General features: G+C 41.7%; 1 protein-coding gene across 4 annotated transcripts; it reads right to left on the bottom strand.

Annotated features, from left to right (window-relative positions):
- Window positions 1-27,307: 27,307 nt before the first annotated feature.
- Window positions 27,308-133,123, bottom strand: KLF7 (KLF transcription factor 7). 4 transcript variants are annotated; one of them, XM_064286763.1, is made up of 5 exons: window positions 132,568-133,123; window positions 85,847-86,480; window positions 42,280-42,403; window positions 40,273-40,332; window positions 27,308-33,462 (listed from the first exon to the last, which is right to left on the bottom strand). In XM_064286763.1, the coding sequence occupies exons 1-4, from the start codon at window positions 132,667-132,669 to the stop codon at window positions 40,317-40,319; spliced, it is 876 nt and encodes a 291-aa protein (XP_064142833.1). In that variant the 5' UTR covers window positions 132,670-133,123; the 3' UTR covers window positions 27,308-33,462; window positions 40,273-40,316. The 4 variants fall into 4 exon arrangements, with proteins under 4 accessions (XP_064142833.1, XP_064142832.1, XP_003406154.1 ...); XM_064286762.1 differs by lacking the exon at window positions 40,273-40,332; XM_003406106.4 differs by lacking the exon at window positions 40,273-40,332 and having other exon boundaries at window positions 85,850-86,480.
- Window positions 133,124-144,179: the final 11,056 nt, after the last annotated feature.

Below are 144,179 nucleotides of genomic sequence, written 5' to 3'. Positions count from 1 at the left end.
GAATGGACTGGACAGCAGTGGATTTTTTTTTTTTCCACATGTTAATGCTTTTGTGTGTTCAGGCTCTGATCATATGAATGCGGTATTCAAGGAGGAATCACTGTCAGTGATTTATGTCCTTTTTCTAATGGGCTTCTGGCTCTTTTGGATCCTGGGACCACCAGAGAGACAACAAGTGAGTGTATTGCAGAGGGGATAGAAAGAAAATAAATGGACAGAATCTTCTGAAATCACTACATGTTGAAGATTCGAAAGAAGAACAGACTTGAAAAAGAGCAGAGGAATGGTCTGAGAGAACCAGAAAGGCAGGCACCAAGGAACCCAGTGAGAACCCCGTGGTGTTCCAATTCCTTTGAAGAGGCCCAGGAGTAAGGGGACTTGGACAAGGTCAGAGAATTTGACAGTGCCGAGGTCAGTGGAGGCATCTGAAGGGTTATTTCAGGAGCACAGTGGGAATAGAAACCAGATTTCACACTTGTGGCATGACAAGTATGTGGAGGCAGTAACTATAGAATCCACTTAAAAGATTTTTTTTTTTTTTTCAGTTAAAAAAGTTGAAAGCTATGCCAGTGGCTAGAGAGAGTTGCAGAGGAAAGAGAAGGCGGTTCTCATTTTGAATCTTGAGAGCATGTGTGATCAGAAAGGAAGGCCCTACTGAAGCTGTAAGAGAGAGGAAGGATAAGGAATGTGAACATCTTTGGTGGAGAATTTGGGAAGGAATGGTCTGAAGGACATGGGTTACGGGGTTCATCTTTGTAAACAGAGGGACTCTTTTCATCTGAGACATCAGGGAAAGGTGTCAGCTCTAGGAGCAGGTGGCAGAGGTTTGGTCCCAGAAGGACCTGCTTTGCCATTCAGACCATACGCTGACAAACTCTCCCATCATCCTTTTGTTCTCATTTCATTTGGGGGCTCTAAAACCCAGCTGCCATCGTTTGCATTCTGACTCATGGTGACCCCACTTGGGTCAAAGTAGAACTGTGCTCCACAGGGTTTTCAATGGCTGATTTTTCAGAAGTAGATCACTAGACTTTTTTCCCAAGGCGTCTCTGGGCAGACTTGTACCTCAAATCTTCAGGTTAGTAGCCAAGTGCCTTAACTGTTTGCACTACCGAGGGACTCCATTTACTTATCTAGAGTGTGGCTTCTCACTTCGATGTTCTTCTTAGTCAACAAGTCTTAAGACTGTGTCCAATGTCATAGACTTGGGAACTGAATGGTGCCTGAGAATGCTAAAAAGAGATTATAATAATGTGAAAGCCAGTACCTTGGCTGCAAGAGTAGAAACAAACCACGTTTCACCCTTGTCATTGTAACATGATTGATATGGAGCCTGTTCTGGAAAACAGACTGCTTCTCTTGCATAGTAAACACTCAGAGCTTAGGCACTTGGGATACAGGGGAACATCTATTTTTCACATATAGCAGAGGGCCTGAAACATAGTAAAAACTCAGCAAATATTAGATGCTCTTATTAATATTATTATTAATAATTCTCTTCTGGGGGAAACATTATGACTGATATTAGACCAAAGGGGCCATTGATATTATAGCTGAAGGCAAGGCTTTTCATGGCAGGGATGCTTGGGTGACAAAGATGGGTGAAGGAGACAGGACAATCACTGAGACTGGGCTTCCCATTGATGAAGAGGGTTAAGTTTATAGTTTAATCATTTCACCATATGAAGTGGTATTTTTACTCACAGAGATTACCTGACAGGACTGAAAAAAGCCATTCATCACACCTTAAACCTGTGCTCCATTTCTAGATCACATTGCCTATGGTTTCCCAGGAATTAATATTTTTTATAAATCCCTTAATTCGTTTGCAAGATTAAATTGCATTGCAATCTTATATTGTCTTATTAGGTTAAATGTAAACACAGGTTATGGAATTCAAAAAGTACTTATCTATTTAAATTTTTAAATCCTATTTTGACTTGGCTTCGCTTTCTAGTTATGTAGAAGTCCCCAAAATGTCTGAAATGAGGCTGGCTTGGCCCTCTCTTGACCTTTGAGTGTCCCTGGCTAGAGATTATCTAGTAGTGATTCTTAAGTAGAGGTACACATCTGAGTCATTAGTGGAATGTCTCAAAAAACAAGGTCACCTCCCACCCCAAGATTCTGATTCAGGAGGTCTGCGGTGTGTCCAGGACATGTGTCTGTTCCGAAAACTCGCGGGTTTTCTGATCTACAGTTCTGACTAAGACCTACTGATGTGGTCCAGTTATCTTTCCTGCCTCACCATCAAGGGCTCCTCCTGACCGGTTCACAGCCTGCATTTGGAAAGCCTAGGGCAGGTGCATTCATGCTCTTTCAATATCAGCAAGTGAGTCGTTTGTTTCTTGCCATTTTTATTAAATCAGAGCCCTGAAGCAGGACAACGATGTCGGGCCTCCTAAAAGCCATGTGCATCTGGCTTCAGAAACGAAAACTGTCACGTCTGTCTGTCTCTTTGTCTCTCCCTCTAATGAAATCTGGTTTGGAAGGCCCAAGTCCCCAAAACTTGAATTGCTGATTAACTGGGGAGCTTGATTTATGACCAGGACCACCTCTGTTCCTATGTCACTGGGCATGGAAATGTGACCGGTGGATTCCCACTTTCTTAGCACCACAGCACCTGAGCCTATGCTCTCAATGTCCAAGATCTCTGCTTCTCACACTCAGGACATCCTCCTGTGGAGGGGCTGAAGTCAAGTGGCCCTGCTCCTCCCCTCCAGGACACAGAGGACACTGGTCCATCTGTGCCTCTTGCTCCAGGAAAAGACTGAGCATTTGCTGATGTGCCTTAAACTCCTGAGGGACTGGCACAGGACACAGATGCTACTATAAAAGGATTGACTGTGTGTCATTCTCTATGCTTCCAGAAGGTCGCGGCACATTAGCACTGGTCTTGCTGCCTCTCAGAGATACATGACATTCTGTTTCCAGATTTCATTCACATTCTGGACTTTAAATCATAGCCTGTCTCATGTGATCAATTGTCTTGTCTTCTATTGTTCTATGACTTTCTATGAGTATATCTCATCTCAAATAGGAACTTTTATGTTGTTCATCTTTGTGCCCTCACAGCCTAGAGCGTAGTATGGATTCGCCGATTTCATACCAAATGAAAAAGAGTTCAGGAAAGTAACCAAAATCTAATTCCTAGTAAATGGACCTATTAATATTAAAACGGACAAACAAAAAAAGGAACCCATTGCAGTCCAGTGGATTCCAACTCATGGCGACCCTATAGGGCAGAGTAGAACTGCCCCATAGGGTTTCCAAGGAGTGCCTGGTAGATTTGAACTGTTGACCTTTTGGTTAGCAGCTGTAGCACTTAACCACTATGCCACCAGGGTTTCCAATATTAATATTAAGTCATCTACAAAGGTGTGATCCTAGGCCTTGTCCATAATTGCCAGAAAGATTCAGAGTAGTGAAGCGGATCATTGAATATATCCTTGTTATTAAGGGTGGCCCTGTGCAAATAAATAGATCTGGCCTTTGTCCATTATTGGGGAATGGACACCGTCATCTCAGGTTGCTGGATTTTCTTGAATATTGGAGATGCCAGGAAGAAAGACAAGAATGAGAGTGGCTGGACAATGAGGTATATGGCTTTGGGTTTCTGCTTATTTGAGGTCCAGGTTTAGCTTTAGTTGATATCATTTGCTGAGGGCTGAGGAAATAGGCACAACTGGTGAGAGCATGAATTAGTATCACTCTGTGTAAATAAGATGAACACGTTGTTGTTGTTAGGTGCCGTCCAGTCGGTTCCGACTCATAGCGACCCAATGCACAACAGAACGAAACACTGCCCGGCCCTGCGCCATCCTCAAAATCGTTGTTACGCTTGAGCTCATTGTTGCAGCCACTGTGTCAATCCACCTCAGTGAGGATCTTCCTCTTTTCTGCTGACCCTGTACTCTGCCAAGCGTGACGTACATGCCTATTTAATTAATCAGTTCTACTTTAGGAATCCGGCCTGAGGAAATAATAGAAGTGTGCGAAGATGTATATTTAGGAAGCACAAAAAATATGGCCATGCGATGGAATATCATACAGCTGTCAAAAAGGTTGAGGTAGCTTTTTAATACTGTATTTCTTCATTTATAAGATGCTTTTTCATGTTTTAACATCTCTGAAATCAGGATGCATCTTATAGTCTATGGAGTCCGCTGATTTACAATAGACAACATTTTGCCCTCCTTACTCAACGGCACTGGGTTACATGTATATAGCAATCTTACAATCACAGGTTTCTTAGAGTCAATGAAATAGTACATCTGGAAATATGGCTGCCACATACTAAGTAAACAAAAAAGATCTACAGAACAAGACATAGATAAGATCCCGTTGTGTTACTGTATGTGTTTATTTCTTCAAGGAGATGCATTTAATTCTTGATAGTGATTGTCTCCAGGTAGGGTTATGAGAGCTTTAACATTCTCTATTTTTGGGGGGGGGAATAATTTACAACACTAGTGTATTATTGGGGAGACATTTTCAAATAAATCAGTTGCTTTGTCTTTTTCTTTTCACCCACTGTTGTTAGGTGCTGTCAAGCTGGTTCCGACTCATAGCCACCCTATATACTACAGAACAAAACACTGCCTCGTTCTGCACCATCATCACAATCGTTGCTACATTTGAGCCTATTGTTGCAGCCACTGTGTCAATCCCATCTCGTAGAGGGTCTTTCTTTTTCTCACTGACCATCTACTTTACCAAGCATGATGTCCTTCTCCAGGGACTGGTCCCTCCTGATAACATGTCCAAAATACGTGAGACAAAGTCTTGCCATTCTCGCTTCCAAGAAGTACTCTGGCTGTACTTCTTCCAAGACAGTCTTGTTTGTTCTTCTGGCAGTCCATGGTATATCCAATATTTTTCACCAACAACATAATTCCAAGGCATCAGTTCTTCTTCGGTCTTCCTTATTCGTTGTCCAATTTTCACATGCATATGAGGCAGTTGAAAATATCATGGCTTGAGTCAGGTACACCTTAGCCCTGGTAGTGACATCTTCACTTTTTAACACCTTAAAGAGGCCTTTTGCAACAGATTTGCCCAAAGCAATATGTCGTTTGATTTCCACTCACTATGAGGCAGTGGTTAAGAGCTTGGCTGCTAACCAAAAAGTCAGCAGTTTGGCAGCTCTAGTCTACCAGCTGCTCCTGGGAAACTCTAAGGGGCAACTGAACTCTGTCTTATAGGGTCACTGTGAGTTGGAATCGACTCGACTACAACGGGTGTGTTTTGTTTTTTTTTTTTAATGAAGCCATTATTCAGAGTAAGAAAAATGTTAGGATTGACTTCCCATTAAAGGAGTCAGAAGAGCAAAATATTACCTTTCTCTCCTCAAACAGCAGTCAATAGAACGATCACACCCTACTATGGTTCCTGGCTATCAGCTCTGCAGTCTAGATAGTTTTTTGTTAAGTGAACTTGCATGGGAGAATGCCCATATGACCCATTTTAACTTTAGCTTCACAGAGTTGAAGCCATGTTTTCTTATGATAAGGTCTAGGAAGGGTTGTCGGGAAACCCTGCTTGCAGGGAGAAAGGAGAAAGAGACAAAGTGATTGTTTCAGGAGTCAACAAACCAATCAGTTGCCATCCAGCTGACTTCAACTTAAGGTGACCCATATGTGTATCAGAGTAGAACCATGTTATATAGGATTTTCGGTGGCTGGGTTTTCAGAAGTAGATCACCAGACTTTTCTTCCAAGGTTCCTCTGGGTAGACTCAAATCTTCAACCTTGCAGTTAGCAGCCGAGTGTCTTAACATTTTGCACCATGCTGTGACTCCCATTTTAGGAGAGAAGCTAGCTATTTTGAAAAATAAATGATGGAGGAGGAAAATGAAGCAATGTAGACACTAAGTTTGCCATTTATCTTCCTCAGGTACAACAACCACATACATTTGGTAAAGGCATGGCCATGGGTGATATTGCCTCCACAAGGACTTCAGGATTGAGCAATAGCTGCTTAAAAGGAGACCAGAACAGAGAGTGATTACTTAAAATTATTAAGTCTTATTTTAGCATTTCATTGTATTACATTATTTAAACAACCATAATTAGATGATAACTGGAGTAATTTAAACTTATTTAATGTGTGATTTTTAAGTTCCTAAGCATTGTGCTAAGTATAATGTTATTATCAATTAAATTAGCATTCTTGCCACTTCTGCTCTCAATAACTTTTCAGCCTTCCACTGTTATTATCGGGAATTTTAGTAGCATCTCATCAGTAAAGGCTCATTGTGGTTGTCCTGTCTGTTCCATTAATAATTTCTTAATTAAATGAGATGACAGCTGTCCCTCTTTGTCCTCACTACCTTGTCACTATCTTTATTTCCAAAGTAATTTTTTTTTTCTGGTTTTCCTCATTTTTGCTCCTTATTTTTCTCCCCCACAGACAGGCTCAGCTCCTGGTGTCTTTCACAAATGGATCTGGGTTTTTCTTCTCTGCTCTTCACCCCGCCTACCCCAATCTGTTCCTTCTCTGTTTTCTTGATTTCAGTTCCATATTCATTTCTCCCCTTCAAAAGCTTTTCTCACTTCTTGTGATCTCTCATCCTCTCAGACTCAGTTGTCTTGGGTTTCTTTTCTGCTGAGGTCTCCTTTCTTCCGCCAAACAATTCAGTCACGTTGCCTTCCTTTTCTGTCTGTTTCTCTGTATATACCACTTTATGTTCTAAATATCCAGTCATAGGAACACAGTCCTTATTCAAAGAGAAAAATTCATGCCAGCTTCATCATGGAAACCTCTTGTGACCCTGAAACTGTCAGCCTCATATAAACAGCCCCCTTTGCAGCCATCAGTTTGTTTATTCAATTCCAAAACTTTTTTCCCTAGTGATTTTTCTGAATGAGAAATGGAGATTGTTAGCTTTAGAAGAAGTAGTCTACTTGATACCGAAATACAGCTCTCAGAAAAGTGTGTTTCTTAAGTATTTCATTTCAGGACTGACTTTTACTTCAGACCATGTTATCATTATTTTGAAGTCTTTCCTCTTATTGAGAAACAAATCAGCTATGAGCTTAAAAAAAAAATGGACTCAAGAATAAGAAAAGTGACTCATGATTTTATCCAAATTAGCTTGTCTACCTCTGAATTGCATATGTAGAGATATAGATAGAACTAGAAATGTTTTAGTGGGTTCTCGGCACGATGGTTAAGTGCTCGCCTACTAACCTAAAGGTCTGCAGTTCAAGCTCCACAGGAGAAAAGGCCTAGCAATTGCTCCTGTAAAGATTACAGCTTAGGAAATGCTATGGGGCAGTTCTACTCTGTTCTATAGAATAGCTATGAGTTGGAATCAACTTGGTGGCACTCAACAACAATAACATTTTATATATGAGGGACCTGAGAAAATAGAGCTTTTGGATTTGTACTGTTCAATACAGTAGTCACTTGTGGCTATTTAAATTTAGATTAACTAAGTGTTAAAAAATAAAATCAGTGTTCTTCAGTCGTAACAACCACATTTCAAGCACAAAAGTCAAATGTGGCTAGTGGCTGCCATATTGGACAGCTCAGATATAGAACATTTCTATAATTGCAGAAAGGACTATTGGACAACACTGGTTTGGACCAAACAAGGCTGAGGTTAAAGAATATGGGGGTCAGTCTTTCCACAAGCTGAAGACCCCAGTGCCCTTTAATAAAAGTTACTTTGTAAACTTGTCTAACAGTATGGGAGCCTAAGAAGTCATGTGAAAAGGGAAACTGAATTAATTACAATTCCATATAGTTGATCATTCATGAAAAGATGCTTGTCAGCTTACAAAGCATTTTCACATCCATCATCATATTTGAAGCTCACAACAGCCCTGTATGATAGGAAGGACAGGTGTTCACATTTTCACGTCACAGAGGAGGAAACAGTGGCTCACAAACATTAAGCGTTGTCCAAAACCACCTTTCTTTTAAACAAGGACATAAACCCAGTCTCCTCCTCCAAGTCCCTCAATCTTTCATCATGTTGTAAATGCACCAGGAGGAGGGGTATTATCTGTAAAAGAAAGAAAGAGTAAAAAGAAAAAAGAAGAAGAGTTGGAAAGAGAATGAGAGAGAATATCTATGAGCCAGGAACTGTGCCAAGTGTTTTATGTGCATTATCTTATGTGACCCCCAGCAGGAGCTTTAAAACATAAATGTCCAACTGCCTATTTGACTTCTCCCCTTGAAAGTCTACTAGGTTCTCAAATGTATAGTAACAAAGGTGGCATTGCAATAGCCTAAACGAGAGATGGTGAGTTAGATGAACGTGGTTTTAGTGGAGGCAGAGAAAAATTCAGATGCTTGGGTGTATTTTGGAGGGAGAATTCAGAGTTTGTGAATGGGGAGGGAGAGGGAAACTAAGGGAGCAAGAAGGACTCAGGTCTTTCACAGAAGCAGCTAGATGGATGCTGATACTCTTTATTGAGGAAGAGTGCTCATTTAAAAATGTAAATCAGATAATGTTACTCACCTGCTTAAATCTGTCAGCAGCTCTCCATTACTCTTAGAACAAAGCCTCAACCCCAGCCTTGTATGATCTGGCCACTCTCCAGCTTTGCCTCCTACCATGTATCCTTTTGCTCCTGTGCTCTGGCCCCTGGGACCTCCTTTCTGCTCCTGCAGCTCTGCAATTCTGTCCCCTTTCTGAGCATTGCTCTTGTTTCCTGTCCCAGAAAGCACTTCCCTAACTCTACCCATGGATGCCTATTCTCTTCTCCACAGGTCTTAATTCAAATGTCACCTCCTTAGAGAAGCCATTTCTAACCATCCCATCTAAAGTATTCCCTACATCCACCCCCAAGTCACTCTGCATCCACGTTCTCTGTTTATATGCTTTGCAGCTCTGCAGCACAAGTATAATTAACTCCCTCACTTATTTGTTTTCTTTTTTATTGTCTAGGGACTCTGTCACCTTTTTCTCTGAGATATCCCCTGAACCTTGAACAGTGCCTGGTACATTGTCAGTGTTCAATGAATATTTATTCAATAAATAAATGACCTTGGAAGTAGGTACTATTATTAATTTCATATTGCAGCTAAGGAAACTGAGGCTTAGAGAATAACGTCCCAATTGTTCCACATTTAGTAGGTGGTGTGGCCCCAAAATTGATCCCAAACATATCTAACACTAATGCAGGCTCTTAATCACTGAACTATGCTGTGTCTAATTAAAAAAAAAAAAAAAACCCTGTGTTCATTCATTCATTAAGCACTTACTGAGTATTACAAAGTGCCAGGCAAAGCAGGCTACACTGGGCAAATTCTAGGTCTTCAAAAACATGATATAATAATCCCTGCCTTCATATTAGTGTAAAATCTAGCAGGCAATTCTTTTGTAAAGTGAAAAATGAAATGTTATAACCAGCGTATTCAGATTTATTCATTTTATATATTTGTGTGATTTGCTTAAATCTGAATACGCTGGTTATAACAAAAGAACCAGAGTGATAAATGAGTTCTTGGAAGGTCATTTCTCTGTCCCCTCCCCTCCCATTCCAGGTGATAAAAATCTCTTCCTTCAGGTCATTTTCATGGATGGAGGTTTCATGAGATTTTATAATAACTGGCCAAAATAAGATATATATAACTTATTTGGGACCATCCAAGTAAGTGGTTTTGTCAAAAAAGACTGAATTGGTGCCACAGACATGGTCCCTTAAATTGACATTAGAGCAACGATTCAAGGAGAAATAGAAAAAGCAGACTTGGTAATTAGAAATCTGGGTTCTAGCCTCAGTTCTAACCCTAAACTAACTCTAGCCAAGTCATAATCTTTTAAAAATTTTCTTTCTTTATCAATAAATGGAGGAAAAAAAGGCATGTGTATCCTACCTCAACATAGCAAAACTGTGTGAACCCAATGAAATAGTTTATGCAAAAGTGCTCTGAAAAGTCAAAAGTGCTATGCAAAGTATTTCTATCAGTTCATGATCTCCTGTGCTCTCTGAGGATGGGAATGGTGGATGAGTGGTAGGTAAAAAGGAATATAGAGTGCTATTCACCTTCCCAGCCTCATTTCCATTTCACTCCTGCATGCAACATGTCTTAGTCTCCTAGGTGCTGCTATAACAGAAATAACACAAGTAGATGGCTTTAACAAAGAGAAATTTACTCTCTCACAGTCTAGTAGGCTTCAAGTCCAAATTCAGGGCATCTGTTCCAGGGAGTCTTTCTGTCTCGGTCAGCTCCGGAGGAACGCTGCTGTCATCAATTATCCTCTGGTCAATGAACTTCTCAGCACAGGAATCTTTGGTCCAAAGGATGCGCTCTGCTCCTGGCGTTGCCTTTTTGGTGGTATGAGGTACCGCTGTCTCTCTGCTCTCTTCTCTCTTCTATACCCCAAAAGAGATTGGCTCAAGACACTGTCTAATCCTGTAGATCTCATCAATATAACTGCTGCTAATCCATCTCATTAATATCATACTGATAGGATTTACAACACATGGGGAAATCATATCAGATGGCAAAATGGCAGACAATCACACAATACTGGGAATCATGACCCAACCAAATTGGCACACATTTTGGGGGGGACTCAATTCAATCTATGACACCGTCGTTCAATGCCTTTAAGTCTTTGGACTTATGTTTTCTCTGCCTGGAATGCTCTTTCCTCACCAATGATTTTCTTATTCAAGCTTTAGCTTGACCCTTACATTCTGTACATAACCTACCTTACCCTACTCTCTAGGCAGAGTAATTGCTTCATCTTCTGTGTTTTTAGAGTAATTTGATACACTTCTCTAAAGGAGTTCCTGGGTAATGCAAATGGTTAATACATTCTGCTGCTAACCGAAAATTTGGAGCTTTGAGTTCACTCAGGGGTGCCTCAGACAAAAGACCTGGCAATCTACTTCTGAAAAATCAGCCACTGAAAACCCTGTGGAGCACGGTTCTACTCTGATACACATGATGTGGTAAAGTGAATTACTTAACATGGCCCTTCTAGCCATAGTCTTTGTAACTCCTACCAATGACTGAATGGAACTATGAAAATGAGATGACTGTGATTAGATTAGATAGCTTGCTAATAATGTAAATAAGATTCATGGCACTGTTGTGGGAATGAGACCATGCAAATAAGATGCATGGTGAGACCATGCAAATGAGGTATAAGGAACCCTAATAATTTGCCATACCACTAGGCTTAGAATAAGTCATCCAGAGGCGGAAAGGAGGAGATCTCACCACCAAGAAAGAAGAGCCAGAAATGGGGCATGTTCTTTGGACCCAGGATCTCTGCCCTGAGAACCTACTAGATCCAAGAGTCAGGGAGAGAGACCTGTAACACCACAGACAGAGAGAAGCAGCGGCAGAGAAATGGCAGGAGCACAACCAGGAGACCGGCAAGAGGCCACCAGGAGACAGAGTGGTGGGCTTCCCAGCCCATGGATCAAGAAAGCTTAGGACCTTCAGCCAGGGGGCTTGCTGGTGGAGTAGAGTCCCTCCGTGCACTTGGTGGAGCTAAGTTTGCAGACCCAAGGAGCTAGAGCTGAACACCTTCTGGCCAAGGCTTACTGGCAGAGTGAGGTGCCTCTGGGCACTGACCTATAGAGCTAAAAGAGTTTCGTAATGCTTGTCTGAGCAGGGTAGAGGCCAGGCCAAATGGCCAAGGGCCAAAGAGAGACCTGCCTATGGGCAGCTGAGAAGGGGCTGTCCTAAGCAAAGAACTGTTTCTTGAGCATTCCTGAACCTGAATTGTAACCTGTAACTTCCCTAATAAACCCTGTAACTGTGAGTATGGTCTGTAAGTTCTGTGCGGCCATTGCAATGATTTACCAAACTCAGCAGAAAGAAGTAGAGAGGGCTGTGGGAGGAATGGCTGGAATTGGTTAAAAGGTTGGAGGGTAGAGGTATGTCTGACCTCTGCCTCATAGGAATCTGCCTTGGGCTGTTGATCTCGATTCTCCTTTCACCTTGCGAAATTAGAGGAGGTCAGATGCCTCCACCATGCCATTTTTATACATGGGGTCGCCATGATTTGGAATCGACTCAACGGCAAATGGTGGTTCTCTACTTCAACTCATGTGATTTTTTTTATTGTTAGTTGCTGTGGAGTCAATTCAGACTCATGATGACCCCATATGTGCAGAGTAGAACTGTCTTCCGAGGTGCCCCTGGGTGGGTTCAAACTGCCAACTTTTCAGCTAATAGTTGAGCACTTAACCAGTTGTGCTATCTGGGGACTCCTCATGTAATTATAGTGTCATGATTTACAGATCACTAGATTGGGAGCTTCATAAGAGTAGGGACTGTCTAGCATTCATGGGATTGTCCTCTTCACATTCCTCTTCTAGTAACAGCTCCTATCCACCTATACCCATGTGGTTATCACACAATTCACCATACTAAACCCCAAACCAAACCTATTGCTGTCGAGTCAATTCTGACTCATTTTACCATACTAGTCTAATGTAATTCTACCCTTTGCCCCATTTGAATGGTTGTTGGTGGGAACCTCACTAAAGCAGAGTATCCCACCCCAAAGGACAGATTTATTTGGTTCTAGACTGAGCTCCTGATCCAAACATGGCTACTAAGTGGACTTCCCTGGGAATTTGGGGATCGAAACTGAGAAACGGAACAGAGCGTCCCCTGATTTTGAAATAGTGAACTTCAGAGCTGTTGGCAGCCATTTTTTTCTGACGTGGGGGCAAAAGAATTGAATAAGGCCAGTGTTTATGAAGAGAAGAATGAAATAAATGAGTTGAGAGGAACAACACTGAGTTGGAGAGCACTGAGTCATTGAATTCCCAGTTCTAGTGGCTCCAGAGGCCATGTTCCATTTCAAGGATTTCCACAAAGATACCCTGGCATCTCAATAATGAATTATACTTTTGAATCCTTGTAATGAATTCCCTTTTATGCATAGACCACTTCAATTTGAGTTTTTTTTAATCACCAAAACCAAATAAGTAAGCATAAATATACAGTCCTAACAAATACAAATTGCCTTGTGCATCTTTGAATCCCCAATGTTTAACACAGTCTTTAGCTTACTGTATTCGTTAGATAAATTAGCAAATTAATTAATCCTTATCCCAATTCCTGTGTCATACAGTTTTCACAGTATACAGCTAAAACTCCTGATCTTGTAAATGATCAAATATAGTAACATAGTTGTGTTTTTAACTTTCAAAAAATGGACTAGTTATCTAACAAGAATATAATACAATCACCTTTTGAACAAACTTTCAGACTATTACAATAACTTAATTATAAATACAAACATCTATTAAACTGGTTGCCATCAAGTCAATGCCAACTAACAGTGACACTTTAGGGCAGAGTAGAACTGCCCCACAGGATTTCCAAGGCTGTAAATCCTTGTGGTAGCAGGCTGCCACATCTTTCTTCCCCGGAGTGGTTGGTGAGTTCCTTTTGGTTAGCAGCCCAGTGCTCAGCCACTGCACCACTGGGCTCCTTCAAACATCTACTAGGTGAATCAAATGTTTGGACACCCTACACTATAGAGTAATTTTGCTCAGTGAAATATGGATCAGCACATGGTAGATGGGAAAGAGGGTTAATAGAAGACAGATATTTTCACCTTAGCTCTGCTGTGACTTTGGGCAAGTTAATAACCCTTTCTGGGCTTCAGTTTCCTCAACCAAAAAACAAAGAGGGGATAAGGAGTTGGGTTTGGATAATATCTATCCTCCTGACTTCACAGATTGATTGTGAATATTAAACATAATAACATAGTAAAGATCTTGGGAATCCATTAAAACAATAATTGATGAGAAATCTAATTTTCATTATTGTCTTATTATATTGCTTGGTTAAATAGTTTACTCTTTATTTTGTATCTATGGAGTGCTGCTATTTAAAAAATATAAATAAATTAAATCCTACAATCTTACAACAAATCTATTCTTACAAGCACTACAACCGTACAACCTATGATTGGCTGGTGAAGGCCAAAAGCCAGTTTCTCCTAGAAAGATGGAGAAAGAGAAAGAATGGCTGAGAAAAAAAAAAATTTTTTTTTTTTTTTAACATTCTTAAGTGTCTTTCCTTTTTCTGGGTTTTAATCTCTTTTCTTCACCTTTCCCCTAGAACAAATTCTCACAACGAAAATGTTTTATATTAATAATAGAACATTAGACTCGCTTGACATTTTTTATTTTGAAGGAAATTCAAACCGTTTAACAGCCAAGTATTGTCTCCCTCAAGGGCCCAGGGAGATGGAGCTCCTGGAAAGCCACGTTGCTTGTGAGTGACAGAACCAAAGAGAAAATGCTGAATCTTCTGCTCGCATCTTCTAGAACGCACCAACAAAGACACTGTTCTTTCTATACAAAAATAACTGACGCAGGAACACCTAAAGCCCTTTCCTGCAGTTGTGAAGGAAAGGAACGGAAATGAGTGGGCGCTTAATCACTGCTCCCCTCTGTGCCGAGTTTCCTGACCCTTCTTCCTCCTGGTACTCTCCAAGAATTGCAGGAAATCAGACCTCTAATATGGGAAAAATAACACTTAGCAAAGAAAATTACAAACATTTCCAGCAGGGTTCTGTTTTCTGACAACACGTCAATTAGCTTTTTGCAGGTGAAATCTCTGGAGAAAGAGCAGGATTGAATCTGGGAAATGTGTGACTCCAGCCCTTCTGGTGAGGCCACAGTTAAGGAGAGTCTTAGCTAATTGAAGGAGCCCCTGGTTGGCACAAATAGTTAAGGGCTCAACTATTGACCAAAAGGTTGGTGATTTGAACTTGTCCAGAGGTGCAGAGGAAGAAAGGCCCAGCCATTTGCTTCCAAAAGGGCACAGCAATTGAAAACCCTATGGAGCACAGCTCTACTCTGCAATACATGGGGTTGTCATGAGTCAGAGTCAACTCTGAGGCAATGGGTTTGGAGAAGGGGCTGGTGCACTTGGGGCAGCATCAGGCGAGGAGAGAACTGTGTGGCTTGAATGGAGCTCCTCTCAATTAAGTCTTTCTCACCCTTAACCCCAAGCAGAGACCACCAGTCCAAGACGTGGGGTGAGTGTGAGATGTATGTTTTCCCAACTATGATTAGATTGGAAACCCTGGTGTCGTAGTGGTTAAGAACTACAGCTACTAACCAAAGGGTAGGCAGTTCAAATCCACTAGGTGCTCCTTGGAAACCGTATGGGGCAGTTCTACTCTGTCCTGTAGGATCGCTATGAGTCTGAATCGACTCAATGGCAAAGGTTTTATGATTAGATTTGGAGTCCCCTGGTGGTGCAATGGTTAATGCACTCACTTGCTAACCAAAAGGTTGGAGGCTCGAGTCCACCCAGTGGTACCTTGGAAGAAAGGCCTGGTGATTTACTTCCAAAAAACCAGCCATTGAAAACTCTATGAAGCTCTGGCACCCTTGGAGTCAGAATGAACTCTATAGCAACTGATTTTTATGATTAGATTCAGATCTAGGAAGCCCTCTTCTGAAATGTTTAAAATTTCTATCAGTCACAGTAATGGTAGCCAGCACTTCCTGAGCACAGAACAAGTGCCAGGCCCTCATTTTCCATGTTCTAATGCGTATGCGTATAGTCCTTAAAACGGCCTTACAGGAGCTAACACAGCAGCAAACATAGCCAATAATTCGTCACTAATATCTACTTGTGTTTTGCAGTGTTTTTATGTCTATCCTTGAATATAAGAGCTTCTGATGTTTTGGGGTCTTATCTCAAACAAAAAAGGGAAGCCCTGTTAGGAAGACTCGACACAGAAGGAGATAGGAAAGTGGGCCAGATTCTGCACTGAGCCATGTCTGTGTTTTTCTGTAGCAGTGAGCGTTAGGGTTTCAAAGCGTTTCACCAGGAGAGGCTGCAATAGCAGTCAGAGCAAAGAAAGAAGCCAAATATATCAATGTATGCAGAGTTCTAAAGGAGAAAAAAGCATTGAACATAAAAGGAAGATTTACCTCAGAAATACTATGAGGTGGATGATAAAGATTTTCCTTAATGTGCTAATTTGTGCATTTTCTGAGGTTAGAGACCATATCTATCTTGTTGCCATTTGCATATCCAGAGGCTAGCACAAACACTAACTAGCATATGAGACATTCTCAATTAATTTTTGTTGAATGAATGGAGAGGTGAACAATTCTATGGGACCATTCAAATTCTTTTGCTCTTCTATGTTTGTATTACAATTTATTATTATTATTGTTGTACTTTAGATGAAGGTTTACAGAACAAACTAGCTTCTTTTTAAACAATTAGTACACATATTGTTTTGTGACATTGGTTATCAACCCCACAACATATCAACACTCTTCCCTTCTCGACCTTGGTTTCCCTATTACCAGCTTTCCTGTCCTCCCCTGCCTTCTAGTCCTTGCCCCCGGGCTGGTGTGCCTCTTTAGTCTTGTTTTGTTTTATGGGCCTGTCTAATCTTTGGCTAAAGGGTGAACCTCAGGAGCGACTTCATTACTGAGCTAAAAGGGTGTCAGTGGGCCATACCCTTGGGGATTCTCCAGTCTCTGTCAGACCAGTAAGTCTGGTCTTTTCTTTCTCTTTTCGTGAGTTAGAATTTTGTTCTACATTTTTCTTCAGCTCTGTCCAGGACCCTCTATTGTGAGCCCTGTCAGAGCAGTTGGTGATGGTAGCCAGACACCGTAGAGTTGTGCTAAAGGCTGCGGTAGTTGTGGTCCATTAGTCCTCTGGACTAACCCTCCCAGTTTGTACTATACTTTTTGCTGTATCAAATATTTCTTGAAATTATACTATCACAGAATTTAAGAAGAGGAAAGGACTTAAGATTTATCTAGTCTGCTCTCTTTATTTTTCAGGAGACAAAAAAATGAAGCCCAGAAAAGCTAAGCAATTTCCCTCAGGTTATGCAGCTCACCAGAGGCATGGCTGTTGTTGTTGTTAGTTGTTGTTGTTAGTTGCCGCCAATTCCGACTCACGGTGACACCATGTATGCAGAGTAGACCTGCTCCATAGGGTTTTCAAGGCTCTGACCTTTTGGAGGCAGATCACCAGGCCTGTCGTCCAAGGTGCCTCTGGGTGGGCTTGAACCACCAACCTTTCAGCTAGTATTTGAGCACATAACCATTTGTGTCATCCAGGGACTCCAAGGCATAGCTAGAGCTAGAAAATGTTTCCTGACTCCTTACCTCCTGTCCTCCTGCCTGTACACCATGCAGCCTCACCCATAAATTAGTAAGGAAATGCACCTTTGTCCTCTGCCCATACTGTAATGAAAATTTCCCCCATTGTTACAACTTTCCTCTTGGCCCTCATGGAACTAACTTAAAAGGAGCCCTCATTTTTGTCTCTTAAATCATTTGAAAGGAGATGTAAACAGAAGTGTGGATGAAGAGGATTTGGAGTTTTGGTAAATTGTTGGAGCAAATGATCAATTATGGACATAAAAAATAGAACTCTTAGCAAGTTTGTGCTGACTATTCTGAGATACGTGAGCCCGGATGAAAAGGCAGGCTCTTGTACACTGCCCTGAGGAAGCACCGCCGGAGTTGCTCATCTTATCCTCCCGCCTCTGTGTTCCCTTTGACAATTTGGCTCACCTTTGGTTCAGCTACTGGTGCACACTAGACCTGAGGTTGGCCAATTAAATTCTCTCCCATGGGAAATTGGAATTGAGGTTCTGAGACCGTGTTTTGGGAGCTTCGCGACAGGTTTTGTAGAAGCTTGAACTAAGGTAATTATTTGGGGGCAGCTAGGGTACAAGCAGAGCCCTGGTGCCACAGTGTTAAGGACTCGGCTGCTAACTCAGCAATTCGAATCCACGAGCCACTCCTTGGAAACCCTATGCGTCAGTTCTACTCTGTCCTAGAGGTTTGGTCTGAGTCGAAATCGACTCAATGGCAACAGGTTTTTTTTTTTTTTTTTTTGGTTTTAGGGTACAAGCATTAACAGTCTTGGCTGCTAATCAAAAAAGTGGTAGTTCAAGTCCATTGAGAGGCAACTCAGAGGAAAAGCCTGGCAATCTACTTCTGAACAATCAGCCATTGAAAACCCTATGGAATACAGTTCTACCCCGACACGCATGGGTCCCCAAAAGTTAGTGCCAACTCTACGGTAACTGGCTAACTGCTTAGGGGTGGAAGCTGTGCTGGGTCATATGCAATGGATGAGGAAGCAATGATGCTTGTTTGTGGAAAGAAAGGTAGAGTAAATATGCAAAGAAAAACAGAAATGAAAAACCAGAGAGAAAAAGAGAGCGAGAGGGAGAATGCACGTGAGCACCTGATCACTCTCAAATTCCAACAAGGACTATTTTTCCCACAGTTTGGTTTCATGCACCCCCCTTGCCTCTGTTTATTGATCATCTTTTGACTTCGATGCAATTGTAGTAAATGTTTGATCTTTGCAAGAGATGCTGACTTTTGAATTTAAACAAGCCAATAGAGCAGAAAATATGTTTTACTTGTAAAAGGAGCGGTGAACTGGTTCCGCGAAGGGAATATGATTTTGAGAATGAGGGAGCACAGAAGAGCAGACTGCCTGCAGACCCAGGAAAGGGGACCAGAGAAGGCCCAGGCAGCTACAGCGTGGCAGCTAGAGAGAATGGGGAAGTGAGAGGAGCTGGGTGACAACGGCTGCCTTCCATTCGTCCCATTGACTCAGTGCCCAGCCAGACTCATTTCCATCCCCAAGAGCCAATCCACTGTTCATCTGCTCATCGCCATTGCACAGGAAAAGAATCAAAGGGATTTAATAATGGTTGGCAAATGTCAGATTACATTGAATCTAAACCAAATTCCAGACATTTGGGTCTGCACAGTCATTAACAATCAATTAGTGCACTCACTTTTCAGCCAAAGCATTTTCTATACCCTCGCCTTTCCATGACAAGGAAACACAGGCTTTGCTTCTTTCTCCCTTCGGCAGCTGAGCTGTGCATCGCTCCTTTAGCTTAGTCAGTGAAGGAACAATTTAGTCCCTGTTCTTGTTGTGTCTTCCTTTCCTTGCTTGCTCCCCCAGCAGCACTTTCAGCAATGGAAGGAAGTGTTAAGAGCCATTTGTACATCTCATCCTACAAACATGGGCTAAGGAAAGAGAGATCAGTCATTTTTCTCTCCTCCTCGGGACTCGTGAATAAAAGGTAAAGAGGATGTAGAGAATCAGAGGAAAGCTTTTCTCTAGTTGGAAGCAAAGGACTTTGGACTCCTGTATATCGAGGAGTAGTACATGCCAATTACACAAGGAGGCCATTAGGGGAACTGTTTCACCTCTAATGGCCTGTGTTCAGCTGCAGCAGGGTTACGTTCCAGCAACAGAGCCAGTAAACATTTACCACAAAACAAGACGTCGCTCTATCGATTGCTGAGTATCTGCTTCATTCTTCCCTTTACAAATGAGCTCAGATTTATGGTGATTCCCTTCCTGTTCCCTGAGTCAGCCACATCATTTCCAGAAGGCAAGGGGCCGGGGCTACAGGTCACAGGAAGGTGATAAGTAGGAATCTATATCCATACATTCTTAGGAAAAGCTTTCCCAATCATTTTGAAAATTCCTCTTGGGTTCATGTTTTTCCCTGCTAGGTCTTCCACGGGTCTATTTTTAGAATAACTTTCTCCATACTCCATATTCTCCAACTGTCGCACGTATTCCTTCCTCTAGCTTTGTTGAGTAAAAGCTGGAGGCAAAACGAGGCTAAGCTCAAAAGAGGGATCCAGCTGCACTCAGCCTTCCAGCTGGCATTTTCCACCCTTCTAGAAAACATTAGCCACCAACTGAATACCAATGACCCCAGGCAATGCCATATGGAGAAGAATCATCAGCCAAGCCCTGCCCAAATTCCTACCCACAGATTTGAATCTTAAACAACAACAACAAAACAAACAAACAAATTGGGCTTAGCTCAAAGTGCTTGGTTGCCAGACAGCAGTCTCATATGGGGTCCTCCAAGCTTTCATTCCCCGGTAACTTCTGCTTAAAAAGATGAGCTTCAGTGGCATAAAGGTGGCAGTGAGGAAAGAGACAAAGGTTTCAGAGACAAATAGGACTAGAAAAGTAGAAGGTGTCACTGCCTTCTCAGAAGCCATGGTCAGGGCCCAGACTGTGGTCTTATGCCCCAAAGCTGGTGAGTCCTTCAGACTTGGTAACAGACTGGGGACCCTGTCAGAGACCATCTCAACACAGAGCAGAAGCTGCCAACCTCAAATAAGAGGATCAAACCAAAACCAAAAAATAAAAACTCACTCTCCCCTACAAGCTACCACCCTAGAGGTCTTTTCCAAGAAAAGATTCAGGCAAGGTCCGTTTCAGCACACTTTGGGGGTGCGGGTTCCTGGGACTTTACCTAAACAGATGCCTCCTTGGAAGTCACCCAGTAGTGACTGGTAGTAGGACAATTCTTATTGCGACATGTGCAAAGCAAAGGCAGTCTGCTGAATAGACACATCACACGTCAAGCAAATCAAAATACGTAGATTAGCAAATCCATGTTTTTATGGAATGAAAACTAGACAAAGCTTACCTGCTTTACAAAAATGTTGTTTTGCTTTACATAAACATCCATATACATTATATGTCACATATATTATGAAAGGGATGTTTCTCTGACTCGGCAGTGCTCTGGAATGACCTTGAGAGAGCCATTAAAAGCAGATATCCAGGTCCGACCCCGTATGATTCTGATGCAGATGGTTGTTGGCCCACACTCCGGGAAACACTGGATACATGTAGGCTTCTGCATACATCTAAACCAAAGTCCATTTACATATGGGGAATAATTATGTTGTATAAATCAAAGTCCACCTACATTGTAATGAACGGATCTGTGAGCTAAGGAGAAAAGTTTATATTTGGTATTTTACACTCCTGACTCTCTAAGAGTCATTGAATAGCCATCTTATTATTATTATTGCTCACTTGTCTTGTTAAGAAGCATAAAGTAGGTATGTATGTGGCGGATGCATCTTACACAACATGCCTCCCATGTGACTGGCACTGTCTGGCACATCACAGCATTTAACGAATGGAGATGTATTGGAATCCTCCATGTCATCCTGTAGTTTTCCAACTGCCCCTCAGCAAACCAGGAAAACAACCAAAACCATTCTTTTGGTAGCACCAGTCTCAAGGATGCTGGAAAAAGGACACCCTGCAATTGAGAAATAGTAACACTATAAAGGTAAAAGGAGGAGGAAAGAAAGGAGAAGAAGCATCTAGAGAAGATGTGGCAACTCTGGTGAGAGAAGCTCACGATGAAGTTTTTTGTAGATACCAGGAGGTAGAATGGAAGGAGATAATTAAAAAAAAAAAAGTAGGGAAAGAAAATAAATGGGAAGAAAAATTAGAGAGAAAAAAAAAAAGATTGGGAACAGAAAGGTGTTAAAAGTTTCCAGAAACAAAGACAACCTTCAAATTTTGGCCATCCATTAATATTGTCATTATATACCATGCATATTAAAGTGTAATTGGATATTTCTAAAAAGGGATGGGAAATAGTTTTGCAACAAATTTGATACTGAGTTGATTCATTTAAGATTTAGAGTGACAAATCTCTTGGTTTCCATGAGTTCACCAGGGCATGTAAATAAAATCCTATAATCCCAGCTCAGGTACTTCTCGGAACAGTCTGCAGACTTCACCCCAAGAGCATGGCATGTTGTTGAGCTGCAGAAAACGTATCATCATTGCTTTGGCTCTGATGTTATTTAGAGTCCACAAATACTAATCCTTTAAATATACGCCCAGTGACTCAAGTACATTCTTTCCTTTATAAAGAGACCATTGACTTTCTGCTGATGACCAGAGTAGGATCCCGGAGGTTGTTGCTTCAAGGAACAGAATCAAGCCCAGCAACCACGGATTTGTCCTTGTCAGTCTCATCTAACTAGAGGTCACCCATTGACTGAGAGTGGTTTCCTACGGTAAGCTCTGCAAATCAGGTTTTTGTAGCCTCCCATTTTGATCATGTAGGAGACTTCACCAGTGACAAAATATTGCTCCAGCCCCCTGATGGAGTCATTTGACTATCCTGTGGCTCTGCAGTGCCAGGCAGTCCTCCTGACTGCTTACCCCTCTCCACCTGTTCCTATATATTTTTTCCTACCCATAATCCCATCTCTCATCCTTCTTGTACTTAAAAGCTTTTCATGTGAAATGATGGAATAAACTCATCTACGTCAAAGGAGCATATAATGAATAAAAAGAGTCTGATGGAATGGTTAAGTATTGGGCTACTAACCGGAAGGTCGGTGGTTCAAACTTACCAGTGGCTCTGCAGGAGAAAAGACCTGGTTACCCGCTCCCATAAAGATTACAGCCTGGGAAACCCTACAGGACAGTTCTACTTTGTCCTACAGGGTGCTTTGAGCTGGAATTGACTAGATGGCATACAACAACAACAACGACATGATGGGTAAGGCATAAAGAGTTACCTCTTCCTCGTTAGTTGTAGCTTAAAAATAGAGAAGCCTTAAGCAAAAAATACATATTTAATAATGGAATATTAGGTGTCTGAAAGATGATGGGAAAAATAACTTTGGGGCTGAGGTGGTGTGTGTGTGTGTGTGTGTCTACGTGTGTGCACATGTATAGTTGGTGGCCTGGAAGTCCCATAAATTACACTAGGAAGGTGGGCACACTTTCAGCTCTACCACACACTGTGCATTCAATTCGACTCTGGGTCTTGATGGGTTTGAAGGACACAAGGAAAGGATAAGGCATCCTTCGTACGGTGAATGCCTAATGCTCAGGGGGCACCATTCCTGGAAGCCTGGTATGACCTGGCCAGGGACTCACCCACTGAGAATGCCTTTCTTTGAGGAAAGAGGGGTGTTTCGAGGATGGGAAAGGGAGCCAAGAATGTTCCACTCACTTTGCTCAAAGCCACAGTATCTTCTTTCTCCTAAGAGACCTCTGGGTCCTTAAGTAGCTTGACAGTCATCAAATCTGTCTTTATTAAATTTTCGCATGCACTTAGTTTTAGATTCAATTTGAAATGTGCTCCAAGGACCATCATATGGACTAAATGATTAGCTAAAGAGAAATGGCACAGCGTAGGTTTTAAAGAATAATATGGAACCATGCCTCTCAAGTACCTCCAGTGGTAATTGAGGGTCTTAATACAAGAGAAAGAGGAGCATTTTCATTTTGAGTTGTATATTTATTTTAATTTGCATTTAAAGGAAAATAACTAGCTTATCAAACCAGTGATTTCTGGGAGATTTTTTGCTTAGGGCAAAGCTAAAAGAGGTAGTTAAGGTATTAAAAAGTGGATCAATTTAAAGAGAAATATTAATATTGCAAAGATATCACAAGAATCTTGAAGGTCGTACTCAAGTGACAAAAGCTTAGGAAATACTAGCAAGACCAGTACAGCATTACAGCAAAGTAAGAACACTGAGTTGACTTTTGTTCAGCAAAGGACATGTTTTATGACCTTGAGCAAGTTGCTACTCCTCTGAGCCTCAGTTTACTGAAGGTTAAGGGTAGTATTGAAGGAGATGTCAAAGATCCCTTCCAATTCTCACATGTGATGATTCTATATTATAAATCACCTTCTACGACTAATGGGGAGGGAATGGGGTGATTAAGTCAGTGCTGCCAACTGTGATAAAAAGGCCGGAGACATACATAAGCATGAAGTTCACTCCTGGTTATTGAGAAGCTGTGAGGTGGAATGCACAGTCCACCGGATTAGGAGTCAGGGGAACTACATGCCAGTTGTGCCACTTACTGTGTACCCTGGGCTTAAAAAAGTCACCTGCCCTCTTCGGACCCAATTTCTCTATTTGTGAGGACAAAGGGTCATGGTAATTAACAATACCTATTACTAAAGAGCCCTGGTGGCACAATGATTAATCACTTGGCTGCTAACTGAATGGTTAGCAGTTTGAATCCACCCATCAGCTTTGTGGAAGAAAGACCTGCTGATCTGCTACAATAAAGATGACGGCCAAATAACACAGTCTATTTTTTTATAAAGCAAATGTTCTACATCCGACTGTGGTGAGTAGCGTCTGGGGTCTTAAAAGCCTGAAAGCGGCCATCTAAGATACGTCTACTGGTCCCATTCAGGCTGGAGCAAAGAAGAATGAAGAAAACCAAAGACACAAGGGAAAGATTAGTCCAAAGGACTAATGACCACAACTACCACAACCTCCACCAGACTGACCCTGGAACAACTAGATGGTGCCTGGTTACCACCCCTGACTGCTCTTGCAGGGATCACAACAGAGGGTCCGGGATAGAGCGCGGAAAAAATGTAGAACAAAAAATCAAATTCACTCACACACACAAAAAAGACCAACCTTGCTGTCCTGACAGAGACTGGAGAAACCCTGAGAGTATGGCCTCCAGACACCATTTTAACTCAGTACTGATGTCACTTCTGAGGTCCACCTTTCAGCCAAATATTAGACAGGTCTATAGCGCCAACGACACACGTGGGGAACATGCATCGTAGTTCAATCATGTATATGAGACTAAATGGGTACATCAGCCCAAAAGCAAAGACGAAAAGGCAGGAAGGGACAGGAAAACTGGATGAATGGAAACGGGGAACCCGGAGTGGAAAAGGGGAGTGTTGACACATTGTGGGGTTGGCAACCACTGTCACAAAACGGTTTGTGTATTAACTGTTTAATGGGAAACAAATTTGCTCTGCATACACACACACACACACACACACACACACACACAAATCCTAAGGCGGGGGTGGGGGAGTAGATTACAGCCAAGAAAACCCAATGGGGCAGTTCTACTCTGTCACATGAGGTCAGTATGAGTTGAAATTGACTTAACTAAAAAAAAAAAAAATCCAAACCCAGTGCCAACGACTTTATTCCGACTCATAGCGACCCTATAGGACAGAGTAGATCTGCCCATAGAGTTTCCAAGGAGCGCCTGGCGGATTCGAACTGCCGACCCTTTGGTTAGCAGCCATAGCATTTAACCAGCACCTGATAATAATTTAAAAAAAAAAAAAAAAATTTTTTTTAATAATAAAAATATTCCATCACTACTTAGCCTTCGTGGACATCTCAAACAGTGTGTACATAAATTGAAAAACCTATACAAATATAAGTCTTGTTTTCCTGCCCTCTTGTAACTTTGTCATCATTTTGTTATTTATATGATGATCAGGCAGAATTTTAAAAAATTAACAGGCTAAGTTCAAGCCAGTCAACATAGGTAGTTACAGAAGCTCTGATTACATGCTTAATACTAGAGAAGGTATTGTAAATTGGCTCATCATGGATCACCCATAAAACCATCATCTGGCAGTAACCTCAAAATCTTGATTCGGTTAAGAGCTTTAACCATTTCCCTTCTAAACCTATAATCACAAGGGGAAGATAAGCTAGAAACACTAAATTATTTATCAATTCCACTGAACTCTGCTTTTTATGAGATTTCTTTCCATTAGCTTGGCGTTCCCAATGGGGTAGGCAGCCTCAGATTACAGCTGCCACAGGGTTTATGTACTTTACTCCCCTGGGATATCTAGGTCACACTCAGACAACTGCCTGCTGAATTCGAATTATAGGTATATTTATACACACTAAGTTACCAAGCTTGCTTACTTGACCTGTTAGATGGCAAGGAGATAAATACTGCTAGAAAAAGCCATATAAAGATCTAGAAACTTTTAAATAGGGAGGACACAGCAGAGAAAGCAGTCATCCAATATAAAGTGAGGGTCATTTCATATGGGGGCAAGCAACCCTGCACTCTGGAGTCATCCCTGAGTTTATATTACATTGTAAAAACAGATGCTCAAAAGAAGTGGTAAAATGAGTAATATATGTTTAGACATATTTTAAGCAAAATTTATGTCTCTGAACATGGAACCTCCAGTCGTCTAGAATATGTACTCAGGTAAACTGTCTTATTTCCTTATGCCAAATAGACTAGACTTAACCATTTGCTCTTCTTCAGATTTCAGCACAGTTCAGATTGTCCCCCACCTAAAATTTCCTATTTGTTATCTTTTTATAAGTCACGTAAGCAGAATAACAAGCTTTGTTTTAAGTAACATTACAAAGCTATAGTATCCATCTTATTCTTCCTTAATCAAAGAAATTTCTAGGTAAAATAAGTTGAGTTATTCAAATTAAGTCACTCATCTAGCCATTGGACTACCTAATGACCAGGGATTAGGCAGCAGGTCTGGGGCTCCCCACTGGATCATGGAACTGCTTGTCAATCTTAGGATGCATGCAGTGGGCCTGGCCTGCTTGCCTGCTCAAGACGATGTGGAGCTGGTATTTGCAATTTTCAAAAAACACTTTCTTGGCACCTGCAACCTCTCCTGTTCTCTTTACCTCACGTCTCATTAGGGTGAGGACACAATCACTCCAGTCCCTTTGCAAACCCACTGCAGCACTTTTTTCACTTGTTTTCCTGTTCCAGAGACTAAGAAATTCCTGTGCCGATCTAGCCAGTTCAGTTGCTGCAGGGTTTTAATATGAAAACTTATTGAAGAGTCTCGTCAGACTAATTTGATTAAGGATAGAAGTTATACACCATTGTATCTGCTTCCATAAGGCCAAAGGGCGGAAACAAAGCTTCAGGAGTACTGTGCCCCGTTTAGGTGACAAATGTGTTTGTTGTTGTTTCTAGTTAATGACACCACTTTTCTTGGGGAATCGCTGTGCAAGGGATGTGGGGATAATAACACCATTTGGATTCTCTACCTTCCTCCTTCCTTTGATGTTCTTTTCTGGAAGTCACGTGTGGAAGAGATTTTAGCGGTGTTCTTTTCCATTCCGAGAATTTTTCGGAGGCCTTTCATCTCCCTCTTTTCTTGGTGTCTAAGGCTGCTTATCGCTGCACCTAGTTTTTTGTAGTATGTACAGCCACCTAAATTTCTCTGTCTCTAGTTAGCTGCCTCCTCCTGCTTTGTTAGGAACCATCTCCTGCTCATTTCCTGCCCCTAGCCACCACCTGAATTATTCCCTCTAAACTTTCCGTGTCTTCCACCCTCTGCAAATGGCTTCAAGTCATCCTTTCCAAAAGCCAGAACACACTGCCTCCTTCTCTCACCACATAAACTGCTTTCAATAAGTCTCTCTGCACCCCCCCAAAACAAATAACATTTCATAATCCACCTCATTCTAAAATATTGCTTTTCATAACCTCCACCTTTTGCTCCCTTCCTCTCCTCTAAGAAATAAACTGTCTTCATCACCCCTTCCTATTTGGGCACCAACTACCTCACTGAAACCATAAAATACACATGTATACACACCACACACACACAAAACACACAACCAACAACCTCCCAAACAAAGAAACATGACTTGATACAACCTTTTGCCTCCTCTAAGAAAACACTCATGAGGTCCATGTGTGCCTTTGGGTTTGTTCCCCACCCCTACCCCCAATGAAATAAGCTAAGGAGAAATACAGTAAGGCGTTCCACGGCCAAACACATTCTACTGTTTATTACACATATTACATTCTTAAATAAAAATGCGTCACATAACATTTTTTGCATAGATATCTTACAATATACCAATTTAAAAAAGAATTATGAAACAGACCAGTAACAAAAATAAATTTTTTCTTCATTAATAATTTTGTAACATTAACATACCACCATCATATAATACAAATAATAGTTTTAAATCTTAAGACTTTTGTACAGCAAAAAAACTTGACAAAGTAATATATTTATATATATATATAAAAAGCTTAAAAAAAATAAAATGTCAAAAAAAGGCATAACCGAGGGCTATAAGACTGGGTACTTCTGTGATATATTATAAATACCAGAGAAGGCCTGAGAGAATGTGACCGGGGGAAGTGGGGTGAGGGGAGGAGGCTGGGAGTAGGTCTCTCCAGAACACACTTGTTAGACACATCTGGCAAAAACAAAATGTATAGTGCAAAAATAAATTTCTTCAAGCAACTGTTACAGGGATAACAGAGATTTAAAAAAAAAGAGTTGTGGTGACTGGGAAATTGTGTGGTGGAGGTGGGGAGGGAGTGACAAGGGAGGAGGAGCTTGGGGAAGGGGGGCTGTGGAAAGGAAGGGGAAGCTTTGAAAACATTAAACATTTATTTTTGCCTCTGTGTTAGTAAGGAGATCTTGGCCATAACAGGTGTATTTTTCCTCCTTGGAATGAAGCGGACGTGAAAGTTAAGGAAATTAAGTCTGGGTTTTAGATAGGAAATGCATGCTGGGAAGAAAAAAAAAAATGTTCAGAACCAGCCAATGAGCCCAAAAGCCTTTCAGGACCTAGATGTGCAGAAATCATTCTGCCTCCAGTCCAAAGGCCTAGGAAGGATTAAAATGTCCCCTCTCCCCATCCTGCCCCCTCCCCTCTATGTGGAACTCCCAGTGTGGTCTCAATATACTGGCAATTATAAGCATCCATCCCCCCCAAAAGATATTAGGCACTGGTGGCTACTCCTGTTAAGCGTCAGTAGCCTGTTTTCCTTCTGTGAAGGTACAATAGGTACATATGCACACGTCTGGTGTGTGTATAGATACCACCCTCATTAATCTGACGTGGGGTCCATTTTATGGCAGTAGACAGAAGCTGGAGTCAAAGCAATTTGCGATTCCAAAGCTCACAGTTGAAAAAAATTGTATAAACAGTCCCCAGCAAGGAACATATCAACCTTCCCTCATTGCCACTCGGAGGGAGCCCTGTTTGAAAAAAGTATCTTGTTTGGGATATTGTTGAACTGACAGCCTAGAATTTCTCTCTCCATTTTTGATACCTGTTTCCCGAGGACTGTAGGTATATGCAAAACACCTGAAGAATACAGTACTATATCGGAAGGATACAGGTAAGAAAGTTAATTGCAGCTTTTTCCCCCTTTTCCAGGATCCATAGAAACCAACAGAGGAGATTTAAGAGTATGTTAAAAGTATAAGAGAAAACCCTGAAGCCTCAGGCAGTTAGTCATGGGATGTCACATTATTTACAAGCAGTTTTTGCTTCCTTTGACACATTTTTGTTGTTCCATCTCAAGTATTCCCAAAGATCCTCACTGAGGAAAGTAGGCCATCAAAGAGGCATCAATGTGTACCCATGCCAGCCCCTCTAGTTTTCAAACTGAGATATCACCATGTTTACCGAAATTAAATCCAGACACCCAGAATTCAAGTTCTCCCCTCCAGCCCCCAGCCCAGTGCTTGGCAGGTGGCCACTTCCGGGAAATGCAAGGGAAAGCTTCTGAAAGTACATTTCAACCAGGATCTACTTACTGAACTTTCACTTTGGCAAAGATCTGGGTGCAAAATGGCGGCCAGAAAAGCTGGCCCTCATACGATTTAAAACAGAAAGAAAGAAAGAAACAACCAACCTGATTTTTGTCCTTAAAATGTGTTGCATCTCTCTAACTTTCCCTACCTTCTTCCTTCTCCTAAATTCAACTCATGCAAGAGAAAACTAATGCACTTCCCACTGTATTTTACATTTTATCAAGTGACTTCCACAGAGGAAATAATTTTGAAGCATTAAAACTAATTGCCAGGCTTTGCTGTTCTTGTAATTTGAACAAACCCATTTCTTCTGTCTTTGCCACAGAGTTCAGGAATGGGGGCTCTAGGCAGAATGTTCTGGATATATAGATGGACAGCCCTGAAAGTCTCATTTATTTCTCCTTTGATGCAAACAGACATGGATAATTTGGAAGTTTACCCCAAACTAAAGTCCTTTAAAAAAATCATCTTTGCCTTCTAGATTCAAAGAAGGTTTTTGTTTTTTTTTTTTTTTAAACAGGAATCAATTCTGCTACTCATGCATGAGGTTGGCTGTCTTTTTACCCTGTTATAGTCAGGCAATCAAAGATGAAAGAAGAGCACAAGAGGTGGAGGGGGGAGGCGATGGCACCCAAAGGAGGGGGATTTGAAGGGCTTTGCAAGGGGCAGCACATAGAGAAGAAAATGGTCAGCATGAAGTTCATCTTGGGGTCTTGAATATTTTATAAAATGCAGCTTTGTTACGGAATCCAAACATCTCTTTTTTTCTGAACATAATACTCATCACCACCAGGCATTAAGCTGGGCCATGAGTGGGGCAGGAGACCAGTAGTTAGGAGCAGCATTATAATTTCAGGTTTCCATGTCTTTGACTTACAATGTGGTTGGAGCAAAAAGAGTAACTTGAAATAAACAAAATTGTCAATGGCTTAGAAACATTCTTTTTCGACACACCAAACTCTTAACCCTGGAGTAAAACGTGCTTGAGAGGACAACCACAAGAATCACCATGCCAGGATTTTCCTCTCAAATTTGGGATCCCTTGGAATGTTAGGAGGTAACAATGGAAATGAGAAAGGGACTTGGGTTTCAAATGTCCGCGAAAGCACTGTCTTAAACAACCAGTCCTCTGGGGGAGCAAAACATCCTCAGGTTGCTCCTTGGAAAGCCCTGTTCACGTCTAGTAGGATCTTACCCAGCATCTCTGCCATCTCAGAGATGATGCCCTTTTATCACATATCCTTTTGCAAGGGAGGAACAGGTTGGTTAGGACTAGTTATCATTCACATGTGTCAATTCAGGCTAGAAAAAAACAGTTTCAAAGCCATACGCTTAGCACCCACCAAATTCTCAGGCCGATTCTCAGTCAGCAAGTGACTCTGAAGCCAGCAAGCACCACCATCAGTGCTCCTGCTCTGAGGAAGGCGGGGCAGATTACAAAGACCTCACTGATACAAAAGAGGGGGAAGTTACCAAACATTTCCGACACTGATGAGGACCAAAAGGCCTTTGTTCTGCCACATTCAAATAAGATTTTATCAAGACCCCAGAAGACAACAGGGAGCAAACAAGCAATGATTACACTTTCTCATTCTCTCTTTTTTTTTTTCCCCCCAAAACTTTCCTTTTAATAGAGCCTTGCATTGGTCAGTTCAAAAATTAAATTAAGTATTATAAACCCTTAATAATAGCATTTTAAGAGGCGAGAGCAGCTCCAGCTTAGGAGAGAACATTTGTAAGTCTTGGCAGTCACGGCTAACGCCATCACTGGTGTGTGCGTGCATTCATGCTGGAGGCTGCTACGGCAAGGAAAATAAAGGAACCAACAAACTCTAGGGTGTCGAAAGTTTCATCTAGTGCACTGACTGGAGGTGCTACAGTTTAATACAGCTGAGGTTCAAGGTCCCTCCTGTATCCTTCATCCAGGAAGGATGTACCACACATTCAAAAATAATCCCATGGGATGCCCTGATGGACTGGCCATAAAATGCACTCAAATGCAGTAGAGAACTATAAGATTGTCAGCAAGCAGTGCTCCAGAAATATTTCTAAGTCATGTCTAGTTTTTAATCTTTGGAATAAAACTGATTTTCTTTTAATACCCTCCAACTAACAAATATATAATTGCCTCCAGCAAATGGGCAGATTTTATGTGTGTGTGTTTTAGGGTGGGCTTTTTTGTTTGTTTTTTTGGTCTAAATTGACAAAAGAAAACAGAGAAAGAAAATTCTAAGGGCCAGACCTTAAAATGCCCCAAGTGTCCAATTGGCAGCTACAGCATTCGTGATAAAGAGGCTCCTTTACCCTCAGACGAGTAGTTTCAACATTGAGAAACCAAAGGTTGCAGAAAGCCGAAAAACCAAATGCCAAGGATCTTGAAGGTTGCTGTCATATATGGGTTTGTGTTTCTTTTATCATAGTTTCCTTTTAAAGACTTCTGTTTTGCATCCCAAATATGTATGGAGTGGCATTTAACAGTCAATGAGTCAAACAGTCAAAGGAGGGCAGGAGGGGAGCCAGCTGGTATGAAGGAGCAGCAACCATGTGCGGACCAAATGCCACTTTTATTTTTTAGACGTGTCTTGAAGGGATGGTCCCAGAATATACAAAATATACAATCTGTCCTAATAACCACCCCGCTTGCTTGCATAGGCCATTTAATGGTCCTAAAGGCAGTCTTTGGAGTTGAGGCCAGTGCCAGCTAGCTAAGAATGCGGGTAGATATCGATATTGGGTGGGTGTGTGTGGGATGAAAAGTGAGGAATGTCAACCCCCTTGAGTAAGCTTGCCAAGTAAATGTGAGGCCTCTGTTGATTCTGGGTGTTCTAAGTCACAAGTCACGGTGGACATAGCCAAAAAATTTAGAAATATGTCTCTCCTTTTAGACAGACCATGAGAGAAACACCTCAACCCTTTCCTTAGACGTCAACCCTTGATTCCCACCATGGCATTCTGAGATGTGCATTTCAACAAGTGGGGTGATATGAGCTCAGTGGGTATGAGAGAGGAAGATAGGATGATGTTTTGTGAAGCCCCTAGACTTGGGAGGCATCCTCAGCTTTCCCCACTCCCGGAAAGAGTGATATTTTTGGCTTTTGTCAGGTCATAACCCAAAGTTAGGTTAAATATGCAGCTGCCCTTTGAGACTAGCGACATCTATGCTGTAACTGGTTATAGGGTAGCAATGACACACAACACAGTGGTTGATCACTATGAGCTGAGGTCATCATGCCTCAAGGAGGATGAGAGAACTTATGATGTCCCATCTGATTGGCTGCTTCGAGAGCTGGGTATCCAGGTGCCGAGATAGTCCTGGAGAGGATTAGTCCATGGAGAAAAGATAAAACATTTAAGCTTCCAAATAAGCTTTTCAAGTTTTCATTAGCAAAAACAGAGAGATTAAAAAGAAAAAATCTAGCACTGGCAATAAGGTGAGGCTCAAGGGATATACTGTGATTTATCATCAAGGACTTTATTCTCTTGGCCACTTTGCAGTCATGCTAGAAGTTTCCGGAATCCCTAGTGCATATGGTGTGCAAGAGTCAAAAAAGTAAGAAAAGAAAACTCCTCCCTTGAGAGTGAAGTCTAGAGAAATGCAGGCCAGAAAGGTGTAAGGTGTCATTCCAGAGTCTGCCGCCGCTAAGGCCGTTGGTATTGACTCGAAAGATCTCAATAGTGCTAAGAAGAACCAAAACCGATCAAGAGTTCTGTGAGGAAGTCTGACGCACGAAATAGTAGGACTTTTCACACACAAAGGACAAGTAAACCAAGAGTTAATTTTGGCTACCAAACTGCAATTTGGTTTTCTAGGTCATTTTCCCCCAACTATTTAAAAAGAGACGTTAGTGCTACACGTATGCAACTTTAAAACGTTGTATTCTCCTATCAAGTTGCACTGAGAAGCAAGTTAAGTAAGCCCCTCTTACTGCCGTCCACCTGCAGAGACGTCACATCCATTTTCTTTGATTTCCATTGGCAACAGCGGGAAATAATTCCAATAGTGCTGAAGTAAGCAGCCAGTCTGCCTTGCTGAGTTCACCTGGTTTCTTTCTTCGTCTTCTACCATCTGGCTAGGGCAAGGCATAAAGAATAGACGTATATATTTTAAATATAGTTGAGTGCATGACAGTGTGAATGTGCGTGTGTCTTTGTGTGAGAGAGTGTGTGTGTGAACACAGAGGTTTATAAGTGAGAACTTTCTTCTGCGAGGCAATGAGTCCTCGCCTGAAGTCCAGCCCCCGCCTCACGGCATTTCCTTCAGACAACAGCCGATGCCATGGCAACTCTGGCCTTTAGGTTTTTAGATATGTCTCTTCATATGGAGGGCAAGGTGATCAGACCTGGAAAAACACCTAGGAAATATAAACAACAAGGATATTAGAGAGCTTCAGGTAAAACAACTCAACTTTCACTAGCCCTTAGAAAATGATCCAAAACAGTTGCAGGCGAATCAATTCTGTCTCACGGAGACCCCGTGTTTCAGAGCAGAATTGTGCTATATAGGGTTGTGAGAGCTGTGCCCTTTTGTAAGCAGACTTCTGGGCCCTTCGTCCAAATGCCTCTGGTTAGGTTTGAACTGCCAACCTTTCAGTTAGTAACCTAGCCCTTAACCATTTGTACCACCAACTAAAAAAACCAGCTGCCGTCAAGTCAATTCCCACTCATAGCGACCCTACAGGACAGAGGAGAACTGCCCCATAGGGTTTCCAAGGAGCAGCTGGTGGATTGGAACTACCAACCTTCTGGTGAGCAACTGAATTCTTAACCACTGCACCACCAGGGTTCCAGGGCTAGAAAATTATCAGTCCTACCTTAAAGAGGGGCAGTTCACATGTATAGAGAAACAGTATGTTGGGACGATGGCCACCTCAGGGATCAGGCTGCCTGGGTTCAAATCCCAGCTCTTCCAATAGCTGTGTGACTCTGAGCATGCTAACTTCTTTGTGCCTTAATTCCTCCTCAGTAAAATGGCACATAGTAAGATCTCAATCAATGTTATTATTATCATAATTGTCATTATTCAAAGAGATACCTATGTGAAAGTGCTTTAGAAACTACATGTGTCATACCCACAGACTGTAAATACATTAAAGAATAATTAGCCTATGTCATTGAAGATGGAACTCTGAAGTTTCAATATCTAGATCCTAGTCTTGAGCTTCACAATGAAAACGCAGAAATGCTGCCTGTAATATCTATAGGCCTACACAGACACTCTATATTCAAGTCAAGTAAAGGACTGGAGGAGGGAGCTCATACTTATTGAGTACATTACAATATGTAGGCACTATGCTTGCTAGTGCTTCCCCAATATCACCCTAATAGTATCTTCAACAACTGTCTATGGTAAGTGTTCAAGTATTCACACCTTATGTGTGTATGTGTGTGTGTGCGCATGTGTGAAGGAAGCTTAGGCTAAGGCCACAACGTTAGTGAGTGGCAGACTTGGCATTTCTGCTAAGCCCCTCTTTTGAACCGTTTCCTGGTCCCTAAGGACTAGAATCCAGGCACTTCTGCTGAGCCCCTCTTTTGAACTGTTTTCTGGTCCCTAAGGACCACCACTGAAGGCCTTTCTCAGCCTCAGACTGGATGCCATAGTCGTCTTCATTCCTTCCTCTTTCCTCTGGTACCAACAACTTGCTTTTTTCTTGGATGGCAATGCTCCTATGTTCTCAGGTGTATGGAAGTGACCCTCCTCCAATGACTGAAGTTATGACCATCATGATCTGCTAACGGACAGGCATGTGACCCATAAAGGCCAATGAGAGCCAGCTCTGGGACATTTGCTGAAACTACTGGGAGAAGCTCTTTCCACAGGGGCTTCTAAGCTGCTAAAATACAAGCCTGAAGTTGCTCGTGTCCATATTGCCACTGTGGGAAAGAGCCTACTTGAGAACAAAGTCAACAGAGAAAAAGCAGAGCCACGAGATGGGAAGAGAGAGAAACTGGATCCAGCCAAGCCTAAAGACAAATCTAATTCTCTTCTCCGTAGCTACCTGAGCTCAATAAATACCCTTTGAAGCTAATACCAGTCTGCGTCAGATTTCTGTATCTTATAACTTGTAAGTGGGCATTTCTGTATCCCTACAACCTGCAATCTAAGGTTCTGGCTAGGATCCCAGTAAAGTCAGCAGGTAAGTAAGACCTCAGTTGTTTTTAGCTTTTGGTGTGTGCTCTCCCTCTGGATTCTTCTCTTAAAATGGGCTACTTTCCTACCCGTGAGAAAGTTTCAGACTCCCCTAAGGCCTGAGATAACCCAACAGTCCAAAACTCCTGTTAGGATGTTAGCAGGCTGCCCTGTTCACAAGTAGCAAGGGTTCCTGTTTGGTGCACCATTTCCCTGTGTCTGTACCTTCTTAAAACAAACAAACAAACCAGAAACCCACCCGTTCCCCCGTTCCAACATTCTCCACACCCTCTGTTTGTGTCCATTTCTTAAATAGGTGCATGTGCAGGGTAGAATCCGAAGGAAATGAGTGAAACCAAACAAAGGTAAAATGAAAAAACATACAAGAACGGGAAAAGTGCAGCAGAAAACAATCCAGTCCAAGAACATGTTGAATAATAACAATTCCAATGATACCCAGTTATTTCAGGCTGTGTTTGGTATGTCCATATTTGGATAATCCCTTAGAGTTCCCTCTAAAGGAGATTTGATTTGCTATAAAACAGTGATAATTTCTTTCAAAGCAAGGACTTGATGTTACTGGTACACAGAAAAAGCAATGCAGCCTGCAGGGATTTAGCATTTAACTTGCATAACTGTCCTGCCCACGGGACACAGCTCAGTATTACCCCTGGCCTGTTCTCTCCTCCCTCCTTCTCTATAGCCCTCCCCTTCTCCCTCCCTCTCTCCCTTACACCCTCTCACCCCCCCTGTTTTTCTCTTCTTTCTTCATTCCAACAGCCTAGGGAAAGAAGACCCAAGTCGAGACTATTGTTTTTTTATTTGTAGGCGCTCCTTTTTTAAAGTTAATTACCCTTACGAGAACCCCATAAAGAAGGTTTCATTCTTATCCCCACTACTAAATGAGACATTCGTTAGAAAAAAGCTAAGCCAAGATTTGAATCCAGGTAGTCCGGCTCCATGGGAGAAAGATGTGGCATCTGCTCCTGTGAAGATTACAGCCTTGGACACCCTATGGGGCAGTTCTATTCTGTTCTATAGGGTCGCTATGAGTCAGAATCGACTTGATTTGGCCATACGTTTGGGTTTTTTTTTTTTTTTTTTTGGTAGTCTGACTCTAGAGAACTTGGGTGGTGTAAATGGTTACCACACTTGGGTGCTAACTAAAAAGTGGGAGGTTCAAGGTCACCCAGAGGTGCCTCAGAAGAAAGTCCTGATGATCTCATTCCAAAAAAACAGCCACTGAAAACCCTATGGAGTACAGGGCCACTCTGGCACACATGGGGTTGCCATGAGTCCGGGCAACTCAGGGGCAACTAGTGGTACTGGCAGCCTGACTCCGGAGGCCACGCCCTCGGCCATACGCAGTTTTTAGGCTGAGAAAATGGGAGAACTGATCTGTCAATTTAAGGAGGTTGTGGTAGGCACAATAATGGCCCCTCAAAAAGTTCATATCCTAATCCCCAGGACCCTAAATAGGTTACATGCAAAGGGGAATTAGGGTTGCAGATGGAGCCTTGGTTGCACAATGGTTAAGTGCTCTGCTGCTAACTAAAAGATCAGTGGCTCGAGCCCACCAGCCACTCCATGGGAGACAAGACCTGGCGATCTGCTCCCAGAAAGATTACAGCACAGGAAACCCTATAGGGTAGCTCTACTCTGTCCTGTGGGGTCACTATGAGTTGGAACAACTCAATGGCATACTACAATAATAACCTGATAGGAAAAAGGATAGGAAGATACAGTGATTATTCTGGAATATCTGGGTGGGCCCAATGTAATCACAAGAGTCCTTGAAAATGGAAGAGGGAATTGAAAGAGAGATCCAGAGAGGTGGCAGTGTGAGAAGGACTTGGCCTGAAATTGCTGGCTTTGAAGATGGAGGAAGAGGGCCATGAGCCAAGGAATGCAGATGGCCTCTGGAAGCTGGAAAGGGCAAGGAAACGGATTATCCCCTGGGGCCTCCAGAAACAAATGCAGCCTTGCCGACTCCTTGATTTTAGCTCAGCGAGACCCATGTTGAAATTGTAACCTACACACTGCTAAGATAATAAATTTATGTCGTTTAACCTGCTAAATTTGTAGTAATTTGTTATGGCAGCAAATAGGAAACTAATACAGAGATTAATCTGGTCAGGTGTGGCCGTAAGGACCTGTGAGAAAGCAACAAGGTGGGCACCAAGAATCCTGCCTGCCCAAAGGAGGAAAGCAGGTATTTGAGATGGTGAGAGGTGTGGAGGCCCTAGCAGCAGACAATTACCCTTTCTGTTCCCTTCTGTATACTAGGAACTTAACAGGGAAACAGTATGGTTGATATAGAACTTCATTTTAAACAACCCTTCAGTAATGTAGTAAAACCTGCAAAAGCCAGAACCTGTGTAAGGAGGAAACCTGTCAGAGCGGGAAAACTCAGATAATTTCCAGTAAATAGAGAGTGACACAAAAGAGGAAAGAATGTACCCTGTCAAAGGCAGGAAACCTGTGAGACCCGGAAAAACAAAGTATTCCCATCAAGTTCCAGCTCTCACAGGTTTCACTGTATATGACTGAGAAAAACAAGGTATTCTTATCAAGTTCCAGCTCGCACAGGTTTCATGGTTTACATGTTCCAGATTTTTATTCTGCCTTTGCCAACTGCTGACTTCAGGCTAAGTATCTGGTAACACACACACAGGCCTCTGCCTTTACCATTTACATTCTTTCAGGAAAAAAAAAAAGGGAAAAAACAAATGAAATCTTTAATATGGCATGAATGTAAATTGTACCCCTGCTGGATCAAACTAGCATCATTATTCATTCAAATTCGAGGAAGTATATGATGCTTAGAATTAGAGGAGGTCCCTCAACATTGAGGTTTTTATTTAAATTCAATACCCCAGCAAGATACTTGGTCATGATTAATTTATATTTATTAATTTATACTTACTGAGCTCCACATAGGAATAGTAAAGGGTAATAGACAAACTCAGCATCTAGAAATGCAGAATTGAATTTTTCTACGGCTAATATACCCCAGGGGATCTTTATAACTCTACAGTAGTGAGATGACCTTAAATAAAGTCCATCACGATTGAAATCGGTGGATTAAGAAAACTAGCTACACCCCCATTTCACTTCTCATGCTTATGAAAAAGGCACACTACAGTCACGTGGGTATTAAGGCATATGACTGTCAAAGTCAACAACACTCCTCCAGAGGACAAAAGGACTACTAGATACTGGTGGGCATTTCTTACCACCTGTAAGTGGGCTGACTTAAAGATTAAAATGCTTCTCCCCTCCCTCCCCACCCCCCTGCTTTTCCTATAAGCTGCCCAAGATCTTGGATGCACCACCCCAGCAGCAGCCCCCTGGTTTACAGCTGTGCTGAGTCAACAGAACAATGGCCATTACCATGGAAACATCACCCTACCTGCCACCATCAGCAGCCTCATGCTCTGTGGGCTAAGAGACAAGACTCATGCCTCTAGCAGCTGGTCATTGAGTGGGCTGGTAAGGAAATGGCATAGTCACCTCATCGTCTTCTTCCCCAACTCAGTCCTGTAAGCCAGAGGTCACAAAACCCAACATCTATCTGCAGGATCCAGGCAGAAAAGTAAATGAGTGCAGTGGGCCAAGTGTAAGAAACATACAGCATTTTTGGATTATCTGTTTCCACTTTTGATAAGTCAAGAATACGAAGAGATATTGTTTTTCTATAAGACAAAACAACAGAGCAAGTATGATGATACATAGCAACCGATGGTCTACCATTATGTTGGCGAAACCCTAGGGATTGGTGGGAACAGGGAAAAATTAGCGATCACGTGGCCATCGAAAACGGGTTGTGATTGCTATTGAGCTCCAGTAAATTATGACCATGTGGGAATGTAAGCCCACAGTTGCCAGATCTAATTTTTCCAGACAAATCCAGACTTTTATGTAACATATAACAGTTTTTAAAACTTGACCACCCTCCCCTCTCAAAAAAAAACTGAAGTATTTTTTTAACTACCGTGTAAGCAAAATAAAAGTATAAGTTAGCCTTGGTACATGCTTAAAGTGTGTAGATTGGCCCCTAAATATGGTAGTCTGAATGCTCAGGTTTAAAGAGACAAGAAGTAGGTTTCTTGCACTCATACACATATAGTACCATAGGACACAGTGTCCTGCTAAGGACTACAGATGCCCTCTGTTTCTGAGGGTAAAAGTCTTCTAAGGAATGCCAACTCGCCATTTGCTCCAGGCTTTCCTTTCGTCTGCTTTGGGGCTACTCCAACTCCTCAAGCCACCTCCCAGATCTGCTCTATTCTTAGCACAATCGCTGCAATTGAAGCGCAAGGTGCTGTCTGTCACGAGACACTAATGAGAATCCAACCTTTCATTTCCAACATTGTTGAAAAGGCACTACCGGCCCTGCCTTAGGAATGCGATCTACTCACAATCACCTCAAATACCGTGTCACTGAATTTGTCCCACTTGCTCGGCAAATCTCTAGCTCCAGACACCAAAGTATTTTTTAATGAAGAAAATAAAGCAAAAGACTACCCAATTACCCATCTCTGCCAGCCTCTTCGCTGAAATATCCAGTAGGTTGGAAATATTTCTCCACGTAAGTCATGCAAATGGCCAGAGTTAATCCTAATACACCTTCTGCTGGAAGGTGGGTAAACCCCTTAATACGTCAGGTGATTTGAAGAGAGGGGTACTAACTCTGGCAATTTCCCCATAAGAACTCTTTGTCCATGTCTAAGGATTATGGCAACCCATAATACACTGCTCACTATCTCAGTGTAATACCTTCACCACCCTTCAGAGGTAGATGACTTTTCCTTTTTTATGAATAGACTATTTTTTAGAGCCATTTTAGGTTTATAAAAATATGGAGCAGAAAGTACAGAGAGTTCCTATATACTCCCTTCCCCCATGTCCCCAGTTTCCCCTTACTAACATCTGCAGCTGATACCAGCTGTGCATACCCACTGTGCCTACCATCACACTTTGACAATTCACAGAGGATATATCTTCATCTGAGTTGATACAGAGGAATGCTCACCATCAATGGGCTGTGGGTAGAGAGTCACCACATGTGTAGCTTCTTTATTGGTGGCCAGGGCTAGAGAAGAGCGAACCAGGAAAACTTGAGATGGGAATTGAGGGAAGATGTGAAGTAAAGACTCCCTGGCTTGTGCGTACAGTTAACATGCTCTCAGCTGCTAACCAAAACGTTGGAGGTTTGAGTCCACCCAGAGGCACCTCGGAAGAAAGGCCTGGCAATCTACATGCAAAAAATCAATCGCTGAAAACCCTATGGAGCACAGTTCTACTCTGACACACATGGGGTCACCATGAGTTGGAGTCAACTTGATGGCAGCTGGTTTTTACTGAAACATAACCTGCAGAAGACTAGCTGTAGATCCAGGTAGAATCGAAAGACTTCCAGGTAATGGGATTGGAATAAAAAAGGGAGTTGTGTTCCTGGGGTAGTAGCCCAAGGGAATGAGAGACAATAGCTTCACAAAGCTCACTTCCTCAGCCCTGGGGTGGGAGGTTATCTCTGAGCTCCAGGAGGCATGGGTCTTTATTTAGTTCTCAAAGAATGAAGATAAGAGGAAAATAGCCTCTTCAGGAAGGAGGGAAAAAAAAAGAGGAAAAGCATAAATGCTCCTTTATAAGCATCTCAGTGGCACACCAAGCCAACTCAAGGGACTTGTCCACTCCTGCCCTGCTCTCCAAACAGTCCTCTGGGGAGGACAGCAAGGAAGGCCTGGGAGCGGAATGTGGGGACACCGGAACCAGGGGTGGCAGGATGCGAAGTGATCACGTTTCCTCCCCACACAGCCAGGCCTCTGCTGACATTCTGCACACCCCCTCCACCACCCTGCGAGCTGCTGGCCAAGCTAGGGAACCCTGAGGCTTTCAGGGGCTTTTATCGTATTAGAAGCATTTTTCTCATCATAACTGAGACCTTTAGTATTGCATTAAAAAGATGGTTAATTTTCTTAAGCTTCCTTTTAAATACAGAAATAGGATTAGAAGGATAACACGCTCAGATGTAAGCCCATTATTTGATTATGTCTAAACCTAATCCTGCCTTCACCTTGGCCTGCACAGTCTCCATTTTGGGGTTTATTGGTTGATAATGCCAGGGCTGTCAGATACTATTACTTGGGTAGTATCTGTTGCTACATGCTCTTTCTTCCAATCTCAAATGCTGAAGGTTTGAAATTGAATTATAGGATACGTTCTCAAAGCCTTCCCATCTTTTGGACCTTTGTACCTATTTTCAAGGGGGAAAGAATGGCTCTGACCCCCAAAGAATGGGGACTCTTCACATAACATTGGGAGAAAAGCCATGTAACTAACCCTTCTTCTGTTAAGCAAGCTTTCTGTTCTCTCAGCCTACAAGGCTGAGGAAAAGTGGCATTGATGTTAATGAAAAGATGAGAAGCAGCAGCTACAGGTGACTCTTTCTTAGCCTCTTACTTTTCACAATACACTAATTTGGAGTCTCCGGATGGTACAAATGGTTACCATGCTTGGCTGCTAACTGTAAAGGCTGGAGGTTCAAGTCTACCCAGAGGCACCTCGGAAGAAAGGCCTGGTGATCTACTTCCAAAAAATCAGCCATTGAAAACACTACAGAGTGCGGTTCTACTCTGACGCACGTGGGGTCACTATGAGTCAGAATCAACTCCATGGCAACTGGGTTGTTTTCGTTTGTTTGTTTGTTTTATATCCGCTGCAGTCACCTCCTTGAGGATAGGAACTATGTCTCCGTGATTCTTGTATCTCAGTGACAGACTAACACGGTTCCTAGCCCAAAGCTGGTGCTCAGTAAATACTTGTGTGACTAAGCCAAGGATACATATCCCCTCTTGATTACATGCAGGGGGAGCACCCTCATCTCATTGGATCTCTCAGTGGAGAAGTAAAAGGCATTCCCAGGACTGCGTATCTCTGGGAGACGCTTGTGATAATTCCAAGAGCACACAGCCAGCCCAACCACCAACCCACTTCACCAAGGCCCCTCCCCAACCCAGCAGCTTCTAAGTCTCTTTACCTGTCGCAGTGGTTGCATTTAAAGGGCTTTGCACCTGTGTGTTTCCTGTAGTGCCTCGTGAGTTCATCGCTTCGTGCAAAACGCCACTCACAGCCTTCCCACGAGCACTTGTAAGGCTTCTCACCTGCAAGGAGAGATGGAATGACTGTGGTCAGCAATGGAAACAAAATGGTCACACACCTGATAGGTTCTCCTGCCTGGTGGCTGGTCTTGGAAAAGGGCTTACATAAGTCATTCTTAAAAGACTATATTTCCTGGCAGAAACATGTTGCTTTTTAGCCTCCTGGTTTTTTTCCTTCAAAAGTGGTTTCACCAGATGCCTCAGACCCGGAGTTGTCATTCCAGTTTCCAGAGTCCAAGCATTTCCTTCAACTACTGAGGGATCAATTTTTATTTTTTCTAATCCCTGGAGGACTTTGACCCCCACAGTACAAGAGGAAAGGAAATGTGCTATTTTCATCTGAACCACAAATGCTTCTAATTCTATTTTTCTCCAGAACCTACAGTAATTTACCATTTCAGGCTTTTTAGTCTCCTCTCTCCCCTTCCCTCCTACCACAAATGGTAGCCAGGCAGTGGACTGACATGATCCTTCCTGTAAATGTGAGAGGATGGACAGTCACAAGAAGGGACGACAGTTTGAGGGAGGTGAAAACAAAAATCATTTGAGGATTCCTGGCATTTATGTAACATGCTGCACAAAAATCCTATTTAGGACACCCATAACTTAATGACTCTAGAGTGTTCATATTAGAGAGAGAGATTCCTGATTACAAAGTATTTTTAAAGTCCATTTGTAGAGCAAGGTTTTAGCCACAATGAAGCTGCTTATAAGCAAGAAATTTGAGCACTCGTACTCAAGTAAGCTTTTTATGCAGTAAACACAGATGGGGGAATATAGAAGAGAAAGTATACACTCTTTCTTTAGACCTTTTTTTAACCCATCACGTCTGTCACCAAAAATGACAAATATTTATCCTTCCAACTGTATGGTGGTCTGATTCTAATTAAGAGCAAAAAATAATCTTTGTAACCCTGTGAAATCACAGAATTCCTGAACATCCATAGCTGAAAAGCAGGTTGGCAAACAGTAGCCAAATCTTGGAAGCCACTTTCCTGGGCTCAGTTTCCATTTCTCCCCTGAATTGTCTAACCTTGGACAAGTTCATTTCTCTGTGCCTGTTTTTTCTTATCTATAAAATGCAGATGATAATAGTATGTACCTCAAAGGGTTTGGAGATAATAAATTAATTTATGTATATATTACATATTAAAGGAGCCCTGGTGGTGCAAAGACTTAACTGCTCTACTGCTAACCAAAAGGTTGGTGGTTTGAACTCACTCAGAAGCTCCACGTGAGAAAGACGTGGCAATCTGCCTCCATAAAGATTACAGCCAGGGAAACTTAATGGGCAGTTCTAATCGGTCACATGGGGTTGCTATGAGTCAAAACTGACTCAAAGGCACCTAACAACAACAACATTATATATTAATAGAATGGCGCTTAGCACATATAAGATACACCTACCTGGTAAGGATTATAACTATCATCATTGTCAGAGCCGTGGTAGTGCAAGGGTTAACCACTCAGCTGCTATCCAAAAGGTCAGTGGTTTGAACCCACCAGCAGCTCCGCAGAAGAAAGACCTGGCAATCTGCTCCCACAAAGATTACAGCCTGCGAAATCCTGTGGGGGCAGTTCTACTCTGTCCTATAGGATCGCTAAGAATCAGAATTGATTTGACAGAACACAACAACATCATCATTGTCACTTTCTACCAAATTGCCAACCCCAGGATTTCAGGACACACAGGTGCCAAATATTTATTCCTCTTAAGGTAAAACTGGTTGGCCCATTATTATTCCATTTCTTTAACCTTCACTCAGCAGCACATGAGGAGACATGGCCCAGATACTACACTTGACCTACTTTCTTCTTTCTACCGTTTCCCTTCCCTTGAAACCTGACTACAAAGCATTTACAATTCTTTATTTGTATCACCTAGAATCAAACCAAACATGATTGAAAATTTTATTTCATTAAATTGGTGCCCTAGTGAGCCACTGCTCTGTAAGACCCGTACAGAAGAGGAATGAGAAATACAGGTATTTCTTTTCAAGGGAACATGGACATGAAGGACATGAAGAGGACATGAAGGAGGACTGGCCGCACAGGAGGACAACGCTTTAGTTTTGGAAACCAGAAAAAAAGAAAAATGAATCACTGAGCAGTGTTAAAAGTTCACCTTCTGGATCCTTAAAGCCAAACTTTTAGAAAAGATGCTCCCGCTAAAGAGAAAGGAGCAGACTGGGGGTGTACCATACAGAAACGCTGGATTCAGCACACAGAGGTTCTCTCTGAGTTAATTACAGAATTAAGACCTTAGCATTCTCATCTGTTAAATGGGGACGGGCTGCCCATGTTTAGAGCAAGGTTTAAAGAAGTTATCATGGATAAGACACATTTCTTGAGCCTGCCACATAGTAAGCATGCAACTAATTTGAATTCCTTTCCTTCTCCCACCCCCTGTGCTTGCAGGGGCTGCTCAGGACACAGGTCTAATTGGTGACCACAAAAACTTCCTGAGTTCACTGCTCATGACAACCAAGTCTGGAGTCACCGCGGGCAACTGAAATGTTGGAAAGCAGGGAGTCTTTTTAAGTTTTAAATGTTTCTCAGTATGTTGTGTGCCATCAAGTCAATTCCAACTCATAGTAACCCTATAGGACAGAGTGGAACTGCCCTGTACGGTTTCCTAGGCTGATATCTTTATGCGAACAGATTGCCAGGTCTTTTCTCCACAGAGGAGCAGCTGCTGGGTTTGAACCACCAACCGTTTTGTTTGGTTAGCAGCTGAGTGATTAACCATTCCACCACCAGGACTCCTTTTTCTCAGTATAGTGATAGAGAATGCATGAAAAAAGCTGAGTGTCCTTTAGGTCTGCTCTGGGTGAGTGGGATACTGAAGAGAAATAGGAGACCCAGTTGGAGAGAGAAGTGCCCCCTGGGAGAGGTGTGTTGGCAGCTGGTACTATTTACTCAATGCTATTGATCACCCACAAGGCTCTGTTTCTCCAAGTGGAAAGCTGGCACCAGACAAAAAAGAAGGAGAATGAGGCACCTAAGACACTGGTCTTCAGAAATTCAAAATGCCCTCCACCCCCAAAGGCCTTCAATGCAAGTAAAAGAAGGTTCCTAGGAGCCTTGGGAACCAAACACCCCAAACACAACAAGGCAGCTAAGAAATCCTATGAAATTCTGCAGCAACAAGCAGAGAAACCCAGTCCTCAGAATCAATCCTGCAATCGAACTGACCCTTCCATGACAGGCAACCACATTCTGAAGGGCACAGGAAGGATAGAGAGAAAACAGAGGAGACTCAAGTGGATATCTTTGGGCATTTTTTCACTTCAAACTGTTTGCTTTTCCCCTTGCTGATTTTTTTTTTTTTTACTATTTTGTTTTGTTTCATTTTGATAAATAATATCAAGGATTTAGTTATTTTTCAGCAAATGATATAAACCCTTAGTTAATTCCTGGCACAAATCAGCTATCCTATCCATCGGCTAAGGAACCCTGGTGATGCAATGGTTAATCACTCAACTGCTAACTGAAAGGCTGGCAGTTCGAACCCACCAGTCGCTCCACAGGGGTAAGACCTGGCAATCTGCTTCTGTAAAGGAACATTTAGCCTAGGAAGCCCAATGGGGCAGTTCTACTAGTTCTACTCTGTCATATAGGGTCGTGATGAGTGGGAATAGACTCAACCAAACACAACAACATCCATTAGCTACTTCTGTGTTCTTTCAGCAGCTGTGCTGCCAAATACAACCAGGCTCCTGTTGCCACTGTGTAGACAGAAAGCTTCTGCCCTGCTTCCTGCTTCCAGCTAGGTGCTATATAGAATAATACAAAGGACAGGTCCCTTTGAGCCCTGGGGACATTTTAGCCAAGTTATATCTTAGTGATTCACCAAGCTATTTTTTTTTTTTAGTATCTGATTAGTTTACCAACAACTTGCTATTTCTGCAAATAATCATCAACAAGAAATTAAAAAGAACCAAGGAAGAACTCAGCCAAATGAAGGAACAGCTCCCAAAACAGGCAGAGTTCAGAAATCAGAGGAGCAGAGAAAATACGGAGAATTAGGAATATGACTTCACATTTAGGACACAGGGATGGTGAGGTTAGGCTGGCTATTTCCATAAACCAATTTCTTCTCTCAAGGCAAGTCTTCTGTCGGCACGGTCAGCATGGCCAAGACTATATATCCCTTGACAGCAACAACCCCCTTCTTAACCTGGGGTCTGGATCCACCTATAGCCACAATGCATTCATTTTCATCCCAGCAGCCTATCTGAAGATTTCTGCTTGGATCCCTCAAAAAACAAAACAAAAAACCACTTCAGTTATAACTGGACCAGGGTCTTCCTCACCATCCTTTCCCTTTCACCCTCCTTCTTCTCTAGATAACTTCCACTCTAGATACCCCTCCTGGGTATTAGAAACAAAGCAGAAAGGGTAAGGGTTATACCCTGGTACAACACTATGTTACACCCACACCTGGAACAATGCACATCATTACTTTGCTGTACCTCGACAGTGAATGCAAATGTTCTAGAGAGGTCTATTTGAGACAATCAGATGCAAGAAAGAAAGGCTTAAAACATTAGGACCCAGGAGAAAATACTAAAGAATGTAACATATATAATTTGGCAACAACACCAACAATGACCAAAAAACAAGTATATGGTCACATACGTATGTGTATAGGCATACAGGTACAAGTTTAAACACAAGTGCTCACAGACAGAAGTATCTGCATGTACATGTAAGTACAGATACGTGTGTGCAGTCACATATATTCATACAAAAAAAATTACAGATACTTCTCAGATATAATGAAACACCTTGCAAGATTGGTTTTCCAGGTTTGAAGGTTTAGAACCTAAGTCTCATGGGATAACTCAGTCAATTGGCATAATATAGTTCACAAACTTCACGTTCTCTATCCTAGTGAATAAATAGCACCTGGGGTCTTAAAAGCTTGCAAGGGGCCATCTAAGGTACAGCTATTGGTCTGTACTTGTCAGGAGCAAAAGAGTAAGGAGGTAAACAAAATCACAGAGAAGAAATAAGTCTCCAAGGCTGATAGCCTACACGAGCCACAACCTCAACTACCCTGAGACCAGAAGAACTAGATGGTACCCAGCTACCACCACTGACCAATCTGACTGGGGCCACAACAGTTGATCCTGGTTAGATTGGGAGAAAAATGCAGAACAAAACTCAAATTCAAAAAATTGCCAGATTAATTGGACCACTAGACCAGATGACTCCTTGAGACTACCGCCCTGAAATGCTCTTCAAACTTTGAACCAAAACTACTCCCACCCCACGAGATCACATCTTAATAGAAAAGCACAGTGACATACAAAACAAAGGATATTGCCCGTTAGATCAGTACTCTACTGGAAAAAAAATAAAAAATCTATATGAGTCCCAAAGGTCAACATTTAATCCAAAGCAAAGGTGAGACAATAAGAGGGCAGGGAATCTAGAACACTATTTCAAAAAAGAGAAAGAGAGAGGTGGGAAATCCAGACCTGTATGAGCAATTGCCCAATTTTAATACGTTCTGGGGCTTCCAGCGTACAAAAACAAAAAAAATTAGCACTCAGGTCTAATGGGTGCCTGAAAGAAAGTGACCAAACCCCAGAGAGGATGGACGAGAGAGCAAGGCTGTGCCTGTACAGTTCAAAATGCTAGAAGTAGAAGACACTCTTCAGGACCCCCAGGATTTTAGGGTGAATATAAAAAACTCCTTTTCCTGTCTTGCAATAACCCCAGGATACTTGTTTCCCTGGAGCAGTTCATACCACCTGAGAGGTGAGAGCAGGTCTCACCAGGTGTACATAGATTCACAGCTATACGGGGGGTCTTAAAGAAAGCTAAAGCTGTTTGAGAAACATGACTGACATTTCACAAGCTTGAATCAGGGCAAGAATCCATGCTCTCCCACAAAATGCCTTCTGGAATGGAATGTGGTCTACACCAGTGAGGCTTTTTTTTTTTTTAGTTTCTTATAGGGTAACTCTCCCTATATATAGTGATTAACAAATTTGACTGATGGGAAAAAAACAAACTCATAAACGCTTTTTGAGTATGCATAATTCTAATACACCCCAGTGCCATCGAGTCGATTATAATTCTATTCTAATAGATGCAGAATTTTTTATGAATTATATAAATGTACCAATATCCTAGTATATTAAGATATTATAAAACCTACATTAAATATAGAAATGAAAAGGATGAGGGTAAATTAATGTAAATAAAAGCGATATATTTTCTTATTGTATTCAAAAGATTGTAAATTAAATAGGAATTGTAATTTTTTTTCTTCTTGCCCTTGAAAAGGTTGTCTTGCACAGCTCTACTTTAGGGACCCTGGCCTTATAGAATACACGATAATGGCCTTAATCCAAGCCCCACCATCTCACTGGTCTCTGCCTCCTGTTCTTGGCCCCTCCAGTCTATTCTCCCTGCAGTATCAGAGCAACCCTTTGAAAATGTAAATCAGAGCATGTGTGTCCCTTACAGGGGACCTTAATTTATACATTTCCATATAATTGGTTTCTTTGATAGTCAGTGGTTTTATTTTCTGCATTTAAAAACGTTCTTCTGTACAGGGTTCCACAGACTTCACCAGACTGCCAGAGAAGTCCATGACCCAAAAAAGGTTAAGAACGAATTAAAGTGTAAATGCGTCAATGGCACCCTATCACTCTCAGAATGAATGTCAAAATCCTGTAACACTCTACAGTATAGAGCCTACACAATCTGGCCCCCGGCTGCTGCTCCAATCTCATCTCCTGCTCCCCCACCACCTTTCCGCCCTGCCAAGCAGACTCTTCTCAGGGGCTTTGCACTTGCTAGTCCTTCTGCAGGGAGCACCCTTGCTCCCTGACTTCATTCAGGTCTCTGCTTCAATGTTTCCTCCTTGGAGAGATCTACTCCGACCATCATCTTAAAAAATGGCAGATTCCATCATCGTCTCCATCCCCCTTATCTTATTTGGCCTTTCTTCATAGCATTTAACCACTTTGAAGTTAGACTTTGTATTATTTTTGTGCATTTGGTTAGTGTCTGCTTCTCCCACTAGACCCTAAGCTTTATGAGGATACCCTTTTGTTCACTGAATGCCACCAGCACCAAAGCAGTATCTGGCACATGGCAGCTGCTCAATCCTGTTGAAAACATCGAATAAATAAAGCATCCTGATTTTCAGCAAAGATCCAAGTACACCCAGAGGGACAGGATAGCCCCATTCAGTTTCCAATGCCTTCCCTTTCTCTGTACTGACCTGGCTTAAGACAAGAAAAGGTTTGTTTGCTTGTTTGTTTGAACCTGGCCACTCTTTGGCAGGGACTATAATACAGCACTCTACAATGGATTAGTACTCCTTCACCATCGAAGGTCACTTCCACTTCTTCCCCATCTCTTAGAGCCTAAAAAAGAAGTATCCTGAAAATCCTCCTACAACCTTCATCACACCCAAGACCAGAGCCTCCTGGGCAACAGCTCCTCTGATGATTTTATGAAACTCATCTGTAAAAGTTCTCTCTGAAGATGTATTTGGGAAAGCATGAATGATATGTCAAATATACTGTGCTATAAATTTGCCTTTAAGATACAGATTTCTAGCATGAAATCTGAACATGGGGCAGAATCTCGCACTCAAGATTTAGAAGTCCCTTGAAAATATACACAGCTAACTCAAATTTTCTGCATCCATTTCCTGAACCTAAAAATTTCATATTCCTAATCCAAGGTCTTGGTTTTAATCCAAGGAGACAGTTGTGGTTCAGTGGCAGAATTCTTGACTTCCATGCAGGGGATGAGAGTTCGATTCTCAGCCAGTGCATCTCAAGTGTAGCCACTACCCATATGTCAGTGGAGGTTTGCGTGTTGCTATGATGACGAACAGATTTCAATGGAGCTTCCAGACTAAGATAAACTAGGAAGAAAGCCCTGACAATCTACTTCTGAAAAACCAGCCAATGAAAACCCTGCGGATCACAACAGTCTGATCCCATTATACACGGGGTCGCCATGAGTCTGACTCTATCGCAGCCAACAACAACAATCCAAGTCCTAAGGAGGCAAGGACCTTGAAGTGTCCAGATGTCTGAGCTGTACAAGTGGCTTCTAAGTTTCACGCACTCCACCAGATGCAATCAATAATATAGGAAAGCAAAATGGAATAGAGGAAGAGTCACTTGTATTGAGTTTATAGAGCCACCAATTACAATTAGAGGAAATCAGTAAAGACCCACTGCTTTCACACCACACTCAGCACCAGGAGAGACTGTCAGTCTCCTGGGGGATAAAGACATCAGGGAGAGAAAATGTCAGTAGGCTCTCTTAATGCTGGAAAGAGTAACCAGCAAACATTACTTGTGACCTGACAATCCCAAGGCGTGTAGGTGCCATAATGAAAAAAAAAAACCCAAGCTGTTGAGTCTGCTTTGGAAAACTGTCTCACAGTTCCTCTTAGACTTCAGTTGAATCTTGGATAGATTATTTTTTTCAAGGTTTTGGGATTAGGTGATGGATGGGAACCAAGACAAGGACTTTATTTTCCAGAGTTTCAAAAGCATTTATAATAACTACTACATAAAAAAAGTTTATTCATTTCTAGTATGTTCTATGATGGGTTTTTTTGCTCATTCATTACTTGCTCACTCGAAGACCTACTAAGTATTAGGAACTGAGTTACTGAATTTATACAAAGTACGAGTCACTTTACAGACTGTACAAACATTTACTCTAGTTTTTATTATTATTATTAAAACAATTGATAAAGAATAACTGGCTTAGGTTGCATTAACTCCTCATAGCCTGAATTACCACCTTAAACTGGTTCTTAAATCGATAATCCAAAATTCAAACTACATCCTCAATGAGATGTAGCTTCTACTACAGAATGCACAGAAAGGTGAGAAAGGGTTTTGACTTAATCCCACAACTGTTTACAACTACACTGCCCAATAAAACAGCCATTGGCCACATGCTGCTACTGAGCACTTGTAACGTGACTAAGGTAACTAAGAACTGAACTTTTAATTTTATTGAATTTGAATTAATTTAAATTTAAAAACTGAAGCAGTATAAAAGTATTTCATACTTCTCTGTTTTGGTGGGACTATGTTTAATTTTAACCATTTAAAATGTACCACATGGATTGAGATGTGTTGTTGAGTGTGGATTTTGAAGACCATATAAGAAAAATAGAACAGAACATATATCTCATTAATAACTTTTTATATTGATTATATGTTGAAGTAATATTTTGGATATATTGGGATAAATAAAATATATTTATTAAAATCAGTTTTACCTGTGTCTTTTTCCTTTTTTTTAATGTGGCTACTAGAAAATTTTAAATTACATATATGCCTTACATATATTTAAATTTTGCACATTACTGATTTACAACATATTTTCTACATGGAAACCTCACCATCAACTCAAACCTTATCCTTCCTGTACTTTTCCCCATGCCTAGCATTCCAGTGTCCCCATTTTCATATTTCTACCCATGGCAGAGAAGCCCTGGTGGCACAATGGTTAAGTGCTTGGCTGCTAACCAAAGACTGGCAGTTCAAACCCACAAGCCGCTCTGCAGGAGAGAGATGTGGCAGTCTGCTTCTGTAAAGATTACAGCCTTACAAACTCTATAGGGCAGTTCTACTCTGTTCTATAGCGTCGCTATGAGTTGGAATTGACTTGACAGCAACAGGTTTGGTTTTGGTTTACGCATGGTAGAAGCATTCTCCCAGGCTCCAAATCTTGGAATTACTCTTAACTGTGAGAAAGCTAATGGGAGGAAGACCAGTAACCAAGTCTAGTTACGTCTACTTTTGTAAAACCTCTCATCTTCACCCCTATCTTTTTACTTTCATCACTATCAGCCTTACTCCTGGCCCTGTCTCACACTGAATGATACAGCAGCTATTTCCCAGTTGGGGGATTCCCTGTTTCCACATCATGACCACCTGAAGCACTTATTGAAAATGTAGATTTCTGGTTCCCATTCCAGACCGTCTATAAGAGAATCCATTCCCAGAATCTCTGTGCATAAATTTGGGCACCTGACAAGCTGAGATCTCAAGGAGGACTTAACTAGGTGCAGAGGGAAGGAAGTTTTGCAGGTTTGAAGAGCAGCATATGCAAAGGCCCTGAGAGCAGCAAAAGCCTAGAGCTTTTAAATAACAGGATCATTATACCAAAAGACTCAAAGAAGCCTTCTCTTATCTTCTTTCCCTGATCTCCAGCCCCAACTCCAATTTAATGGTAAGTTTGGGGTAACTCTACCTGGCCAGGATGTAAGCTTTATGAGGGCAGGAGCAGCATTTGTCTTGTTTGCCACTCTATCCACAGAGCCTAGCACAAAACCTTACAAAGAGTGGGTGCTTAGATTGCTGTTGTTGTTAGGTGCCTTCAAGTAGATTTTGACTTATAAAAACCTCATGCACAACAGAACATAAAACCCCTTACTTCTGCGCCATCCTCACAATCATTGCTATGTGTGAGCCCATTGTTGCAGCCACAATGTCCATCCATCTCATTGAGAATCTTTCTCTTTTTCACTGACCTTCTACCTTACCAAGCATGACGCCCTTCTCCAGGGACAGGTCCCTCCTAGTAACATGTACAAAGCAACTGAGACAATCCGCACATCGAAGGAGCCTTCTTGATGTACTACTTCCAAGACAGATTTGTTCGTTCTTCTTGCAGTCCACGATACCATATCAATATTCTCAGTCAACACCATGATACAAATTCCTCAATTCTTCCATGGTCTTCTTTATTAAGTGTCCAGCTATTACATGCTTATGAGACGATTGAAAATATTATAACTTGAGTCAGGTGCACCTTAGACCTCAAAGTGACATCCTTGCTTTTTAACACTTTAAAAGAGATCTTTTGCAGCAGATTTGCACAAGGCAATACATCATTTGATTTCTTGACTGCTGCTTCCATGGGCGTTGATTGTGGATCCAAGTAAAATGAAATCCTTGACGACTTCAATCTTTTCTCCATTTATCATAATGTTGCTTATTGGTCCAGTTGTGAGGATTTTTGTTTTCTTTACGCTGAGGTGTAATCCATACTGAAGGCTGTGGTCTTTGATCTTCATCACTAAGTGCTTCAAATCCTCTTCACTTTCAGCAAGCAAGGCTGTGTCATCTGCATATCGCAGGTTGTTAATGAGTCTTCCTACAATCCTGACACTGTGTTCTTCTTTGTATACTCCAGCTTCTCAGGTTTTTTGCTCAATATACAGATTAAATAAGCATGGTGAAAGGATATAACCCTGATGAATACCTTTATTGATTTTAAACCATCCAGTATCCCCTTGTTCTGTTTGAATGACTGCCTCTTGTTGTACGTACAGGTTCCTCATGAGCACAATTAAGTGTTCTGGAATTCCCATTCCTCGCAATGTTATCCATAATTTATTATGACCCACAAAGTCAAATGCCTTTGTATAGTCAGTAAAACACAGGTAAACGTCTTTCTGGTACTCTCACCTTTCAGGCAAGATCTATCTGACAGCAGCAATGATACCCCTCATTCTACCTCCTCTTCTGAATCCACCTGGAATTTTTGGAAGTTCTCTGTGAATGTACTGCTGCAACAGTTTTCGAATTATCTTCAGCATAATTTTACTTGGACATGACATGTCATGGATTGAATTATGTCCCCCCAGAAATGTATGTATCAATTGGGCTGGGCCATGATTCCCAGTATTGCGTGGTTGTCCTCCATTTTGTGATCGTAATTTTATGTTGAGAGGATTAGGGTGGGATTGTAACACCACCCTTACTCAGGTCACCTCCCTGATGCAAGATAAAGGGAGTTTCCCTGGAGTGTGGCTTGCACTACATTTTATCTCTCAAAGGGAAGCAAGCAGAAAGTTGGGGACCTCATACCACCAAGAAAGCAGCACCAGGAGCAGAGTGTGTCCTTTGGACACGGGGTCCCTGCACCTGAGAAGCTCCTTGACCAAGGGAAGATCCAGAACAAGGACCTTACTCCAGAGCCGACAGAGAGAAAAAGCCTTCCCCTGGAGCCGATGCCCTGAACTTGGACTTGTAACCTAGTAAACTGTGAGAAAATAAATTTCTCTTTGTTAAAGCCATCCACCTGTGGTATTTCTGTTATGGCACATACCAACCCACACACCCGCTGCCGTCGAGTCGACTCTGACTCATAGCAACCCTATAGAGCTGAGTAGAGCTGCTCCATAGAGTTTCCAAGGAGCGCCTGGCAGATTTGAACTGCTGACCTTTTGGTTAGCAGCAGTAGCACCTAACCACTACGCCACCAGGGTTTCCTCTGTTACGGCAGCACTAGATAACTAAGACATGATACTAATGAAATTGTTTGATAATTTTCACAACCTGTTTGATCACTTTTCTTTGGAATAGGCACAAATATGGATCTCTTCCAGTAGGTTGGCCAGGTAGCTTTCTTCCAAATCTCTTGGCATAGACTAGTGAGCACTTGCAGTACTGCGTCTGTTTGCTGAAATATTTCTATTGGTATTCCATCAATTCCTGGAGACTTGTTTTTCATCAATTCCTTCAGTGCAGCTTAGACTTCTTCCTTCAGTACCATGTGTTCTTGATCATATGCTATATCCTGAAATGACTGAACGTCAACCAATTCTTTTTGGTACAGTGACTTTGTGTATTCCTTCCATCTACTTTTGATGCTTCCTGCGTTGTTCAATTTTTTGCCCACAGAATCCTTCAGTATTGCAACCTGGGGCTTGAGTTTTTAATTCAATTCTTTCAGCTTAAGAAATGCCGAGTGTGTTCTTCCCTTTTGGTTTTCTAACTTCAGGTTTTTGCATGTCATTAAAATAGTTTGCTTTGTCTTCTCAAGCTGCCCTTTGAAATCTTCTGTTCAGCTCTTTAATTTCATCATTTCTTCGGTTCACTTTAGCTACTCTGCATTCAAAAGCAAGTTTCCGAGTCTCTTCTGATATCCATTTTGGTCTTTTCTTTCTTTCCTGTCTCTTTAATTATCTTTTTCTTTCTTCATGGATGATGTCCTTGATGTCATTCCATAACTCATCTGCTCTTTAGTCATTAGTGTTCAATGTGTCAAATCTGTTCTTGAGATGGTCTCTAAATCCAGGTTGGATATACTCAAAGTCATACTTTGGCTCCTGTGGACTTATTTTAATTTTCTTCAGCTTTAACTTGAACTTGTATATGAGCAATTGATGGTCTGTTCCACAGCGGCCCCTAGCCTTGTCCTGACTGAGGACATTGAGCTTCTCTGTTGTCTCTTTCTACAGATGTAGTTAATTTGACCATCTGGTGAGGTCCACATGGATAGTTGCCATTTATGTTGTTAAAAAAGGTATTTGCAATGAGTAAGTCTTTGTCTTGCGAAATTCTACCATTCGATCTCCATCATCGTTTCTACCACCAAGGCCATATTTTCCAGCTACCTATTCTTCTTTGCTTCCAACTTTTGTACTCCCATCACCAGTAATTATTGATGCATCTTGATTGCACATTCAATCAATTTCAGACAGCAGAAACTGGTAAAAATCTTCGATTTCTTCGTCTTTGGCATTAGTGGCTGATGCACAAATTTGAATAATACTCTTATTAACTGGTCTTCCTTGTAGGTATATGGATATTATTCTGTCTTTAACTAATTCTCATCCCTACAGTCATCAGTGGAGCCCTGGTGGTGCAGTGGTTAAAGCATTTGGCTGTTCACTGAAAGAGCACCAGCTGCTCTTCGGGAGAAAGACAGGGCAGTCTGCTTCCGTAAAGATTTATAGCCTTGGAAACTGTATGGGCAGTTGTACTCTGTCCTATAGGGCTGCTATGAGTCGGAATCGATTTGACAGCAGCAGGTTTGGTTGTCCTGGATTGCTATCAAGGAGCCCTGGTGGCACAGTGGTTAAACACTTGGCTGCTAACCTCAAGGTCAGCAGTTTGACTCCCTTAGCCACTATGTGGGCAAAAGATGTGGCAGTCTGCTTCCATAGATTACAGTCTTAGAAATCCTACTGGGTAGCTCTACTGTCTTATGGCTTTGCTATGAGTCAGAACAGACTCAACGGTAGTGGGTTTTACAGTCGTCTCTCTTGCCATAAGCAGTACTCTAGTATGGTGATTCCCAAATTTTAGCTTACATCAGAATCCCTTAGAGGGCTTGTTAAAACACAGCTTTCTGGGCCCCACTCTCAGAATTTATGATTCAGTAGGTCTGATTCAGTGAGTTTCTAATGCACTAGGAGTAGGACCCAAGAATTTGCATTTCTAATAAATGATAGCTGATACTGATGCTGCTGGTACAGAGATACTTTGAGAACCACTGCTCTAAACCAAAAAAAACCAAACCAAACCCAGTGCCGTCAAGTCGATTCCAACTCATAGCGACCCTATAAGACAGAGTAGAACTGCCCCATAGAGTTTCCAAGGAGCGCCTGGCGGATTCGAACCGCCGACTCTTTGGTTCACTTAACCACTATGCCACCAAGGTTTCCACCGCTCTAGTGGGGGAAAAATGGACTAATCATCAAGAAGAAATTATTCTTGTTCTGACTCTGCCCCATAATAGCAACATGGTCTTGGAGAGTCATTTAACTTCTTCAGGACTTATAGCTTTTAAGTGTGGGGACACGGATTTAAAAAAAAAAAAGTGTCCTGCTTTTCTTGTAGTTATGAACATTACATGGAACATGGTACATGAAAGTGGCAAAGTACTAAATGGATGGAAGGTGTTATTATATGATGGAGATATAAAAAGAGAGTTTGCAGGCACGTGGGAGGTCACAGAGAGAGATGTGGGAGCAGAGACCTCTGTCACCCCTGTGTGTGGGGCAGGGGCACAAGGGCTTCTCCATGAGACATAACTGGTGGCCAAGCTTCATATCAAATCACTTCTCAGAAACTCCCTGCCTTGTGAAGCACAGTCAGGGAAACAGAGTGGGTTAAACAAATCCTTTGGGGCTATGTTCCATGTTTAACAATTTTTTAATTTTTCCAAAATGTTTCCAGTCATGTCGAGTTCCGGCTCTCATAGTTTTTACTGTATTTACAAAGGGTTTTTTTTTTTTTCTATTTAGTGAGAAAAGGTATTACTCCATGTTCCCACAGTTTAAGCTGATGTATTTAAGTAGGAACTGGAGTATTAAGAAGTCTTAGGATTTTGCCTTCAAAAGTAAAGACCACCACATCAGAATTCACAACTGCCTATTTCACATGCAGAAACAGAACATTACTACAACAGTGACCAACTGGTTAATTTCTGGGTCACTTTAAAAAAATTAATTATAACAATAACAAGAAAACAACTTAGTTTAGTTCTACACAACATACTCCAAGCACGGTTTACATCAATGGCATCACTGCGCCGCTTTGAAAGCAATGCTACCTCTACTGCAAAAGTGTCTCATCAGTAAACACTCCAGAAAATACTTCATGAGTAAACTAACATAGAACAGTAAACCCTCCCCCAAAGACTTCGAGGTGGGCACTGAGGTGGGCAGCTCCAAATGAGTATACCATGGAATTTACCCTTCTTGCATGGAGGGTGGTGGTAAGAATAATCGTGGAGCACACAGATTTGAGGGAGGGTGCGCCTACACAAGCCCCTACTGGGGAGGTTTTGGGGTAGCCTGAGAGCAATGTGAGAGGATTGGGTACCTGGGAGTCATGGAAAAAGGAGAGGCATGGAGGTGCAATAAAGGTAGGGTGGGGAAGGAAGGTTTTAACAAACTTCATCAAATCAACTGTGTTCACCAAATGGTGTACATCACATTAGCTGATGATGCCTAATTCATTGTTTTGGATACACTGAGTTTTGATTTTTTTAGCTAACTAAAAACCGGAAAATATAAGTCTGAATCATTTACTATTAAAAGGAAAAGTCACCTTTCTGCTACATATATGATATTTAAGAGAGGACCCAATAGTATAGAGAATCCATAGGAATGGACAATCCAAAACCACCCATACCTGCTTTGGGAAGCCATCGAATGATTGGCTTCGGCATCCTAAATTCGATCTGATTAGGCTAATGTTAATATTAATTGTTAATTCCTTAACTATACAAATGCATATGGCAGAGAAGCAGCCTAAGAACACCAATGTTTCATAAAGCATTTTGCCCTAAAATTTAAAAAAAAAGGAGGTGCAACTTCATCAATCCTCAAAAACCCAAATGGGATAATCTGCATATAGATGATGGAACAGTTGCTCAAGTTGAGGAGACATGGCTCCAGTTCCCTCGAGATTTTTAGAGGCAAATATTAAATCAGGCAAGATTTAAACCATCAATATATCTATGTAACTATCTTCCAAGATGATCAAACATTTTTTCAGAGATTGAATTTTCCATCAGCTAAAGCAACCTAAATATGTATCTTACCCAAATACAAAGTCTAATAAATGAGTAACCCAAGAGGAAAATTTTAGTTTCTTGTTTTGACAAATGATAACCTAAGACAGATGTTCTTCACATACCACTGCCAATGTACTTAGAAATAATGTCCACTCCATTGCACTCCAACAAGGCTGCCATTAACCCAAAAAACACAAAATAATAAACGTTGGAGAGGTTGTGGAGAGACTGGCACACTTATACACTACTGGTGGGAATGTAAAATGGTACAACCACTTTGGAAATCGATTTGGCATTTCCTTAAAAAGCTAGAAATAGAACTACCATATGATCCAGCAATCCCACTCCTTGGAATATATCCTAGAGAAATAAGAACCTTTACACCAACAGATATATATGCACATACTTGTTCACTGCAGCATTGTTTACAATAGCAAAAAGGTGGAAGCAACCAAGGTGCCCATCAATGGTTGAAAGGATAAATTATGGTATATTCCTATAATGGAATACTACGCATCAATAAAGAACAATGATGAATCCATGAAACATTTCATAACATAGAGGAATCTGGAAGGCATTATGCTGAGTGAAATTAGTCAGTTGCAAAAGGACAAATATTGTGTAAGACCACTAATATAAGAACCCAAAAAATAGTTTAAACAGAGAAGAAATAGTCTTTGATGGTTACAACAGTAGGGAGGGAGGAGGAAGAGGGGAATCCAAGAACTATTTTAGGTGAAGGGAAAGACAACACACAATACAGGAAAGGTCAGCACAACTGGACTAAATGAAAAGCAAAAAAGTTTCCTGAATAAACTGAACACTTCAAAGGCCAGCATAGCAGGGGCAGGGGTTTGGGGACCATGGCTTCAGGGGACATATAAGTCAACTGGCATAATAAAATCTATTAAGGAAACATTCTGCATCCCACTTTGGAGAGTGGTGTCTGGGGTCTTAAACGCTAGCAAGCAGCCATCTAAGATGCATCAATTGGTCTCAACCCACCTGGAGCAAAGAAGAATGAAGAACACCAAAGACACAAGGTAATTATAAGCCCAAGAGACAGAAGGGACCACATAAACCAGAGACTACATCAGCCTGAGGCCAGAAGAACTAGATGGTGCCCAGCTACAACCAATAACTGCCCTGACAGGGAACACAACAGAGAAATCCTGAGGGAGCAGGAGAGCAGTGGGATGCAGACCCCAAATTCTCATAAAAAGACCAGACTTAATGGTCTGACTGAGACTAGAAGGACCCCAGAGGTCATGATCCCCGGACCTTCTGCTAGCCCAAGATAGGCACCATTCTCAAAGCCAACTCTTCAGATGGGGATTGGACTGGACTATGGGATAGAAAATGATACTGGTGAAAAGTAAGCTTCTTGGATCAAGTAGACACATGAGACTATGTGGGCAGCTCCTGTCTGGAGGAGTTGAGAGGGCAGAGAGGGTCAGAAGCTAGCCAAATGGACACAAAAATACAGAGTGGAGGGAAAGAGAGTGCTGTCTCATTAGGGCGACAGCAACTAGGAGCATATAGCAAGGTGTATATAAGTTTTTGTATGAGAGACTGACTTGGTTGGTAAACTTTCACTTAAGGCACAATAAAAATTTTTTTTTAAATGTGTTTAATAAACTAAAAAAAAAAAGGAAAAGAAAAATGTCCACAAAATCATGCTACCTATTTTTGTACCCTTATCACCCATCATTCTTTACACAAACCCTCTACACTCCAACATCCCTAAGCAGCCTGCCCCAGCCTTTCCCACTTACTGGGATGTCTTCTACTCAGAATGTGTTCTGTCTTCCATGTGTCACTCCCACCTGGAGAATTTCTCTTCATCAGATAACAACAGACTCAACTGAGTTTTCACTCTTTAGCCACTTATTTACTGTTTCACATTCGAATGCTAATCGAAAAGTTGGTGGTTCAAACTCACCAGCCACTCCATAGGAGAAAGATGAGGCAATCTGCTCCTGTAAAGATTTACAACCTTGGAAACCCTATAGGGCAGTTCTACTCTTTTTTTTACTCTGTCCTATAGAATCGCTATGAGTCAGAAAAGACTTGATAGCAGTGAGCTTGGGCTTGGTGGATATTTATCTTGTCATACCTTGATCCCTTGCCCTACTTTTCCCCACCCACATTACATCGAAAGTGCTTTTAAAACTGGGACATCTTATACCTCTAATTCAATAAATACTGATTAGTTATCTAGTGTATGTCCAGGCACATGGCTAGATGCTTTCTCACCTACATCCTTGTAATTACTCGAAGTCCAGCACAGGCTAAGGCACTGTGTATGCAATACGGCATTTGCTAATTAATAGATCAGTGATCAATCAAAATTCACCAGTACAAAATGCATTGTAACCACTTTGCCTTCCAGAGTCATAAACCCTAACATGCATTAACTCTGAAACACCTCATCTCCATCCATGGGTGAACAGGCAAAGTCAAATACTTAGCCTTCTGGTCTAATTCACTGATAGTGAAAATACAGTCTCTTTAGTGTGACAAGCTGGATTTGACCGACAATAATTAAGATTGTAATATGTACAGAACAATGACATTGCTAGAGATTAAAGCTAAAAGGAAAGGATCTCCATACTAGAGGAATTCACAGGTGGGCAAGCCACCACCACGTATACAAACAACATGAAAACCGATGTGTTTTGATAAATGCGTGTGCATGGACATATGGAAGAGGGAGTCCCTAAGACTCTGTAGGATCATTAGGGTAGGTGTCCCAGAGGAAATAAGCCTCACTGATACTCAAAGGATGGCATGGACAAGGGCAGTGGGCATTTCAGTGAGAAGGAACAGCATGTCCAAAGGCCCAGAGATGAGAGACAGAGGTTTGCCATAGCTGCAGTGAAGAAGGGTAAGTACACAAAGAGTACTTAAAGGGCACAAGAATGAAAAAAAGAGTACAACGATGGCCTGAAGAAATGGTAAGAGTGGAACCTGAGGGGACTTGAAGTCAAACTAGCCCCTCAAAAGACTGATTGCCCTGTGGTCAGGGCTCACATCTTTGCATATTTTTATCCTCAGAGCCTAGCAGAGTACATGCACTAGTGCCTCAGGAAGCGTATCCTCCAGGAAGTGTTTCTAGACTGACCCTGGTACAGTTGGGTGTGCCTCCCTCTCTGCTTTTGTAACTTCCTCTAGAAGAGACTTGCTGTATTCCCTGAGTAATCTGTTCACATGCTGTAGCCCCATGAAACCAAATGGACCCTTTAAAGCAGGGGCTATGCTTTACCCACCTTTGTGTTCCCAAGACTTAGAGCATCGGAGACATATGGAACACCCTTGATTAATCTGGCTGAACAGATGTACACTTATATTACTAGTCCTTCTTCAGGCCTTCCTTAAAGCACTGTAACCTAAATCCTCCCATACTCTCTGCTGCTTCATAATAGGGATAATTAGGAAGAAAACACAATGATGGAAGGCACCCATGGAATCTACATTAACACACACACAACCTCCCCTTCCCCCAAAATCTACAAACAATTTAGCACAAACATATTGACACCCACATATGCAGAAACACCCCCACACAATCTGTCAGCCTACATCCCTCTAACCTCAAACAGCCTTAATGTGTCTGTGCTAAACCCACAGCTACAAAATACTTTCTCTTCATTCTTCTAGTGAAGAATGAAGGCATCCTGGGAAGAAAATGTCAACGCAATATGAGTTTACACTTTGCAGGGGGAAAAAAGGTGCAAGTAATATTAAGATGTGGCTAATCTGACCTTACATGCTTGCTCTATCAAGTTATTAATTTCCCAGTTTACTTCGTATTATTCCGATAAGACAATGTTCTCATTAAATGCAAAATGTAAATTAAGTTTCCATTCAGAATTTCTGACATTCTACAGGGACATAGCTATTTTGATTTTGCAATAATGTGCTACAAACTAGACTGTACCAGGATTTTCCCCTCACCTTATACATTTAGAATTTCAGAACTCAATGTTTTATGTTAAAATTTATGCATTTCAGGCTAAAAAGATAGTATTCTTAAGGCTGAAAGTATAGCAGCAACTGCCAGCTGTCCCACTATATTCAGTCTCTTTTCTATAGAAAGAGAATCCCCAACTTTTAGCTAGGTTCATGGCCATGCAGAACGAAGGCTCTATATCCCAGCTTTTTGCAATTGGGTGTCGACACATGACTGACTAAGTTCTGGCTGGTGAAATGTGAGTGGAGGTGATAAGTGCAGTTTTTAAGCAGTACATGTAAAGTTTGGGCCATCCTCTCCCCTTCCCACTTACAAAATAGCTGCATGAAAACCAGGTTCCTAGCAAGCAGGCATGGAGGCAGCAATCTTGAATTGCATGGACACAGGCAATACTCGAAGGCTAGAAACCCTAGAAAACCAACAGGAGAGAAGGAGTCTGGGCTTCCAACAACTTCTCAGAGCACAGCTGCCTAAAAGCATGGACTTTTATATTAAAAAAAGACAAAACTAATCTTCCATCTTATTTAAGCCTCTGTTAGCTTGGGGCTCTGTCATGAACAGCTTCGCTTATGTTCTAATTAATTCAAAGGGCAACAGAAACCAACAAACAAAAATTATACATGCCAAAATGGCCAAAATGAAAGTATAAAAATCATTGCACATCTTAATCTCACTTCTTGTCTTTATAAAGGCTGCCAGAGCTTCTGGAAATCGTGTCTCCTGTGTGGAAGTACAGTTTAATGGAAAACACACACACACACACACACACACACAACTCACAATCAGGAGGCCTGGGTTCTAGTCCTAGTTCACTTTACTTACTATTATATACTTTTCGAGTCTCATTTTCCACCTCTGTAAAATGGAGCTAATCCTTTCTTTGATTTTGGCCTCATAGGGCTATTGTGAAGTATGAAGGGAGATGATATCTATGTAAGTGCTTTGTATAATATATTTTAATAATAATCACCAGGCAAGGTGATTATTAAAATATTCCAAACAAAAAAATCTGCCTTCATGCAACATGGCTCACATTAACACCCAGTGCCCTGAAATACCTCCCTGGTATAGTAAAGGATCTACAACTGACGGTTTATGGCTAAGACGGTTAGATATCAGTATCAGGATATTAGGAACAGACCAGGTCCTGGGGCTGGTGTTTCATTTAACGAGCAGAGATGACACCCCTAGCCCTAACTCCTTGACCTGCAATGTGTTTTCGATTACGATTTGGACCCAACACCACATGAGCAAAAACAGCCTGAAGCCTATGTATCACGAAGCTCTCATCCACTGAAATGTGTTTGGCTTTCCCTTCCAGATATACGGATGGGAGAAGCAAACCTTGATGAGATATCTATATTTTTCTTGCTCATATAGATATACATACAGTAGGAAATTAAGTGTGGGGAGAGACACAAAACAATATACATAAATAAACTAGACAATAAATGTATCCCTACAAGGAAAAAAAAAAAATTGAGTGATCCTACTGAGCCAAGACTTGTGGCCCAATTCTACGCATTCCCAGTGAAGGAGCCTGTTTTAAAAATCCTGGGGAAACTGGCTTTCGGCTGATATTGACTGAGCACTCACTATGTGCCGGGCACTATAAGACACTAAGGGCTTTATGCATATCTCTCCTTTAACCCTCTCAATAGCCCTATGAGACGCACATTACTTTCCTTCCCCTTTTGACTGATGAGAAAACTGTGGGTGATAGAAATTAAGCTGCTTGCCAAGTTCACCCAGCTTATAAATGTTGGCATGGTGGTTAAGGGCTCAGCTGCTAACCAAAAGTTCAGCGGTTCGAACCTATCAGCTGTCTGTAAAGATCAAACATCTTTCTCCTGCAGAGCTGCTGGTGAGTTTGAACTGCTGACCTTTTGGTTAGCAGCAGAGCACTTAACCACTAGCCACCAGGGCTCCTATGGGGCAGTTTCTACTCTTTCCCACAGGATCCCTATGTGTTAGAACTGACTCGGTAGCAACGGGTTTGGTTTTATAGGTTTATAAATGGTACAGTCAAGATGTTTAAGTGGTACCGTCTCACCTTCAGAGTCCACAAGCTTAACCACTACTCCACTTTGCCTCTGATTTAAGTGCCAACAATTAGAATAAATGTTTACACTCCCCTCAGAAATATGTTCTGATAAAACAAATGTTTCAGCTGGAAAGAATGTTCGAACTATTTAGAGGCACCCAAATAATAGCCGTTGTAACTTCTTAAAAATGAATAAGCAAAGAAATGTAATCTACTTAACTATAAGTCAGAAGTGTGAACTGTAACTCATTCAGCCTCTCCCCAGATCCGTGGTCTCATCTTTAGCCCACATAATGGTACGACTTGCCACAGGACCTCAGTGTGGGGCAGGTAATTTTTCTCAGAAGGGAATAATACCACATATCAACTTCACCAGACTCTTCTATTTTATTCCCTTCACCTTCTCAAAATACATCTGTGTAGCCTAAGATAGCACAAGAGAAGCCCAAAATGGAAACCCACAAGGCCCATAGTAAGCAAGGGCTTTATTCTTAACCCACACCTTGACTGCCTGAAAGCCCTGCAGAGTGGAAGGGGTAGAATGAAGAGGACTCAGTGTTGGGCTATTTCCTTCAACTCCTTAGCAGGAATAAGGGTCTCTCACCTTCTGCCACATCCTTGCCCAAGCCTAGCCTGGTAGCCTGGCTGGCAAAGAGGAGGGTCTGGAGCGTATATCCTACACGGAGAAAGAGGCAAAACGTGGCTGCAGAGTCAGGCAGCCTGCGTGGTCCAAGCACGAGGCCACTGCCCACATGGGGCTCCTGAGCTCTTGAAATTTTGGCAATCTGAATTGAGACGTACTCTAAGCGTAAAACACACACTCGATTTCAAAGGCTTAGCATGAAAAAAAGAATGCAAAGTAGCTCATTAAAATTGTTTTGTACTGATTACATGTTGAAAAAACAATATTTTGTATCTGTTAAGTTAAACAAACTACATATGAAAATTATTTAGTACACTCAATTCCTTTTTAAGTGTGACTTCTAGAATATGGAAAATTATGTATGTGGCTCACATTCTATTTCTCTTGGACAGTGCTCTTATAGACCACATTAAGAATCTGGACTTTATCCTAAGAACAACAACGGCCATTGTGAGCTTTTAAGTGGCGGCAGAACATAACCAGGTTTGAAAGTTAAAAATATCACTCTGGTTCCAGAATGGGAAAGGGAATGAGCTGATATGGGGAGACCCTCTAGGAGACTCTACAATAGTCCGGGAGGAAGAAGACAGTAGCCAGATCATGCACGGCACTGCTCACCGCCATAGAGATACAGAGAAGTGGACAAAAAATATATACATTTAGGAAGTAGTACCAACAACGCTTGGGAACTGATTGAATAAGAGGGAAGGGAAAGAGGTATCTCAGGGATGCCTCTCAGGGTTCTGCAATGAACAGAGTGGGTGGGCCATTCAGCACACACCCACTGTAGTAATGCATCTACGGAAGGATGGCCCCTCATGTTATCCTAGGGTCTCAGCAGCCTATCTGCATGAAGCTCCCCTGCAAAGGAACGAGTCGTGGATGCTCTGCGCACTGTGGAAACAACGCACGCTGCTCCAAAGTGCTTTCCTTCTGAAGTGCGCCCAGAACACGTAGCGCAAAGTTCTGCCAAGATAGAAAACGCTTTGGAAAGCTGTCGGAAATGATGATGGTAATTGATTTGGAGACAAGGAAATGGGCTAAACGCACAGCAAATGGGATGGGCAGCAGTGGAAGGAGGGTGGGGTCTTTGCTTGGGCCCCTTTCCTGACTTCTTCCCTCAGAAATGCCAGCATAATATTGCAGGAGAACACTTTGGCTTTGGCATCAAACACAGACTTAAAAGCCAGCTCTGCCACTTATTGGCTGGGTATCATTGAGCTCTTCTAGGGTTCCATTTCCTCGTCCATAAAATGGGAAAATCGCTACCTCCCTTGCAAGGGCTCCATAAAATGCCATGTAAAACACCCAGCAGGCGCCTGACACTGAAAGGGTGTGCAAAAAAACAGTGGTTGTAGGCCTCTGGGCAGCACAGAGTGCTTTCAGCTGCTGAACCTAAAAGTTGGCGGCTCGAACCCACTCAGCAGCACTGTGGAAGAAAGGCCTGGTGATCTGCTTCCATAAAGACTACAACCAAGGAAGCCCTACTCTGTGACACATGGGGTCGCCATGAGTTGGAATCAACTCAATGGCAAGGGGGTTTGCTTTGTTTTTTGCTTTTGTTTTGGTTCTCACTCTATGTCTTCCTCTGCTCTAACCCAGTCCATACCTGCATCCCAGAAAGGAGCGGCAGGTGTGAAAGTACCTTAGGCGCAGCTCTCCTGCCACAGGTGAGAGCAGGACAGACATCAAGAAAAGCTAGCCAGGATGTTTCCGCCGTCACCCCACAGGGAACCAAAGCCCAGCCCGTGGCTACTGTGACACGGGAGGCACATGCCTTACAGGGCCAGCAATACCATGAATAATTAAAGTCCAGCTCTGCTCATCAGACTCAATGAACAAAGGATGCCTCTGACACAGCAGCCACTTTCCGCCCCCCACCCCTTGGTTCTTTCACTAGACCATTTTTTACCTGGGTTACAGCTCCTTCCAATTTGATCTTCTTCAGAGGCCTCCCTATCAATTTGGGTAAATTAGCAAGCTTCTCCTCCGTATGGAGTTGTGGCCATAAATCACAAATATGAGCGCATGTAAAATTATATAGCACGGGCCCAGTGTAATAATAAACACATTTATATTTTATAACTGCTGTTTTCCCACATTCATGCCATCCTGTTGCCGGAGCCCCAGAGGCTCCCAAGTACTCCCCGCTGCTCCTGTGCACTGCAGACTCTTGCTTTGTGTGCAGTTTCTTTCCCCCTCCATCACAGACAGCGATCTGCCAAATGCCAGCCGGCTCTTCTTTGTGCTGTGGTGGGTAAGGGATGGGACTGGCTCCCAGCCCTCTCTGCAGCATAACAGAGACACAAATGAGCAGGTGACCTTTCAAATCGTGTCAAAACGGGCCCTTGACCCAGAGACCTCAAAACTTCCAGTGGCTTCACTGTCTAAATCACCCCACTGAAAAGGCCTGTGTTTGCACAATGCAATTGTGTTTACACAAAGATTTAATGCCTCAATAGAGCAAAGCTGTTCAGTTAATTTTAATTATTGCTTTGTTCTTCTCACAACAGATTTAAAAAAAATGTTTAACAGCAAGTTCATGGTAATTGATCCCATAAGCTTTGTGCCTGTAGTCCTTCTAGTTCCTGCAATGACCATGGTGGGAAGGACAGTAGGAAAGGTTTTCCTGAGCTGAAAGGATTGTTTCCAGTCCCTGGATTTGCTCACTAAGCATTCTTTTTGTAGAAGACGGGCACCAAGGAAAACCACAGAAAAACTTCAAGATCTGATGGCAGGATGGGAGCAGGGGAAGATACAGCGGTGGGTCTGAAAGCATTCTAAATGCTCAGGAGCAAATTCTTAGCAAGCAAGAGGCTAATACCACAGATGGGGGGGGCTGCCAATTACAACAATTCATAATTTTTCCAAATTTATTTCCTTTGCAGGTAAAATAAAATAAAAGGAGGAAGTAACTTTGACAGTACAAAGATGCTCATGAACACAGAATCACACAAAGAAAAAGCTGTAGGCAAACAACCCTTAAAAGCGTAGAGCTCCCCAGGTCACATGGGCTATTCCTGCCACCTCCCAGGAATTTGCCTTGTAGTGTTAAAACCTTCCTTTCTTCAGGTCTCTGGAAGACAATGCAAGTGCCTATCGCTCTGAGGTTCCTGTAGATTCTTTTGGCAGATTGTGAGAAAGCAGCTATTCTTCACTGTGTGCTTTTGTGACTAGAGAAGGGGAGATCGCAGCACGTATCAGCAGAATCACAAACAGGGTTTTGGATCTCTGCCCATTAATGGACTTGTAATTTATGTATTTACCAAATATTTTTCTCCTTAAGACATTTAACTCATCCATAAATATCCTCAAAAAAGTGGGGCAAAAAAGGGATAAAACAGAGTTATCTTTAACTCCGTATTTATCACGTAAAGAAAAAAAAAATGGCAGAAAGAATATTTATTCAATCTCACCTCCGAACAAAGCTCTGGTAGAATTCAGACAGGACTATACAACATAGGGAAACCCTAGTGGCATAGTGGTTAAAAGCTATGACTACTAACCAGAAGGTCAGCAATTTGAATCCACCAGGCGCTCCTTAGAAACCCTGTGGGACAGTTCTACCCTGTCCTATTGGGTTCCTATGTGTCGGAACTGACTCGATGGCAACGGGTTTGGGTTTTTTTTTTTTTTTGGTACACAACATATAAACCAAGATCCAGCCAGCCACAACTTCCCCCAATTTCTTCCCCAAGGCGCCACCACTTGGATTGTCCATTTTAGTCATGAAAGAGGACTGCTAAGGTACATTCTTTTAAGAAGTTTCTATTTACTCTCTCTCTCCACAAATTTTCAAAATAAGCAAATGCACCAGTATTGAGATTGCATTTCAAGAATTAATGTCTCGCATTGTTCTACATCTCCAAAACAACCTTTCTTTCTTATAACAGTGGATATACAACTAAGAGCATGGATTAAGTTTGACCCAAGCAGACAAAAGAGAGGAATACATAAGATGATCATTCTGTTTTCTTAGCTATTCTGAGTTTGTTGTCATATCGGACAAGTAAGATGATAGCTCACGCGTTACTTAGCACATGTGTCAGGCAAGTAAGATGGCAAATATTAAGCCATTTATTTTTCCTGACCTATAAGCGCAGCTAAATTCATTTATATCATATTTTAATTTAGGCCAAAAAGAGAAATAACTGATCTCCAAAAGAAAAGCACAGCAAGGTAAGCTCTGCTATAGTTCATCAGTGAAACCTTGAAAAAGGATTCTTTGAGCCTCAGTTGCTTCATCTGTAAAATGAGAATGATAAGGCCACTTAACCCGTAGAGTGTTGGGTTAAATGAAATTATATATACGAAAGCTCTTTTGTAAGCTGTAAAGATTAATACAAGCAGTATTATGATTGCTTACTTGGGCCAACTGCAATAATGTGGAGGCAGCCTTCCCCACGCTTGGTACACAGCTGCCTTTGAGACATTCTCAAGGCCGATCTGAGTAGGGATGTCTCAGGCTGTCCTTGCTTTAGCATATCTGCTCTGGGAAGCATGACTAGCCATTGTATCTTCAGATCATCTAGATAAATATTACTAATTCCCTCCTGGATCTAAAACTAAAGTCCGATAACAACTGTGATCCTAAACATGGCACTTAACCATGACCCCACAAGGCCAGCTCACTAATCACAATCTCTCCAAGTGGCCAGGGATAAGCTAATCTGTGTGAAAGACACAGATGTCACGTACTCCCTACAGCCACATTCACATGTATGAGAGGAATAATGTCAGTAATATTATCTCCTAAACCAAGGACAATACCACACAATTATAATAGCATATTGTCCATTGTATCTGGGGATGACACGTCTGACAATGTTATTTTCTATGCATGTGAATGCAGCTGGAAGGGCCAATGCATAATTCACATCTGCTGGCAAAATGCTGACATAAAGTATGTGTCCATTAGATAATGCCATTTAAATCCTTTTACCTAAAATAGCACCTTTCTGCCTCTGAACTCAAAATGTTTCTCAATACCTTCCTCATGTGCTGGTACTGCAGTACATAATAAGAAATACACTGAAGCAGACCCCGGAATTAGTAAATACCAGTGCCATGCACAGTTTTCCCAATAAAAGTTCTATTTCCAGACTCAAAACAGTTAATCCACTTTTTTATAACCATTTATCACAATTATAATGATTGTTATAATTTGGTGAGGCAATACAGGAGAGAACAAATAGAGAATGACGACACCACATTGCCTGGTCAGCTAGGCCTACTTCCTGGTGAAAAGCCTTTCTCCCCCACACCAGCCTCACAGCTCATGTGATTCAAATCCCTGCCTCAGCAGAATCTCAAGTTATTACAGGTCAGGAGGCTTCAGCAAGAGCGAGGGGTCATCGCTCGAGAAAATCCACAATCACGAGTGTTAAATCTAGAAAGCTAAGCACCTAGCAGGAGTCTCTGTTAACGTTCTCGGCTGCTAACTGGAAAGTTGTAGGCTCGAGTCCACCCAGAAGCATTCAGAAGAAAGGCCCAGCAATCTTCTTCCAAAAAGTCAGCGATTGAAAACCCTGTGGAGCACAGTTCCACTCTGACACAGCTGGGGTACCCGTGAGTCAGAGCAGACTCGACGGCAGCTAGTAAGCATATTTAGCAGAGGTGGAGAGATTTCCCTCTTACCATAAGGAGGGAGATAGCACTAGAATCCACACCATCTAAGTCCCAAGAGAAATAACAAATTACAAAATGCTGCTAATATTTTTAAAGATCTTAAAAGGGATAGGCAGACCTGGATGAGTAAACATTTTACGAGTAGTTCAGTGCAACCCAAAGCAAACAAACGAAGGACAGCTAAGTTGCATTAAACCAGGGTTTCTCAGCCTCGGCACTATTGACATTTGGGGCTGGATAATTCTTTGTTGTGGGGGTCGTCCTGTGCTTTGTAGGATGTTTGGCAGCATCCCTGGCTTCTACCTACTAGATGCCAGTGACAACACCCCAGATGTAACAACCAAAAATGGCTGCAGACGTTTCCAAATGTCCCCTGGGGGACAAAATCGGCCTCGGTTGAGAACCAGTGCATTAGACAACTAATGATCTCACATTTGGGGGGAACATCTGGGCTGAAGGATTTGCTCTGACATACAATGGACTCTTCAGCCATTGAGAAGAGGCCCCAATAGCCCTCCCCTCCAAACAACCACACCACTTCATGTTCCTGCTAAAACGTCATTAGCCTCCTCAGCTCTTTAAGGGTCAGGGCAGGCCCGTCTGAATAGGTCTGTTCCTGTGGTGAGCAGGGCTGCCATGTCGGGTTGTGGACACAAGGGGGCCCTGCTGGAGGGCTGAGCAGGAACTGAATTCAGCTCTGCTCCTCCAGCACTGAGCTGCATCTGGAAGGGCACCTTTTTCTGAGTCACACAAAGACATAGTAGGACTTAGCGGCAGCCCTAGTAGGAAAAAAAAGGAAGCCAGCATCTATTAGGTGCCTCTTGTCCAGGTTGGTCAACCGGTTTACCTCATCTAAGAAGGTTGTAGTTATGCATGACCATGAAAATTAGAAAAGCAAGTTTTCAGCACTTAGGAAAATCAAAAGACTTAAGCAGCTACGTGGAGTATCTCGTCATCCCCCAAAGCATGCTTGCTCGTATGCTCACAAGCTCACTACTGCTTTAAACATGGGAACATCAGAATTAAAAAGATCTCCCCTCTCAGAAGAGTACATAGAAGGAAAGCTCAAAAGTGTATATTGGTGTTTGTTTACCACTGGGACTAACTAACCATGCTCACTTCAGGCTACAAAGACCCCTGTCTTGGATTCCCCAGGTCTTCCCAGAACCCTAAGGTGATTCTGTAACCCCTCCAATCCACTGATGGAGATGAGGCTGGGTAAAGCAAACACCCAGGACTTCTTTAAACTTTTCAATCCACATCCTGCTTAAGTCTAATAGGGAGAATCCATAATACATGTGAAAAGCTGTTACTCTGACAATCTGCCTGCCATTCAACAAGACTAAACAAAAAAACAATCAAAACCACCTCCCTCCGAAGTTAGATGGAATCCCTGAGTGGTGCGAAAGGTTAATGCATTTGGTTACTAACTGAAAGGTTGGAGGTTCGAGACCACCCAGAGAGAGGCACCTTGGAAGAAAGGTCTGGTGATCTACTTCCAAAAAATCAGCCATTGAAAACCCTATGGAACACAGTACTACTGTGATACACATGAGGTCACCACAAGTCAAAACCAACTCCATGGCAAATTGCATTGGTTCCAAAGTCAGAATGTAAAAAATGTCAAGTGATGAAGGAATATTCTTACTTCGAAAGGTTCCCCATAATCAAATGGCTAGATTCATTAATGGACAAATACTTCTGAATGACAAATGACTGATCTTTTTAATAGAGATAACAGAAATAATTACCTGTTCTGTCGTTATCCTCTAATAATAAGGCTTTTTTTTTTTTTTTTTTTTGTAGTTTGAACACTACTATTGGCTAACCAGTTTCCTTAAAATCTAGGTAGCACTGCAATATTATCTCTATCATCCCAGCCTAGTTTGAGGTCTTCACCTATTTTAAAGATACTTTAAGCAGAAATTATTCCAGAGAGCCCGATCTAATCTTGCAGTGGCTGGGCTCATTGCTCAGAATAGGGACCCTCCTGCTACACTTTTGACAGGGGATGGTAGATCTCATTAGTATGGGAAACCAGTACCAGCCATTACCACCATGTAAGAGTTGCCTTTGCTATTTCTCTGCAAAGTCACACAACACGCTCTGCGTTTTCTCCATAAAGCAGCTCCTTCCCAGGAGAATGAAGTTGCCTCTTCAAGGGGCCCCAATTTACATACACTTTCTCATTCATTTGAAGTGAAACCTCGGAGCATCACTTCACTTCTGAAGACTCTTCCTCCCTACACTTCTGGGGAGAATTTCAATGATGATGAAATGGAAATTCCTGCTTAAACAGGAGATGGCAACTATATGGGAACTAATGACACTATTTTAAAATTATGAAATTGATTTCAGATTTATTTTGCACATGTGGTCATTTGCCGCAAGAGAAGAAACTAACATGTGCAGAACAAACATTATTTCAGTGTAAATGTGATGTATCACCAACAGAGTACTTGAGACACGAGCTTTGTACATCAGAAGAGTGAAACCCATAATGGAAAACCCTAAGGGTCTAGAAGCTTCCGTTTACTCTTCATAATGAATAACACAATCAGGAAAATCCCCCAATCGCTTTTTCATCCATTTTATTTCTTACGTTATACTCTGTATGATATTAAGAAGAACAGCTACAAAAGAATTTGGTCCATTTAAGAGACAAAGTGGCACTATCCTTAAAATGTTAAAGATGCTACCTTGTGGTTAAGTTAGTAATTTTAATGTTAGCACAAATTCTATCAGTGCCTATATTCAATATAGGTGTAAGATGATTTGTCAGCTCTTTCTTAAGGCTAACTCCATAACTTAAGTGATAAGCCTTCAGATGTCTTTCATAAACTCTTCACAGAAAGGAAAGACTTCAAGATTTTAGTGTTTTCAGAGCTAAAGGATTTAGTTGAGAAAGCAGGTTGAGGGGCCGCAGGTGCCAGACATTGTGTAGAATTTGCACTTATGCTCCATTAATTGCCAGCATCTCTTCCTTTCCCTTTTCTCCCCCTCCCCCCATTAAATCCCTCTGGAAAACAGCAGAGCAGCAGGCCCAGACTGGTACCCAGCAGCAACACTAGGAGCAGAAGTAGCCAATTAGCCTCCAGAATACAAAGGGGGGGGGGGGAATGATGTAGTTACCTAGCAACCAGAAAGAGCAGAAACAGCTGTGTAGCAGGCCCAGGCTGGTACCCAGGCAGAAACCGGATAGCCAATTAGCACACTGTATTTAACGCTGATGTGGTTTCCTAGTAACAAGCTGTACAAGTCTGTCTGTTGCATTTTCTCCCTCCCTTCTTCACATTTTCCTCAATCATGCACAGTATTACTATTTGCCCTAATTACTGTTTCTCCACTGCTTCAGTCGGCCATTATGTTGTCCCCAGAGAAACTGGAACAACTCAGAAAAAAATCTTCTGTAATGATAGTATTTAGTTTCAAATTCTGTTTCACTGTAAGCCTTGAGACACTAAACAACAACAACAAAGAATGAAAAAACAAAACAGAAAAGCCAGCAAATCACCCTAAGTCTAAATGTGTATGTAGCCTATGGTACCTTTTCCACATGCTAATATTTACATATGGGTGAAGCAAAAGAAATTTAATAATACATACTGTCCTTCTGCCATGCAGTACATTTTCCAAGAGGTTGAATCCTCTGTGTACTTGAATTTATTCATATTGATTTTCTGACACTCTCTCCCAAACAGTAGGAACCTAAAACGTCTTATTACCTATATCAGAGAAGGGAGATGTAGCTTTTGTTGCTCTTTTTAAAAATACCAATACTAGTTTCAACAGGCTCATGACAATAGAGAATTCAGTATGAAGAATCATTATTTCCTTTCTACAATGGAAGTGGAATACAGGTTAAGAGTGTTGTGTATCCCATAGTAAGGATACTCAAACACCATGAGTTCATTACTACAGTACTTAATTCCATTGAAGTGACACTCAACTACATGAACACACAAAATGAAGACAGAAAACTTTTACACATGACTATTGCACATGTATTCTAAAATATTTCCTACTGTATCTTGCTGATTTTATACACACTAGACTACGTACCAGAGTCAACCTTTTTCTTGGGTCATATTCACTGGGCTACAGATTATATAATTGTACATCTTTAGGACATCTTTCAGACTCCTGGAGCCCCGGTGGTATAGTGGTTAAGTGCTCAGGGCGCTAACGAAAAGGTTGGCAGTTCGAATCCACCAGCCACTCCTTGGAAACCCTATGGGGCAGTTCTACTCTATGAGTCGGAACTGACTCAATGGCAACATGTTATTAGACTCCTAAAATTTCCCTCACTTAACACTAGTTTCTATGTAAGAACAATCTGTAATCCACCCTACAAAATCTTCCTGGATATGAAAACAGCAAGGGCTCCAGAGTGAGATTTTAAAAACCATATCACACCTAACTGGGTAATAGACTGCCGTGAAGAAAAAGGACTTTCTCAGCTGGGGATGGCCTTCTGGCTTCCTGCCTATAAGAAAAGGATTGACAGCTTTTATCACCTTTAGCTCACATAGTGTAATGGTTGAGACTGTTCTATCCCAACACACTTGGTATTTAAAAATCTTTACATTATTTGCCTGAAAACATAGGAACCATTTCACTGAATTCCACAGATTAAATGTTAACTGTGGCAATGGAAAGAGGATTCATTCTGAAGACAGAAACATTATAAGAAGCATAAGTACATGTTTCATGATATCAGATAAGTGGTTTGTAATATAAAATGAGTATTAAATTATAAATACATTTTATTTCGCAAACAAAATTAAAAAAAAAATTTTTTTTTTTTTTTTTTTTAAATCTGAGTACTCATACCAACCCTATAGGACAGAGCAGAACTGCCCCGTAGGGTTTCCTAGGCTGTAATCTTTACAAGAGCAGATTGTCAGGTCTTTTCTCCCATGGAGCTGCTGGTGGGTTGGAACTGGTGACCTTCTGGTTGGCAGCCAAGCACTTAACAAGTGTGCCACCAAGGGTCAGAATCGACTCAGCGGCACACAACAACAACAACCTGAACGCAGAATTTTGAAGGGAGGAAAGGCAAAAATGTAGGGAGGGTTGAAAAAAGAAAGAGGTCTGTCTGACAAGTAGGACTGGTTTAGGGCAAAGGAACTGGTAATGGGGCACCCTGGTCTTCCACACCTAAAAGCCTATAGGATTCAATCCTGGGTCAGTTCCCAGATCACCTACCTCAATAAGTACAGCTGGTGAAGGAGAAGGTAAGATCAACAGAAATCTGGCACAGACCATGGGGAACTTAATCTCACCACGGATACTCCTCTATAATTAAAGTGGTTTGACCTCCATTATATAAGCTAGTCAGGTCCTAATACTGGAGACTGATCCTGGGGACAGGGTAGGAGGGAGAGGTAACTCCATCATTGCCAGGCTGAAAACCTAACATATTAAGCAGTCAAAAGTCACCAACTTTTGATTGCTTTGAATGATCTTAACTTCTACTAACACTAGCTTAATAACTGTCATGTCAATATATTATCTTTAAAAATGGTTGAAAAGAAGTCACTCTTAGAAAATGTCCTGGGGAAGAGGTGGAAAGGGGAGAGGATACTATCCCAGCTTTCAACACTCCCCCATCATGTCTCCCTACTTGTTTGCCCACCCCCCAAAATCACTGCCTTCGAGTCGATTCTGACCTTATAGGACAGAGCAGAACTGCCCCATAGAGTTTCCAAAGATCACCTGGTGGATTCCAACTGCTGACCTTTTGGTTAGCAGCCATAGCACTTAACCATCATGCCACCAGGGTTTCCTTCTTGTTTGCAGACACTGAAAATTCTACAGTCTCCCAAAATGAAGATTAAAAAAAAATAAAAGATTAAAGTGTTATATACTGGTTGATGGATGTACAAGCCATCAATCAACAGTGGCTTGCTACCAGATCCTTTCTGATATGAAGAAAGAAGGCTATCAAGGCAGGGAGTGAGAGACAACAGGGAGGAACCAGGTATTAGGTACTTAGGTGGGAATGCAGAAGGAAGGAACTGAGATTATAAGAAACATGTTTGTCCAAGGCCATACAGTTTACCGCCATTAGGATGGGGATAAATAGAAACTGCCTGGTCTGCAAGGGACAGGCTATCTACGTTTGGCACCTGAGCAACCTGGCAGGGCTTTGAGCTACATGACACATGCTGCCCATGGTGGGCTGGACTCCAGAGAGTTCCAGTTGCTTATCAGGACTCACTTCCTTATATGAAAAGTTTGTTTCTGACGATCCATTAATCAAGGTCTTCAACTGTAATTTCTACTAAATTCAAGTTGGATTTTTTTCAAAGAAAGACGCTGCATGTAACAAGTATCTTTTCAATCTGTCCTCTGCCCTCATATTTTAACTGATTTTTTTAAATAGGATTTTTTTTCCCAAAGTTAATTTTTTTCTTTTATTATGCATGACTTTTTTAACCTCCATTTTTTTTTTTTTTTTTTTCTTTCTGATTCATGCAGACTCACTCCATTACTGTTTCAACTTCAGGAGACTTAAGAAAAATATTCCCTACCACCAATTAATTCTTCTGATAACATTACCTTAGCACTGGCTCTTTACAAACATTGCATTTAACTTTCCTCCAACTTTTCAATATACTATGTACAGAATAATTACTATCACGGTCATTAACTATCTTATCATAGTAAAAACAGCTTCTGCATATTGGTTACTTAGTAAGGGAGCAGTTTTTTAAGAAGTTCACACTTGGCCTTCCCAATGCATTCCATTATTTGCACAGACTTCTTATGACCCTCTTTTTCTCTTCTTTATCAAACAGAACTGATCTAAACTTTAAATCTCAGGATTCATAAAATCTGTTACTTCCAATGCCTTGTCTGGAATGAGATTCCTTTTTCTCTTTCCCTCCTTACTACTGATTCCTCTTCCCATCTGTGCTATCTTCTTTTTTGTGATCAGGTTCCAAACGTAATGACTTTATAAAACTGTATTTCTGGCCATTACATCAAAGAGTAAGGTCCTCAGAGATGGAGAAGGGAATGCAGTGTCTAGTACACTGGGCGTTCAATAAATATTTATTCTTTATAATGAAAAACCCATTAATTTCATGATTTCTTCTTTCTCCTTCATTCTTATTTTAACATATCTATTATTTTTGTGACTACCAATTATCTACCGAAAGGATGTCTGGAATAGGCATCCCACAAAGCCTCCATTTATTACCATATTATAATGATAAAATGCATATGCTAGCTGTGTATATGCTGAGTTTAAGCCAGTCTACTCAAAATATGTTTATGAAAATTTATCTTCATAAATGTTAACAGCTAGCATATTGCTAAATTATCATGCAGTGAAACTCTAAGATTTTCCTGAATCATAAATTTCTTCCATCAATTGTTTTCCACCACCTCAATTCACATCCCTTCTTTTCAAAACTCCCTCTCTTAAGCTCTCGAATATTCTAAATCCAAACTATCAAACCCTCCTATTAAACTCTCTCCACCTTGTGAACTAAACATTTAACCCTTATTCTAGTTTCCATTCCATAATGGGAGTTTAATGAGTTTCTGCCTCAATACATGGATAAACTTCATTAGCGGCCATGTGTCTCAGCATATTAAAGGCCCTTTAATGTCTTAAAATTGCCCCATTTCAGTCGCTATTGTATAAATTCAAAGAATTCTTATCTATGGTGCTGAAGAGGTTGAAAGTGGTCGATTGGGCCCCTACTGTTCCACACTGAGGTATTTAATTTTATCCTGCTGGTATGCCTGACCTTGAATTAAGGCTCCTACTTACATAAACTAATGTATTATCACACTAGCATCGTTTAAAAAGGCCAGCAACAATAAGCACCCTGTCCAGAAAGAGAAAAGCAACGTTTTATCTCTGAATCTTCCACACTGCCTCTGAGGGACCCATACAAACCCACACTCTTATTTAATGTCTTGTCTTCCTCTAGCACTCCATCTCTCAATGGCCCTTTCTTTGCCCCTCAGCTGGTCACTCCATGTCACAGTGGCTGACAACTACAGGCGCTTAATACCTGTGTGTGGAATGCCTGAACAAATAAATACAAAGTGAGATGATCTATTAAATGGGATGCAGGCCTGAGGGACAGGAGTTGTTATTGTTGGTTGCCATCAAGTGGATTCCGATTCCCGGGGACCCCATGTTGGTAGAGTAGAACTGCTCCATAGAGTTTTCAAGTCTGTGACCTTTCAGAAGCCAATCTCCTGGCCTGTCTTCTGAGATGCCTCTGAGTAGGTTCAAACTACCAACTTTTCAACTAATAGTAGAGCATTTACCGTTTGCACCTTTCAACTTACCAGGAACCCACTGAGGGATAGGAGACTTAGGTCTAATTTTAATTCTCCTAGTGGCTGGTTGCACAGCCTAGATAAGGCATTTTAACTTTTTTTTGGTCCTCAGTTTCCCCTGTACATGATAATGCTTGCCTTTCTTACTCCATGGCAATAGAGTATTAACTTTTGTCATTTTAATGAGTGAATGGGGAATATTACAAGAGAGGCTCTCTTTAATCACAGAGGTTAAAAAATTGGGTTAATATTAATGATTGTAATAAACCCATTGCCATCAAGGCAAATTCCAATTCATTGCAACCCTAAAGGACAGGGTACAACTGCCCCATAGGGTTTCCAAGGCTGTAATCTTTAAGGAAGCAGACTGCTGCATCTTTCTCCCGCAGAGTGCCTGGTGGGTTCAAACTGCCAACCTTTTGGTTAGCAGCCGAGCCTTTTAACCACTGTGTCACCAGGGCTCCTTAATGACCCTAACAGTAGTACCTATAACAGTAACAGTAACAGACCTTGTACTGGTTCTTAGTCAATAAGGCAAAATGCTTAAGGACCCTCCTAACTCTTATCAATTTAGAAGCCACTTAGTTTTCATCATACCAATTTTTTATTTAAACTATAAGTTTCTCTTTTTTTCTTAATAACGGGTTATTAAGAAAAATATCTATTTGAATTTTTTTTCCCCTGCATTAGTATAAAAGTTAAGAGTGTGGACTTCAGCAATACTGCTTTGGTTCAAATCTTGCCAGAGCCACCTACTAGCTGGGTGATGCTGGGCAAGTTACCTGGCCTTTCTGGGCCTCACTTTCCTCGTGTGCAAAATGAGGTAAGAACAGTGCCTCTGCTGTTGGGTTATTAAGAGGATTAAAAGGCTTAATAGCTGTAAAAGACTTAAAACAATGCCTGGAACATAGAAAATGCTTTATAATTGTTTGCTGAATAAGTAAAAGAAATAAATTCTATTTCAAACTTTAAATAACTTTCATTACATATATGAAATAAGCACTATTATCTGCCTCTTAAACACGATACCTGCCTTTTTATTTGTGATATTTTTAGTCATGTTTTCATTTGAAGAGAAACTCTTCTCCTAAATCCTGATTAAACTTAGAGATCGGGCCGCTTCTTATTCAATGTTGTTGTTGCTGTTAGTTGCAACTGTTGAGTCGATTCAGGCTCATGGCAACCCCATGGGTGCAGAATAGAACTGATCCATAGGGTTTTCGAGGCTGTGACCTTTTCGGAAGCAGGCTGCTAGGCCTTACTTTCGAAGCATCACTGGGTGGGTTTGAACCACTAAACTTTTGGTTAGTAGCCCAGCACTTCACCATGTGCGACACCCAGGAACTCCTTTACTTCAAAAAGACTCCCTAAGGTAAATGCAAAATATTAGGGTACATCACATACTTGTTTTACCTTTCCACCTGAAAAGCATCCCTTTATATATTTCAATGTGAAATCTAGAATGTTCTTATCACCACCATGTATTAGGCCAAAGCAACCCCAGTCTACGGAGAGAGCCCTCCCAACAGCACATGAGAGAACATGGTTTTTTCACATCTCCAGCCATGTGCCCAACAACCAGAGGCTGAATTGCTGACCTTCATCCTGACTTTACCAACATGACTGCTCATAATAGGATAATTGTGGGCATGCTTTGATATGGATTTCTTAATTAGAAAAGTCTGCTCCCTTCATAACACGAAGCACTGTTTAAAGCACAGGCTTGTCTTTCTTCTCAGAAGTGAACAAGGAGAAATGTGCAAAATAAGTCTTTGCTTTCTCTTTTTGCATAAAAACAACAGTTTAACAAATTGATTTTTGCTGAAAATAGGAATAAAATGACTTTTTAAAAACTGGAAGCGAAGGTTTCCCTTCACCAATGTAAAGGTGACTTAGCTGACTCCAAGAAGATGAATAAAACTATGATCATCATGGTTGAAATATTGAGAAAGAAGACAAAATATATTACACAAAGACCAGAAAACATAGTGGGGAGAAAGGCCTGTAATGGCTTGGCTGCTAAAAGACATTTTTATGCTCATGCCAGCACTAAGTGCTCTTGCTGATGAGTAAGCCATATGTCCGTTTTCACACACTTCCTTTCACTAAGATCCTGCTACTTAATAACAGTCCCTTTGTCTGTTTTCTTGCCGCATCTTCTTCTGTCCCCAGCCTGGTTCCCCCAACCCTAACTTCACCTCCTTGGGCAACCCAGATTTGTGCCCTAGTTACCAACTTCAACAACTGCTATCTCGAAAAACAAAAAATAAACAAACAAAAATAACACCTTATTGCCAAACATCCTCCAGGACAAAAAGTTTGAAGGATTCAGCATCCTCAAGAAACAGCCACAGGGGGGAAAAAATGCACATCTTTTCCAGCTCAGTAAATTCTATCTATGTAATGACTAAATGAATAACATGTTTAAAATTCCTCGATGCAAGCAAATCCATGTTGCCAGCGCCACAGGCTTCTCTTTACACATAGAAGGTGGGAGACCTATGCATTTCATATCATTTTATTTTGTTTTCGCAACTGTGTCTCCTTTTCACTATATTACCATTTAGAATAGATATTAAAAAAAAAAAAAAAAAAACATTGCTGTTGAGTCGATTCCAACTAATAGCTACCCTACAGGATAGAGGAGAACTGCCCCGTAGGGTTTCCAAGGCTGTAAATCTTTACAGAAGCAGACTGCCACATCTTTTTCTGGCAGAGCAGCTGGTGGGCTCGAACTGCAGACCTTTCGGTTAGCAGATGAATGAATATTTTAACCACTGCACCACTGGGGCACCTTTAGAATAGATATAGTATATATACAACTCCTCTGAAAAACAAAACGCCAACATTTCTCCTCTTCCTCTGGGATGGTTTTCTTTTTCTTTTTTTCTGTCCCACAACATTTCCCTAACTGAAAGACAAGGAAATATTTCCACTGAAAAAGTGAGCCCTGTGTTAAAATAGCTTGCCTGAATCCAACCAGAGCCAATTTATCCTTTCTTTCTTTTTTTTTTTTTAACTTCATTTCAACATTTGGTTATCAGCTCTCTCCATTTCTCTTGCTTGTATCAGCAGACTCTTCCAACCAGAATTCCCTTCGCCATATACCTTTGCCCTCAAGCTTTTACTAGTCCATTTCCTTTATGTTTGCACTTAATTTGATTCCATCCTTCATGCTTTTTTCATTATTCTTAGTTCATCCGCACCACATAAATTATCACCTTTGTTTTCAGTTCCCCATGTGCCCCATTCACACCAATTCCAAATAAATACTCCGATTCTCATTCATTTAATCCAAATTAATTCATATTCCCTCTCCCCATCCTTCATCCCCATTGCTGCCTCTCTCCTGTCTGTTTCTCTGTCTCACAGCACCTATTTTTCCTTCCATTCTTGTGCCTGAGCAAGGTTTTATAGGCAAAATGTTTGGGGAGGATGCAAAGCAATGGCTTCCACTGTTCTCTCCAGAAAGCAACACTCTACATCACTGCCAGCCTCAATAAGCCAATGCACGCATGTCCAGTTTCCAGTCAACCTCCACAACTAATGCCCATGAGCATCATATGCCCGTCAATCAAACATTTCTGGGGGCAGGGAGCTTCTTGCTTTTCGGTCATCTTTAACTTTGGTTTACTGGCTTGTTTCTAGTTTACATAAAACTTTTTTTTCTTTCACTCAGCATCACTAATCATTAGCAACGATAGCAACAACTGCAACAACTAAAACCAGCCCTACTACTGTCTTTAATGGGCTCTTACTATCTGCAAGGAAACCCTGGTGGCATAGTGGTTAAGAGCTACGGCTGCTAACCAAAAAGACGGCAGTTCGAATCCACCAGACGTTCCTTGGGACCTCTATGGGGCAGTTCTACTCTGTCCAACAGGGTCGCTATGAGTCGGAATCAACTCGAAGGCAATGGGTTGGGTTGGGTTCGGTTTTACTATCTAGCAAGTACTTTACATGCATTTTCTCATTTAATCTTCGAACAATCTGAGAGGTAGGCACAATTATCTGTTTTACAAATGAGGAAACAGACTCGGGGAAGATAAGTAATTTATCCAGGTCATAAATCCAGTAAATTGTAGAGCCTGAACTCAAACTCAAGTCCATCTAACTCCAAAGCCCTGCTCTTAACCACTCTATAATGCTGCCTTTCTAATCATGCACGGTGCCTTCTAGAGTAAATTCCCCAAGGGGAGGAATCTTTTCACTTCAGTCTGCCATAAGGCAAGTGGTTGCAGGTGCTGGATAATGTAATGAGCTCCGCCTTGGTAATCACTCGGGTAGACAACGGTCAAAAAACAAAGCACCAAATAATGCATCAATCACGACAGTTGCCCTTCTGACATCTCTGTTGGGAAAAAAAGGATAGGGAAAAAAAAAGAAGAAGAAGAAAATGCTCTGGATTCCCTAAAAAAAATCTCTGCATTCCCAGGACTGTCCAGTCTCTATACTGAGCAGCACATAGCCTGTCTTAGTGTTAATAATTCAGAAACGTGTCCGTAATCATGAATCCCACACCCCAAACACAGCTCAACATGCTTGCCTTATTCAACTTTCCCTGGTTTCTTCAGGGGAACAGGAGATCAGCCTCGCACTGAAATCTGGGAGCACTGCAATGTCTTGTCATTACTCATTGACTTTAGAAAGGCAGTATTATTTAAAAAAAAAAAAACTTTCTTTTTTTTTTTTTCCAGGACATTATCATAGAGGAAAGAGCTGAGAAGAGCAGGAAGCATTAGCCTTGGTGTATGTGGAGTAGATAAGTCAAACCACGTCTGATAGGAAACCATGAGCAGGACTCTGCACCTGAGCAATGGAGTGAAAAGTTGATATTAGGAGAATATCCATGGAGCAACCAAGAGCCACACAGGAAATTAAGTTCAGAATAGAGGAGTGCATGCCAAAGTCCTGTGCTGGCAAGGAAGCAACGTCAGGTCTTTTCCTCCCATGGGAATAACTAAGGTTCAAAATAGTCATTTTTTTTTTTTTTTTTTGTATATTATTCACTCTTACTTTGGGAATATTCTTCTGTACCACACAAAGGCATTTCATGGACCTCCAGAACATAAGAGCTGAAAGGAGTCTTCAGAGCCAGACTGTTTGACAGATGTGGAAAATGAAGCCCAGCGAGTAAAGGGATGTATTCCAGGTCACAGAGCTAGTTAGTGGTAGAGTAGAACTAAACCAAACCCATTGCCATTGAGTTGATCCCAACTCATGGTGACCCCATGCATTACAGAGTAGAACTGTCTCATGGGGTTTTCTTGGCTGTAATCTTTATGGAAGCAGATCGCCAGGGCTTTCTTCTATAGCTTTATTGGGTGGTTTTGAACTGCCAACCTTTAGATTAGTAGTTGAGCACTTAATTGTTTGCGCCACCCAGGGACCTAGAACCCAGGTTTTCCTGATTTCCAGCCACACCACAGAACACCACCAAGACATGCAGTGAGTCCAGAAATGAACACTCACCAGACACTTCTCCTTGCTCATATGCAATCACCCTTTTCTCTTTGAGAATGCTCTTAGTGGGCTACTTATATCTTTTGGGCTTTTCCCTATTCAGCTTGCAGTATGCAAGCAGAATACAAAAAATAATAATAATAATAATACAGGTAATGCACTGTTGGGGACTCATGTAACATGACCAATAATGGTAATTGCTACAAGTATGCTAGCACCAAGAGGAGACGCCATTGCTATGCTTCAACCTCAAGTCAGAGAACAAAGACCGGTTTCAAGGAAAATGCCAATCTCCCTCTTTCCTGTGTTAACCCCACTCTTCCAAATTATCACGTTGCTCAAAAGATCAATATGATTCCTTGGAGGCCCCACAGAAGTCTTGAGTAAAATATACAGTCCCCATGCCTCCCCTACCCACCCTTACCACACACATAGCAATGTAATCACTTTAGCAACTTCTCAGTAACAAGCTCATTAAAAAGCAATTCTGCCATCTCTCCATAAAGCACGCGCCAGAGAACAATGCAGAAGAGGAGATGCCAATTAATTATAGAATGATCACATCTAATGAACTCTGAAACCCTCCTGCTGTTGGTGACTTTGATGCAAAATCAGGGATGCTGGGAAAAGAGTGAACAGGGACGCCCTAGATACCTTGTTTAACCATTAAGTCTTTCAAATGTACACTCTCAGATTCCAGTGTTGATCAAAACTGAAGAACTACATTCTTAAAACAACGACAGTGTCAGGAAAGTGACAAGTCTATGTGTCACGTACGGCAGTGACTCACACTACCAGAGCCCCCCTTCAGATATCCACAGAACGGTATGATTCTAAGCTGTGATTGGCATTGCCTTTGAAGGTATCTTATAGCCAGCAAGTGACAAACCCATGCCCTGAGCACAGAACATCTTGAGATCTTAAGGTAACCTGGGATCATTCTACGTCCCCACCCAGACCCTCCTGACTATCACATTCTAGTCAACATGGACGCCACTTCTCAGAACAAAGAGAAACTAAAGGAGGAAAAAGAAGAAACCACGTGCGGCCAACTTGTACCACTACCTGTGTGAGTCCTCTGGTGGGCCTTTAAGTGGGAGCTTTTTGTATAAACTTTCCGGCACCCGTTAAACTGACAGCGGTGAACCCTCTTCTTGTTTTCGGGGCATGCCTCAGCCCCTACCCCTCCTTGCTCACTGTCGCTCTGTCCACTCTTAACTGTCCCAGCTGCCGCCACGGCTGCTGCTGCTGTTGCCACCCCTCCCACCTTTACTGAGCTGAGTGCAGCCTTCTTGGCCACCAGTTTCAACGTCACTGTGCCATCCACGGCTGAGAGAGTCTGTGAGGTTTTGACCAGATGGCGGCTAAGCTCAGGGGATGATGGGGGCGTTAATGAGGTCACTGCGTTGAGCTGGGCCTGGTTGACGGCTGTGTAGCTGTCTAGAGAAGAGCTGGTTGGCTGAAGGCTGAGGCAGGTCTCAGATAGCAACTTGTCCCGAGAGAGCAAAATGTCCACTGCCGAGCTCTTCTCGCAGATGGTCGCTTCCACAGGCAGCAGCAGGGGGTCTAAGCGCCGGAAGCTTTCCTCAATGCACGGGGGCGGAGAAGGGTGGAGGAAACAGTCCAAGTCCTCACCAAAGGTCTCTGAGATCCTCCTGGGCTCTGTCTGTAGGTAGCGTTCCAATTCAAGGCATGTCTGCAGAGGGGGAGGAGGGAGGGAGAGAAACAGCTATCAGAGGCAAAGCACACCATGAGGCCACATGTCAACAGGAAGAAAAGACCAGTACCTGAAAAGTCTCTTGTTGAGAAGGTCTGACCTTGTTGTTTACTCTCTAAATACTTCTGGAGGGCTGATAAAAGTTACATCATATGACTTCATGGTAAAGTAGAGTCCAATGAAAACAAGGGAAACCCTCAATGAGATGGACTGACACAGAGCCACAACAACAAACTCAAACATGCCAACAATCATGAAGATGGCGCAGGTCTAGGCAACATTTTGTTATGGTAAATATAAGGTCGCCGTGAGTCGGAGCCGACTTAATGGCAACTATTTCAACCACTATAACTGAGGGTGACTAGAGGCCCAGAAAAAGTATCTCACATCGTCAAGATCTCAGGGAATATTAAATAATGAAATGATGATCTCCTGCTCTACAATTCAGTGGGTAAGATTCTCCTAGCATCCCTAAGCAAGAAGCGAACAGAAGCAGACAAGGTTTTCATACCAAGACAAGACAACCCATAAGCCAACTTCATCTCTCAAAATAGACCTGAAGAAGTTACAAAAATAAGTCAATTCCCAATTTTCTCTGAAGGACAAACCATGTCCACCCAAACTAAGAGGTGACCTCAGCCACAATGGCCTGTCTGGAATACAGTTTCCTTAACCAGCAGGAATGGATATTGTTCTAAAGAATGCTTCTTTCAAAACGTTTTACGCATAAGGCATAACCTCTGTTGATTGCAGCAAGTTATTAAATATTAAAAATGCAATTGCTACGTATTTTGTGGCAAAGGGCATGAATCCCATTACAATGGTTTAGGTCTCTGACTACAAGATAATAAGTTCAAACAAAGACATTTGACCTGGCAAACATGGAAGTCGATATCGCTCAACATAAAGTGTTCACCTTGTAAAGAAATAGAAAACAACTCGGCAGTTTCAACACATCTTTATCCATGGTGTTCAGAAGTCTTTGCAAGATGGAGGGAGTGCTTTTGTGACAAAAGTAGATATTTAAGAATTTTTTTATCCTAAAAGCTCTCCTCATTTAAAAATCCTACTATTCATAATCTTGTATAAAACTATGGTGCTAACTTACACCATCAGCTCAATTTGCTCTATATTCTGGGCTTCAACAAAGAAACACTGATGGCAAATTTAAAATCCGACTAGCTCCTAATTTACTGCCTCCATAAAGCTTCTATGTTTTCAACCAATGTTCTGATTCTAGACTTTTATTCTGTTAAGAATATGTTTTAATGCTATACCTAGTTGGGTTGTATCTGTCAAGGGTTTTATTTTGGTGACATTTCAAAAGATTGGTTTTTAAGCAGCCTTCTGGTAAACTCTGCATTACTGAATGAGAAAACCAGATTTTAACTATGAATCAGCTTTGGTCCTCACTGTTGATTTCATTCAACACTCTTATCACAAGTGTTCATTCAACTACTGTGTTCCCAGGAAGATGCAAGGCCGCATATGTGTTAGAAGGAGATTTGGTAACAGATCCATGTAAGGTAGTAGGAGAATGAACGATCGTAAGCTAAAAATGATATGGATTTATGAAACAACATGATACAAAATAAACATAAAGTGTGTTGTTAAGTTCTTAGGGAATGAGCAGACAATGAATTTTATCCTCTATAACACATGGCATTAATCAGTGAAAGCTTATTGGAAAAAAGTAAGTTTTGATTCTGTTTTACTTATTGACTAATAGCTCTGGCTCAGTAGCTTCCTACCACTTTATATTAGAAACCAATGCTACCACCTTCTCAGTTTCCAGAAATTTGCACTATCCTCACCCTTTTTATGAACTCCACACCTCAAAATTGTTCCCTTCCCTTTTCCACCTGACTGCGAGAAATTATCATTTACTTCTCTCCAGTATTGAGACCTTCAGTATTAGCACCAGTCAGTTCACCTCTAAGCTATAAGATTCTACTCCAGCCCACTGAGTCAGGAGGAATCCCTGAGCCTATTACCCTGAGATGTTCTTTAAGCCATAAAGCATAACTAACCCCTCAAGTCACCTTTCAACTAAGTAGCAGGTTAGCCCATAAAGTAATGAATATCACCCTTGAGTATCATGCTCTTTTAAAAAATCATCCATATAAGACCAAATGGTCAACAAATACTCTAAAGCATAGATGAAAAGGTTGGGGGCTGTGAGACTAGGTTAACTGGAATGGAAAAACTAGAGTGGAAATAACCAGACTGTTGATACAATGTGAACAATGTAACCAGTATCACTGAACAATATGTGTAGAAATTGTTGAATGAGAATCTGTTTTTCTGTGTATACCTTGACCGAAAATACAATAAAATATTAAAACAAAACAAACAGATTCTACTCCTGGAAAAAAAAATCTCCCCTTTCCTTTTTAAACTGTCACCGACCAAGCACAGTGCCTGGCCCCCTAACAGGTACATAATGTTTGTCAAACAAAAATAAAATCAACTTTATACTATATTACTTCCATCATTCCATTTCCTCTACTCTTCAAAACCATCTGCTGACACCCTATTCTGGACTGTGCTGAGGCTGGCAACCTTAGAAATGACCATCAATACATGTCTTCAGAAAGACAATTGTAAGGTTTCCCAGGCTTTGCCCAAGAGTAGAGCCAGATCTTTGAGAAGCAGGTATAGTCCAGTAAAAAATCAGCTGAATCACAGGTTATATGATGTCCTTGAGATAGCTCCCTGCTTCACATACAAGGGCTCTTTCTCACACCCAGGCTCCACTGACTATGGATAGAGTTTTGGTGTATCATGCCTTCTTACATACTTTCCAGCTCAAACATTTGAAAGTCAATGTCATGGATTCAGTTATGTCCCCCCAAAAACGTGTGTATCTATTTAGCAGGGCCATGATTCCCAGTATTGTGTGGTTGTCCTCTATTTTGTGAATGTAATTTTATGTTAAGGAGGATTAGGGTGGGATTGTAACACCTTTACCCAAGTCACATCCCTGATCCAATGTAAAGGGAGTTTCCCTGGGGTGTGGCCTGCACCACCTTTTATCTCTCAAGAGATGAAAAGGAAAGGGAAGTGAGCAGAGAGGGGACCTCATAGCACCAAGAAAGCAGTGCCAGGAGCAGGATGTGTCCTTTGGACCTAAGGTTCTTGTGCTGAGATGCCCCCGGACCAAGGGAAGACGCATCACAAGGACTTTCCTCCAAAGCAGACTGAGAGAGAAAGCCTTTTCCTGGAGCTGGCGCCCTGAATTCAGACATCTAGCTTACTGGTCTTTAAGAAAATAAATTTCTCTTTGTTGAAGCCATCCACTTGTGATGTTTCTGCTATAGCAGCACTAGATAACTAAGACAGTCACTAAGAAATTGGTGGAATGAGGGATATCATTGCAGATGTCAGATGGACCTTGGCTGAAAGCAGAGAACACCAGAAAGATGTTTACCTGTTTTGGCTATACTGACTATGCAAAGGCATTCAACTGTGTGGATCATAACAAATTACGGATAACATTGTGGAGAATGGGAATTCCAGAACACTTAACTGTGCTCATGCAGAACCTGTACAGAGACCAAGAAGCAGTCATTCAAACAGAACAAGGGGATACTGCATGGTTTCAAGTTAGGAAAGGTGTGCGTCAGGATTGTATCCTTTCACCATACTTATTCAATCTGTGTGCTCAAAAATAATCCAAGAAGCTGAACTATGTGAAGAAGAATGTGGCACCAGGATTGGAGGAAGACTCATTAACAACCTGCAACACACAGATGACACAACATTGCTTGCAGAAAATGAAGAGGACTCAAGCACTTGCTGATGACCAAAGACCACAGCCTTCGGTACAGATTGCACCTCAACATAAAGAAAACAAAAATCTCCACAACTGGACCAATAATCACCATCATATAAATGGAGAAACTATCTTAGTTGTCAAGAATTTCATTTTACTTGGATCTGCAATCAATGCTTATTGAAGCAGCAGTCAAGAAATCAAACAACGTATTGCATTGAGCCAATCTGCTGCAAAAGACCTCTTTAAAGTGTTCAAAAGCAAAGATGTCACTTTGAGAACTAAGGTGTTCCTGACTCAAGTCATGGCATTTTCAATTGCCTCATATGTATGCAAAAGCTGGCCAATGAATAAGAAAGAAGGAAAACTGATGCCTTTGAATTATGGTGCTAGCAAAGAATATTGAATATACCATAGACTACCAGAAGAATGACCAAATCTGTCTTAGAAGAACAGCCAGAATGCTTATTGGAAGCAAGGATGGTGAGACTTCCTCTCACAAACTTTGGACACATTATTAGGAGGGACCAGTCCCTGGAGAAAGACATCACAGCTGGTAAAGCAGAGGGTCAGCAAAAAAGAGGAAGACCCTCAACAAGATGGATTGACACAGTGGCTGCAACAATGGGCTCAAGCATAGCCATTGTGAGACTGGCACAAGACTGGGTGTGTTTCTTGCTGTTGTACATAGGATCGCTGTGAGTCAAAACCAACTCAATGGCACCTAGCAACAACAAGAAGAAACTGGTTGATTGTCAAGAGGCTCAAATCTTTTCATATTCAGAGTTCTGAGGAGCTGAAGTGTTCTTCTGGAGGGATTAAAAAAATAACCTACCCCGTATGCCTTGGTTTGAATCCTAGGAGAATATGAGACTTTAATATTGGATTACGTCCAACCCAAAGAGAAAGCTTATCTCCAATGTTTAAAAAAAAAGAAAAAGAGATTACAAGAACTACCTTAAGAAATGCCCACAATGTTTAATTGGAATTTGAGGTATTTGTATTTATTCATGGATTTTAATACACAGAGAGAGAGAGATAAAAATAATTGTTTGTGTAAGTCTCTGAATATATATACATATATTTTCTAGCTCTGTTCACTGAGAGGGCTTACAAGCAAAGACACCACAATAGCAATGAGCACGCCTAGCACACAGATCTTGGTTTCTAAATACCATTATCCAATAAAGGGACCAAGGCTCATAAAAAAAAATAGTTGATTCAAGGGCTGCAGCAAAGAAAATAAAAGACGAGCTTGAAATATCTTGTGGTGCTAAAAGATAAGAAAGTACTCATAAAGTGATGGGGTTATGTTGAAAAGTCTCACTTGACAGAGCTTTCAATGGCCACATCTGAGCAATCTGAGCCACAAAAAATGAATTCTAACCCACAGAATAAAAGAAATATCTATGGATACATATTGACATAATTAAATAACTGAATAAATAAATGGAGAAGGGTCAGCTTCCTTACAGTAAAATTACAATTAATAAATATAGAAGAAATGATAGAAATAGAAAATCACCAATAGGCAAAGAACAAAGTAATAGTAAGTGCAGGCAAGAGTCACCAATAGATGCTAAAATTAGTAGATAAAGTATGATGAGGCATAAGATATTTGCATAGTCTCAAAGTATCTCCCCTACAAGATATTTATTATCTACAAAGACAACAATAATAACCTTTCAGCGAAGAAACCTGGCAGATACCACCTTAACCATGCAATCAAAGTTAACATCACCAGTAATAAGACATAATGATATCATGTACCTCCTGATGTGATATGCTGAAAATTATTCCATGGAATTTCTGCTAGAAATGTATAACCTCAATCTAATCCTGAGGAAATATCAGAGATATCCAGATTGAGGGCCAATCTACAAAATAACTGGCTAGTATTCTTTAAAAGTGTCTAGGTTATGTAAAATAAAGATTGAGAAGCTGTCATAGATTGCAGAAGACAAAGGACATCAGAAAACTAAATGCAATAGATCCTGCCCTGGATCTTGGACCAGACAAAGAACATTGGTAGGAAAAATTATAAAATTCAATGGTATGATATCAATGATGATTCCCTGGTCCTGGCAATTGTACTTATGTTTATGTAACATTAGGGAAAACTGTGCAACGCTTATTTGGAAACTCTGTATGCTATTTTTGCAACTTTTCTGTAAGTCTAAAATTATTTCAAAAATAAAGAAGGAAGAACACCATCCATCAGTAAACTAGGGGTGTCTCTAGATTGTGAATTTGATATAGAATTCAAATGTTTGTCTGTTCCACCAGAACCAGAGATTTACTTTGCTCCAGTGACACTCTAGCCAGTAAACTCCAAATCTGAGTCAGATGTCAACTTAACTATAGAAATTATGGCTGTCTGGTACTTCACCTTAGAGATCCAAGGCTTCCCTTGACCCACTTAACAATACAACTTAAAGCTTCAGCCATTGGATCAAACCCACTCTTTCAAAAATCCATTACAGACAGCAATAGAAAGGAAATGTTCCCAGGTGCAAAGTGATTTTCTTCTATATTTATGAGTCACAAATGAGCTTTGTGAAGACTTTCTGATAGTTCAACTTTGAAATGCCTGGTTTTTTCTTCTCCTAGTTTCCTAAGAAATATCACCTGAATTTAGTTTTGAACTGATCACCCTGAAATCTTTTTTTTTTAATACTCTCTCCATCCTTTCCATGGTCTTATTACTTGTTGAAATGCACTTATTAAAAGTGATAACCTAAGACCCTGGTTAAAAAAGAAAAAAACTCAAAACTCTTACTGCCATGGCTACTATTTCTGTGATAATTCAAGCCTTGCAGCACAAATTAAGTTTACCAAAATCTCCCTCTTGCTGGCAAGAGGTCATTATTTTCACAGGATAAAGAAAAAAGTAAGAAATTTGGTCATAGATGGGCATGATGGTGCCAAGGTTACCAAACGGCTTTCATTCAACATGTCATCTCATTATAAATTACACAAAATTTACTGTTTGGATTACAAACATTTAGAGTCACTTTGGCCATTTCCCCTACAAATTTGACAGTTCACTAAAGGGTTTCCTTTACATATGTTTCCTTTCTTCATTTTGCCTCATGCCCATACACTTGAAGCAATCTTTCGCCCTCCCTCTCACTAGTCATTCTTTCATTCAAAGGTCAACATAAAATCTATATCTTTTAGGAAAATCTATACCCTTCAGGAAGCCTGGGAAACCCTGGTGGCACAGTGGTTAAGTGCTACGGCTGCTAACCAAAGGGTTGGCAGTTCAAACCCTCCAGGTGCTCCTTGGAAACTCTATGGGGCAGTTCTACTCTGTCCTATAGGGTCGCTATGAGTCGGAATCGACCCGACGGCACTGGGTTTGGTTTTTGTTTTTTTTTTCAGGAAGCCTGGTCTAGAAAAAGTGAAGTAAAGTAAATATGCTGACTGCCAAGTGCTGACAGATACCCCTCCTCAAGCCTAGACAATTAAACAGTATCTGCAAAATTCTTCCAAGAGTCAATAGACTGGAGGTTGTCTGGCTTATTCAGATTTTGATCTTAAAACCAATGCTCATATTTCTTGTACCATCTGGGTTCTCAAATAGTAAAATTAATCATTTGGAGCTAAACCTCAATCTCTATCGTCTAGAGGGCAAAAGATGTCTAGGTGTCTGAAGTGGTGTAGAGTTGCAAGATTTAGGACTTTCTGAGAAAAAAAAATGAGCTACAGTCAGTTTACAACCCTCACCCATCGCCACACTATACTTGGGGCACACTCTAGGACAGGCTCCTTTACAAGCCAAGTGTTTAGGATGTAAAAAGTTCGAGCTTTTATTTCTGTGTCTTGTGGACATAAGACAAAGCCATGGATCCAATATTTTTGCCACCACTCAGTAACCATGCCATTATGAGTAATTAATTGGAGTCTTTGGACTCATGTTTATCAAACCAGGTTAGTCTAATATAATCAAAAGAATTGCATTTTGCAACTGAACTTCTGGAATAATATACAGCCAAAGAAATAAAAGGTCACCCACTACTACCTACGTTTATATTCAGTTATCAGTCATTTTTGGGTCCTTTAGCCCAATAGTTCCATCTGTTTCACCTAAGACAGCCAAGAGTTAAAAGTACAAAGAAAGTGATTCAACAAATTGGGGAAAGAAGGTAGATGAAAAAATATGGGGAAATACAGCTGTTTACATCATATAGGGAATCGACTCGACGGCACTAGGTTTTTTGGGTACATCATTGTTGTTGTTGTTAGTTTCCATCGAATTGATTCCGACTCATGACAACCCTATATCTGCAGAGCAGAACTGTTCCATAGAGTTTTCAAGGCTGTGACCTTTAGGAAGTAGGTCACCCAGTCTTTCTTCCAAGGCACCCCTAGATGGGTTCAAACCAGTGACTTTTGGCTAGTAGTCCAGCACTTAACGTTTGTGTCACCTAGGCATGGAAACATGCAAAGTCATACTGCTTCTGGGATCAGCTCTTGACCTGATGATGATGATGGCTCTGGTAAGGAAAGAGTGAACTTTGGTTCCCAGAAAAAATACTCACAGGTAATTGCACACACAGGTGAACTGCACTGAGCTGCCCATGGGAGTCCCTTCCTGACATTTGTTATGTGTGGTTTTGTCACATGCTATTAACCATGGTGCCACAGTCCCCAAAGAGTCTGAAGTACGGAAACAGGGAAACGAATCCCTTACCTTTCTCCTGGGAGTGCCCCAAAGCTTAATTACTTTTTTGTGCTTTGAAATCTTCACACATATCCCAGAATGGAAAGTTCAAAGTGACCCAAAACAAGCTCCTGAAAGTAGGGTAATTCGGAGCTTCCCTTTTTTAAGAGGGCTTCTAAAATACTCATTCTTTTCCAACTCATTATTAGATATACTTACACTTGACACTTTTTAGCAAAAGCATTATTCCTCAGGCTCCTGAAACCAACTCGAAACACTTTGCAAAGATTGATATGTATGAGGACTTTGTGGTTTTTCCCCCTTACAGGATGCTAAAATGTAAGGGCTCTGACATGTTTCTAGTCTTTCAAAATTGCGTCAGAGTGGAAAGACGGGAAAGGAAGTAGAAAGCATGGCCCGAGTGTTCTGGTACCATTTTTCTCTGGGGGTAGAGGAGGTGAAAGAGGCACTATGATTAATAAACTCAGTAAACTCATGGAGAACCTCAGACGCCAAGCACTTAAACTTTCTTGTCCACCTTCCTGGGTTTTTTTTAAATAGGTTTGAGGAAGAGAATTGTAACACTAAACCTATCTCATGGCAGAGAGGACTTTATGAGTCTGTATCAAGAATCAGCCCTATAACACCTACAAAGGGATTCTTAAGATTTTAAGGAAATGCTCACTTTTTCTTGACTTGCATTACCAGAAAATGTTAGGGTGCAAAGTCAGGAGAGAATAAATTTCACCTACAAAATGTGGGGAAACAAGTATACAGTATAATTGAAAATCTCTTACTGCATTTTTTAGCTATTAAAAAAAAAAAATGCCCACATCAATAGCATACCCCAGAGGTACAATATTACTGCACATCACTGTCAGAAGTGCTGAACTCCACAAAATAACCACGTACTGTAACCAATGTAGGATCGCATTCCTTTAGACTGTTTCTCACATCAACTGGTTGCTGGAGCTGAAACCAAATTAAATATTTCCCTCTAGTAATTTGTAAATTCTGAGAGACAACGCTGTGAAAATGAATTTAATTCTAAAGTTGGGAAGTTTCTATTAAAATCTCTCCAGCATTTCTTCTCTCTAAACTATCTTCCACATACAAAGAAAATATTTGTTTGTATATTTTTCCTTTGAGAGCTGGGGGAGGAAGGAGCTGAGATTAAAGGCCTGGGGAAGAGGGTGATGTCTTTGAAATTACTTTCTCCCAGCACATGTTGCAAAGCAGCCTCAAACAACACTCTTTCATCTTCCAAAGATTCCTTAGTTGTTAACTCATAAAAGAAATCCTGAAAGCAATTTAAATCTGAATTAAATGTCAAAGCAAGTTTAAAGTCATGTAACCTGGGTACCGCTGGGTATCGGGGTGCAGGTCTTAAGCTCTTCTGAAGGAAGTCATCTGGGTCCCCCACACTTCCGACCACTTGGAAATACATTTTTCTCACACATACTGTCTATGACCCTCAAAATTAACAGTGTTCACTAAGGACAAGATGGCCTATGCACCCGAGAGGCGTTCCTAAGTTGGTTCCCCAAGTGTTACTTTCTAGGACAAACTAATCTGAAGTCTATAGATCTAGCCTCTACCCATATTTCCTGCAGCTGCCTCTATGAGCCCTTAAGAAGAGTCACTTGTTACCATCCACTGAACTATAAATTTCAAATGCTGGGTGGTCAGGAGACACCACTGCTCATGCATAGTTGCAGCATATTAAGAGGCATGGATCCACTATCACCTTGACTCCCAACTAAACCTCTATTTAGTTTGACACACACTGGAGGAAATCTCATTTGTTAATAGGTAGTTTGAAAATACGTTTTATTAGATGTCCTTGCTTCAGTCATTACACTTTCATGGACAAAACACAATGTATGCCTTAACGGTGTCATTAGTTGCCATTGACTGATCCAACTTATGGCAACCCCATGTACCTGGAACAAAATGCTGCCTGGTCCTGCACCATCCCCATGATGGATTGTGGATGCGACCATTGTGATCCAGAGGGTTTCCATTGGCTGATTTTTGGAAGTACATCTCTAGGCCCTTCTTCCTAGTCTGTCTTAGCCTGAAAGCTCCACTGAAGCCTGTTCAGCATAATAGCAACACATAAGCCTCCACTGACGGTTGAGTGCTGGCTGCAAATGAGGTGCATTGGCCAGGAATCGAACCCGAGTCTCCTGCATGGAGGGCGAGAATTCTACTACTAAACCACCACTGCCTTCATGCCTCACTAGTCAATTAAAAAAAAAAAAATCTTACACATATTACCTGTAGGAGCAAAGGCCGAGATATGGACTGAAAGTGAGGCTTAAGAAGGAAAAAATTAAGAGACACTCTTAAAGGAAAAACCCATCATGGCCCTTGACAGGGCCAACTGGGCCCTACTCAGGAAGGAGGGTGTTCTCTCCCAGCCTTTCATGAACCCAAGGACTTCAGAGGAGGCCTCACTTCTATGGAGTGACTGTTTCCCAAGAACAACAATGGCTCTGATGCTTCTTCAGCTTCACCATTAATTTTCCATAAAGAGCAGTTTTCTCCACGAGCGCGTGTGTCAGGCAGGGCTTGATGCTTCAGAAACCTGTAATTATTCTTGGCTCCCCACCCCCCACAGCCTCTGCACCTGTGTCAGTTCAAGGCACCAGCTGGCCATGTCTTGCCTCCTGCCTCATAAAGGGAGGTGAGGGGGAGGAAGCTTTCATTGAAAACCCAAACTCACATTACTCGCCTCTTCTTCCAGAATGGAAAAACAAAACAAAAAATTTAAACTCACGGATTTCATCCCTTCCCCCAGTGGGTCTTGCCAAAAGAAATAAATAAACATTAATGGGCTAGAGAGCCTTCATTCAAACCCAAATTACTGAAAAACACAGAAACAGGGAAAGGTCTGACAAGGGGTTATTAATCCTGTTTTACAGCCTGCTCTTTTTTTTTTCTTACTCCTACCCCGCCCCTCCTGTTAACTTTTCGCGCGCACACACACACACACACACACACACACACACACACATATACACACACAACCCTCCCCAAGCTCCCCAGGCCCCTTTGCACTTAGTGGCCAAGATGGGAACATGCTGAACCCATGACATCATCTCCCCTTCCTCTCCCAAGTCACTTGCACAGGCTGGCTCAGGCTACAGGGATTTTTTTCTCTCTTTTTTTAAGCAAGCTCATTTCTTTGACTTCCTCCTAAAACATTGTCTTGTCCTACTTAGCTGGATTAACTAAATATACCCTTCCCCTAAAAAAAAAAAAAAAATTTTTTTTTTTTACACACCCATAAAAATGCATATACTTTAAAAAAATTTTTTTCCTCCAAAACACAGTTTTGCACGCGTACACATGTATACTCACTCCACTCACATACCACATGCCTCTTAAATTTCCCAGGAACAACAGGTTTAGTCCCTCTAGAGCCCTCAATGGCAGATGTAAAGTAGTAGCTGGTGATCACAGAGGGTAACTTTCAAAGCTGAGAACTTTCAGGCACTTTCATGGTGGAATGTTAAAGAAAATGTGGGGGCACTAAGAGGAATGTTTGTTTTCCTCAGACCATGTAAGATGGCAGCCAAAAACATACGGGAATGAAACCCTAGGCTGCTTTTCCTGACACCGGCTGGTTGTATTTTTACTTGATTTGAGGTACTTTGAATCAATTTCCCAAACTATTTTAGGTGACTGCATGGGTGTGCCATTATGCAGCTCACCCAGTGAAGGAGACGGAATGACCCTGTGCATGCTGACAGGTAGAACAATAAAAGGTTAAGAGTATTAACCCTAGGGCCAGACTTCCTGGGTTCAGAATCAGGTTGTACCATGGGCATTTGGGCAAGTTACTCAATACTCCTGTGTCTCAGTTCCTTCATCTGTAAAATGGGACAATAGTTGTACCTACCACCTAGAAGTGTTGTAAAGCTTCAATCTCTTGATATATGTTAAGTGCTTAGAACAGGGTCTGACACACATGCTATGTAAGTGGTAGCTATTACATAACCAGTGTTATTTTCATTACAGTTCCAAACAGACAATAAACAAATCTGTTAAGGGCGTGGAAACGGAAAATTCAAAGTACTAAATAAATATCAATGTAAAGTAAATCTGTTGGATATAAATGTTAAGTAAGCAGATGCCCAGAGCCAGGAAGATCAGCCCTGACTAACTAACTGAGTGACTTTTACCTCTTTGGCTCAGTCTCCGTACCTGTGAAGTGAGGTGAAGGGGTTAGCCTTCTAAGAGGTCTGCTAATCTGAAATTGTATGATGCCATGAAATAATAAGAGAAGAGTAAAGACAGAAAAGCGTATGATGAAAGCCAAAAACTATTCCTTCTTCCCCAAAAGAACAGTCAGAAATAATGTATATACATTCGTTACCAACATTTCTTACAGGAAAAATCACTTTTTTAAGATTTAAATACAGATATTTATTCTCTTGTCTCTTCAACATTTTTGAGTGGGGAAAAAAAAATGCTACTGTCTGGGACAGATTAAGTATTCCACATCGACAGGCAAATTCAGGTTCATAAAGGCCACAGGGCAGCCCCAAGAGTGTGCGCCTGCGTTGGAAGTAAAAGCCATGTCCTGGCCCCAGAGAGTGTCTTTCTTCCTCCTGTTACTTCCTCTTCTCTCTTTTGGCCTTCAGAAACCACCATGAAGAGAAGCAACAAAGACAAGTGGACAAGATGGTATTTTCAATTCTCCTTTTTTATTGGTGAAAAGACTCCTGGCCAGTGAATCAGGTTCAATACCATTGTCTCCTCTGCCTTTCTCCTCTGCCCTTTTCTCCCTACTAAACTACTGAAGTTGAGCAGGGAATTCACTTTCTTTTTTGAAAAATGAGTGAACTGCACTCTCAAAGACCCCTTTCAGCTCCAACATCCTGCTAATAATCTTTCAATGGCTTGTCATCATTCTTACTCCTTACCGTGGCAAACCAGGCCCTACTACCTACATTGCCTTGGTGTCCTCAACCCCCACCTTTGCCCCTTCAGTCACTCCACTCCTCACAAGAACCTTCTTGCTGACTCCAAACACACTAAGCCCAAACCTCTCTCGAGCTGTAGTACCTGCCGTCCTTATATCCAAGGATGCAGGCCCCCTAGGTCGTTGCATACCTGCTTCCCTATAATCTATTATGTCTCAGCTCAATTGTCACCTATTCAGACTCTTTCTTGACTTGCCTATACAAACTAGCTCAAAGACACCATTCATTCTCTATTACACTACCTCATTTAATTTGCTTTTTTAACTACTTACCAAGTCCTGGAAAGATCTAAATCATTTATTTGTCTGTATGTTTATTGTCTTTCTTTTCCTACTGGAACACGAGTTCCAGGAGAGCAGGGATTTAGTCTTACGCACCAATGAATCAGCAGCATCTAGCACAGTTCCTGGAAAAGGCATCTAAGACATACTAGTTGAATGAAGGAGGAGCCCTGGTGGAGCAGTGATTAAGTGCTCAGCTGCTAACTGAAAGGTTGGTGGTTTGAACCCACCACTGCTCCACAGGTGAAAGATGTGGCCGTCTGCTTCCATAAAGATTCAAAGCCTTGGAAATCCTATGACGCAGTTCTACTCTGCCTTATACAAGGTTGCTATGAGTTGGAACTAACTCAACGCCAATGGGTTTTTGGTTTGGTTTAGTTGAATGAATTAAACAAATCACTGAAGCCATTAAACAATCCTGCAATTTTAGGGAAGACTTGGGCTGGACTCTACAGCTAGGAACTCTATTCCTAAAGTGACCATCCTATTAGGTCAAAAGGCTCCATCCTCTTTCCTCTCCATTCAAGTTGTAGCACTGAGAAGACCCTCACTGATTCACACTCATCAGGCAGGAGTAAGTGGAACCTCTTCTCAAGACAAAGAGTCTTGGGTGCTCACAACTGCCCATTTCCAACGGAAGCAAAGAGGGCATTTCTTCTCAGCAGTCTGTATTGCATCATGTGCTCGTAGTGTCACTCAGATGAACAAAATCCACACCTTTCATAGTCTCCACGCAAGGTGCTTATTAACTGGTATCCAGAGGGAATAGATTAAAGAGGTTCAACCCACTTTATACCATTTATTCACATTTCTATCACCTAAAACGACATTCTTAAGAAAGGCAACTCTGGCCATTAGTCTCCAAAGTATTTGAGGGTCACAGCAATTTGGTCCCCAACATTAGCATCCCCTCATACTCTTAATTCTAGCAGTTGCCAAGGATTTTTGCTTTCAGAATCATCCTCAACAGTCCCACGCTCCACTTACACAGGTGAGGTCCCCCGAAATTCCTGTTTGGGCCCATTCTGCTTACTGTTCCATAAATTCCTAAACGCAGAAGCAGTTCGTTCCTCTCCATTTCCTTTAAGAATTTTACATAAAAAGATATCTCTACTGAGAGGTGCTATTTATTTCAGGATCATTATTTCACAGATACAGAGCCCTCAAATACTAAACCTGGAAGCGAGCCAAAATCCAATTACGAGGGTATGGCATTTGAGCTAGGCAAGAGCTAAGGGTGAAAATATTGAATATAATCTGTACAGGGTTCTTATGAGTGTGTATGGTGTACCCACTGACAATGCAATGTAGACTCTATTTATATTGCAGATGCCTTTCACTAAACCTGTCATCGTTCCCAGAGTCACAAAGCCATTCCCTTTCTTGCTTGTTATATTGGGCAATAAGAATCTCACACATGTTGGCTGGGAAAAGACCAGGGAGCGAGAAAGAGGAGGTTCAGCATCGTGTAAAGAAGAGTAATATTATGCTTGCCCCAGTGCTGAACTACATTAGGATGCTGCGGGTTTCAAATTAACAATTCAACGCAACTTGACAAGGCAGAATCAAGTGCTGAGGCCCCGAAGTTTGGATTCCAGTAGCTCTGGCACCTCACTTAACCTTAGGCAGCTCGGCTGATATGGGATGACATGCACTTTCAGGCACACCAGACTCTCACTGAAGAAGAGACACTAATTTGAATCATCACTGCCATCCCTTCTCCCCTTTGTTCCTGTCTCAATCAATTTCCATATAGTTTCAAAGGAATCATCAACCCATGCAAAGGGGACATCCCAGTGGAACAGGAACTACATTAGGAGCATAAGGGGGAAAAATCTAATTTCCAATCCAGTTGCTTTGTTGTTTCAACCTCCAAGGAAGGTTGCTACATATATGCACAACATAAATTAAGTTTTAAAGCACCACTCTGATTTAACATTAATAAAAACTCTCCTCGGGAAAAGGTAGTTCTTGGTACAAATCTCACACAACGAAGGTCAACTTCACTAGAGCTTGTGGGTGGTCTAGGTCTTTGAGGTCTCAATCATCTCAGCCAACAAAATATTTTAGAACAGCATAGATTCACTGAAACCACTGCATCTTTTACTTACGGCTAAGGTGAATGAATTCTCAGTCTAAGGCAGTATTCATATTAAGATTTCTTAAATTACCATGTTGACAGGCCTCACATAGATATATTTTAATGTCCAAATTAAGCATTCTTTTTTGGCATAACAGGATATGCCAATATGATTTTCTAGCACTCTACTTACCAGAATAAAACTCACGGCAAGACACCAGTGTGGCTACATCATTAATTAACCTGAACCACATACCGGAACATTGCTGCTAATAAAACTCCCCAATAAAGAAAACATGTTTTCTCTACTGAGAATCCTGGAATGTGGGCCCCAGCAGAGCCACTGCCTTAATTAAGGAGACGTTTCGATGTCTGTCTATGTCTGAGAGTGCCATGAAATTTGGTCATGTTTGGCTTCATATTCGATACCTTGGGTTCTTCTTAGCACATTTTTGGAAAAAGAAAATGACATCCACACCATTAGGATTTGCGAACGACAACGTGAATGAAAGGCTCACTTATGCTAAGGTGCTTTATCTGCACTCTGCTGAAATGTACACACTGAGATCTCAACCCACGATTCACTGAATGAGAGATTTGTAGAAACCTTCCATTTTCTCTGGAAAATAGGCCGACAGAATCAGGAACAAAATCATAACTATAGCATCCAGGTAAAACTGGGACTTTTCCAATCCATAAGATAAAATGACATATACCTCTTTTTACAGAGAATTCTAAGGTGAAAAGCATCTGTAAACGGTTGGCAATTTTGTGGTGTAACCTTGGAGTCTCCCTGTGAGACCGCGTAGGTAGCAAGAATTAAAATCCCCATCCTATTTATGGGGAACCAGACTTGATAAAGAAAATTAGGTTTTCTACAGTCTTAACAGCCATGCTACCACTAAGACCAAGAACAGAACCAGTAGTTACTTGACTACTAACAATCAGGCTTTCCCGGATCCAACCCTCAGTGTTCTGCCAGGGATCTCAAAACATTCTCAAAGTTCAACAAATCATCAATCCTTAGTAACCTTGGAGGAATAAGGATTTCTGACGAAGGTTGGGGATCTTTCCAAAAAATATCCAAGGTGGAATAACCACACCAGATGCCAAACTTCACGTCACAAGCTTTTAAGCTACATTTACTTGGTAATTTCTGTGCCATCACCATTTCTCCTGGAATGACTGAAAGGCGTGGTCTCAGTTTTGACAACACCCTTTATTAGTAGATTTCTAAGTTTTCTCTGACTATTTCCTATCTGGGTTAGATTGTTAAAAGTAAATGGGATCTCAGCCATTACAACCTATCAAAATCAAGCATAACTGTTGAGATGGAGGGCTATGGAACATTTTTTAAGATCTGAGCTGAGAAAACTTATAAACCCAGCTTCCTGAAGAACTTATTTGTTTATCTGATTAATGCCAAATACATGGAAACTAGAATTGATATGCTTTTTTAACGGGGAAATTTGAATCTGCTATCCAATATTTTAAAAAAACATTTCTCAGTTTTAAGAAACAAAAAAATGCAAATTCAACTAAACCAGGTTCAATTTTATTTTTTCCAGTACCCTTCAGAATAACAGTTCTTGGCTCATTTCCAAAACCACTATTATCTACCACCCACCCTTTTTATTCAAGATGCAAATAGAAAACTCAGCTAGAAAAAAGACATGCAAGAAACAGAAGCAGCAAGAAGAGAAGGAAAAAGAAAAGCAATGGAAAACAGACCAAGAGCAAGCATCTCATGCCTATGTAAAACTCCTCGATGCCAAGAGCTGTTTCTTATCAGGTAACACACCTCCAACTAAAGAATCCATCAATCTTTGGGCAGATCAACTCAAGGGTAAAATTTATACTTGGCCCAGCTACTTACATAGAATCTAAACATTAATTTTAAAATGCTTTTGTCTATAACAGTCTGGCTGTTTAGTCTGTAACAAGACTAAAAAGGAAGATGGTCAATGGGTTAAGATTATTGCAATTTAGAAATGTACAGTGGTGGAAGACCATCTTTGTTAAAAATCAAGTGAGAAAGCATCAGTGATGCCTAATTAGTGTTTGATGTAAAAAAAAAAAATTTTTATAAAAATCCTTAAACGTTGGGTCATTTTATACGTATGTAAAATCAAAGACAATATGGTGTCATGGAGATAACACAGGGCAAAATCAAAAGGACTTTCACAAGCTCCTCCTCTATAATTAGCTATGTCGCCTTCTTCAAGTCACCTCCTCTTTGGTCTTTGTTTTCTTTACCATGAAACCAAAGGTGTTAGTAAAATGGACTAGATACATACAACCCCTTCCAATTCTATGAAAACACTGAGACTGTGAATGTAACAAATTTCTCATGACCAAATTTTGCATGCCTAAGGAGGTATCATATAATATCCAGTCTCCAGCCATCTCAATTTCAGACTCCGGACTGCAGTTTTTGCCCAGTCTCCTAGACTAGCTCCCACGATAGGAGGCTACGTGGTTGTCAGTGGGGACGTGGGATAGGCTGGTTGTATTTCTGAGGGTGCTTTCCTCCAGAAATTCTGTTAAATCATCTAGGTTAGGATTCACAAGCTCAAATAACTACAGGGATCAGTAAAATAATATACTTTAAGTATAGTAGAGAGTAGTGAGGGTCGTGGTAAACTGGATAGCAAATCCCATCTAAAAGAAGTTGCTACGTAGCTTCATGTCATGGGTAAATCATGTAGGGAATGGAGGTCTATTGTTGTCAAATCTTTAAGAGAAGCCAAAAATCAAGAGGGTTTATGTGAAATCTCCTGAAGTTTTAAAATGGTGGTAATTAATATAAAAAAAAATTAGAGACAGCATATAAGCAAGGAAAGGGCCCACAGATGCCCCTGTGAGACTTCTATTCCAAATGAAAAGAGAGGAAAAGGAAAAAACAGGCAGATTTGGGCAGTTCCTTCCTCCCTAGGGACCCAAACTATGATGTGAGGATGTTTGCAGAACTTTCTCTTTTAGGGTAGGTACAGCTGGGAATCCGTAGCCCCACTACCCACAGAATTTTCCTATGAAGTCCCTTATTTGAGGAAAGACTCACCTGGAGGAAACTCATGAACAAGCAGCACTTTCGTTAGCCTTCTGCTCAGCTACTCTTGCCCAAGGCCATTCAGCTGGAATCATTGCTCTTAAGAAGAATCTCAATACAATAATGGCAGAGATGCAGAGATGGCACCAAGAAATGTCAAGCAGGAAGAGACAAGAGCTATAACCAATCTACAAGAGCCTTGTGGTCTGGAAACAGGTTTTAAATTTCTCTTGTGCTAAGCACAGTGTAGTATTCAAAATATACTGCTTACATGTTTTTAAAAATCTTGACTCAGGGCCACTATTCTCTTTCTTTGCGTGCTCTTCTCTGGGATGACTGGGTCAGGTTCAGTTTCGTAGATTTGTCCAATAGCAACCAGGCAGAAGGAACTCTCTGCTAGGATAAGCAGGTGAGACCCTTTCAAACACTGTTAGCCTTTCAGGGGCAGGGACTGTCTCTGGTACTTCTTTTGAATTAATTCAACAATTACTTATTGCCTGTCCACTTTATATGACATTGTGCTAGAGGCACCAGGGGATCTAGAGTTCAACGTCTGCCTATAAGGTGCTCATTGTTGGTAGGCACAGAGGGACAGAAATATCTACAACTAAAGACAACATGGCATATGAGTGAATAATAAAGATGAATAAAGTGCTATGGCCTCAGGGCCCATGTAGATTAGTCATAGCTCTCATCTCCTTCTGCTTGATAGTTCATGGTGCCATCTCTGCAGATCTCCTGTTATCGTGTCAAGATTCTTCTTAAGAGGGGTGATTCCAGCTATGTGGTGGTGAGCAAGAGTGAGTGACATGGAGACGATACTGATTCACTCTTCTGGAGAGGTTAATGAAGGCCACGTGAGGAAATCCCATTTGAGTGAGACTTTAAAAAAATGAGTGAACATTAGCCAAGTAGAGAAAGGGAATGGTGACATTCCAGAAAGAACACACAATGTGAGCAACAGTACAGAGGCATGAAAGCTCACTGTGTGTTCGGAGTATGAGAAGTCTAGGGATTCTTATTCACCAGGTACACACTATGGACCAGCAAGAAAGTCATCCCCAGGACTGCGAAAATAACAAATATTTTTGGCTGACAATTCCATTGCAGGTTTGCTCTAAGTTCAGCTTCACCAATGTATGTACTAAATGGCACTGGCAGCTTCTCCAGACCCTCAGTCAATTCCGGAAAGATTAAGAGCTCAAAAGATACTAGTGAAGCCCAGTGGTCATATTAATAATGTTGCTGAGGAAAAATCATCTGAGGGGCTTTGCATTTTAGATTTAATCTCCTCATTTAAAACACATATAGAACAAACCTTAAGATGAGAGAAAAGAAGACAGAGACAAATATTACAGAAAATCTCAGCACAAAAATTTTAAAAGTTACTGAATCAAATTCAGAATTCAGTCCTGAGTTAGCTGCCTGGTAGCTGAGGCAAAAAGATCAACAAGGAGTTAAGAAATTCTCATCGTCAAATAAAAGAAACCTCAGTTCCTCAGAGATCAATTGATCTGTGCACATCAGATTTAAAGCAAAGGAGAAGGGGGAGGACAAGAACACACGAAAGAGAAGATAAAAGAACAAAAGGAGGAAACGTGATGATGAAAAATGCTCCTCCCCCACGTCCCTACCTCCTATTCCCAGCTTAAAAAAGAAAAAAAAAAGCTAAAGTTCCTCATGAAAAAACCATCAAACATTTAGCTGGTGAGGGGACTGAAGGTTCAGGGCTCAGGTATGTTTTTCTTCTTTGTAACCTCTCTCTGTTGATGTTTTTCTGGCTTTCGAAGCAAAGAGGAAACCTCACCCATTCCAGTAGACACGCATTTATGACCACATTCTCTTGGCCAATAATCCTCAGCGGCTCCTTGAGGCACTTCTCAAGGGCAGAGTGTCAAGCAATTGGATCTGGTTATGAAGCTGCCGCTGCTGCTCAGGTTGAACACTGGAGAGTTCAGGGAGGGCTCCAGGGCACAGCTAACTCATTAAGGACAAAATGTGCAGCCACATTTGACCTTTGGAAATCCAGCCCTGCTCTGAAGCTTCCAGATTCAAAACAAAAGCTCCAGGGCTGGAAAGAGAGTTGGAGGAAGCACACTGTGCGCGTAGACCCATCCCCCATATACTCCCCCGTGACAGAGAGTCTCGAGAAATCAATAGAGCAGCATTATTAACTCTGCAATATCATAAGAGAGGGCTTCACTCTCTGCCCTGGTGGAGGAAGAGAAGATGGGGGAGGGGCAGGCAGGCTCCAAGGGAAATGATGCTTCATTAAAGTCTTAACTCTGGGGAGGACTGCTGTGTAAGCTCAACAGATGAACTCGATTTTGATAGCCTCCCATAAAAATCTTGCCCCTGGTCCAAGAGTTTTCAAAGCAGTGAAGGGTTGGGAGGAGTAGGGGAGTATAGCTAGGCCAGGCAAGGTCTAGGTGGCAAAGAATTGTTTGTGCAGACTTCCAAAATGTCAGTGAGTATAAAGTCATGCCAGGGGGCTCACCTAAGGCAAAACTTAGAGTGCATCGTACAAATGTGGCACACTTTCATTTGCAATAAAATAAACCATCCATTGTCATTAATTTTTCATTCTGTTTTCTTGGGTGAACACCTTCCCAAATTTTTTGGCCAGAGGAAAACACAGAGCTATTGCTATGATGTTGTTAACTGCCATCGAGTTGGTCCACAACTCACAGCAATCCCATGCACGATGGACCAAAACACTAGCTAACACTAGCTGGTCTTGTGCCATTCCCATGATAGTTTGGGTATCAAGCTATTGTGATCCATACTGTTTTTATTAGCTAATTTTTGGAAGTAGACCACCAGGCATTTTTTCCTAGTTTGTCTTAGTCTGGAAGGTCTGCTGAAACCTGTTCGGCATCACAGCAACAAGGAAACCACCGTTGATAGAAGAGTGGTGGCTATGCATGAGGTCCCTTCACCAGAAATTGAACCCAAGTCTCCTACATGGAAGGTAAGAATTCTACTACTGAACTACCAATCCCTCAAAAGAGCTATTGCTATATATAAAAAGAATAGCTATATGGAAATGAAACCAACAATCCTATTCTTGTGCTGCTTCTGATTTCCCTAGGACATCAGCACAGCAGCCAGCACGTTGCGTGTGTACGTGGCTGGCAGTGGGTCATTACTTCCCTCTCATAAGTCTTATAAGTCATATGATTCAATCCAACTGCCTCTCTCACGAAGTCAGCATAACCAACAAATATGCAAGTATCAGAGGTTCTCTTTCACTTCATATAAAAGAGATGCCTTTGTCTCTCCATTGTCCTGCCATCATCCCTCAGTAGTGCCAGTAATGTCACAGCAAGGATGCAAACTTGTGGACATTAAAGGGAAACAAAACAAGTTTTCAGCTATCTCTTGTCAAAGACAGAAATTGATAGCAGATATCTTGCTTTGATTTTGGGGTTTACTTACTCACCAAACCAAATATTCACTTTAAAGAGATCCCTAACTAAAATTAATCCACCAGCAGCTTTTCTTTCACCCCAAGTTGTAAATCTTTTCTCTCCTGTTTGAAGCCAGGCTTATTAAATTTGAATTTCAAAAGATATGGCTGAGGGGAGGGGCAGAGATCACCTTGTGACCAGACCTCAGTAAAAGAGGGGGGACAGGGTTCAAGCAATCATGCTAAGATTAGGCAATGGTTGATCTATATTTCTCCCTCCTCTTTTCTTTATGAAGCTCTGGTATCGCAGTGATAAGGTATTCAGCTGTTAACCAAAAGGGCAACAGTTTGAATTCACTAGCCACTCCCTGGAAACCCTATGGGGCAGTTCTACTCCATCCTATAGGGTTGCTATGAGTCAAAATCGACTCAGTGGCAGTGGGTTTGGTTTGGTTTTCTTCTCTTTATAAGCCTCATTGCACCTAGCTTCTTCTAGTCATTTGCTTTTTCTGGAATCAAAATGGTCTCCTTATATGCATATAGAATAATTGCTCAAAATAAAACTTTATACTCAAATTTTGTTGAGTTTTGATTATTTTTAGCAATCTTAATCCCAAAATCCCTCCTCGAATCACATAGCTCCAGCAATGTCTTATCATTGTAATGTCGTGGCTGTCTTGTCTTCATTTTCTCTGATTCTGGCATTTGATTCTAGATTCTAGAAGTTTAAGTAAGCATCCTCTGTTGTAAATTAGACTTATATCAGTTCAATCCATTTGCTGTTAAAGAAGCAGCACTTTTCCCAGAAAGGTTTCTTTCTTTCAGCCACTTACCAAGTCAGAATCACACAAATACAGACTCGTGTATTAACTGATATTATTCAAATCTGTCAACAGAGAACCATGGAAATTCACCAATCAGACGAGGAACAGAACTTAAGGAATGGAACTCTCATTATAATTATATTTAAAAAAAAAAAAATGCTGTCATTGACGACCATAAACCACCTACTGCTTTTACACATACAGACTTTGTTAGGAAGTGCTATTTGGTAATCTGTCATTAAGGCCTTAACCAACACACTCAGTCAAAATCCCTTCCCTGGTGTGATTTGACATGTAATCTGGAAAGACCCCATTACCTTTCCTTTTCCTTAGTTCCCTGATTTGTTTCAATTGAAAAATTATATAAATCTACTAGAAGTTGTGATTTAAAAAAAAAAAAAAAACTTTAAATACTAATACATCATTTAATGCTAACAATATACACAGAATATGGTTTGTGACAAGTTCATTGCTTAGCAAGATTAAAACTCCAGCTAGATGAAGAGAAGAGAAATTCTAAAAACCACAAAGACACTAGTAATAAATGAAATACAGATGTCTAAAATTGCATCTTTAAATGTCTGTCCCATTTTAGATTCCTTTTGAATGGTAGCTGGGAACTTCTAGGAAAAAAAAAAGTTTTAAGAACATTTTAGGGAAGTATAGAAATGCATAAGAAAATCCCTTGACTATTTCATATATGACTGGGGAAGTCAATTAGAATGTTCTCTCTGGTACTGTGTTCTTTTCCTCTATAGCTCAATCCTAAGTCATACTTCTATATTTTTTTTTATCTGCTGGGTCCACCTCTAGACTCTAAATTCCTTGAGAGCAGAGAGACTGTCTCTTTGGTTCATTGCTGCACACTGCTTGGAACATTGAAAGCCCTCAAGGAATGAAGGGAAGGTAGAAAAAGGGAGGGAGGGAGAAGAGGAAGGCAGGAAGAATTAAATGGATGAGTTAAAGAAAACAAAAAAGGAAATCAAAGAAAAGAAAGTACAGGCACAAAATTAGGCATTTTCTATGTCCTTTTTGATAACCCCAATGGTTATTATGAACAAGTATGATTATTCTAATCTCTTCATCTCTTGTCGATGGATGAAAAAAATGCCACCTGACTTCGAGACTAGGAGTACATTACCATTCTGATATAAAATGACCAAGAGCAGGTAAGTGGACAAGCGGAAAAGGAAAGGGCAAAGCACTCTTGACAGACAGTTTTAGAGATGGGAGTCTTCTGTTCCCATCTCTCTACCTGTACCACGCTTCCTTTAAGACTGTCTAAATTCCTCAAACCCTTTCCATTTTTTACTTGCAGGCAAAGTTGGAAGAATTCAAGACACACTAGGACTAAAGGCACCCCTTGCACACTCTCTTTCCCTGCCTTCTCGAGCCACTTTCCAGCCAGCATTGCTCAAGTACCAGAGCCTGGGACATCATACCTTGCCCCCTTCCCTGAGTCAGGCCAATGCAAAATCATCTTCTGTTTTCTGTCTTCCTTCCTACACCTGTTGCTTCCAATTGCTTCCCTGGGCCCCTCTACCTTCCCTGTTACTCAGATCTGCACGGTGTCCGTCTTCTTTCAGTCTTCATTTGAGTTGAGGGAGAAAGCCTCTTCCTTGTTCTGTATTTCCTTGAGAAGCTCCACTCCCAGAAGTCAATACTGTTGAAGTAACGATTCCAGGCTTCCTTTTACTCCCTTCACACGTTCCTACCCAAGAGAGGAAGAATAGTCTATGGGATTGGGATACTGGAAAGAAAAAGAGTTCGGGGCTCAGCTCAGCTCTCATCCTCTGCCCTTCCCTACAGGGCTCTACTCTGTTCCCTTCCATGGGGAAGCACTGTGGGGCCAGAATACAGCCAGCCCAACCGAGGCCCAGGAAGGAGGTAAGGATTTGGACAACTTGCTGTTCTTCATTCCCTCAGATTGGCCAGCCCATAAGATAGATGGTGGATAACCAAAAAACCAAACCCGCCGCCGTCGAGTCAATTCTGACCCACAGCAACCCTAGAGGACAGAGCAGAACTGCCCCATAGGTTTTCCAAGAAGCTCCTGGTGGATTCAAATTGCTGACCTTTTGGTTAGCAGCTGTAGCTCTTAACCACTACACCACCAGGGTTTCCCGAAGGGGGAGGGACAGGGTAAATATCGAGACTGTACTTCCCAACTGGGTCTAAATCCAACTTATAAAGTTGATATTTGACCTCTGTCTGATTCTTGTGTATATTTTCTCAAATAAGTTAAGGAGGGGAGAAGTGGGGTTAATTTATTGGTTCTGCAAAAAGAATAGCAATCGTACTATAATTGTAGGTAATTGTTAGCAGTCCAAATTATCCTCCCAAGAAGTTTAATATCTTTAAAATTAATATATAACACATGTGTGCATATGTGTGTTTATGTGAGTGTGCATGTGCTAAAAATATATAACAAAGAAAACATAAAACCGGTTGTTGAGTCAATTCCAACTCATAGTGACCCTTCGTGTGTCACAGTAGAACTATGCTTCATAGGATTTTCAATGGCTGATTTTTTGGAAGTAGATCTCTAGGCCTTTCTTCCTAGGTGCTTCTGGGTAGACACAAACCGCCAAACAAACCCACTGCTCTCAAATCAATTTCGACTCATAGTGATGCTATAGGGCAGAGTAGAACTGCCTCATAGGGTTTCCCAGGAGCAGCTGGTGGATTTGAACTGCTAAGCTTTGGGTTAGCAGCCGCAGCTCTTAACCACCACACCACCAGGGTTTTCTCTTAACCATAAAAAAAAAATAAGCAGCCCATAATTCCATCACCCAGACTGCTCTTAAAAAAATGAACATACAGGACGGTTAAAAACTAATTCAAACAAAAGAGAAAAGGTGTTAAAAGTAAAAGCCTCCCTTTACTGACTCCCAGCACTCTCCTGTTTTCTTCCTCCAAAGTGTCAACAGGTTCTTACTTATATACCCTTTTATTTAAAACGTTATGCACATCAGCATATATGCATACATAATAGACATTTTCATTCCTTTTTTTTTTTTTCTTCCCTTTACACAGAAGCTAACTGGCTTTTCATTTCAACAGCTGAAAGGCTCCAGGTGCAGAGAAGCTGGGGTGGGGAGGTCTGGATGCTTTCTTGCCCCTTCCTTCTCCCTCTGGCTGCTGACAGCCCTACTCAACTACACATCCTAGAAAGGGCATCTCCTCACCCCTATATGCATTCCCTCCTACCAAAGCCAGCCTCGTCTGCTGCCTCACAGATATTGTTGTTGTTAGGTGTCTTCGCGTTGATACTGACTCATAGCAACCCCCATGTGACAGAGTAGAACTGCACTATAGGGTTTTCTTGGCTATAACCTTTAAAAAAGCAGATAGCCAGGTCTTTCTCCCCTGGAGCCACTGGGTGGGTTTGAACCAGAAACTTTTCAGTTCGCAGCTGAGTGCCTAACCTTTTGCACCACCAGGGCTCCCTCATAGCAAATGCCTTAAAATGAGCTAAGTCATCCAACAGTTATAGCTGATGTCACCTTCGAGGGAAGCTGGGTGAAGAATTCATGGAACTCTGTGTAATATGTTTACAACTTCCTGTGAGTCTGTAATTACTTTGGAGTTCTATGGTGGTGCAGTTAACACACTTGGCTGCTAACTGAAAGGCTGGAGATTGGAGTCCACACAGAGGCACCTTGGAAGAAAGAACCTGGTGATTTACTTGGAAAAAAGCAGCCATTGAAAATCTTGTGGAGCACAGTTCTACTCTGACACCCATGTGGTCGCCATGAGTTGGAGTCGACTCAGTGGCAACTGATTTTTCATTATTGTTTCAAGATAAAAAGTTGTTTTTTTTTTTTAATGGAGTAAGTCAGTGTTAGATGGGGGAAGCTACAGAGAAGGAATGCTAAAGGGACAGGAGGAGGAGTCCCTAAGTGATGATGACAAAGCTCTTTCTCTGATAATACAATGTGCTGAATACTAACATCAGCCCCCTGGCCTCTGCTGCCTCCATGAGTCCCCGCTGGCCAAGTTTGTAACAGCAGCCAGTTTTGATGTTTGGTGACGTGTTTGATTTTCTTTAAAGAACAAAACCATGTTTTCAAATAAAACTACTTGGAATGTTGCCACTTGATCCAAAGCATTTCATGTTTTGTGTGTGTGTTTGTGTGTGTTTTAAATAGTTGAGTAAGTTTTTAATGCTCTTAGAAAGTCAACACTAAACTCTGGAAAAAAACTCTGGAAGTACATGTTTAATTTTCCAGAGGAAGCTACGGCTCTCCAGATGGAGTGTCTGTCCAGTTCATGGTCTCAAGCGTTTTACAGCCCCACTTCCCTGCAAATCACATTGATGGCAAAAACCCAGCTGCACACTCAAGTGTCTGTCACATTCCTGACCCCAGAATCGAATTTCCGTGTGAGAGGTTGAGCCAGAGGTATGTCCCAGCAAATCCCTACAGAAACGTATCAAGAGGCTGACATTCCCGACCCTCTCCACCTCCCCTTCCCTTTGGAATCTGGAGCCAGGGCAAACTGGGAGCTGTGAGCCTCAGGAACCCCACCTGACTCTACCTGGAGTTAGGGAAGAGCCCTGTCTGCAATCTGCCCCAATAAGGGAAGCCCCTCCCCGCCCACTATATAGTGCTGCTTCCTAGGGCCATCCCAGATGAAAACTTTTGCTTCGACTGGATGTATAAAGACAGTTACTCAGTAAACTCAAAAAGATAGAGATAGGCCAATATCCTGGGAACACAGTAGCCAGACTCAGTCCATAGTGGTTTTTCAACATACACAATATTTTTGTTTTGCCAATGTTTTTTTAAAAAACAATCTGGGGACTTGGGTGAAAAAAAAAAAACCCTCAGATTTTGTCCTTATGTTAAAACACCTGAAGATCTAGCAATAGGTTCTGAATCCCTCACAACAATACCTGGTTTGAGCTGAATGGTGGCTGCCCCTTTAGCCAGGGTCTATACTTCCTCCATCACCAGAGTCTCTACCACTTTCTGTTGTCTTACTCTCTGCCCGCTTCACTCATTGACATTACCAGCCTGGCTCCCAGTGGCCATCTCTGTGACCCCCACTCTCTGACTTCTCCTTTGCCAATCTCTGCTTTGCAGGGGAGGGATTCCCCCATCGCCTCCACCCATTCTATATTATCTACATTTGTGGTGCACTTAACAAGTGAAATAAAAACGCTCAGTCATTACCTATGCCCTCTAATGTTCTTCCCCTTGTTCAAGACCATAAGAACAAAGGGCTGCCTCCTTACACTCAACTCCTTGTTCCACCTACTTCACGCAGTTTCCATCCAGCCCTCAGGGACTGATAAGTCCATGTCTTTTCCCCAGTGCCATCCAGTTATGTTAATTTCTTAGTTAAGAGCAAGAAACTGGTGTGTTTCCCTTTCTGAGATGGGTCTTCAATAACTTTAAGGGTAGAAAAATTAAAAGTATGTTAAAAGTAACACTCCCACTCAGAACTACTGCTATCTCTCCAACAGGCTCTATCTTTGACTCCCGGGAACCCAGACTTCTTCAATTCCAGGGTACAAACACACACACACACACACACACATGCACTTGTGAAGATACACACAATTGTTTCATGAGTGCAGTAAAAATATTTTAGTTTTTAAATATTTATTTAAAAAAAATTTAAGACAGGTGTATTGTCTTTATCTCCCAGCTGTACGTTTTTCTAGCACTTACACTGCTGAGGTTCAGCAGGGATCAGACTAACATACTCAATTCAAAAAGAAGAAAGGACCTCCTGGGCTCGTCCGTATTTGCTCCTCTAGAAATGATGCAGTGGCCCAAGAACAGATGACAATTTGTCGTGGCTGATTCTTGTGCTCGCATACCCCTCAGGGGTGGTGCTGTCCAATGTGGATACAGCACTCAAGTCACAGTTACTGATGGCAGGCAGAGGTGCAGGGGGAAATATAGATTCAGATGCGTCCCTTATTTCAACCAAGGCTCTGGGTGAGACAGGATGTGAGGGTACCTTTGCACCTGACACTCTGTGCTCCAACATCCTTGTCAATATGGCACCGTCTTTAGCAGACTGTAGAAGAGCATTCTCAGTTGAAGAGCTCACGGGGCTTGGCCAAGAATACAGTCCTCATTTCAGAAAGTTCAACCTACCTTCCTATCTATAGTGACCTTCCACTAAGGTGATCCTGGGTTGGAATAAGAGCCCATGTTCCAGAGAACGTACAGGCTGCTCTGTCACTCCAGCCCCTGTGTGGCCTAAACTGGCAGGTATCCCTGGAAGTAAAGCTTAGTGGTCCTTGTAAGTCTAGGACTTCTTATCTAGGTAAGTACCCATCTTATCATCTAAAAACATGTCACAATGCATTTTAGCCCCACAGACTTCCACTTTCAGAAGCATACTGTTCCCAGGGTTCTCACTTCCACCCAAAACCCGGGATTCCTTCAAGCCCAGGGTATAATAAACACATACACACATACTTGCAAAGATGCACACAATTATTTCATGAGTGTGGTAAAATATCTTAATTTTTAAATATTTATTTAAAAAAATAACTGTTCAAGACAAATGTATTATCTTTATTCAGAAGGTTTAATTTGACATACTATTGACTATTAAGACTGCTTATTTTCTCAAAAATGAGTTAAAAAGCCAAGACACCCACACAAAATAAATTAGAAAGTTCTATGTCTTCATTCTATGTCTTCATTTCTACAACCAGTAGAAATTTTTTCCAAGTGCCATAATTAAGCACAACTAGCAGCTCAAATTGAACAAATAGGAAATTTCTAAGTTCCTGCTCAGAAGCCTCAATAGAAATCACAAGAAGGAGGAAGAAAACCAACGAGAAATTATAGTTGAAGGCTTGAAACAAAAGGCTCACCTCCAACAGGACAGAAAACCTTGTGGAACACATGGCAGTTTACAAAGCACTTTCTTCACATCCATATATCATTTGGGTCTAACAATCCTATTATTATAATCCCCACTTTGCAAACGGGAAAATGCAGTTTAGTAATTTGCCCCAGTTCGTGCTTACAAAGTCAGTACGAAATACCCAATTTTCTGACTCCAAATCCCTTTTATTTTCCACCACGCCGGTATTTCTGCAAGTTCATTTTCATTCCACCTTCATGAATTTTTACCAAATCAGCATTCCTTCAACACAATCACTTCTGTATTATTTTCATTTTTAATTGCCTAAGGCGTTATGTATTAAGGCTGCATGTATTTTAAAATATCTTTCCTGTAAATGGCCATCAATAGATGATATAATAGAACTGAAGTTACACTATTAACTTTTAGCTGGATGCTTTGCCTGTCAAAAGCTCTAAGTCTTTATGGGGCGGGGCGGGGAGGGGGGGAGAAGGAGGAGAAGGAGCAGAGATAATCAAGCCTTAGAGAACTGTTAAAGCCATACTACCACAAAACTGAGTCTGTCTCCTCCAGTCAGTCAGAAGGAAAGAAAACTGAAAAGGGAATAAAACTGCCTTGCAAAGTGATTCGGAAGCCCCTGGGGAGTGCAGCCCACCCTTTGAGAAGCATTACATGGCTCCATACTGCACCGCGCCCTGTGTTAACAAAGGCATGCATTTAAAACACTGGGGGGAAAAAAAAAAACCTAAAAGGGGGTCACAACTCTTACGAGTCCTAAACTGGCTAGGACATCAATCAATATGACCTCTAAACCTCAGGCAGGTGATCTGCAAAGTAGGGAAGAGGGGGAGGGGTTGAAATAAGCTGTCTACTGTTCCTCCAGTTTTACTACTTGTAAGATTCTAGTTTCTATGGAAAAGAGCCCTGGTGGCGCAGTGGTTAAGTGCTAACCAAAAGGTTGGTGTTTCTAACCCACCAGCTGCTCAGCAGGAGAAAAATGTGGCAGTCTGCTTCCATAAAGATTACAGCCTTGGAAACCCTATGGGATAGTTCCAACCTGTCCTGTAAGAGTAGCTATGAGTCGGAATCTATGAGTTGGAATCGACTCAACAGCTTCGGGTAGTCTCCAACAGCATCGGGTAGTCTCCAAGGATAAAGCGTAAAAAGAAAAGACCACAGACGCAAAAGCTGGAGGCAAAAGTAGGCAGACGTATCTTGGGTAGGACAAATGGTTTGCATTCTGCTTCTCTTTCACAAGGAAAACTGTTCACGCAAGGACATCTGACGTCCACATAATGTCGTTCTTTGCTTCCTTCTTCCTTCCTTCCTTCAAATACTTTAATAGTAGCTAATTCACATTCAAAAGGTCAGATAAACTGTTATTGATTGAATATATTTATATACGTGTGTATATGTACATATACTTTATTGGTTTTTTTATACTTTATTGATATATACATTTTATTGGGCCTTTACATAGGACTCAGAAATTTTTTTTTTTTTAAGTCAAGAGGAACTGGACAGTGAAGAAAAGAAGGAACACCAGCACCAAGTGATCCAAAAGAGTGACTTCTTTTCCCCACAGGAAAAAGATGACCCTAAAAATCACCACGTTATGGTCAACCCAAATGATATCCTTAGTCATATAAGGGAGTCAGTATAAAAGAATAATGTTTTTTTAATATCTCTAATGTACAATAACATCCTGAAAGCAACCAAAAATGAAGGCCAAGTGCCTTGTTGGCAGAATTCTAATGCCAAGAGTAAGAAGAAAGCAAATTACTCGATTCTCGGAAAAGTACTTTATTATAACACCCTGGAGTTCTTCACACAAAAAGCATCACTTTCTCAGTGAAATAGCTCATAAAACATACACTTTCACAAAAATAAGCATTTGCCCAGGTGGGAAGCATCTAATTGAATCTTGTACTGAATCCTGTACAACATGCCTATATATCAGACTAAGAAAACTCAGAACTGTTTACATGCTTTGCTTCCATAAAAAGCAGTTTGTTTTTCTCATCCCTGTCCAGTGGCCTTCCGGGAGCAGCGAAAGAAACCATGGTAAGGGGAGTTCTTCCATCATGGAGGAACGTTCAATATAAAAATTTTTGTTTGTTTTTGTCCCATTCCACTCCCACTTAGACTAAGAAGAGGCTGCGTGCTCAGGAAACTCAGAGTCAGCTTCCAAATTGGAAAATGTGGCAAACACCAATAAGGAATGAACATGCTCCAGAGCAACTGCTCAGTCCAGGCGGGGAGAGGGATGAACCAGACGCTCTTTTCAATCCCAGATTTTGATGATCTACCACAGAACCTGGATGATTCGGAAAAAGTGAGATGCATCTTGGAAGCTGCTTTATAAAACAGAATTCCAAACAAAGACATTCGACAAGGCAGAGAAATCTCAAAAGGAATGAAAACGGATTCTGGGTAAGCCCAGAGAGCAAGCCAGTTTGAGGCTGTGGTGGAGAAATAAAGGTCAACCCCAAATCACAACCTTTTGGAGGGGGAGGTGCCTCAGAGAGCCGCTAGTCAGGGGTCACAAACCCAAATTCTCACCCGGCCATGCAGATATCAGCAATGAAGCGAGGTGGAAACAGTGGAGGCAGGGTTAATTGAAGAGTGCACGATCTGCCTAAAAGTATTCAAATTAAAAAACGAAAACAAAAATTGGAATATGTACACTGGCCCAATAAAATACATTTTCAAGCCAGTTCAACCTAGGGGCTTCCCATTTATGAGCTCTGATAGTCTTAACTCTTCCTAACTCTACTCCCCTCCCCAATACACATGAGGAAACTGAGGACCAGAAGAGTTAATGTCATTTGATGGTAACACAGAATAGTGGGTGCATATAGCAAAGCCAAAATACTAGGATTATGTTACATAATGAGACATGTTAAAAAGAAAAAAATCAAACGGCAAAAGTCCTCTGCCTGCCTTGGATTCAGGTGTACAAAGTTCACATGATTAATTCTTTTAGAGAAGGAATTAAATTATCACCTAATTAAACAGAAAAAAACGAAACCCACTGCCGTCAACTCCTAGTGACCCTACAGGACAGAGTAGAACTGCCCCATTAGAACTTCTAAGGATCCCCTAGTGGATTCAAACTGCCGACCTTTTGGTTAGCAGCCATAGCTCTTAACGACTAGGCCACCAGGGTTTCCACAAAGCTACTGAAAAGTCAGGGAAGACGCAAGAGGAGGTTATTCTAAAAAAATAATAATAATAAACTAAACTAAATAGGAGTGTTAGATATTTGATTTTTCAAAAACAACTGTTAAATCTGCAGATAAATTTGTCACAACAGTCCTGAGCAAGCTATAGCAAATAGAATCTATGAATTCCATTTTACAGACAGAAAAAGTGAGGCACTTAAAGCCTTCAGTATGTTTTTTTTAAGTGCATTGCTTTTTTTTTTTTTAAGTTATGTGTTCCAGGTTTCCATTAGACCATGAGCAAGGTTAAAAGAAAAAAAAAAGAAAAAAAACCTTTCTATTCCTAGTTTGGTTAGAAATTAAGAAATCGGGTAGGCTTAATATTTTTTTAAGTGTCATTCCAGGGGAAAAAACCTCACTGAGCTATATTAAGTAGTGTGAAATCTTCCTAGGAAACTTCATGAAGTGGGGAGAAGGATGAGAAGATGCTCTCTTGGGACAGTGGAAAGCTAACTAGACAAAAACCCAAAAGACTCTTTCACCAAACCCGCCTCCTGCTAGCCAAAGGGACTTTCCTGCCCTAGTTTCCATGTATCTAGGGAAACACAAATATACACCCCACGGAAGGAGGGAACACAGTGCGTGCCCAGGGCTGGCCTCTGGAAATAAATCTCCCCATAGGTGCTGGACTAAACCTTAAACACAGGAAATAATCTTCGAGCTTTATCGCAACATATGCATGCTTCTTCCCCCTCCCCCATAAAACTCCCAACACGAAGAGCCACATCAAATTATTGCTTTTCAGAGGCCAATTCAAAAACGTCCTACTTCATCACAGAAAGAATATTCCTTGTGTATGTGAGTGCTTCCATTATGTCTTATTCGAAGGGCGAAAATGAAATAAAAATCCTATCCGAGGTATTTATAGATCTCATAAAACCTGATTCACTCTCATAAGCTGCTATAAGCTCAGTCATCAGGTAAGGCAGAAATGGCAGGTGTAGTAACCCGCACTGTGTTAAGTTATATACGCCTAATTCTAGCTCTTAAAAAAAAAAAAGAAAGAAACAAGAAAACTGCACTACTTCTGTGCTGGAAAAGCTCAGGAGATGTAAGTCATAAGTAAGACCAGAGAGAATGAAAAAAGGCCCAGGTTAGACATTTGCCTGAGCAGGCCAACCAGGGTCCAGGGATGTCAAACCAGGCCCAGCTTCCAGGGGCAGTGGGTATGGCTAGTCTTTCCCCAGTTCTAAGTGCAAGTTGGAGGCAGTGGTAGGTCAGCAGTAGGACCCTTGCCTTCCATGCAGACTTCATATGCAGCCACCACCCGTCTACCAGTGGACGCTTGCATGTTGCTATGATGCTGAACAGGTTTCAGTGAAGCATTCAAACTAAGACAGACTAGGAAGAAAGGCTTGGAGTTCTACTTCCAAAAATCAGCCAATGAAAACCCTACGGATCACAAGAGTCCCACCCACAACCGATTTTGGGAATGGCAAAGGACCAGGCAACGTTTTGTTCCATTGTGCGTGGGTTCACCGTGAGTGAGCCACCCTGAAGCGGGTAACAACAACAACAACAAGTACAAGTTATTCAATGAGATCTTCTCCTGTGGGGTGGATAAAAGGATAAACCAGGTCCAATCCCCAACACTCCCCCCTCCTCCGCCCTCCATCATTCACCTTCTCTTAGATAGTCCAAGCTCACCGGGATCCTAGAGAACCCAGTCACTCTATTTAGAAAAAGAGCGTTGTGCTACTTTGCACTCCTATTGAGGGGAGGAAGGAAGGTTGAAAATGGGGAAGGAAAAAGCATTTGTTAAGTGGATGCTATGCACCAGATACAAGATCACAGAGCCAAAGGCTTGATCTTATTTAATTTTCACAACAGCCCTTTGAGGTAGGAACGGTTAACCCCATTCCACAGATGATGAGATGAGACTCAGAGATGACAGTGGTATTAAGTCACCCAGCTAGTAAAAAAAAAAAAGTCCAGTTCTGCCTGATTGCAAAGCCTCCATGTAGTCAGCCTACTCTAACACACTATGACCTTAAGGAGCACCTAGCACAGCCCAGTCCTTTTACAGATGAGAAAACCAAGGCCCAGAAGGCAGACAGATCAGAGGGTGGTTTAAGTCCACATAGATCCACTGATTGCCAGGCCACACTCAGGACCTGTCCTGGTGCCTCCCACCTAAGCAACAGACAGTATAAACGTAAAATGAAGAGTGTTGAGCTGCCTGCCTGGGTTGGGATCCTGGCTGAACTACTTCCAACCTCTAAACTTCAATTTCTCAGTCTGTAAAATGGGAATAAGCAGATTCTGTATCTCACAGGGTTGTTTTGGGAATTAAATAAAATAACGCATATAAACTTCAAATGAAATACTCCTTAGGAAGTATTTAATATATGTTAGATATGATTATGGAGCCTTGGGTGTGTAGTAGTTAAGAGCTATAGGTGCTAACCAAAAGGTCAGCAGTTTGAATCCACCAGCCACTCCCTGTAAATCCTATGGGGCAGTTCTACTCTGTCCTATAGTGTAGCTATGAGTTAGAATCAGCTTGACGGCAATGAGTTTGGTTTTCTGGTTTAGATACTATTATGAAGCTTATTGTGATAGGAAGACTAGCCAAGAAGGAAGAAGAAAGCAAGTTCCACCTGTGGTTTTGCAACTCATTTGCTTTGCAGTCATATTAAGACAACCTGCTTAATCTTCCTCTGCCCCAATTTTCTTGCCTCAAGTGGGAAATTCTGTACTCTCTGCCTGCTCCCTGGCTATAGAAACAATGTGCCAATCACAAGAGACCATGAGCAAAGCACCCTCAGCCTTCAGAATAAAAAAAGCTCAAGAGAGATGCCTGTTAGATACTCTTAAGCAAAAATAAACTCCCATCACAGAGAAAACCATCTCTAGGTCCATATTATGGAAAGAAAGAACCTCCGTACAAAGAGAAAAATGTACAAGTCAGGGCTGAAAAATCTTGGAATGCAGAATTGAAGTCAGCAACTCATATTTGACATTGAGAAGCATCTCAAGGAGCTCACATGGAAATCAGTTCTGCATAGGGTCCACCAGGAGCTGAGCTCCATTAACAGGGCCTATAGTGACAAAGCCCAGAAAAATGAACTAATCAGTCTCAGAAGAAACACAACCAGAGTACTTAGAAGTGAGGATGGCGAGACCTTGGCTCACTTACTTTGGACACGTGATCAAGAAAGACCAACTCCTAGAAAAGGGTATCATGTTTGGTAAAGAAGAGGGTCAGCAAAATTAAGAGAAACCCTCGATGATGGATTGACCCAACAGTCACAACAACGGACTCAAACATACCAATGATCAAGATGGCAGAGGACCAGCAATGTTTTCTTCTATTATACATAAAGTTACCACAAGGCAGAGCCAACGCAACAGCAACTAACAACAACACAGTGACCACACGAACAAACACTTAAAGCTGCAACAGTAGAAGTTGAAGGTGGAGAGAATCTGTTTCCGCTCCTCTAAACGCTGAGCAAAGTTGCTACCTCTCCAAAAGTAAGAGCCAACACTACAACACTTCATTGAATTCCTGCTATCTCAGCTCTGGAAAGTGAGTGTGAGATTGCAGCACACTAGAATGGGGTCAGCAGCACGCGGCATCCTCTTGCAGGACAATTGTTCCACAGCTAATTGCCATTTTCACAGCTGGGTGGAGCTTTCCAAAAGGCATCCTTCAACCCTGAGCTCTAAGCTCCTCTCATGATGTTCTCTCTTGCAAACCATACCCCCATCAAAGACAGTTTATATATGAAAGGATGTAGCTATGGTATGTACAATTTTGCACACATCACAGTTTGAAAAAGATGCATTTCTAAGGTTTCTTTGTGAAGATCACCACACGCCCATGATCATTACCACAGGAGCCAAGCCTCCTATGGAGGTGGAAGCAGCCTCGTTGCCTGAATGCCCTCAGCAGCAATTCTTCCACAGTTTATTTTTGCTCCTCTTACTAGAAAGATGGTTCTTTTTAAATGCTTTATAAACAAAGTCTATTTCCAAACAGTCAGGTCAGTAAGAAATATGGGGAGGCGCTACCTAATGTCTATCTGGCATCATTCAACATATGTCTATGCAAGCATCCATCCCTTTAAAACCACAGAGCAGCCTGAGGTAAGTGGAAAATTATGGCTGAGGGTCTACAGAGAATGAGTTATTTGAAGCACAGCATGGCTGGAGCTGAATGCCCAATACCACAAAGGTACCAGAAATGGAATCTGACCAGGTTAAACAAATCTCTGGTAGGTCAGGGGAAATGTGAGGCAACAGGACTGCCATAGACACATTACGGTGAAAGAAAACAAAACAAGAAAGGCATAATGATACTTGAGCAGCCACTGGATAAAGTACATCTACCAGCACCGGCTTGTTTTTATTATAAACCTCTATTATACTTTGATTTCAAGTTATACAAGAAATGAAATATTTCAATATACGAAGTAAGCACCTGCCACTCTGATATATCATGAACCCTTCTATAAACCCGTGGCCCTTGGCCTTGGCTGCTCATTGGAATCACCTGGAAATCTTAAAACTACTGATGTCTGGGTCCTACCCACAGGGATACTAATTTAATTGGTCTGGGGCACAGCCAAGGTTGAGAATGACTGCTAAAGATGTAGCAAAATCTTAACCCCGTCCCCAAATATCAAGTGAAAGTCTCTTGCATTCAAGGCTCTCTTAGAAGCTGAAGGGTTATATATTAAAACTGTATTACTAAAATTATAACCAAGACCCTGCTATAAATCTTACAACCTAACTGGAAAAATAAGACAACAGGGAGAAAAAAAAAAAAAAAAAAGCTATACTGTAACAGAGAACTGAAAAGTGTCTTGAGGAAGTAGAAAGTTCCATGTAAGAGTACAGAACTAGCAGCAATTGCTGCTGGCTGAGGGAAACAAAGGGAAGTTTCTTAGAAGATATGGCAACTATCTGGAACCTAAGGGATGGGTAGAATCTGGACAAAGAATTGTTGGGGGGAGATGGGGAAAAGACTGAAGGAAACAGCATAACTAAAGAGAGAAGCAGGAGAAATATCTGTGCAGTGAGTCACCCAATTTGGATGGCATTTACTATGTTTGAAAGGAAGGAAAACTTGAGAATATTACCCAGGCCCAGTCTGGGAACACATTTGACTCTTAGAAGTTTGACCTTATCCAGTGTGTAATGGGAAGCCATTGACAGTTGGTGAGCAGGGCCTTGCCAGGTGGTAGAAGTAGAAAGATGAGTCCAGGGGAGGTGATGGGGGCTACACTAGGGCAACAGCAGAGGGAGCAGAAAGTTGAAGGGCAATTCTAAAGCCTTACAGGAGCCAAATCAATGGGATTTTTCAACTGATTACATTCAAGAGGAAGAGAGGAGCCAAGCATGGTTGAATCATCAAACCCAGATCACAGGAAGAGTGACTGTGTTAATAAAACAAATAGGGAAGCCAGGACAAGGAGGAGGTCCACAGAAGAAGTTGATGAGTTTAGGGTTTGGGACAACCCCAAAAGTCTTTGTTGTCAGAACCATATTTCCAACTCAAAAATGTAGGTCTAAAACTCAGAAACACATTTGGAGTTGGAGACATAGATTATGAGAAAAAGTCTATTCAGGAAGGAAACAGCTCTGTGAGACAAGTCCCAAAAGAGAATTTTCACCATAATTATGACAGTTGGGGTTGGGGGTAGGAGGTGTAGGAAAGGGCAGAAAGCAATCGGAGCAAAGAGTGAACAGATCTCTCCTTTTTCATCTCTTCCCTTGAGACCACTGTGAATACTAGGGCTGCTTCAGCCATCAGCCCCAAAAGGACTTCTTTTTTTCTTAACTTCACAGAAGATGAATTTCCACTTATTTCAGCTTATGAATTAACTGTTTATTACAATATGTTATACTTTTTCCACTTAAAAAAATGTATAAAATATTACAACTTCACTGTCCACCCAAGCCTCTCAAGAACTTAAAAAACACCTTAATGAGAGTTTTCATGGATTGAAACCTGGGTTGCTGTTAAAGTTTCATGCAGTCCCTCCAAGGGCAAGGTGTCAGAGACAAAGCCATTTCATGTTAGATGCTTTCTATGCGAAACCCTGGTTCTAGCTTCCATCCACACCCTACCACATACACCTCAAGCACCCTCCTACCCCATCCCTCTTGTTGTTAAGCGACGATACTTTCACATAAGACCAAAATTAAAATTGAGGGTTGTTTTTTTTTTTCCCCCCAGCATGGTGTCATTTCCAGGACCACATCATTAAAAGTGGAAAAGGAATTAAATTGCACAAATAAGCCTTCTCCAAGATATTTAATGGTTTGATTTAGGACCCAGACAATCCCAAAATTCCATGCTCTTGGACTCTTCAAAGTAAAATGGGGATTTTCTTGCCTCCCTTTAAGGAAAAAAACAAAGGAAAATGAGAAATGACTCAAAGCATATTCAGCACAGTGTGATGGAAAGTAAGCAAACTGCTCTGGGCATCTGAAAGGGTCCTGGGCCCTAGAACCATCGGTGTTAAAAATGAGCTGTGTGACCTTGGAAGGTCCAATGCCTCGTCTGGCTTTAACAATCACCTGGTTTAGCCCTAGTGCTTTAGAGCTGGGGAAACCAAGACCCTTTCAAGATTTCAAATTCTAAGATTCTATGCTCCTAGCTTTGGTACGAGGCCCTGTCCTGACTTTCAATATGACCCTCAGGAAATGTCAATAAACCCATATTTAGAAATAGATATTGCATATGGCTCTACATTAATTATTTTAATTACCTCTAGCCATTTCCGAATGACACAGACATGGATGCTGTTTCCTGGCCATTATGGACATGTGTATTCACACTGTACACTCATCTGCCCTAAAAGTATCCAGCCCCCAGAAAGCCATTAGCTAAGAGCAGGTCAGAAGAGAACTTAGCAAATCTTGGGCATATTTTATAAACAAAGCTGTAACAAAGCAGGTAAATACACATGGGCACAGACCGATGTTCAAAAATAAAGACAGAACTATAAGCCACTTTTTTGGCAACTGTGTTCTATTCTGTATTACTGAATTTTGAACGTGCTTTCTCTCCTCTACTAGCGTTCAATTTCCTAGGGGACAGAATATATACCCAATTCAACTATGCATTACCCAAACACAGTATTTTGCACATAACAAGGGCTTAAGGAATAAAGTATTTACTGCGAAATGTTTTCTGTATTTTAACATAAACAAAGAAAATCTCATAAGGTGTAATGGGGTCCATCTCCCAGCTCAATCACGAATGGTGTCATCACTCACACCCAGGCAGGCTGACGGCAGACCCACATCCTAAGGCTGCCTTATAACATCTATACGTTAAGCATGTGGTAGATGGAATTGGAAGCTTCTCTAAGAGAGGGTGGAGTAGATAGGAGGCATTTGGCAGGACCAAGTTCTTGAGGCCCCACCAAAATATTAAGCGAGGAAGACAGAAAAGGACTCAAGGCAGTAGAAATAATTTTGCAAACTGGCAACAGCAAATGAGGACGAGGTAAGGGGAGAAGCAAGGTCATGATCAATCTTAGGTTAAAGCAAGTCCGAGTAATGCCAATACTTTGCTTATTTCGGGAGCTCTTAAACTAAATTGAACAAGGAGGATGGTTTCTCATGTGGATGTTCTAAGACAATAACTCAGGGATTGAGAGGGACTGTTGTTTAACCTCTCAATGTGACATTAATGATTAGTTACTGTAACTTGGTCCACCAAGCTTTACATCATTAGTAGTTGTAGAGCTTTCTAACTGCTGTACTTGGCAAGATTCGGCATTTGGGGTTAAAACATTTCTACCTGCTTATTCTAAGCAACTGCTGTGCTGATTTGGCAGAACAAAGGGATTTGTAGAGAGACTAAATCTCTCCCCCTTACCTCCAGGCACCACATACTTGAGTTGGGGAGCTGTCCTAAACTTTCAGCAAATCTCCATTCCAACATACATGCTAACTGATACATCAAGTAAACCAGAATCAGTCTTTCTCTGCATTCGCCAGTCATGGGGTCCAGCAAAGGTGATAAAAACCACTTACACGTGGCTGTAAACCACAGTGATAGGGTGCATCTACCCATCGGTCTGGTACCAAAGTAGCTCTCCTATCTATAGGAGGCAGTTTGGGCTGGTCAGAGTATTCTTTCCCAATAGGAACAAAGAGTGATTAAAGGAAGACTGTGATGCCTTCTTGTACTCAAAAAGTTAAAATACAGGGACTGTCTGAAGAGAGAGGAATATGAAGATTCATGAGAGAATAGCTACTAAATGCTGTATTAGGACCCTGCCTCTAAACTATCCCCATTTCAGTGGAAAGACAAATAGCCCCCATTGGCATTTATATTTAGAATGGGCTGGGAGAGAGGAAGAGCCCACATCTGAACACATAAGGTCTCTGACATACCCAGACATAAATTATTTCAGGGTTAGGCTGTCACACTGCCTCTTCAGCCCTGCCCTTTAAATGGATTGGACCCCAACATCTCATTCTCCTCAGGGGAGGGAGTGGGGGTGGGAGTCTCAGAGAGAACAAAGAATAGTTGACTTCCCCCCCTCCTCAGATGTAGTAAAAATATCTGCATTGTAACATTCACCCACTTTAAAATATCAAACTTCGAACAGGTAGATAACATCAGAGAGCCTCTAAATCTACACAAAGATATGCCTATTATAAGAAGGTGGAAATGAATCTATTAAAGTGTGTGATTGATTGCATTCCCATGTGCACAAGATACATTTACGCAGTGATCGCATCCTTATAGAGAAAAATCTGGATAACGAGGGTAGTTCTAATTTTTTTCACCTACCAAGTCCTGGTTTCGAATGAAGAAAGAGACTTACAGTAACTGAAGAGCACAAAAATTACATACGAAAGAAAAAAAAAGACAGCTATTTTATCCTTTCAGTGTGGTTAGCAAGGCTCCTTTGTGTCTACAAATATCCTTGGGTGGTGCTGTTGCCAAGAATTTCTAATTCATGACAAGGTTTTCTGCAAATTGGGGACAGAGGCAAACCTGCGGATGGACTGACACTATAGTTTGCTTTTGTCTTTCTGGCTGAGACAGCACCTGGCTGCTCGGGCCTGCAGAAGGCATCGCAAAGGCAAGCTCACCACGCAGAGGGAAAGGCAATGTGGTTTGCAGGCCAAATCCCATCCCTGTACCATGAGGCTGTTCTTGGAAGGCAACCATAGCTGTCAGTTGTCCCCTAGAGATGCCTTGTACCAAAGGCCCTTGTAAAAAGTGTTTCAGGGTACCTGAAACCAAGATGAAATTGCAGTGGTATGAGGACACTTTAGTCCTTACAGTAGCCAAGTATGCCATTAGTTTACAACAATGGGGATGTGGGGGAGGAGGGAGGAACGCTCTATGATTTATTTATTTGTTTCCAGTAGCAGCGGAAAATTTTCTCCAAGCATAAGAGAGGCCTGAAACTGACCCCATCTGCCAGTTATGAATCAGCATTAACAGAAAACATCATTCCCGAAGAGTTTTCAAGTAAGCGTACCACGTGCCTCAATAGCATGAAGCAAAGCTAAGTCCAAATAAGACTCAGGATATCATCACCTGATGTGCATTCGTGAAGCAGTAGACTAGTTAGAAAGAATATATCAAAATTCTAAAAATCTTTGCAAGCTCTGAAAGAACTCTGCAAACCCTTTTTATTTTCAAAGTGAGCCGTATGCCCAGAAAAGCCAGTGATTGGCAACAAAAGTCATGAATGGGTTTCCCTTTCTCCATCATCAAGTGGTACCACAGAAGCTACTCCAGCTTCTTTCCTACCCTGGGCTTTTTCCTGCTTTTGCTCCAACAGCTCTTGGAAATGTTCCTGCAAGTTTCCAAAGAGCTTAAGGCTGGTAGCCTTAAGAGTTGTGCGTCAGCTGAATTCCATAAAATAATAGGCCACATAAGCCCAGCGTAATTTACAGTTATACGACAGGCAAAGATGATGTTACTTAGGCCAAGTGCTAAAGTATGCAGTTAGAGCTCAGGAATGGAAGGCTGTTAATGTAGGATGTCCACCTGGATTTTAAAATTACACAGGCAATGATGTTCAGAGTTGAAGCTATATGTGGCTAAGACAACATTGCCTGAAAATTCAGTATCAAAATGATAACCCCCGAGACATGAGGGCTACCATAGGCTCAATGGCTATTAAGCAGGACAATTATCCCAAAGCATAAGTTTAAAATAAAATCCCCAAATATTTGGAGTCCATCCTCAATTTTCAAATGCATAGATATTTTTGGGTTTGTCATAGAAGCTGCTCTTTATCTAGAAACCAAATCAGATTATTGGGACCTTCGTGTTTTGCTCATCTCTTTGAGACTAGGTACTTTGTTGACTTTAAGAAAGAACATCTAATAACTGCTCTCCACTTGACCTCTAAAATCGGATTATCACAGAGCATCAGGAAGCTTCCTCCTGCCTGGGGTTCTTTGTAGCAACCTTCTTGAGCTGTTCTGAGCAAAGGAGTCTCAAGATTTCACCATCTGATGGCTGATGTGGAAGGAACAGTTGCATATAACCACCACAACCCCCCTGTTACACTCAGAAGCAGCAACAGGGCATGGAGAGGGGAGGGAGGAAGAGACAGAGGCTGGAGGTTTGGTCATCCCTGTGAACTGAGGTCATGGTCACCTTTATATAGAGAAGTTGTGACTAGAGTCCAGAGCAGAAAGCTGCTTGCACTGATATCTTATTTAACACTGCTTCCCCACGAGTTGTTTCAGTATAGACAATGAGCATGCTTCTGAAACAGCTTGGCAAAGGGGTTTAAGGTGAAGCTGTTCGGCAGTTGGATAAGTAAGGGGGGCAGGGGGAAACAAGGAGGGTTAGCAAATCTTTCTGCCTGCAGATAGAAACTAAGCTAGAGGTTCCCTGAAGAGGGTGAGGACAAAGGGGGAGGGGGGAAGAAAAAGCCGAAAAGGCTTCTGAGGAAACAATAGATCTAATACATCCTCTAATTGTCAAACCAACGATGTCTCTTTACAGATCTAGAGTTTCTCCTGGACGGAGAAGCTAGACCTAGAAAAGCAGGTTTCCTCTGGAGAGGCCTTTCCCCAAAGCAGGCTTTACTATTATTGTGAAGACCTGAACCAAAACAAAGTTGTGTGATTCATCAGGAGAGAACGTTGTAACCAATAAAGCCAACTTCTTCCTTCCAACACGGCTCCAACAGTTAGTCACAAACAGGGGCTGCCTTGGGCAGGCTGACTAAATCCAGAGATTCGCTTCCCTAACCTGTCTAGGGAGTTGCTAAAAGGGAACCAAGTCTACATCAGCGGGCTGAGAGTGCGAAACGAAGGCTATTTCAGCAGCCGAAATTCTGACAGCAGTTTGGTTTAATTAGCATGCAAAATAAAAAGAAGACAGATACCTGGTGAGACCCCTTCATGATACAGTCTTGTTAAAAATGAGGAAAAGGAGGCACTGAAGAAATGCTTTGTGGTAAACGTGTATGACTGTTTGTGTGTGTCCAGAGAGACAAAGTCCAGAATATCTGCCCGCATTCTTGGATAGTAATACATGTGTGAACATACAGACACCAGAGGCCAATACCTTGAGGAAAACTCACAGCCACGAGTCACAGGATAACAACTGGTAACAAAGGTACGGAGAATGTGCTTTGCCACTGGGCTTCCTGTACTGAAAGCCAAACCTCACTCACTAAAGCAGCAACTGTTACATCCCAACCTCAAACTGGCAAATCCCGCTTTGGATCCTGGCAGAGGAAATTCAGCCGTTCATTAGCCTTAACAAGCTGCTGTCACGAGCCAGCAGAGAAGTTACAGGAGCAGCCACACACCAAGCCTCGCACGGCCCTCCCCAAGGGCAACCAGGATTCTCCAGGATGGACTGCACAAGTTGACACTTCTGACGTGCAAATCCATACCATCTTCTTCACTTTCCATGGTGCACACTGTAGAATTTTTAAAGAATACCCGTGTTCCCCCACCCCCCATACACCCACCATCTTTCTTGAAGAATGTCCCTTCAGCAGCTCCTAATCGCTGCTGAGAAAACCACTGTTTCCGCACCAGACACAGCACTTTCCACTGACCAGCACTTTCTTTATTCCACTTCACAAAGCCCGGGTAACTTACCACCAGCCCCACTTCGCCTCTGCTGGGATGCCCAGCCTACTCCGTGTGGGTGCCCTTCAGCATCTTAAGAGTTTCTTAACTAGTCCTCTAAGACAAAGTCAGAGGCATCGTAGCACAAACCGCTCCTTTGCCGGAGGATGTGCTGTCTCACTGGAGAAGGACCCCAAACAAAAAGAGAAACAAGGACACAGACACTGAGTGTTTTCTTCATGGAGGCATTTGACTAGGGAAACCTACAATGCATTGTCAGCCTTAGATTCGTCTTCCTGACCTCCTTGTAGATTTCTTTGGGTATCTGTTGTCACTGGGTTCCTCTCCCTCTGCCCACCTTCCAGTCTCAAAATCAAGCCGCTATTCTTTATTGACACTCGCTAATTACTGGGTAAACTCCGATTTGCTCCAGCCGTCCCCACATCTGACGGTCGTCAGCACCAGCAGAAGGAGATGAACCAGATTTCAGGTACCAAGTAGGTAGAGCTCATGGATGCAAGGACATGGTTCCCTGGCAGCGATCGCTCGTAAAGCCCCAAGCCAGCTTCCCACCCGGCTCCTCCGAACCCCAAAAGTTAGGCAGGTCTCTGCTGGGGTACAGTGCGCCCCACAACGTGTGCGCAAAGATGTGTGCTGGTGAGTGAATGCAGGCAGCTCGGACCGCGCTCAGCTCGGCACGTTAAAGAACCAGGGGTGGTGGAGAGGTATGCGCATATGACTGTTTCAGAACACATTTTCAACAACAAACAGCCAAAAAGGAAAAAAAGAAAACTAAAAAAAAAAATAAAGAAAAAAGCCCAAAGCCCACACCAACGCAGCCCCTGCGTCTCCGCGGCCACCACACGATTTACACAAGTAATTTAAATCATTCACCTGCTGCCAGGTCTCCTCCAGGGATGGCAAAGCTGAGAAGTAGCCGGTGTCGTGGACAAGTTGTAGCTCCTGGAATATACTATAACCAGCCAACACGTCCATGCTGCTGCTGCCGGGCAAAACGGGAGGAGAAACCCTCCCCCGAACACAGTTGGGTCTGTTTGTTTGTCAGTCTGTCTGGCTCACCCCCCAGGAAGGCAGACATCCAGTGGCCCTATTGTTTTGTTTTGTTTCAGTCAACTAAAAAGGGGGAAAAAAAAAATCAATGCAGGAGAGAGGGAGAGAGGAGGTGAAAGAGGAGAGACTGAGTGGGGTGGATGGAGAGAGGCGTCCAGCGTGTACAGTGCAGACCGCTGCCAGGAAAAGGGGACTTCTCCACGGGAGTAACAATCCCCTTCCAGGGCTCTAATCACTCCAGCTCGTGGATCAGGAAGGGGAATGCAAACTCACTGACACGAAGCTGCCATCTATTTCTGCAGCGCTGTTCGCTCCTAATGCAATCTTTGCTCTTTATTTTGGGAGGCTGCTTTTTTTTTTTTTTTCTCGCGATCGCTTCTCCCCCCACTCTTTCCTTCCCTCCCCACCCCCACCCCATCCTTGCTAGTTTGTAGTCTCCTCCCTCCCTCCCCCCTTTTCTCCTCCTCCTGCTCTTCCCCCTCCCCAAACTCCCTCCCTCTGCCCCACTCTCCGCGCAGCCGTGGGATCTCGGAGGAGGGCGTCCATTAGGCCGCGTGTGACCATGTAAGGTAAACAGGGGGCTCATGAAGTCACTGAGGACCAATGGGGGGCGCGGAGCGGGACCTGGGGCGGGGCCCGGCCCTGGCAGAGAGTGCCGATTGGCGCGCTGTGGATCTCCCTGCTGCCTTACAAGGCGGTGCGAGGCGAGCTATTTTTAGAGGGCTATATAAGGGGGCCGAGGCTGTCGCACGGCGGCCGGGGAGCGCGAGCGCAGGGACGGGGAGGGTCTAGCCACCCCGGCCACATCGCTCCAAGTCCCGGGACGCCGAGGCGGCCAGCTCGGGCTCGGACTGCGCGCCGGCTCCGATCCTCGCTCTGGTGGCTGGAGGAGCTCCAGCGGCCGGAGTCTGCGCCCCTCAGAGGGGCGACGGTCGCGTGTCGCCCTCTTGGCGTTGGCGCGGGCGGTCAGGAGGTGAACGTCCAAAATGTTGGGTTAGGGTGCCTCCTGGAGGAAGAGTGGGGCGGGGAGCCGCGGAGAAGCCGTTACGGGGGGCAAGTGGCACTTTCGATTCTGCCTCCCTCCTAGGCACGGGCGAGGAACCGCGAGGGAAAGGCACTGCCAAGGAAGTCTCAACTTACTAAAAAACAAACGGAAAAAAAAAGCCCCTTCAAGACCCCCCACCCCCAAGTCTGCCAGGGTGCAGAGAAGCAGCACCAGAGGTGGACGGGACACACGATGGAGTAAAACAAAGGGGAAGAGCGCCCTGAGCCCGCCCGCCAGCGCTGCGCTCAGTCCCCGCCCCGGCCGCGCGCGCCCCGCGGCGCGCCGCCGCCACCTCCCCGCGCGTTCCTCCCGACCCAGAGGCGGGAGGGTACCAGCGGTCCGACTCCCGGTTAGAGTTGATTGAAAGGGACTATTCAGTCTGAATGTGTTAAAAAGAATAGAAGGAGTCCGGATAGACTTGGGGCCCAGGCTGGAGCTGGCAGCTTGCCAGGGAGCTTTTAGTGAGGCTCTCCACGTGGCTTCGCCGCCTTTCTTCCGAGGTGGGTGAGGGTGGGTACTGAGTTGCAATGAACTGGAATATGGAGATATGTAGGTAGAAACCCTGTTATCTTTGAGATGAAAGCCCTGTACAACACGTTTTTGAAATTGGACAATTGTTTGCTTGACCTTAAGTGGCAAGAGTGGTTCAAAACCGTTGCCGTGGAGTCCATCTGACTCATAGCTATCCTATAAGAAGGGGTGGAATTGCCGCTTAGGGTTTCCAAGGCCACATCTTTCTCCTGCGGAGCGGCTGGTAGATTCCAACGGCCGCTTAGCAGCCGAGCCCTTTAACTGCTGTAAAACCAGGCAGGGCTCTCTAGAGTGGTTCAAGTATCCCCAAAATGCATCTGTGAGCTGAACTTCTACTTCAGGAGTGATCACAGAATACGGCACTTACTCAGATGCGAAACTTAGTTTTACCAGTAGTGGAAGAAACATCCACACTCCTCATCTTTCCCTCTCTTTGACTTTATGGACTTGATACCACAGTATTTGAAATGTTCCGTTTTAAAAAGTAAGGACAACTGGAAATTCGATATTTGCCAGGGGAGATTAAACAGGAATTACTATGATTGAGGAAAATATAGTTTTATTTACTTTTTGTATGTTAGTGGAATTTATAGCATTCATTTATGAGTGTAATTTGTGCATTGACTATAATGTATATGCATGGGCTATACAAGGATCATGGTGCATGTTATTGTGTATAAAAAAATTTTTTTTGTGGTAGAAGGGGAAAAATGGTGTAAAAAGGTGAACAATACATGTACAGATAGGGTGATATTATGATCCAAAAAAAAAAAAGCCTGTTGCGGTCTAGTGGATTCTAACTCATAGCGACCCTATAGGACAGAGTAGAACTGTCCCATAGGATTTCCAAGGAGAGCCTGGTGGATTCGAACTGCCAAAGTTTTTGGTTAACAGCCATAGCCCACCGTAGCTCTTAACCACTGCGCCACCAGGATTCTGATATGATAGCACACATATATGTTAGAGCCGAGATGAGAGGCTAACTTTACCTCTCTTTAAAAGGCTGTCCAGTGAGCCTTGCCTCGAAGTAGAAAATCTAGTAGAGCCATCACATCTAAATGCATGAATTCATCTTGATCCTTATGGTCATTCGTGCTGTCACTTACTAGGTATATATGTGACTGAGCAAGTTATTGCCTCGGAGCTTCTGCCTACTCATCTTAGAAGTAGGGATACTAATACCTGTCCTGCCTGGTTGTTACAGAGTCAAAATAACATCTGTAACTCAGACTATCTGGCACTGTTGAATGAATATTCGACGTTAGCTATCTTATCTCTTTTGACTTTAGTTGAGTAAAGTAAATACAGTGAAACCTGTGAGAGCCAGAACTCAACGGGACTGACTTGTTTTTCTAGGTCACATGAGTTTTCCACCTTTGACAGGGTGCAGTCTTACCACTTTTCTATCTCTCCTATTAATGGAAAATATTTGAATTTTCCTTCACTGACAGGTTTCCGCCTTACACAGGTTCCAGCTTTCGCAGGTTTTAGTATAATAGCTAAACTACTAAAAACTACTAGGACCCGTTTTTTTTTTTTTTAGGACCCATGGGGAGCATACCAAAATCTTGGAGATGAAAGGGAGGTAGAACCCCTTTTCTAATTTGTTAGAGAGGGTCCTCCTTCCCCCTTCTCATGGCTGTTCTGATCATGTGTGTTGAGGGGTGGACAGGCCATTGAGAAGCACTGGGGCAGAAGACAGGTTCAGGAGTAAAGGGGAAGGAAAAGAATGCATATATAGGAAACTCTAGAATTAAAATGCAAGGCAAGACCAAAGCATATAATTTGATGTTTTGGAGATGCAAATGAACTTTGTTTTTGTTTTAACACTATTAACATGTTTGAACAAAATATGATATGCCTGTTAGCTTGTGAGTATGAAGATTTTACAAATACAGTAAAATCTGTATAAGGCAGAACCTGTCAGAAAAGGAAAATGCAAATATTTTCCACTAAACTGAGCCTTGGCAAAGTGGTAAGACTGCGCCCTGTCAAAGATGGAAAACTTGTGAGACCTGGAAAGACAAAGCAGTCCCGTCAAGTTTAGGCTCTCACGGGTTTCTGTGATAACCAAACCAAAACCAAACCTACTGCTGTCAAGTTGGTTCCAACTTGTAGTCACCCTTTAAAAAAGGACAGAATAAAACTGCTGCATAGGATTTCCAATGCTGTAAATCTTTACGGCAGCAGACTGCCACATCTTTCTTCCACAGAGTGTCTGGTGGATTCGCACCACCAACCTTTCAGCTAGCAGCCAAATGCTTAACCTCTGCACCATCAGGTCTCCCTTTGGCCCTATAGAACAGAGCAGAACTGCCTTATAGAGTTTCCAAGGAGGGTCTGATGGATTCAAACTGCCTACGTTTTGGTCAGCAGTCGGAACTCTTAACCACTACGCCCCAGGGTTTCCTTCACTGTAATTGTTACCATTTATTGAGCACTTAGAGTGTGTCAGAGGGCAGGGGCAGATAAATGCTTTATATATAATGTCTCTTAATTCTCACAACAAACCTGAGGTAAGTATTTTTATCATTCCCAACTTTATGGATGAAGAAACCAAAGCTTAAAACATATTAATTGTTCAAGGCTGCGTAACCAGTAAGTGGCTGAGCAGAGGCATCTAACTCCCAGAACTATGCTCTACACTTGACCGTACAGATGAAAGACTGGGTTTCTTGGCTTAACGTCAAGATTTGTCTTAAAATTTGCTTGAGAAGAGGAAGAGGGTTTCCGCTGAGGCTTTCTCCATGTGACTATGAGCCATGAACTCAGAGAATTCTAACCAAAATTTTGCCATGTAAATCCTGCAGACATCATTATGACCTTTTTTCAAAGTCTGTGGACCATCTTAGAATTCATTCTACAAGATTTATTCAACAAGGGTGTCCCTCAAAGGCACATTTTCAATATTAGTCATATTTAGCTACTTTTTATAGCCCAGAGACCCTAGGTTTACATTGTAGAACACATGCAAAGTATCCAAATATTTAAAATAATCAACAAAGTAAGATCACAAAGAAACATTGGCAGTCGGACAAAGTGAAAACAGCACCTTTATATAGTGTTAACTACCTCACATCAAATGCCTTCTCTATACCTGATATTTTACATATATCTGCATTAAAAAAAAAAAACGCAGTTGCCATCAAGTCAGTTCCGACTCATGGCAACTCTCGTGTGTCAGAGTAGAACTGAGCTCCACAGGGTATTCAGTGGCTAATTTTTCAGAAATAGATCACCAGGCCTTTTTTTCCAAGGTGCCTGTGGGCGGACTCAAACCTCCAACTTCTCAGTTAGCAGCCAATTGCGTTAACCATTTGTACTCCCCAGGTCTCCATTACATATATTGGCATCTGATTTTCACTACGATTATGTGAGGGAGGTATTATTGCTCAATTTTTAACAAGTGAAGGAACTGAATTTCGGAAAGAGTAGTAATTTGTCCATTACCATACGTCTATTAAGTAGCAGAAGCAGATTCAAATATGCGCCTGACTCCAAATCGACCCTGGAGTCTGTTTTCTCTACATGCACTGCCTTAGGAGATATTGATACTACCTTTACTAATATCACGCTTTGGACGTGATCTTATAGAAAATACCTGTGGTTGTTCATAGGTGCTGTCGAGTCAGTTCTGACTCATAGCCACCTCATGTACAATGGAACAAAACTTTGCCCAGTCCTCACAATGAACCATTAATAAATCAAGAAGATTATTGTTGGCTCAATTTTTCCTACAAAATGTGAAGCATCTTACGACATGCTATGTTTATTTCATATTTGACTTTTGCAATGTCATTAAAAAGAGTCTTTTTTTTTTAATTTTTATTGTGCTTTAAGTGAAAGTTTACAAATCAAGCCAGTCTCTCACAGAAAACCTTATATACACCTTGCTACAGACTCCCAATTGCTCCCCACTAATGAGACAACCCGCTCCCTCCCTCCACTCTATCTTTTTGTGTCTATTCTGCCAGCTTCTAACCCCCTCTACTCTCTCATCTCCCCTCCAGACAGGAGATGCCAACATAGTCTCAAGTGTCCACCTGATCCAAGAAGTTCACTCCTCACCAGCATCCCTCTCCATCCCACTGTCCAGTCCAATCCCTGTCTGAAGAGTTGGCTTTGGGAATGGTTCCTTTCCTGGGCCAACAGAAGGTCTGGGGGCCATGACCACCGGGGTCCTTCTAGTCTCAGCAGACCATTAAGTCTGGTCTTTTTACGAGAATTTGGGGTCTGCATCCCACTGCTCTCCTGCTCCCTTAGGGGTTCTCTGTTGTGTTCCCTGTCAGGGTAGTCATCGGTTGTAGCTGGGCACCATCTAGTTCTTCTGGTCTCAAGCTGATGTAGCCTCTGGTTTATGTGGCCCTTTCTGTCTCTGGGGCTCATAATTACCTTGTGTCCTTGGTGTTCTTCATTCTCCTATGGTCGAGATGGGTTGAGACCAATTGATGCCTCTTAGGTGGCAGCTTGCTAGCGTTTAAGGCTCCAGATGCCACTCTCCAAAGTGGGATGCAGAATATTTTCTTAATAGATTTTATTATGCCAATTGACTTAGATGTCCCCTGAAACCATGGTCCCCAAACTCCCGCCCCTGCAACACGGGCCTTCAAAGCATTCAGTTTATTCAGGAACCTTCTTTGCTTTTGATTTAGTCCAGTTGTGGTGACCTCGCCTGTATTGTGTGTTATCTTTCCGTTCACCTAAAGTAGTTCGTATCTACTAACTAATTAGTGAATACCTTTTCCCTCCCTCTTCCCTCCCCCCTCTCGTAACCATCAAAGAATATTTTCTTCTCTGTTTAAACTGTTTCTTGAGTTCTTATAATAGTGGTCTTATACAATATTTGTCCTTTTGCAACTGACTAATTTCACTCAGCATAATGCCTTCCAGATTCCTCCATGCTATGGAATGTTTCATAGATCCATCACTGTTCTTTATCAATGTGTAGTATTCCATTGTATTTACCCATTCATCTGTTGATGGGCACCTTGGTTGCTTCCATCTTTTTGCTATTATGAACAGTGCTGCAATGAACACGGCTATGCATATATCTGTTCGGGTAAAGGCTCTTATTTCTCTAGGATATAGTCCAAGGAGTGGGATTGCTGGATGGTCTGGTAGTTTCTATTTCTAGCTTTTTAAGGAAGCGCCAAATCAATTTCCAAAGTGGTTGCACCATTTTACATTCCTACCAGCAGTGTATAAGTGTTCCAGTCTCTCCACAACCTCTCCAACATTTATTATTTTGTGCTTTTTGTATTAATGCCAGACTTGTTGGAGTGAGGTGGAATCTCATTGTACTTTTGATTTGCATTTCTCTAATGGCTAATGATCGTGAGCATTTCCGCATGTATCTGTTAGCTACCTGGATGTCTTCTTTAGTGAAGTGTATGTTCATATCTTTTGACCATTTTTTATTTGGGTTATTTGTCTTTTTGTAGTTGAGTTTTTGCAGTGTCATGTAAATTTTAGAGATCACGCCCAGATCGGAAATGTCTAAGCTAAAAACTTTTTCCCAGTCTGTAGGTAATCTTTTTACTCTTTTGGTGAAGTCTTTGGATGAGCATAGGTGTTTGATTTTTAGGAGCTCCCAGTTATCTAATTTTTCTTTTGCATCGTTAGTAATGTTTTGTGTACTGTTTATGCCACGTGTTAGGGCTCCTAACATTGTCCCTATTTTTTCTTCCATGATCTTTATTGTTTTAGATTTTATGTTTAGGCCTTTCATCCATTTTGAGCTCGTTTTTGTGCATGGTGTGAGGTACGAGCCTTGTTTCATTTTTTTGCAGATGGATATCCAGTTATGCCAGCACCATTTGTTAAAAAGACTGTCTTTTCCCCATTTAACTGCTTTGGGGCCTTTGTCAAATATCAACTGCTCATATGTGGATGGATTTATGTCTGAATTCTCAATTCTGTTCCATTGGTCTATGTATCTGTTGTTGTACCAGTACCAGGCTGTGGCAGTGTAATAGGTTCTAAAATCAGGTAGAGTGAGGCCTCCCCCTTTGTTCTTCTTTTTCAGTAATGCTTTACTTATCCAGGGCCTCTTTCCCTTCCATATGAAGTTGGTGATTTGTTTCACCATCTCATTAAAAAATGCCATTGGAATTTGGATCGGAATTGCATTAAATCTATAGATCATTTTTGGTGGAATAGACATTTTTATATGTTAAGTCTTCCTATCCATGAGCAAGGTATGTTTTTCCACTTATGTAGGTCTCTTTTGGTTTCTTGCAGAAGTGTTTTGTAGTTTTCTTTGTATAAGTCTTTTACATCTCTGGTAAGATTTTTCCTAGGTATTTTCTCTTCTTGGGGGCTACTGTAAATGGTACTGATTTGGTGATTTCCTCTTCTATGTTCTTTTTGTTGGTGTAGAGGAATCCAACTGATTTTTGTATGTTTACCTTGTATCCTGATACTCTGCTTAACTCTTCTATTAGTTTCAGTAGTTTTCTTGAGGATTTCTTAGGGTTTTCTGTGTATAAGATCATGTCATCTACAAATAGAGATACTTTTACTTCTTCCCTGCCAATCTGGATGCCCTTGATTTCTTTATCTAGCCTAATTGCTCTGGCTAGGACTCCCAGCACAATGTTGAATAAGAATGGTGATAAAGGGCATCCTTGTCTGGCTCCCATTCTCAAGGGGAATGCTTTCAGGCTCTCTCCATCTGGGATGATGTTGGCTGTTGGCTTTGTATAAATGCCCTTTATTATGTTGAGGAATTATCCTTCTATTCCTATTTTGCTGATAGTTTTTATCATGGATGGGTGTTGAACTTTGTCAAATGCCTTTTCTGCATTAATTGATAAAATCGTGTGATTCTTGTCTTTTGTTTTATTTATATGATGAATTACATTAATTGTTTTTCTAATGTTAAACCATCCCTGTGTACCTGGCATGAATCCCACTGGGCCATGGTGTATTATTTTTTTGATATGTTGTTGAATTCTCTTGGCTAGAATTTTGTTGAGGATTTTTGCATCTAAGTTCATGAAGGATATAAGTCTGTAATTTTCTTTTTTTGTGGTGTCTTTACCTGGTTTTGGTATCAGGGATGTGGTGGCTTCATAGAATGAGTTTGGTAGTATTCCGTCCTTTTCTATGCTCTGAAATACTTTTAGTAGTAGTGGTGTTAATTCTTCTCTGAAAGTTTGGTAGAACTCTGCAGTGAAGCCATCCGGACCAGGGCTTTTTTTTGTTGGGAGTTTTTCGATTACCTTTTCAATCTCTTCTTTTGTTACGGGTCTATTTAGTTCTAAAAAAGAGGGTCATTTTTGCAAAAATGTTTGAGAACTTCATCTGTTTTCCCAAGGGCCTCAATTAATTCTTTGATATTCAAAGTATACTGAAGTATCAATGTAGTCATCATCCCTGTTGGTTTTCCCTTCGTTTGTTAGTTTAACTCTACAGAGCCTCATTTGCCAGTGTTCCTAACCTTGGAAATCCTGGTGGCATAATGGTTAAGTGCTATAGGTGCTAACCAAAAGTTCGGCAGTTTGAATCCACCAGGTGCTCCTTGGAAACTCTATGGGGCAGTTCTAATCTGTCCTATAGAGTCGCTATGAGTTGGAATCAACTTGACAGCAATGGGCTTTGAGTTTTCGTAACCTCAATTTCATTGACATCATGAAACTTAGCACCTTTTGTAAGGCGGGCAATTTCACTTCACAATAGAGTTGAATGTACTTACATTGTGTTACAAATTACATTGTATTACAATATAAATTAATCTTACATTATGAATTTTGAAGGTGGGGAATGAGATGGGGGAAGAAGCCTGGTGTTAAGAAGGGATTTGAAGTGGTGATATCATTCATAAATACTTCCGTATGCTAATGACTTTTACTACAGCAGAGGGAAGTATGAACTTAGGCAGTATGCTTTGATTGTATCATAGAAAACAAGAGTGTCAGAAGAGTGGTGTTGCTAAACAAGACTGTCAAAGAGACACCGTTTGAACCTGGAAGAACACATATGTGGCCATCAGAGTGTTGTTTCCAGATGAAAAGGAAAAAAAAAATCCGACGGCTTCATCAGGCTTCTCATGTTCTGCATAAAATATTTCTCAAGACTGTATATCTTCCTTTGTTTTCATTCCATGCTCACTTTCTGATCATAATTTGGCTTCCCACTTGTTCTGCCTGTAGAGAAAGCTAGTACTGTTAAAACCACAGGAGCCCGGTCACGTAACAGTTCCAGTTGTTACTGTCAATTAAGACAGAGACATTTTAGCTGTACATGTGTTCCTTGTAAGTTTAGTTACGTAGCTCTGACTCCCTGGGTGTGATCAATTTTGAGACATTAACAGGTTGAGGTTTCTGAACTTGTGTGCCGTCGTGGAGTCGATTCCAACTCATAGCAACCCTATGTGACAGAGTAGAACTGCTCCGTAGGGTTTTCTAGGCTGTAATTATGGGAGCGGATCACCAAGGCTAACAAATTCTTGGTCTTGTTGCATTAACCAAAAACTCTTGGCAGGGAGCCTGCTGATCATCCCCAGAAAACATTCCAACCTTGTCATTGACTTTTTAGAATTCTGCAGGTGTATTTTAGTAAAAACATTTAGTTATTTATTTTTAAATGTTGAAGCCAACCGTGAATGTTGAATTTTGCATTGTCTTGGGGCACACTAAAGGGACAAAAGGGGTGGATCTGGTTGTTAGTGATATACATGTTGCTGGGAAACACTTTGCTTCTTCCTTCTAACTCCAGTGGTCTATAGCTTAACAAAAAGTCACTTACCATAATGACAAAATTAAGGAATTCAAGAATTCAGCAAAAGTTTGCTATCAGCAATGACCTTCCCAGACCTTTGAATGTTGAACATTCTAAGCTATCATGGCTTGTAGTACCTGGTTCCTATGTAGAGTAATATCTAAGTCACTTTTCCAGTGTCAGCTACCAGCACTTAAAAGTGTCAGTATCCTCATGAAGAACAAAATTGTCATCTAAATTCAACCAGCCATTCAAGGTATATCGTGCAAAACATTCAGTCATTTAACATGTATTATGCAAAGTGCATAGATTGAAAATAGAATGGTAAACACAGACACATTATCAATGTCAGGTAGAGTACTATATCTCAGAAGTTAGAAAAGACATAAGAGTATCTATCTAGTCCAACCTTCATCAGATCCACTGCTTCCCTCTACAACAGTCCTTCCAAGAGATGCCTACTTCCTCCAATGATGGTAAAATTCCAGCAGCCTCTGTGAATGGGCCAGGTTGGCTGATTTTTCCCATCTCAGAAGACCATCACAAGCTATTCAGGGGTTTCTGGACAAAGATGTTGGGAAGGAGGCTAGTTTAAAAATGAGAAAGTTATTTGCTATTTTTAATAATATAAATATTTAGACTATATAATGATAGAAATTCTGAGACGGTTTTGAAGACAGTGAGAAATTAAATTGCTAATGTTTTAGGGATTATTACCCTTTGTGGTATGTGAGTCAAAATTTGTGAGACTGTTATGTTTTGTCCTGAGCATTTTTGTTGTGACATGTTATATATAGCACACTGTTATTATTAAAATATTAAATATTGGTGTCAGTGTTTTATCAGAATATCATCGTTTTTCTTTTAAACATGCCATTTTGAAAGGATTTGACACAGAGTTAATGGGATTTAACAGCAGAATGCATCTCTGATTTTGTAATGAAAATCAGTGGGAGAATAAGATTGATTTGATAGAAATTCCGTGTACTGCAAACTTTGCTGACAATGACCATTGCTTTAAGTGAGGGATACCTACTCCACAAGAGCCCAGTGATGAGTTTTTATGTGATAGATCCGTGTAGTTTGGAAGATTAATAATGTCAGCAGCAGTTTTTTGCTGACTGGTCGCTTATTTGAA

The sequence above is a fragment of the Loxodonta africana genome, chromosome 6 (genome assembly GCF_030014295.1).
Source record: "Loxodonta africana isolate mLoxAfr1 chromosome 6, mLoxAfr1.hap2, whole genome shotgun sequence".
NCBI lineage: Eukaryota > Metazoa > Chordata > Mammalia > Proboscidea > Elephantidae > Loxodonta > Loxodonta africana.
Note: the sequence above shows the minus strand (reverse complement) of the source record. Positions and strands in the feature narration are given on the sequence as shown.

Coding starts and splice junctions, on each gene's coding strand:
- KLF7 (XM_064286762.1), bottom strand. CDS start 132,669: ATGGACGTGTTGGCTGGTTATAGTATATTCCAGGAGCTACAACTTGTC. Junction 86,481..132,567: donor TGGAGGAGACCTGGCAGCAG/GTGAATGATTTA, acceptor CCCCCTCTGCAG/ACATGCCTTGAATTGGAACG. Junction 42,404..85,846: donor CCAGAGGACTCACACAGGTA/GTGGTACAAGTT, acceptor CTCTCCTTGCAG/GTGAGAAGCCTTACAAGTGC.